Consider the following 132,654-nt stretch of genomic DNA (forward strand, 5'->3'; position numbering starts at 1 on the left):
TGCTGGATTTAATCATAGATGTTGAAGCCAAGAAAAGTTATTAGCTCATATTGCCTTCTTTAGACTACATATAAGTAAACAATGCTGCCCCAAAAAGCATCTAGAAATTAAATATCTACCTTTTTTCAGTGGATTTTATCACTTATTATTACACAGTAAGAAACTATGGTTTATTTCACATCTGAGTTTCATATAATCATAGGATGTCTTGCGTTGCAAGGGACCTTAAAGATCATCTGTTTCCAAACAACCTGCTGTGGGCAGCAATACTTTCCACTAGAACAGGTTGGGCAGAACTCCATCCAGCCTGGCCATAAACACTTCTAGGAATGGGGCATCCACACTTTCTCTGAGAAACCTGTGCCAGTGCCTCACCACCCTTGCAGTAAAAGAATTTCTTCCTAATATCTAGTCTAAACCTGCTCTCAGTTTGAAGTTGTCCTGTCACTAGATGCTCTTGCAAACAATCTCTCCCCGTCTTTCTTCTAAGTTCCTTTCAGGTACAGGAAGGCCATAATTAGGTCACTCCAAAGCTTTATCTTCTCCAGGCTGAACAATCCAAATTCTCTTAGCCTGTTCTGTTAGGAGAGGTGCTCCATGCCTCGTCTGAACTCTCTCCAACAGGTCCATGTCCTTCCTTGTGCTGGATGCAGCCCTGCAGGTGGGCTCTCAGCAGAGCAGAGCAGAGGGGCAGAATCCCCTCCCTGGCCCTGCTGCCCACGCTGCTTCGGATGCAGCCCAGGACACGTTTGGCTTTCTGGGCTGGGAGTGCCCATGGCTGGTCATGTCCAGCCTCTCATCCACCTGCTCTCCATCTGTTTATCTTCAAGCCTATATTTATACCAGGGATTTCCTGAACACAGGTGTAATTTGCATGGCATTATATTCCAGACATTATTTTCTGTTTGTTCTCTAAATTAAAAGGTCCTATTTGGTCTTTGTGAAGGTACCTCTTTATTTCAATCAAGTCAACCCAGATCTTTTGATAAACTGAGCAATTTTTGCTCAAGAAAAAGAGTTTTCTCATTTCCAAAAAGTGAGTTTTCTTGGAAAATAAATAAAAAATGAGGTTATGTTACTAAAACCAGCCATTAAGACCTAAGTAAATACCTACAGTTAAGAAGTCAGATTAGGTAAGTGAGGGACAAAGTGAGTCAGCATAAACTGACCTGAACTTTAAAACAGAATTTATGTTCAGAGATGTGCCTATTAGGACAGGATCAATTATCTCAGCAATTACAGGTGGATCAAAAATTACACAAAACACAAATCTGACTGTACTTTAAAAATTACCGTATTTTCTGCCTTTTTGCTCACATGGTTTGATCAGTCAGGTTCAACATGCAACAGCATAGAGAACTTTCTGTATAGAGTATAGAGAAGTGGCTGCTGTATGACAGCTAACCCGGGAACCTGCTAAAAAAGTCCAGACCCAAATCTAACAGCAAACAACAGATAGAAGCAAGTCCTAGCAAAAACAGGCATTGCAACAAGCTTGTGCTTTCTGAAACCCCCATTTTCTACATGCAGCCAAAACCAAGAGCAATCATGCTCAATACTTTTTAGCAGGAATAACCTCCTTTTTCCAATTACTGAGGACTTATGTAAGAAATAATACTTGGGGGAACCATAAACATTTTGAAAACAATTCTAAACCTGTTGCCTTCTAAACTGGACACAGAGAGACTCTAACCAAATGCTTGTACAAGGAAAGGGAACGTGGTATTTTTCAGAAAACTGCACTGAGAAAGCCTTTGGAAGTGTCTCAAAAAATCCTGCCACATTCCATGCAGAAAAAAAACAAGATTACCAGATTTTAAAAAATTATTAATTTCAAACTATTCTTGAATTTAGGCCAGTATTTTAAGCAGCCTATATTTTTCATTTAAAATTATTAATATAAAGAAAGGTATCCCTACCCTCCCCTGCTGGTATTCATGAAGACCTTTCCAGCAAGAATAGCCTAACTTAGGTTTTGATCTCATAACACAGTGACAACTAGCAAAAATTTATAATACTGGATTGAAATCCTGACACTTTCAGACAATGTGATAGTTTTCCAACAGATGGGTCTATTGAAATAGAGTTGCCAATTACAGGATACATGTTTTAAGCTGAAGCTATATATGACAATGATTTAATGTTTACCCCATCTCTGTATGTCACTGATTAAATTACTAAAGCCAGAGAGAGCCTGTGAATCTTCAACTCCCACCCATAGCATACACTCTGAGCAAATAAAATGTGAAACCATAACCAGCTGCACAGTAAGAAGAAACACTCAGATTCAGAGCTTTCTGTCTTATATGGAATTGCAGAACACAGCTATAACTGTTTAAAACTAAAGAGTGATCAGATCTTCCACGTATTACAATGATGGCATTACCTCCCACAATCTTTAACAGATTGCGATAGCAGAACTCCCTGGGGCAGCAGGCAACAATCCCTTTATTTCCACTACCCCCTTTACAGATCCAACTCCTACTCCATCTGTCAGTTCCAGAAGCCAGAGAAGATGAAGTGGTTTCTGATGTAATTTCCATAATTCATATGAGTGGAGGCAACCACAGGATTAAGGAATTAAATGAAGAAATCTTCAATTGTTCTGTCAGAAATCTAAAAAAGGGAAGGTATTTTTATTCCCAAGGACTCAAAATAAACAAATTATTTGCTTCAATGAGTTTGAAGGATCAGGCCTACCTGGACTATAAATTTGGCAATTGCTGATTAATCAAAGTCAAGGCAATTTTTGAAAATTATCCAAAACTACATTGAACAGAGGGAGATTTTTTTGCTGCTCAAATAGAAATTAAACAGAGTAAATAACATAAAATTCTTAAATTATTGGCTTTCAGGGTCAGTAACAAGCTGCCTGACACATGCATGATTTAGAGGATTATTAAAAAACCCCAAAACATTGATGCTTAGATTATCTGCTTTGGTTAAAAGACAAAAAGGGCAGAATGGATCCAGAAATTCATAGTATTCCAGAAAAGAAAACCAACCAGCTACCTCTTTAGATGCAAGGATCAGAGCTAACCTCTCTGGGTGAAATAGGTTCAAAACCACATAAATTAGCTGCCTTTCTCTCAGCCTCTCTTAGACTTTGGGTAGGTGGAATTTAAGGATGGCGCAAGCAATACCGTGACTAAGTGCTGCCAAAAGGATGGTCATCTCATTTTTTATGGCAGATCAACTACCCAGTGGCTTTTTAGGATACTTTTTTCAATCAAGAATTCAGAAAAAAATGAACACATTAAAACACCCCTTGAGCTTCCTAGTCAGTTATTGAATAAAACCAGAATAGTGGAACACCTGATGTCAGAGTTGCTGAGAGGTGGTAGAAATCTGCAGCCAGAAAGGAAGACACCTTAGGGTAGAACCAAATAGAGTACTATGGTGTAGTTCCTCTTGGAAGGGACCTACAACAATCATTTAGTCCAACTGCCTGACCACTCCCAGGCTGACTAAAAGCTAAAGTTCTTTATTGATGCCAACATCCTAAACCCCTTCAAACAGTGACAGGCTTAGGGCATTGACCACTTTTTTAAGAAGTCAGTTCTAGTGTTTGACCACCCTCGTTGTAAAGAAATGCTTCCCAGTGTTCAGTCTGAACCTTCTCTAGTGCTGCTTTGAGTCATTCTCATACATCCTGTTGCTGGGTCCCAGGCAGAAGAGATCAGCACCTCCCTCTCCACATCCCCTCCTCAGGCAGCCGTTCAGGGCAGTAAGGTCACCCCTCAGCCTCCTCTCCTCCAAGCTAGACAAACCCAGAGTCCTCAGCTGCTCCTCATAGGACATTCCTTCCAGCCCTTTCACCAGCTATTTTCCCCCTCCTCTGGACACGTTCAGAGTGTGTGTGGGCCCCCCTTCTCAGAGTGTGGGGCCCAGCGCTGCACACAGACTCAGGGTGAGCCGCAGCAGGGCTGAATGCAGCAGGATGATCCCAATCACAGCTGGTGATGCTGTGGCTGATGCACCCCGGGATGGGTTTGCCCTCCTGGCTGCCCGGGCACACACTGCTGGCTCACCCTGAGCTGCTCCGACCAGCACCCCCAGATCCCTTTTGCAGGGCTGCCCTACACACACTCCTCTCCCAGTCTGTACTTGTGTCCAGTGTTCCTCCAGCCTAGCTGCTGAATCTGGTATTTATTCTTGTTAGACACCATGACACTATTATTTTCCAATGCTCTGATACATCCAGATTGCTCTACATCCAAAGAGTCCCCCAAGAGAGTCAATAACAGCCCCCTATGTAGTATCATCAGCAAATATACTATATGTGCTTTCAACTTCTGCCTTCTAGTTACAGATAAAAATGTCAAACAGGACTGGCCATAGAACTGAACCCTGAGGAACACCACTGATGAGCTGCTCTCAGCCAGATGTAGCCACATTGACTATTACCCTTTGAGCTCTGCCCTTCAACCAATTCTTCAGCCACTGCACTGTGAACCTGCTCTTCTCACTGCTGTCCAGCAAATACATGCCGCAAATACAAAAAAACAAACAAACAAACCAAAAAAAAAAACACACAAAAAACCACCCTTCATTATAATACAGAAAAACTGTGTCTACCATCTTCCCTTCACCAAGGCAAGGTCTCTGACCTTGTCTATAGCACTACACTTTTATGTCTTTCAGAAAATGTTACGAGCACTATTTGGTTAAACTAGAGTCACCCATGAAGTGCATAGCTTCATCAGGGTAGGTAGCTGAAATGATCATGGCCATGCAAGGATAAGCTGAGGTCATTTGGTCTGTTCAGCCTGGAGGAGGCTGAGGACAGTCCTCATCAGAGTCTACAGATTCTACATGAAAGGAAGCAGAGGGGCAGGTGCTGATCTCTCTGGTGAACAGTGACAGGACCAGAGGGAATGATAATGATACTGCATCAAAGGATGTTTAGGTTGGATATTAGCAAAAAGTTCCTCACCCCGAGAGTAGCTGGGCACTGAACAGGGTCCCCAAGTCTGCACCAAGACTGACAGAGTTTAAGAAGCATTTGGACAATGCTCTCAGTTTGATTCTTGAGGCTGTCCTGTACAGGACTAAGAACTGAACCTCGATGATCCTTGTGGGTCTCTTCCAACTCAGATTATTCTATGATTCGCCAAGTTTTCTTTCTTACTACTTTTTTCCTGGTACAACCCAACACCTCACCGAGGCGGGGACAGTAGCACGCCGTACCGCCGCCTGAGGGGCACGGGGCCGGTTCCTGGGGCTGCCCGCCGCAGGTGCCCGCGCCGCGGGCCCGGCCCGGCCTGCTCCCGCCGGCGCCCCCTGGCCGCGGCCGCCCGGCCCCGCCGCTCCCGGCCCCGCCGCCACCGCCTCCTTTCGGGGCGGGCCCTGGACCCGCCTGTAGGCGTTGGAGGGGGAGAAAGTAACATGGTGGCCGCTTCCTCCCCAAACGGGAGCGGTGACGGGTGCGGCGGCTCCTGAGGCAGCGGCGGGCGCGGGGCGAAGCGGCGGGGCGGGGGCGGCGCGGCCGGCGGCGCGCTCGAGGGGCAGGGGCCGGCGGCAGGTGAGCGGCCGCGGCAGGCAGGGAGGCTGGGGAGGAGGGAAGAGGAGAGGAGAGGAGAGGGGGCGGCCTGACAGGCGGGAGCGGGGCGAGGCGGGCGAGCCGCCGGGTTCGGCGCCCGCTCCCGCCTCGGGGCGCTGCGCTCGGCGGGGGAACCCCTCTCCTACCCCCGGCTACACGGCCCCTTCCTTCCCCTCTAATGTGTCCGGAGGAAACTGCCCTCCTCGCCGGACAGGCAGGAGGCTCGGGGTGTTCCCCCGCGCCTACTCGGTCCCTGGGAAGGGCTCCTGCCCTGACCTGCCCCGGCAGAGCTTCTGCGCCGGGGCTCGTCCTTAGCCCGCTCTGCGCGGCCGGGAGGGCGGAGGCGCTTTCTGGACTTTTTCACTATAATTATTACCATGGCAATTGTTACTTTCCCTGCTCCCGTCGGGCGCGGCCGCCCCACGGGAGCGCGGGGCTCTCCAGCGGCGCAGGTGGCAGGCGCTGCAGGTGAGCCCTGGGCCAGCTCCCTCCTATATTTCTCCATTTTCCTCTCCCTTTCCTTGCCCCGGCTCCTCCCCTAAGCTCCGGCGTCAGCGAGTTTAACCCTTGCGGTGGTCTGTGCCGAGCTGGAGATCGTCGCCGGCTGTTAGGATAACAGGGGTCGTTCTGACTAAGTCACACTGTTATTTTCGAAGCTAGTCGTATGAGTGAGAAACTTAAAGTACTGAAGATGTGAGAACAAGGAAAAGCTAAATGCATAACTTTCAATCAATCGGTATTATCATCTGAGGATATCTTGTGTGTCTGCTACACAGCCAGATAGCCTATGGAGCGGAAAGATCTGTGATATGCTAGGGCTTTCGTGTGTCAATTAGGGAAAAATATTCGCAGACGTTTAAATATGATGTAAGCTGATTAACTGTGCTGTTAGTGCCAAACAGAGTCCTCAAAACTGTTGGTTCTGCAGTCTCAGAAGGGATGCAAAAACTGAACAACATTATATTAAATCTAAACTTAATGTCAATTTCTGCACCAATCTTTTTAACGCTGTTTAGTCCTCTTGTTAGCATCAAACATGTTGCAGACATGGACTGTTGTGCTGCTGTCAAACAGTGCCTGTGGCTAGCCTTTTATACCTTCGTGAGGGCAGGACAAGCAACACGCAGGACATTTCATTTGACTATTTTTTTCTTTTTTTTTCCCCTCTAAGTTGTGTTAGTGCGACTTGTCTAATATTTTCTTGGCTTTCTATGATGTTTCTAAACTTCATAGTAGTTTAAAGTTTAGGTAAATTTGAGCCTGTATGTGGACATGTTAATAAAAAGAGAATTATTTGCTGTTAGTTTTGTTGGCTGTTTCTTCATGTGAATCAAACACAAAGTTAGTAAAAGTTTTTGCATCACTCTTTTTAAGGTGGCATGTTAGGAGTTAGGGCAGTAAATGTTTTGTTCTTGTGGAAAAAAATAATGGTGGATTCATATCTGTTTGGAAAATGAAAGAGTTTTTTTATTTGTATTTTTTTTGAAAAGCAGTCATGACCAGACTTAAGTGATTAACCAGACTACGAACCAGCCATACTAGCATACGTATTTCAAGTCCTTTACACAAAGGACACCGACTAAAAAACCATAACTGTTAGATAGTTTGTGAATGTTTATATTATAAATGTGACTGTAAGTGGTTTTTAAGATTTTTTAATATTAATTTTAAGAATTGGCTGATACACTGCTTTTTACCATTCCATTAGATATGAAATGCTAATAGTGCATGTCTGTCTTGAGCAGTACAATGAAGTTCAGTAGAAACCAAAAATACAAATATTAGCTTGCCTACATGAGTTCTGACTTCTGTGTTAAATAGTTGCTAGCACAACTTACACTGGTTACTGCTAAAATCTCAATGTTTCAATCTTTAAAAAAAAAGAAATCTTACAAGTTAAGATGGTCATTTTCATAAATACTTACGGATACGTATAATGTTACATGTGGCTGTTTATTCTTTGGTTAAGATTGGTCCCTCCATAGTCCAAAGTAAAGTAATGACATATTTTTGAACCGTGTCTTACATATTTGTTTTCTTATTTGAATACCATGTGTGTGATTTCTTTCTGATCAACCTGTACATGGTATTCATTAAAAACAAAAAACCAGCTTGAGCAAAATTGGAATATTAAATGTCGGTATGTGTAGTATCCCTCTGACTCAACAAATATTTAATTCTCATTTGGAGTGATAGTGGTACATATTGTTAAAATATAGTTCTGGAAGTGGTATCTTTTTAAGCTTAGCTCTTCTTCAGGTCTGCGTTTGACCAATGGAGAATTGATTTTGGAATTCAACCTTGATATGCTTTAAGGAAAAATATGTTCAAGTGTTCATCTTGACATGCCATCTTGCTTAAAAAGGCAGTAGGAGAAAAGTCTCAGTAGAATTTGGTACAAAAGACACATTGAAAAAGTTGTAAGAAGAAGGGAAGGTAGTCTTTTGACTGTTACGTGTTACTGTTAAGCTTTCGGATAGATTTCCATGGTCCCTGTAGGTGTAGAGCAGTGTGCAAAAAACATGTTTGGTGGCCTTCTTACTGGTTTTGTGGCCTTCTGACTGAAATAACAACAAAAAGTGCCTGTAACCTCTATATCAGGTCTATTTGTCTAAGGGTAGCTCACACTGTCGAAGGCTATCTTTTTCTTCCTCTGCATGCTAGTCATCCCAAGGCAAGGATTGCCCACCTTCAGCATGCTGCTTTCTTGGATGGTATTCAGAGTACTGGAGATCTTGGCATAGGTGACCTGTAAAATAGTTCTTGGGGGTTGTAGTCATAGTTACTAAGTTGTTTCCCATGTGACTTGCCTGATGGTTGTCCATACTGCTTGTTCAGATGTGTATGAAAAAATGAAAAAATGCAAATCAGCTTGCTGCGCTTGCATCATGAGACCTGTTTTCCTCCTGTAGTGCTTCAAACAGTAAACTGAATGTTTTAGGATTTTTTATCTGCTTTGGAATTTCTGGTTTGCTACAAAAATAATCTCTCTATTAAAGTTGTTGCCCATGGTTGTACAGAAACATGATGCTTCTTTCCCATCTGATAAAAAGGTAGTGTTGTTGGAAATGCTACACCCCTGTAATGATAATGAGAGTGTTTCATTCTGCAAATGTGTGTAGATAAAGGTTCCCAGTTCTCTGTTCTTAGAAGCAAAGTGACAGGGTTCAGGAGGGTTTCTGGAGTGTAACATAGTTTCTGGTGTAGTGTTACTGTTTCATGTTCAGTTAATTCTTGTTCATCTGTCACAAAATGTGAGAATGCAGATTTACTCATTCTAAAGTTTCAGGAGTACAAGTTCGCTGTGCTCTGCATTCCAAGCTCTGTTTGAGCAGAAAGTTTTGTCTTGGTTAGTATCTCACTTTAGCCCTTTCTTTCTGCTTACAGACTTTCTGAGGGTATGAATGTAGTCCTAATGTTTACTGTTTGCTTTGGCAGGCAGGAAAATTGAAAAGAGTTTTCAGAATGACTAAGATTATATTATGGGCTCTGTTTAATCATGCAGCTATTTTCTATATTTTCTTCTTTTTTAACAGCATCAGAGTTGTTGATCAAAAGAACAGTAAAAATGTACCCACAGTTTCTTGCTGAATTTTGGCTTGCATGTCATTAAACATTCCATTTGCTTTGTTTCACTTAAATGGAGTGGGCCAGTTTTGCCTTACTCTGCTTTCATCTTTGCATTTAGTGACACTTCAGTTCCTTTCCTTTATTCTCAAAAAGTCTCTAAAGAGACTTGATGCTTTTCAAGCAAAAAACAAGAGCCTGTGTTCCTCTCCCTACAAGATATTAAAAATAGTGTAAATAAAGGATTGATGTGCAAATTAAGTTATTCACTTCTAGCAGCAAAAGCTGAGTTTACAGTTACAAGTGTCCCAAGACATAGAAGCTTTCATCGTCTTGAAATGGAAGTGTTTTGCAGTTGTGAACAAAGGGCAGGTATACCACAAAATCTAATAATTTTTTTACCAAAGAGGCAAAACCCCTGATGTTCTTGATTTTTCTCTGAACCAGCTCATTTCAGTGGTAGTTTTTGTCTTTTTAATTAATTTCAGCCTTTGATCAGTAATGCATAAGCTGAAGTCTCTCTTCTAATGCATTCTTCAGTGCTGCTCTTCTCTTTTGCACATCTTTGTAATGTAGAGGAGTTGACGGCTGAAAGCAAGATTTTTTTTTTCTTCCCTGTTGAGCAACCCAGTGCTGCTGTTCCTGGTGTCACATAACATGGCTCCAGCCCTCATGTCTGTTCTCTGGGGAAGAAGCTATACTCTCAAAAGATAAGAAACCTGACATAGATTGAAGTCTTGTGATTAAAATATCCTTCTGCTTTATCTACATAATGTGTATATTTTTCTGCTTCAGGAAGGGATAAAAACATGGGAGAAAGAGAACACAGATAGAGAGCAGCTACCTATGAGCAGCATGTGAAGAAGAAGAAGTTGAAGGACTTAATGTTTTCAGGAAATTCAAGAATTCAAGGCATGTGCAGTTTTATAGTTAAGCCCTGAAGCTTCTGCAGGATATCCATCTTGATCTACAGCAAGGTTATAGAAAGGAAATATAAAGTAAAATGCTGAGTCACAGCAAAAGATTATTCATTTATTTACTCTAATAATCAAAAGGGACTATTTCAAAATATGGAAACTGGTGTGGCCAGTTCTCAACAGCTGCCATCCTTGGAAATAGCAGCAAGCAGCTTGCCTACACTACAGAGTCGTTTGTACCTGTGCTTTCACAGCTGAACATGAAATTTAATAATAACATTTTAAGTAATTAATGATTCTAGTGAGAATGTAAAATTCTGGTTATCTAGCTGGAAGTGGCTGAAAATTGTTGTATTTGCAGGTAATATGACCTTGAGTATGCTGAGATGTATTTTTTCACAGCATAGATAATACCTTTTGCAGGTTTCCTTGAAACAAATCCTAAAAAATAAGCTGTGTTTTTCCCAGAGGAAGTGCTTTCAAGAAGATGGATAACTTGAGAAATATTTAATATTTGTAAAACATACGTGTCTTCTACCTGCTAGTGTGCTAAAGCTGCCAAAGATGTGACTGAAGAGCAATATTGGCAGAAGATAATTTTAGCCCAGGGAGACTCAAGTTTCTAGGCTTTCTTCTTCCCTGTTATCCACCACCTTTTTAGGGGGTAATTCTCAGTGAAAGCCTAACTTTAGGTGCTCTCAATTACCAGCTGAAGCTCCTCTTCTAGTTCCTGCAGAAGGAATATGGGAAGGCTAATCCTATGAAGTTCAGTTTTCTGAACAGGTACCACATACATTTAAGAGTAGGATTTGGATTTGGCAGGAGGAGGAAGTGCTTTTATTATAAGGTTTCAAAGTAATGAAATCACTGTGATGTGGCTTGCTAGTGCTTGAGAGCAGTTTCCCTCTTATAGGTCACATCCAGGTTTGTTTTCACTTCTTAATATTCAAAGGTTAGCAGGACATAAACGATAAAACGTTGTAACTGCAGAAATGTGTTACTATTTTCTCAAAGTTTTGCTGAAACCAGAAAAAGCAAGTGTATATGTCTCCCGTACAATGTTTATTTGACTCATAGTGAATTCTTGAAGTTAGAATCATCAGTGAAAGACTTGGATTTTTCTAGCCTTAAATTTTTGCTTAACCTTGGGGATACATCCTTCCTTAGCTTTTTTTCTTTTCACCTTTTGTTATGTCTTAGTAGTACATAAGTAAGTAGTAATTTTCCCTGTACAAGACTGTTCATTTTTTTTGTGAATAAAGTATAGACATACCACTAAAGTTTTCCAATACTAATCAGCAGTGAATGCAAACCTGGAGCTGTACTGATGTAAGAAAATCTCAAGACATAAGAACAGATTTTGCAAACCAAAAATTTGTTATACTAGTGCTGGTATACTTTCACAGGGGCTTATATTGGAATTCTGAAGAGCAGAATTCTTTTGTGGACTTCTGGATATGCTAGTATAATTCTAGGGATAAACCAGATGTACCTAACACACAATAAAGGGAGAAGTATGTAGTTCAGGATTAGGTAGACAAAATAGCAAGTTCACCTTTGAAAAAAGGCATGGTACATAAACTTTCTTGAAAGAAATGCATACTTTCTTAAAAGGCATTTCAAACTCTGATACATATACTTTGCTGCATTTTTGCTTTGAACTTCGTTTGTAGAAATCTACTTGTAAGATAATTGTATGTAAATGCCTGAAGTTCTTTTGGTCTATGATGACTCATTCACTGTGAACGTAGTGGCTGATGTGACATTTCAGTTTATTTTAAAGAAAGCAGAACAATTCCTGTGCAAGGACACTTACAGATTTTCTTTTTTCTTCTGTGAGATTCAGATGTACAGTGTATGCACTATACATCTCAAAACCTCTTCTTCTTAGGCTTTTTGATCCAGCTGATTCTGCTAGGAATAAAAGATCTTATTTACTCAGTCACTCTTCTAATTTTGAACTGTTTTTCTAGTTATATTGGTAGCCAGATGATTCACAGATCTGAGGAGAGAAACTGCTTTGATCCTCAAGTGTCTAATTGTCTGTTGTTCCTTTTTAAAATTCTCACTATTAACTAGCATGCTTTCTGGTTTGAATGTCTGAGTTGAACTACTTTGCATTTGAGTTGTGCAGGTTGTTAAGTGTAAAAGTAATGTCACTCCATTTATATTCCTACTCCCCTTGTCTGTTTGGAGCACTGATATTGCCGTAGACGTGGCAGAGGTTAAAAAAATAGTGTAAAAGATTAAAGCTATCACAGAGGACAGACTTATGCTCTCTCTTTTGAGCAGGGACTAAAGGGATGGTAACCCATCTCTAAGGTAAATCTTCTGACTCCACAATTGTCATCCCACCTGTCCCTTCCAAGAGCAAGCAGTATAGTAAAGTGTACAGTGGAGCAGTACCACTGCAGGAAAATGAGGACATTTCACTGCTGAATGCTTGGGACTACATTGTGAAGGCTGGGATAGGTGTCTGGCTTTTTGGTGGTTTTGTTTGGTTGGTTTTTGTTTGGGTTTTGGTTTGGCAGGGGAGGGTTTGAGGGGTTTGTTTTGGTGGTTTTGTTGTTTTGGGGCTTGGGGTTTGTTTGGTTTGGTTTGGTTTGATTTTTTTTTTTTTGCAAAGGAGGAAATTGTGAATTCCACTCCACCCTATGCAGAAAAATGAATGTATGGCGTCTCAAACTTTTTGCGCATGCTACAGCAAATGAGCATTGGGACTATGCTGTTCTGTAAGTCGTGGGATCAAATAAAGAGATTTCAAAAAAGTTTGGAAAAGTCTGAGATCAGGTCTCTAAGAAAATCAAATTAATTCATTCCTAAATGGTTAAAGTGGAAATAGAAATGTTAAAATAGCAAATTGTATTCATGGTAGTCACAGCCCACTTTAGGAAAACAGGGATTTTTATTTTAAACATATTACTAAATCAGTTACTAAATCCAGAAATATATTGTGTTCCAAAAAAGTAAAAAACCCCACAAAAACATAAAAAACAAGTGTGAAGAATATTTTAAATATAAAGACAAGAGCATATGTTAAATTATGACAGCAATTAACGGCATGTTCTTGACAATGATTTGACTTCTTCTACTGCCTAAAATCTCTACAGTTTATCCTAGAAAATCAAGTTCCCTGTAACTATTTTGTCTGAGAATTCTGCAGTGTGTTGAGTAATACAGTATTGGTATTTTGAGTATCATATGATGATATTAAAAGAAGGCTCAAAATAGGTGTAATGTCAGACTTCACATTTATCATGTCTGGTATGTGTTAGGACTTAATGACAGAATCACAAGCTTGCTACCCCTTTTCTTCATGTTTGAGGAAAATATTTATTGACACATACGTCTGCATAATTAGTATACTGCTGCAGCTTAAGACCAACAGCATATTCAAAAGAATATTCTAACTGCTGTCAAATGTGTGCCTTGGACTTAATTTCAAGACATCTTGGCAAATGAGAGTTTCTTAATGAGGAGTTGGCAAGAGGATTAAAAGACAGACTTCTGAAGTGTTAATTAGCTCCCACCAAGCTTGAAAAGCAGCTGAGGAAGAATGAAAATGCTGAAGCCGAGTGGTTTGGGGCTGGTTAATATAGGCCAACCAGAAATAGGAATCATACCTCTTGATAGGTACAAGAAGAGCTCAGTGGGGTGGAGATAGGCTGTGTCATCGATATGTTCAGAGCCCCGCAGCCTGTGTTTGGTGTGGTGAAGCTGTCAATGAAGAGACCTGCAGAGAAGAAAGATGCCTTCCTGCAGTGGTGTGGGTTTTTTTACCAAAAGATAAAAATGAAGAAAATTGTGTTATTCAAAACCAGTGAGTGGGTTTTTTACTCTGGTTTTGTAGAGCCCTTAGATGATGTTTTCAAGTCATGTATGGCTGATTGTATTGTGGATGGCTAGGAGAATTCTAGTCAAACCATGATTCTATAATCTGGCAAATTCTGTGGAGATTCTGGCAAAGTAATTTCCATGTTAATACTTCAATGCTTAGGAGAGAGAGCAATAAAAAAGAGAATATCTCTGATTCTTACAGCTTACTTGGAGTAACCTCTTAAGTGAATTTGAAGCAGCATTCTTTCTTCTCTCTTTTGTCCTCTGAAAACCAAATCCTAGTCCCCAGTTATCCCAACCAAAAAAGGGCACCAAAATAACTACAAAAAGCAATCTTGGAGATTTGGGCTCCAAGAAGAAGTTTAACCACTGGACTTTTTGTCTCTTGACTTTTTCCTTGCTGTTTTGTTTTTGTTTCAGGCTACTATATTTGGCTTTTTTCCAAAGGAGTTTCCAATTACAGAAAGAGTTCTCTAACAAAGAATGTTTCCAGGGCAGCAGATGTTTCACTCATTACATAATACTGAGCATGGCTAACCTTTAAAGCTTTTCACTGGGGCAGTAAGTGCATTTTATAAAGTACTTTTCTTGCTCTAAGAACTACGTTGTTGTTATTATTGTTGTTAAATTTTCTCTTTTGAGCTATTTTCTTTGCAGTCTTTGGAGTAGTTGCCATCTTCTGTTATGTGAAAACACTTTGGGTGCAACACTGATGAAACAAGATTAAACTGGTTTATTAAATTAGTGTAACTGGACTGCTTGCTGATTATCATTCTTTCTGTCTCATCTCTTTTCCATTTCTGTTTTCTGTTTTTGGCAATAGAACTTAGTTTGCTGGTATCAAACTTGCCTTCATTGGTTTCAGCTGCTTCTCAAGACTGATAGGTCACTTCAGAATTTGAGTTTTGACCTCGCATATCTATAAGTGCTCCAGTTTTTATACCATTGGACAGCTTGAAATTATTGTTCAATAGGAAAAATTAAACTGTTGAATATTAATATGATAGCAGTAGTCTGGATGGTCTGGAGTAGGTTGGATATTTCTGAGATTTAGGGGATTTTTTTGTTTGAATTTGTTTTCTTGGTGGCCTTTTTTGTTGTTTGGTTGGTTGGTTTGTTGTGTTTTTGTGGTAGTGGGGTTTTGGTGTTTTTGTTTGGTTGGTTTTTAGTTTGGGGGTTTTTTTTGTTTGTTTGTTTGCTTTGGTTTTTGGTTTGGGGTTTTATTTTCTCAACTTAGAATTTTTCTGAGGTGGAAATTTTCAGACCTCTGCTTGTCCTGGATTACAGTGTCCATTAACTTAATGATATTTTTAGTCAGTTTTAATTCATGAGTAGCTATTCAACTTGCTAATACAAAACTTTGCTTCTGAAAGCTTTATTATATTTGATACAGGCATTTATATAATCACATCATTGCCCCCCTATTTTGTAGGAGTGGTAACTGGTTTTGCTGGCAGTCAGAAAAAAAATCAGATTAAAAGCACAGTTCCACTTCTTAAGACAGAACCTTAAATTGTAGTAGATTGCTTTTCTATCTAATTTTAATTTATTAAACATAAACCTGAAAAATTGTGGCTAGTTTCCTCACTTCCTGTGATCATCTTTGCGCACAGGACAAGAAAAGAAATGCAAAGAAATTTCAAGGTAATGGGGAACAATAATATATTTTGTTTAAGGCCAAAAGTGCTCTCCACTTTTTGTAAAACATATCTGAAAAGCTGTGAGACTTCTCAGAAACAAAATTGATGCATAAGTGGCAAAATGTATATGATTGAGAAAACTAGATATTTATTGCTATGTCATCAGCACTTCTTACAATACTGAATTTGCAGAGTCAGTTTATTTCATCTCCACCTCCTCTACCTGTGATGTACACTTTTGCATCATCTCCAAGCAAATTGGAAAGGAAGTCTGTACTGGAAGAACACAGACACCTGTTTCCCATTATATTAATGGTGTATTTTTTAGTCGCTCTCATGAAAATGTTAGTAACAAGTTGCAAAAGAGAGACATCAAATACCTGCCCACATTTTTAAAAACAATTGTTTTCTTTGGTCATTGTAGGAGTAACAGATAAAGTGTGAAAAACATCTTTGCATTTCTCACCTGTGGTGTTCTAGGCTTTGGTGTTTGGGTTTTAACTGTGGCAATTTGATGTTAAGATTTATTTATTTAATCAATTTATATCATACAGGTTTTTTCAGTATTAACTGTATTAAATATGTTTGACATACCAAAAGCTTAATGTAGAAATGGTGTGGTTCTCAAACATGCACAGTCTGCAGAACTCAGCTGCTTTGAGAACTGTTTTCTGTACAAGTGGAAGGAAAAAACTGCTGTATCATCAGATTTTTTTCAGGCTTGGTGGCTTTGCTTCCATGAGAGTTTCTTACCTGAGGTAATTTGCTGTGATACTTCCTACTATAGTGGCCTGATCACTTTGGAGTGCTTTGGAAAACTTTACCATCAAGCCTGGTTACATGCTTTTTATGCCTGGTTTTTGTGTTCAGAAAACAATCTGGTACACAAACAGCAACTGCAGAGTCAACTTTTTTTTTCTTTGCATGTGTTCAAATTTGCGACAATTTAGCTATCTGATGCAAAAAGCCTGTCTAGATTGTTTTTAGTACCAGACCAGGATACAGGTTATTTTCTGGATGAAGTTAAATTAATTCAATCCTAAATCATCCTGTAGGAATCTTTCATTAAAATGTAATAGGCAAGTCTTTTATCTTTCACCTTGTCCTTAAGTTTTTTTTTTCCAGTGTTAGAGGCCTCTGTAAGATAATCACCATGTAGGTTGTAATATTTTTCAGTTGTGCAACTACTATATTCTCCAATGTTCACCTGAGAACTGCAAGAAAGGAATGGTCCTGTATTTGCATATTTGCGTGTTCAGACTAAAATGCAGGTGACATCCAGCCATTCCTGTTCCACAGCTGATTCTGGTAAGATAGGCAGAAGGTGGGGAGTTCATCCCTAAAGTTATTTTTGCAATTCTGGTTTTTCTAATCCTCAAGTGACTGTAACTGTTTACTTTGTTTAATAAATTTCATAATAATCTGATAATGCAATCCAAAAAAGAAGGTCTTTAAAAACATTTCTAATATTTTTTTTCTCTTGCTATTGGCTGACTGGCTAATTTGTGAACTACTTTTTTTTCTGTTTTAATCCTGTTCAGTCCTAATGGTATGCTGGAAGTAATCTTGCTTGTCTTTTGCTAAATTGTGTGTATATATGGATGCACTTTATGTTCTTACACATTGTAAAATATGCTTCAGAGAACTTACCTGTAGATATGTCCCTGTGACTTCCCTGTGTGCTGCAATTGCCATTATAAGTGTTTTATAACTTCCTTGCTCAATAATTCCTCCTGAACTCACTTAACGTTGTGGTATAGTCTAGTTTATAATGTTCCATTCTGATGTAGTATTAAGTTGTCTGTAATACACATGCAAGGTATGATTTCATGAGCTGGAATTGCACATTTATCTGAGTAGAAATGGGTTTGCTTAGAAGTGAGTGTGATATGGACAAGCACATTGATGTGAGCAGCAGCACTGAAAGGTATGCTGGAACAGACAAGCGACTGGAGTGCCAGCTGCAGTACGTTCTGGTTGTTAAATGGTAATAGTGGGGGCTGTTTGCACTTGCTGTGTACATTTAAGCCTGTGTGGATACATGAGTGTGTTAGAATCATAACTGGATGTCGTGTCTAGAAAAAAACCCCACCAAATAAAACAGTATATAAAGTTTTGATTGCCAGGTATAGTCTATAGTTGCATTCCTTACTGCTTTTTTGAGTGAACTCAACTGTCAGCTTCCTGGTCTTGAAATCTAGTTAAACAGAGACAAAAATTGAGGCAACTAGTATGAGAACAACCATGCAGATTTATTGAATGTAGTTAGCATTGAGAATCACCTTCACTGTGTTCTGCCTGTTGCTGTGGAATATGGCTAGGAAAGAGGGGAAAAAAAAGCCGAAGGAAACACTGTTGTTGCTGTATTTCACTGATGTGAAATAGCATTCCTACAGGATGATTTAGGATTGAGTTAAAATTTAGAATTTTAAAATTTTAGGAGTTAAAAAAACTGAATTCATAGTATTAATGCTAACCACTATATCCAGTAATACAGCCCTTTAGCATTTGGGTTTAGATTTGATTTTTGTGAACAGTCCTAGAGACAAAACTTTAATTTAGTGTCTAAATCCTCACTGCTGATCAAACTTGCTATATTCAGGCCTTCAGTTTCTACTTTCTCGTGCCCCATGTGATTAAACTTTATTGTTCTGATTTAGGATTACCTGCTTCTACAAAAATTGGTCTTTTTTGATCGTCTGTCATCATCTGTTTCTTGCCACCAGCTTTGTCATGCTGTTGTCTTTATCACTCCTGTGAAATTCTACATGGAGATTCTACGAGAAGGCCTGTAGGTCACTGAATAAGGGGCAACAGATTTAAAGTTAAAGAAGAGGAGTTTAGACATAGGACACAATGAGGCTGGTGAGGTGCAGCTTGCCCAGAGAATCGGGGTATCCAGAACTGTGGATGCCACACACCTGGAGGTATTCAAGGGCATGCTGAATGGGCCTGTGAGCAGCCTGGTCTAATGGAAGGTGCTCCTGCTCATGGCAAGGGAGGTTGGAGCTAGATGATATATCAGGTCACTCTGCTCCCAGCCCAAATAATTTTGTGATTCTGGTATTTCAAGTGTGTGCAGAAGAAAAGAGTGACAAGCTGAAGGCTTAATGCAGTTCAGCTGTATCTCTTTGCTGGGTATGAGAGTGATTTAACTTCTTCAAACATGTATTTAAAGGCAATTGCAAATCTTGTTTAATTTTTTTTTCTCCTTTCAGCTTGAACAGAAAGCTGATACTGTTTATCTCAAGAAGTATCTCTTTCTTGTTAATGTGCCTGTCTGAGGTGTATGTGCATACTGTATAATACTTTTTATGTCTTTTATGGCACACTTCCAAATTCACTGATTAAAATAAATTCTGCACTGGTTGTTTTGTTATAAAATAAAGATTTAGCTGGCATCAATAAATATTCTTTTATACAAAGGGAAAACACATTGTTCTTCCCATTCCTTCACAGACAGTGCTATTTAATCTCAGTACAAGATAAACAATGGTCTGTGTGAATAAAGAATGATATATCTCTCTTCTTTAGCACTCCAGGGAAAGTTTCTGTATTTTCAGAATCTGTATACCCTTTTTCTCTTTTGATTTATTCATTGGAAATGATAGAGAAGCCTTGGTCACATAGCTGTATTTCTGTATTGAGGAGTGAGATGCCTGTGGTAGTCATTGTTTTGTCTACAAAGTTTTGCCTAGGGCAGTGTTTGAGAAACACAGTTATGCTTCTCTCTTACTCAGATGGTAGAAAATATGTTTTTCAAGTCTTGCAGATGACCTCCTAATGTACTGTCTTCTATCTGTCCAGTAATGTCTTTCTCTCTTAAATTAGTGTAGTAAATTCAGTGTTTTCAGTGAATTTAGGTCAGTTCATTTTAAAAGTAAATGTCAGAGCAGAGTGCATGTGCATCTTTTCAACTTCTTTACTGCCAATAGCCAAGTATAATTCACTTGCTAAGTTAAAGAATTGTACAGAAGTCCTGAGTTAATTTTAACATCTATCTTGCTTAAAATTCTAGCTGTGGAGGCTGTTGACAAACAGATGTTTTAATCCCAGTGAATAAAAAGTGCTGAAGTTATTATTTGGTCTGGAATAAAACGCATTTCCTGTGTAGTCAGGTTACAAAAATATTCCTAGTTATGAAGGAAAGAACTCATCTTTCTAAGTTCTTTATAGTCATCTGGATACATGTTACAGGCTTCCACACAGCAAGTAGTTTATAAGTAGTAGTTTCCACACACACAGTAGTTTGTGGGTGATGTCAGTATGTGAAAGAAGATGCAAGTTTAATAAATTGCAATGCCGTGTGTTAGCCATTAATCACTTACAGACATTAATACCTTTTCAGGTAATAGAGTGCTTACTGAAGTGGAAATACAAGACTTAAAGACCAACTTGATTTTTCTGAGTAAAGCTATGCTAGTTGGCCTCCTGAGCATTGTGCTGGTTTTCTTAAGAACGCATCAGGTTAGCACTCCAGTTAGAAGTGAACTGAAAAAATACCCCTTGATATCCATACACACTTTAGATGTAAGTTTATTTTGTTGGTTTTGTGCATTGAGATTACAGCATTTGCAATGCTTCTTTCCAGGAGCTGAAGGGAATAAACAGTACTCAATTATTTGCCTGCATATAGGCCTTAAAACCAGCTATTTCTGAATCCAGGTCTTATTCTTACTCTGGAGTGGGTATATAGATACAGTTTTCTAAGAATGCCACCTTCTTGTTAGTTGAAGGTGTTATTATTTGTGTGAAAATTATCAGATTGGTGTTTGTAACAAACCCTTTTCCTTGGTTGCTTCTGTATGCAGTTTCGCAAAGCTTGTGCTTCCTTTTCTCTAGGACACTTGTCAAAAACTGCATTTAACTGTACCATTTTCTGTAGACTTATGCTGACTTTCTAGCCTAATTTTAGAGGATAATTTGACACTAAATACCTTTTTAGAATTTAGCTGAAGCTTTAGAGACTAGTAAAGAACTGAAGCAAGTTCTAATGTAGTAATTTTTTTTCAAAAAATAATAAAAATTATTTTTATAAAAATTGAATCCTTTTCACCAAGGCAATTTCCCTATGAAACCTCTCCTTAAGAAAGTTCTGTGACGTTTGTAAAGATAACAGCAACTTAACTATATTTTTGCTAGAACTTTATGAAGAATTATAAAATTGTATTTTCATTGTGAGAAAGATTATTATGTCCTTAAAGCAGCCAACCTTAAGTGAACTCTGGGAGAGAACACTTTGTCATGTTTCTGGCATTTAGCACTGAAAATATGTTATTTTCTTCAGTGCTGCATATTTTTGCTAAACAAATCTTGTCTTAAGCTAGATGTACTAAGTGCCTTAAAGTGTGGTCTGTGCTGGCTGGTTTTGTTTTCCATCTACAAAACTAATTACTGCCCATAGGAATTCGTTTTAGAGGAACATGGAGGGGGGTAGTGGGTTAAAAGTGCACCTTTTATTCTGAATAATTTTTTTTTCCCCTTCCTTTATTAAAAAATAATTTTGTTCCTAAACTGCTCTCAGCAAGCCTTCCTATTGTGGAGTATGAATGTAATTGGAAAGCAAACTTCACTTAAATAGTTTTTTTCATAATCTGTGTGTGTCCGTATGGACTTTGGGGTTTGCAATTCCTTGTACACTACTGCTCATGTTTTTAAAATGGAATTCCCAATTTTTGTTTATTTAGCTTAAAATAAAGTATCTTTGTAGACTTCAAAAACAAGATATTTATGGGACTTTCATGATTACTTTTTTTCCAAGACATCCTGCATTGTCATGTGCAACCTGAAGGTAGCAGTTTTTAATTTTAGAATTGTTTTTGTATTTAAGTTTTTTCCTGTAAGAAAGCACACTATTGTGTGTTAGAATAGAAATCCCAATATTTTCTAAATGTTGAGGTTTTCTCCTAGTCTTGTGATGTATAGAGCTCTGCTCATAGAAAATGGATGGAGCGCAGTAGCTTTTGAAGTTCTTCTTGGGAAGTTACTTTGATAAAACTTAGAATAGATGGGCTCTTAGAAGAATATTTGTTCCCCTGTCTATTAAGAGGAGCAGTGTTCATCCTTGTTCTTATGTGAGTCATCACAAAAATAATGGAAAATAATAATGGATTCATTTTGTTCCCCATAAGTCCTATGGGGTTTTCTTCCTGCAGTTCAGAAGGCAGAGTATTCTTGGACTTGGTGAATCCTGCTGTTTCTATTTGTATTGGTGGCTGTCTGCTGATTCTTTGTCTATTTATGCTTCTAAAACTGTTGCATTAGTGAAGGTCACTATCACTTAATTAAGAGCTATTACTTTCAGGTCTCTTTTGAGTGATCCTGTTTCTCTAAGTCTTTTTGAAACTGGAGAACAGATTCCTGAAGAGTTGACTTGTAGTGCTTATTTGAAACCTTACTTATCCTTGTGGAAAAGGAACTGTTTTGAGAGACTCAGAACATTTGGAAAAACTCACTAAATGTTGTGCTGACATAAAAACTTTTGTGCCAAGTATCTCAGCTGAATTGTCTGGTGACTCTGACTTTTGCCTGCCGCATATTACACAGAGATTCTGTGAGGTAAAACATAGCCATGGCTAAGAGAAAAGTGTAATGTATACAGGGAGATACAAGTGTATGCTCCTTAGCAACTAATTTCTGCAGTTTTATTGATCCCCACTGATGAAAATTTAGCGGTGGATTCTCTTCAATTTGCATTCTGAATCTTAGTATTTACTTTTTCAGGTGCTTTTAAATTGTCCCCCCTGTGTTTTCCCAAGAAAATTTTCCCTTTAAAGCATATTTGAGGATAACAGTGCAATTCCAGGAACTTGAGCTGTGATTAAAAATATAAACTCTTGTGAGGTTTTTGATGTATGCTGTTATTGTTACTGTTTGGTTTTTTTCCCTGCTCTATGTGCTAAAAGTAAGTATAGGCCATCATTTTAATGCTTCATTGAGAGAGCATGATACTGAGCTGTGTGAACATGATCCAGTTAATAAAAAGCTGGAACATTTAAAAAAGGTTTTGGGTAAAAAAACCCCCAAAAATCAAATTATAGGATGCCAACTGTTTTGCTGTTTTTATCAGCTTTTTCCAGTAATTTGATTTCAATTGAAATGGTATTTTACAGATTGCAAGGTATTCTAGCTCAGGACTTTATTTTAAGAGGAGCAGAGAGTGGATGGTTAATTTCTTTATTTCTTTTGTTATTTTTATGATTCTGCAAACAATTCCAAATATCTGAGAGGCAAACTGAAACATTTTAGACTTCATAGTTTTGTGATTAATCCAGTGTAAGTCAGTGCTGCTGCTGAAAGGATCATACTGCTACTGCTTTTGTGCTGACAGAGGCAGTTGGTGAAGAGCTGCTCTGGTTGAACACTAAGTCTCTGCCAGGTTAGCATTCAGTCAGAGCAATTTCTTGTTCCAGTTCATTATGTGGCCACACAAACTATAGTTCCGGATAGAAGCGAAGGTGGAAATGAGCAGTGGCAGTGTGAGAAAGGACCTTTTAACTGAAGACCAATTTATAGAGATGAAGTTGAAGCCACTCCCCCTGCATTTCTTGCTGACTTGCTTAGCTGTAAGGCACTTTATTGCTGGTTTTATGCTTTTTATGACAGTAAAAGTAAACTGAGGCAATTTTGTACCTAAAGGTGATAGGAGCTTCACAGGTAGCTGTGGCTCTGGGGTAATTTCCTTGTTCTTCAGAAGATGCAGGTACTTGAAGAACAAGGAAATGATGACCTGACGAATAAACCTTTTATTGTTCCTGTTGATATGGCATCCACATGTTTTAGGCATAAATCCAGTCACGTAAATGACTGCCCCTTGGCCTTCTCCTTTGCAGGGGAGCCAGACTCTTCTCTGTCTCTGTATGCATTGCCCTACAAAGCTGTTAGCCAAAGTGTTTAGAGAACATTGTAACAACAGTGTGAAAAGTATTATGGAAAAATATTTTAAAGGGTGCAGGTACATCTCCTTTCAGGTTTGAAGGGATTTGAAAAATTGTTATTTCAGTGTAAGAAAATAAAAACTGTAGTCAGAATATAGAGGTACAACAAATTTACACGAAGTTATTTCCCTTCCCCTCCTTACTTTCATCTCATGCTACAGTAGCTTACAATATAGTGTTAGGCACAAGTTGCATAATCTTATGCTAAAATTTCTTAGTAAATATGCAGGATGGGTAACTGATTTTTGCCTCAAATGAGTATTTAGTACACTTATTATCAAAAGTCTTGGAAGACTTGTGTGCTGTGAGGATTGAAAATACCTTTTGAATATAATGTTAGTAAGAAAGAACAGGAGTATAAATCAGGTTGCAGGGAACCATGTTACATTGCCTTCACCAAACCACCTTTCTTTCAGCAGAGGCAAGTGTTTCTGCAGTTTCTGCAGTTAGATGTGGGCATTCTGGATACACGAATCTTCTCAATGTTGGTGCACTAATTATTTTGGTGGTAATACCCATAAACCACTACTCCTTGGTAGGTAGGACCATGGCAGCTATGGCAGTCTTGTTTTCAGAGGTGGGAACCAGACTTCCGTTACTCATTAGCTTTTTATGTGGGATTCCCAGAAATCCGGTGATGGAAACAAGGAGATCCAGAAGAATGTCATACTTAGCTTCCTGAAGAGGTACAACAGTATTCAGGCTCATTGCTTGACTGCTACTATTTAAATATGTCTTACTCATCTTGTGAAAATAAAAGACTTAATGGGATTTGGGTACTTGAAATTGTACTTGAGGTAGTTCAGCATAGGCTGTCAGCTAGGTTTGTTCTTAATAGAAACTTATGTTTCACTGCTTTAACATCAAATGCTCAGTGAACATCAGTGGTATTTAGAGAACAGCTCTTTCCAGATCTGGAATGTGCAGCTGAGCAGTGATGTGTACTTTCTGATCAGCTGATGAAATGTGGGTTTGGATGTGTGATTTTTGTAAATGACTTCCAGATGTTACAGTTGCTAGCTGAGTGTCTCAAGACTGCACTGTTAGGTCTATGTTATAAAACAAAATGGATGAATTATGCAGAAGATAAAGTGGTGAGCCTGTACTTGCAATTGCTCTCACTCTATCAAAAAAAGACAACGTGATTCTGTGGTCATATTGCTCACAAGCAATGGCAGAAAAATATGGATGCTTTTAGACTGGGATACCTACATGACCGTATAGCCTGTGAAGAACTTGGACAGTCTAATAGATAACACAAAGGAATTTTATGTGTAGGTTAGTGTTAAGAGCTATGAGTTATCCTAGATCTCACTTAAACTCCTTGTGCTAAAACATTACTGTTGTGGTGCTAGAACGGAAATTGATCTCCTGCAGTATCTTTCAGTATCTTTTTTGTACAGCAAAAGTCAAAGTTTGTTTTACAGTTTCCATAGAATTTTCATGAACTCTGTATATAACTCTGTATTTTTCTGTTTGCAAAAATTTTTTTCAAAAGTTCTAAACACTCACAGTTGTTGGGAGAAGGGTTTGCGATTGAACGCAGAGTGTTTGATTTCTCTGTTTCTTTTGCCCAGGAGTACTGACGTAACCATGATAGAAGACAAAGGTCCACGAGTGGCTGACTATTTTGTAGTGGCAGGGCTCACTGATACAGACACCGCAACCCTCCTGGACCAAGAAATCAGCCGACATGAAACCAAGTCAACTGGTCCCAAGGCTCCGATTACTGACATTGCTGTGATAATTAAATCAGCTGGTGAAACTGTCCCAGAGGGATATACCTGTGTTGAGGCCACACCTACAGCCCTCCAAGCCAACTTAAACTATGGAAGTCTAAAGAGTCCTGAACTTTTTCTGTGCTACAAGAGAGGCCGGGACAAACCACCTCTTACTGACATCGGGTGAGATTTCTATTGCAGTTCAATTACTCCTTCAATAATGATAAAATCTTACTCTTAATTGATGATGGTGAAAACAGATGTGAAAAAACTTAAAAAGTCCTCTTTGAATCTATATTCCTGACTCTGTGTTTCTGTATTGAATACATTGAACAAAGTGTCAGTCTTCTAGTGAATTTGTCTTTTTACAATTAATGATAATGTTTTAGTTTAAAAGATGGGAGAGAGACGTGAAGCTGATAAAATTTGAGAAATTAAGTTCTCTGCTGCAGTTTTGTGAAAGATGATTGAATAACAGAATTAATTTATAGAACATATGTCATCCAAATCCAGAAACATTAACATGCTTAATCTGAAAATTATTACTTCAGAAGTCAATAATTATCACTTTGGAATTCACTTTAATGCTTATGGTGAAAAATACAACTTAAAAATATATAAGGACATTGTAGAAGTACTGGGGATATAATGAGAAAGAAAATGGAGCCTGGTTGTGGGGTGGTGTTATAATTATGGCAAAATAAAAATGCGTATTTTTCTCCCTACTTAGTTATTAAATAAATAGTAGGGAGTAAAAATCATGCATCTATATATATGCTATAATATTTTTAGTTATTTTCATTTATAAACTTAAATGCTTTGGCTTGAAGCCTACATACTCTGTTTTGACAGAGTATATATAATTTATGTGCTTACTGACAAACAGTGTCCAGTCATGGGGAGACTGATAGTGAAGTCTGAAAAATGAAAGCAGCTTCATGGCAAGACAGTTCACTCCTAAGGATTATAGTTCAAGTTGTATAATTAAGCTGGTACATTCTAACTTGTGTTCGTCTTGGTCATCTAACCTGCATTCCAGTAGGTGATTTTTAACCTAATCTTTTGCCATGTGTATGACTGGCACTGCAAGAAGAGACACTACAGTGTGAAGTTACATTTTGTCTGATTTTTTTAAGCTTCATTAAGTTCTTACAGAAGGAAGAATTTCTACAGGGAGCATTTCCTCAAAGGAAGTAATGAAAAATCAGTCTTCAGCATGTGCCTTTAAGGAAGCAGCTTGGCTAGCATATGCATATTTGGTATCTCCCACGACCTTAGGAGCTTGAGTGCTCGGGGAGATTTTGTAAACAAAGTAGGCAAGTAGTTGGCTAAGATGATGGCATTAGGCAAATAGTATTTAATTCTGTATTTTGTTGTAGACAGCTCTAGTTAGGGTGTCACACCTAACGCATCATGGCAGTCTTTTCTCTCTGAGCAACGATGCATATTCTCCCCCTGCTGTTCCTTCTGCTTTGCAACTATGTGCAAGAGATGGGTAGAGCAATCTTTTTTTATTTGTTTTTTTTTTCTGTGAATTCCACTGTTCAGATAAACAGTGGAATTCATAACAATAATAACAATTCATTCAATAAACATTCATTAACAATGATGAATCAATAAACATTCAATAACAATTCATTCAATAAACAGATATTTCAGGCAAGAAATACATGTCCAATCTGAAGGCTAATTTATGCTGTTTTCCGTCACTTTGTTAAAGAACCAGTGTGAAATAATATTTTACCTTTGAGCCACTCTGACATGCTGAGTGAACTCAATATGTACAGGAAGAGTACATCCCTTGAAATGGTGAAATGTGTACTCTTACGTTAGTGTATGTATAAAATTGAGTTATGTCACAGTCGGAGCATTCAAGTGATTCTTGATTAATGTTTTTGTCTCCCTATGTATTTCTTTTAGTGTTATTTTTAGGAAAAGTAGTTAAACAAATGCTATTTGGTGAAGAGGGAGATAGGGGTATGCTCTACTGTTTGTCTGCCACTGTCCTTGTTTTGGTATTTCTGTGTCCTACATCCTCATTCCTTTCTCTCTATCCACTGCTTGTTGAATCAAAGTGTCTGTAAGTTGCTAGAGTGAATTTCTGCTGCAATTACTTACTTGCACATAGTTAGACCATGGATGTTACATTTCCCAAAATTAATTAGATTAATTAGTTGGAAAAAATATTAGTTGGAAAAATAAAGGTTCGTTCCTAGGATAAAAAGGTCTCTAAGATCCTCTTCCTAAATGCAGCTGTAAAATGTAGTATCTTAGGCTTGTATGTCTATGAAATAATTAATTTACTGTCATTCAGTTGTTTTTTTCACCAGTTTTTTTTGCTGATGTTCCTGAAAAAGACAAGAACTGAGATTAGAGATCTGTTTTGGTTTGGGTGGAGTGAGGCTTTCAAACAAAATCTCACTTCTTTGTTTTACACTTCAGCACTCCAGCATATGTTTCTTACATTGAAGAAAAAGCAGACAGAAAATGGTTTTTTAAAGTAGAAGTGGTTTTGCAATTCATAATACTTAATATGGAAAAGAAAGAATATCAGACTTCTTGTCTGAAGCAGAGGTTCTTGTAATACCAAGTAATGCAAAAGTTGGATAGCTTGCATTATGTAAGTAAAGAAATTCTGACTTTTAAATTTTTTAAAAAAAATTTAAAGTGGTATGGGAGGCTTTCATTCACTTAGGCTTTCTTTGCTAAGGACCTTGTGATTCTATATGTCTGATTTCTGAAAATGTCTGCAGGTATATCATTTGAACAAATTGATGATGATGATCTTCTTCATTAGAGATGTATTTCAAAAAAGAAAAGGAACCCAAATTCCAAGAAGGGTAATAGAAACTGGAGGATATTCTTAGCAGTCACCATCTTCAATTGTTCCTTAATCCCACCACTGTGACAAATGCATTTGGGTGTTTAGAGCAGTGCAGGGTAATAATGATGAAGCTAGTAACTTGTTTGTTCAGACAAATAATACCAGAAATGGCAGTAGAAATAAAAGTCTTTTAAATAATAGAAGTCTTTTCTTCATCCACCACTTTTCTGACCTTACAATATTTATGTAAGTTCCTTTATTATTTCAATACTTGAAAAATGAAAGAGGAGTTATAAAGGCGTATTTTACCTAAGAACTCTGAGAGACAGGATTGTGTTTGGGCCTAGAGAAGGAGGAGTCAAACTGAACAGCAGTCTTACACAAATGCAATTCACAAAAGTTGACTGTTTTAAAATGGTTTTCCAGAAGCAAAATTTTCTATGGTTTATGGTTTTTAACTCAATAGCCACAAGGCTGTATTTCTGCTTTCTAAACGCTATTACCTGATGCATTGAAGTACACTTTTAAATCAGTAGAACTGGGTGTCAGAGAACTGCCACATACAACGTCAAACAGTCTTAAAATGAGATGATAAGATTCTTTTGGTCTTTCTTGCAAAGGACTAATATATAGAGGAAACTGGTTTTCATTTTGCTTAAGTGAAACTGTATTGACATTGATAGAATAATGTAGCAAATAACATGTACTTAGGATGGAGACCAAACTATAAATGTAAAAAGGCAGGAAACAAGTCTAACCGTGATCAGTAATTAATCAAAGGCAGGCTCTTGGAAGTTGAAACAAGTAGAAGTAAACTTACCCTGTCAGGGAGGACATTGTATACACAGGGTGTCATGTGCACTGTTTCATGCATCACTTCTGAATATTTTCTCTGAATCATTAAAACCATTGTTTAATTTGAGTGATTCATGGGTGGCGGCTTTCTTCTGTTTGCTTGCAGATACAGGATCGTACTGTAAGTTGAGAACTATGCATGCGGTTAGGAAATAGTGTGGGTTTAATAATACTTCTCTAGTGTACATGTAGAGGTGTGTGTTGCTTTCATTTTCTTTTTTCTTTTGGTGAGAGGTGACCCCACTGATAAAGTCTTGAACACTTAAAGTACTTTTCTTACAATACTTGTAAACTTATTAAATTGGACTGCTGGAACAGTCTGATTAATTCTGTGCTCCTTCTCATAAGCTGACAAATTTTTCTGGAATAAATGTATAATTTTTATTTTATTTAAAATACATGAAACTGAAATAAAACTGAACTGAAACTTTTATTGGAGACTGCTCTGTTAGTATTTTCTTCTGATTGATGTAGACAGCGATGTGAAGAATTCAGGTAAGTGCCTTATGCACTATGGATGTGGCCTGAGAGCTGCCACCATTGTAGTTGTTTGGGTTCTTTAACTTTAAACAAAAGTGTGTTTGTTCTTTAACTTTATGGAGCAAAATAAGCAAAATAAGTGTTCTTCCGGAATGCTACTCTAGTTTAGAAGTAGTTCAGGTGCATGTACTTTTTCTGTAAGTATTTTGAACAGCAGGTAGTATATTAACACTAATGTTGTGACTTGGAAATGCTGGTGCTTGGCTGGTTCTGAGAGTACACATTGTTTAAAATGTACAAAGTCTGATGGTCAGACTTTGTTGTAAAGACAGTCTTTACAACTGAAACCATTGTTGAATATTGTTGTCCTCCATGAATGAATTGAATAAATTGGCAGCCTAGAAGCTACATCAATCTAGTCGCAACTCATGTGAGCTCTTTGCTTTTTTAAAGTATTCTATGACTGTAATTTATGCCTGTCATCAATACTATGACAAGATGTGTTTTTTCTGTTAAATTGTAATAAAAAGTAATATTTGAATATTCAAATTTAATGATGGAAATAGTCTTTAAGTCATCTTGGAAGTTTAATAATAGTTTTTAAAAGTTCTGAGGATAGTTGGATATGAAAAAATACTCTTATTTTAGCTTGGACACATGACTTTTCAAATACATTCTTAGTACTAGTCTGTCAAACATTTAACCAGAGGTATTTGGGGACAGTAAATATGTATTGCCTGGTTATTTCTTATTTTAACGTTGTGAGGGACTATGAGTGAGAAGCTGGAGATCACAAAGTACAAAGGTTTAATGTCTTACCTTTATCCTATGTTTCGTTATGATAAAAACTGATTTGAAGGTGACAAGTACTCTGTATGTACTGCAGAGAACCAAGCAAATGGAACCATTGCTTATTTGGGTGTGGAATGGGAGATAAAGCTTGCCCTGTAATAGCATCTGTGCATTAGAAATGTTCAGGTGTATGTTTTGGCTTCCACATTTTTTCTCACAGTGACTTTCTGATAGCTTTATGTTAGGTAAAGAAACACTATAGCTTATTTAGCTGTTGTGAAGCTGTTAAGGATCGTTCATATTTTGCTAGAAATATGATGATCTAAGATAGTGATCTTGCAAAATGAAAAAAGTCATGCACCATATGAATGATATACAAGATATATAAGATATATTCTGCTTTCTAGGTGTACAATCAATTGTACTTACTATTTCTTCCTTTACTGTGAAACAAAGTATTAGTTTGTCTTCCTGCCTCATTGTCTTAAGCACTGTTATTCAAACTGTGAATGTCAATTATTACTGGGCTTGGATTGTTTTTTTCTGTAAAAATTCATCTGGGAAGCAGACTTCTGTCCTCTGCTGTGCTTTTCCAAAAATATTTCTTAAAAAAACCAATTAAAGAAACAAAAAAACCCCAAACCCAAAAAATACTTTACAAAAAAAAAAACCAAAAAACAAAACAACCCCAACAACAACAAAAACCAAAACAAACAAAAAACCCAAAACAAAACAAAAAACCCAACAAAAAAACCCACCAAAAAACCAAAAAAAAAACCAGAAAACCCCCAACTTTTAAAAGATTTAGCAGTAATTTTAGTGATTAAATTATCCACTGTGATGTGTCCAAGCAATTTAAAGTGGAATTTGGATTTATTTTTCATTGATGTTGCCGCATTCCAACTACTTATATAACTAAATCCTTTTCAATGTGGCTTGATTTTATTTTTCTGTAACTCTGGTTTGCTCCCACAGAGAATTCAATATAGTTTGAAATATTTCTGAGCAGTTTCTTCAATCTCAGGTGCTGCATGATGAAAGAGAATAAAAGAGATTAATGTTAAAATGTTGCAATGATGACATAAGTTGCTAATGGATGGACAGTTTCTCCAAATTCACTCCAGTAACTTCATATCTATTTGAATGCACATGATGGTGTTTCCTTCCTGCATGCAGAGTTCTCTACGAGGGGAAGGAACGCATAATTTCGGGCTGTGAGGTGATTCAAGCTACTCCGTATGGTCGTTGCGCTAATGTTAACAACAGCTCGGCTTCCTCGCAACGCATCTTCATCACCTACCGAAGGGCCCCTCCAGTGCGACCCCAGAATTCACTGGCAGTGACAGATATCTGTGTTATTATTACCAGCAAAGGGGAAACCCCTCCTCACACATTCTGTAAAGTGGATAAGAATTTAAACTGTGGGATGGTGAGTATCTGTAAGCTTGAGTTTCTTTTTCTTTCTTTTTTAGCCCAACACATATATTTAAATGAGGAGCTCCTTAAACTCTTCTTAGCACTATTGTAATTGTGTTCTGTCCCTACATCAGAATTCCTTCATTCTTTATACCATGTATGAGATGTCAGTTTTGTAGATTTTGTTGCTTTGATTCTCTTCCATGTTGGAAATTACTGTTTCATACTGATTATTTGCTACTTCAGTTTCCATATTCATGTCTACGTGCTATTTAGGAGTAATGCAATGAAGTTTTAATTTATTTTTTTTTCATTATCTCTCCCACACCCTTTGGGGATGCTGACACTTGGGATGAAGCAGAAATGCTTTTTTCATAGTTATTCATAACACGTGTGTTACTAATGCATTATAAGGATGATAATTGCTGTTTAGAGTTTCTCATGTGCTTTGCTTTAATTGGTTCTCTTTTATTTAGTCTATTTTGCATTTAATTTACTTGCAGTGGAATAAGTGACTTTTTTTAATGGTAGAGTATATGTACCCAAACTGCAAAAACACTGTAAATAACCAGTTTATAGAAGTACAATAAAAGCTTCAAATTATGAGTTATGATGATTAGAACTTGACTTCCTGTAATGAGGTCCCCATAAGAGTCTACTTTTAAATAACCAAGGAAACTTGAAGGTGGAAATTAATCTGCTTCACCTTTGCCTGTTCTTTTGTTGAAATAGGTCAGAGAGCAGGGTGGTTGTGTGTGATGTGGTTATTTTTTGTAAATCCTGTAATCTCTAAAAAGTGAGAGAATGGTGAATTCTCATTTTTGTCATTTACATGCACTCAGCAGCCAGCTGGTCATTTTGTTCTGTAAGTTTTTTTGTTAAAATACCTGATTTGTTTGTAAAGGGAGTATATTCAAATGCTGGATTTCTGTTGCTTATTGTCATATTTCCTGGTTCTGAGATGAAACTTGTGTCTTTCAGTGGGGTTCCAGTGTATACCTTTGTTACAAGAAGTCTGTGCCAGCTTCTAACTCTTTAGCATATAAAGCTGGTAAGTAATTTTAGAAGCTGTCTTAACGTGTTAACAAAAAGATTCAAATGCCTTGTTAAAATAAAATAATAATTTTTAAAATGTAAGTGTTGTCTGTGGGAATACTGGTCCTGGAGGATGTCAGTTGAAATCAGCTTCTATAATACTTTCTTTACTCACCTTACTTTTTTCCCCAGGACAAAAAAAGGGAATAGCATTTCTCTCTATTATTTTAGTTCTTATCATGAGAGGCTTGCTAACTGAGGAGCTTTGGCGAACTTTTGTCTTTGCAAACATTACACATATAAGAAAAGACTTCCTATTTTTTTGTGTTGGTGATAATAGAGAAGGAGTAATAAAAATCCTGTTCAGGTTTACTTTATTTTATTCTATGCCTAAATATCTTCTGTTTATTTTGAAACTTTAATGTGTTTCTTCCCTTCAATTCTGAAACTATTTTGTTGTTCCTTAGAAGTTGAAAGAATAGATAACGAAGTTGGCATTCCACAGAACAAGCAAGATGAGCAGCAATAGTAAACCCATGGTTGTGTAGATGTAGCTATATTTTGTGGAAAATATATTGCTTGCAACATTTAGGGCCTACAGAACAAATGTGCTTACTTTTCTATTTTCTGTTTTTGAGGCTTACTTTTCAGATATCCTCAAGAGAACTATGAGTCATTTCCACTGTCAGACTCTGTACCTCTTTTCTGCCTTCCTATGGGAGCTACTATTGAGTGCTGGGACCCTCAAACCAAATATCCACTACCAGTATTCTCAACATTTGTACTGACCTGCTCTTCAGCAGAAAAGGTATGGCTCCACACCATGTTTTTGCTTTTATTTCAGATGGTTGTTATGGAGCTAGATAGGGATTGTTTCTTCTGTGTTTGAGAAATACATTGTCTAATACTTCCCTTATAAATTTATATTCCTTAAGCCTTCATGTAAAATGAAACTGAACTAAAACAGGAAGCAGCTGGAAGAATATGTGCTGTTTACTCATGTGTAAGTTGAACCATACATTTGACAAAACCAAACCTCACAGCGCATGGTTTGCCCTGTTCTTCCGTGTAGTGGGAATAGAAGTGTAGGCTATATATTAAAGAGAATTTAACTCATGTGTGAGTAATGTAGCAAATTGTTACAATTTTCACTTGGTTACCTTAAAAGACACTTCTAAGTGACTTTATAGAACAGTGCTGCATGACTTTCTCTAATAGGGCTCTATACATACATCTCCACGTGAATTGACAACCAGTTACCAGAAGGCAGGGAGAAGAAAAATGTGCACTGAGAGGTAGAATGTGAAAGACTAATTTGCATGAAGGGATAGATTCAGCACGTCTGAATTCTATCTTCTAACATTCAGATTTTTCTGCTGAATCTGTATAAGGCCATCAGCACACAAGGGCACCAAAAATGTGTTGTATAACTTAGGTTATAGGCAGGAAGGTAATAGAGGTACTCCTGATGAAGCAAGGGAGCCTTTGCTTAGGGTTGGTCTCCCAGCTGTTGTTTCAGCTTGCCAGTTGTGAATGTGTGTGAACTGTATGAGGGAGTAAGTGATTGTTGTGCGTGATTGGCTGTCTGTATCAATTTGTGATTGATTAGGTCTCTAATAAACCTCTCTGTTAGGGTTGGTCTCCCAGCTGTTGTTTCAGCTTGCCAGTTGTGAATGTGTGTGAACTGTATGAGGGAGTAAGTGATTTGTGTTGTGTGATTGGCTGTCTGTATCAGTGTGTGATTGCTTAGGTCTCTAATAAACAGTTTGGCCCTGTTGGTGATAACAGCTCAACTTCCACTCTGTCTCACTCCCCTAACAAAAAAAAAATTACTTCTCCATTTCCAAAGAGAAAAAAAACACGCTTCAAAATATTAATACTTCTTTTGCAAGGAGGAATGCAGTAGCTGCTACTGTTTTTCTTTCCTTATTCATTTTTGCTAAGCTTGCCAGAATAGCTCAGTTATGAAACACAGACAAATAAGGAAGGAGTATTAGAAAATATCTTTTTAAATTGATAAAATGAGGGAAGTCAAAGCTAAAATAGTTTTATTGTTTAGTTTGGTAATGATAGGGGAATTTACTGAACAGAAACATTTCATGAGGGTTTGGGTTTTAGATTTTGGGGATGTTTTTGACCCAGATGATTCATGGGTAAGGTTTTGTCACAAAATGAAGGTTTGGTTCCTTCCCTTTCAAGTGAGTATGAATACTTTGTTGAGGAAGGTGCAGTGAAAATGAGGTTCAAAGCATTTTGTTTATATGGTTGCTTTGTGCATGTTATATAAATAGTCATTTCATAAGGTACCAGCAAAAGCACTGTAGTGTGTGCAAACTCCAGAGACTTAAAGATGCATCAAAAGTTCTAGCCCCTATTCCTGTTAAATACTGGGCCTGCTTAGTTGTTGTGGGTTTTTTTCATCTTGTAGGTTTATGGTGCTGCTATCCAGTTTTATGAGCCTTATCCCCGGGAGCTGCTAACAGAAAAACAGCAATCACAGCTGGGTCTTTTGACGACTGTAGAGAGAAAAGTGATTACTTCCAAGTCCATAAATTCAAACAAATGCATCTGTCTTCTCTCACACTGGCCCTTCTTTGAAGCATTTCGAAAATTTCTTATGTTCATCTACAAACTCTCTGTCTCTGGACCTCATCCTCTTCCCATTGAAAAGTATGTAAAACATTTTTGAAGTTGCTGTGTGAATGTGATTATAAGCTCAAGAAATCATGTGATTTGTGCATGTCACAGTTGCTTAGTTGCTGTAGTTGATCCACCATCATGTTTGCTCTGTTTAACTTATGTTGTACAGATAGAAGTTATTGCTGCTTCTGTTTAACGGTACTGGCTCTTGCAGTGTGAGTGAGGCTAACTGGATTTTAGTCTGGGTCTTTTTTAGAATATGTCAAGCCTGTTTACCTTTCTTTTAGCTACATCAAGTACAGAACAGGCTGCGCTGTGATATGTGCTACATTTCCAGTCCTGTGCTTTAGCTTAGTAAATATAAAGCTCAGGAATATAAGCGGTGAATATCTGTCTGTTTCCAAGCACTGCAGCTAGTTCATGTCTATGAATATGTGTGCAAACTCTGCAGAGGATGCTTGTCATGATCCTGAAAGTTTGCTGGAAAATGATGTTACCTTCTAAACTCTTAAGAAATCCAGCAAAATACTTTGTCTTAGCAGAATCTCTTTAGAAACTGCAGAAGAGGGTTAGGCTGCCTGCCTGGGATTTGAAGTGGCTTGCCTAAATGCTACTATGTTCTTATCTTTTGCTTACATATCTGAATCTGCCAGTATTAATTTTCAGGCATGCAACTGAGTGAATGAAGCTTCTTCATTTTGGCTTGCATAAATAGGCTATTAGACTTACCAAAACAGTAAAGAAATCTTAACAGTCTTTCTAAAAAATGCTACCATATTAATTCTAAAACGTGATTAACATTGTTTTGAGCCCTTTATTACACCCTGGTGCTCTTTCTCCAATATCTTGTCTTCTTTGCAGACATATATCCCATTTTATGCACAATATACCTTTCCCTTCACCACAAAGGCCAAGGATTCTTGTGCAGGTAAGCAAAAATTTTCATCCCTCTTGCCTTTGGTTTCTTTTTTTTTTTTTTACTTGGGTTTGAATACACACTTCCCAAAAGGGAGAGGCGCGGAGGTAGATGGGCTGGCCTTCTCTCTCATTGATACAATCCTGGTACAATTTAGCAAGGGAAGCAAACTATTTCATACTTCAGGTAGTGTGGATGGCAGAAGTCCACACTTGCACTTTTGAAATATCTGCCATGTATTATGCTTTCATTTTATAGGCACCATTTGCATTACCTCAGTGGTAGGGTTGTTTTCTGTCTGCCTCTCATTTGTCCACCCACTGCTGTGGGGCAGAGTTTAGTCCCCCGGGGCAGTGTCTCTTGTGCTTCTCTGCTTAATCACCTAGCAGTGGTTGCATGCTCAACACTGAGTCACAGACAATTTCCTGTAATTCTAAGAATTGTTTCGGTGACTAATGCGAGCTCTGTTCGCTTAGTGAGCCCGAGTCCCAAAGTCACTGTGTCTGTATGCCAGGCAGTTTATGAGACTGTGGATATATATTTATATTGGAATGTATTAATTTTGGGGTTGTTCTTGTCAATCACTTATTACTTTATGTGTTTCAGCTTTCTGCCCATGATGCTTTAATATTGTCACAGCCAGTTTCTACACCGTTGCCATTAAGGTATCATTATTAATGCTTATAATGTATGCCACTTGAAAAAATCAGAGGCAAGCAGGAGTCAGTCATAGAAGACAGTCAAATATTAGTGCAATATCATTATATTATAAACAGGAAGCTCAATGCATTTACAATGTTACATCTTGTCTTGATGTGCATGTGCCCTTGTGGAAGTATAATATAGTATAATATCACTAATTATCCTGAAATAAAGATGAATTGTCAGATTATTGCAGGAACTCTAAAGGAATAATACAACACTTGTGAGGAGAAAAACATACCCATATTTAAAGATCTTATATTTTCAGAACCAGTGTAGTAAGCAAAGTTTAATAGCATAGAGACTGCTATCTTGCTTTTTTCCTCTTTTTGGATCCAAGGGAGAAAATAATATCAAGCAGTTAGGTGAAATCCATGAATACACAAGTGTGCAAACATTTCAGGAATTCAAGGGTATACCTCCAAATGAGTATTTATGCTTGAAGGTTGATGCAGTCTCTGTGGATGCTTCCTGCATCTTCTGGGTTAGACCTCCCTATGATTGTGACATGTGGTTTTATTTCAACGCCTCTGTTCATCTTTGGTTTCAAGTTAAACACCAAAATCTTCTCCCTTTTTATTCTCTCCACCCAAAACATTATCATATAATATTCTTTATGCAGAAACGCATCTTTAATAACATTTGTTACACAAGCATTTGGATAAAAAAATTGCAGCCAGGCACTAAATTGCAAAACAATATGTAAGAACTTTTTTAAGGACAGATTTTACACTCTTGTACTAATAGATGTCATTACAATTCCTAAATGTGTACAGTCTCAACAAATTGAATGGAGGCTAAACCACATAAACTAAAAGCATGTCACCATCAGAATGATGGATTAATTTTGACTCACACAGGAATTTGATGCTGTGATTCTAAGATCAAATGGATACTCTAGTTCATGATTCTTGTGTGAGGTAACTCATCATATGAAACTGCTGGTGTTATTTTTGTTTGAATTAGCAATTAGCTTTGCTTTTTTAGTATGAAGACAAGATGCCAGTGCATCTCTGAGAGAGAGTGCTGTAAACAGCACAAATTTAGCAGTAGCATGATTTAGTGTATGTTTCTTTAGCAATAGAATTTAAATTTAGGTTTCTTTGGTGTAGTACAAGCCTTAAAATGACATGACAGCTGTTAGTTAGGTAGCTATTTGATGTGTATTAGCACCATTCAACTAGTTGATCCCAAACATTGACAGTTGTCAGAAGTTTGATTGTAGTGAATTTTTTTGAACCCTGTAACATTTTTCTTTTCTTTGCCTTTCCCATCGCTCCTTAGTGGAGCAAACTTTAGCACTCTGCTCATGAATCTTGGACCAGAAAACTGTGCCACTCTGCTACTCTTTGTATTACTAGAAGGCAAGATCCTCCTCCATTCCCTTAGACCAGCTGTGTTGACAGGAGTTGCTGAAGCTGTAGTAGCTGTAAGTACAAAGTGTTCTGTACAGCAGTGAGAGAAATTGATTTAAACATCACAGTTGTAACAAGGCTTTAAGTTAAAATTTCTGATGTACTAAATGGTCATTTTTCCCAGCAATAGCATTTATTTCAATTGCCCTATCTAGTAACTCTTAGGAAGAGAATGATTTTTGCATAGCTAACTGAGAGTTATACTGTATTAAAGTAACAAACTTGGGGACCTTTTTCTGATAGTGTTACAAAGCTTTTAGTAATTTCATTTCAATGTGCTGTATGTAAATTCTTGTTTTTTCACGTACAGTATCTGTTGTCTTGTTTTAATACATTTATTTCATTTAATTTTTCCTTCAGATGATATTTCCATTTCAGTGGCAATGTCCATATATCCCCCTCTGTCCTTTGTCTCTGGCCACCGTACTCAGTGCACCTCTTCCATTTATTGTTGGAGTTGATTCACGATACTTTGATCTGTACGATCCACCACAGGATATTGTGTGCATTGACTTAGACACAAACATGGTTTACATGTAAGTTCTATGGAGATTTTACATTTTTCTGTAGATGAAGAGATTGCTGAAGTGCTCAGGAGACAAAATTGTTAAACACTGTTTGATCCAATGTGGTTTCTTACTGTCCCTTTTTTTCCTAATTTCTAAAGCTTTAAAGTAAATTAAAACTTAATAAGTCAAGGATCAACACTTCACACTTCCTACAAAAATGTGATGCAGATTTTGCTATAAAGGTAGTAACAATGGTAAGTAACTAGGGAAAGGATTGTCCCCCGGTACTCGTTGCTGGTGAGGTCTTATCTCAAATTCTGTGTTCAGTTCTGGGCAATAAAGACATTGAGGTGCTGGAGCATGTCCAGAGAAGGTGGTGGAGGGTCTGAAGAGCAAGTGTTGTGAGGAGCAGCTGAGGGAGCTGAGGTTGTGTAGTGTGTAGAAACGGATCCTGAGGAAGTGATCCTTATCACTCCCTACAACTGCCTGAAAGGAGGCTGCAGCCAGATGGGGTCAGTCTTTTCTCCCTGGTGACAAGCAGCAAGATGAAAGGAATTGGCCTCAAGTTGCAGCAGGGGAGCTTTAGATTAGACAGTAGGAAAACTTTCTTCACTCATGGTCAGGTATTGGAATTGACTGCTCAGAGAAGTGGCTGAATCACCAGCCCTAGAGGGTCCTTAAAAGACATGTAGATAACAGTGCTTGTTTTAGTGGTGGACATGGTTTTGTGGTGGTCATGACAGAGTTATGTAAGTGGTTGGACTTGATCCTCTTAAAGCAACCTACATGAACATGAATGCTTCAGGATCTTTCATAATAACTCTTGACACTATCTTGCACTTGGGCTGCTTCATATTAGTGTTAATAAAGAAATTTTTCTGAACTTACAGGGATCATTTTTTTGTGAGATCAATCAAGCAAAATTTGATGTCTTCACTACATTAATTCTAAAATATTTTAACTTAATTAATGTATTGTAATATAGTACTTTTCTTAAATTAAAGTACTCCTTGAACAGTTTCTTTGCACTTCTTGAGGAGAGGCTAATTCTGAATAATTCTTCTGGGTTTCTATATTGTGAGCACAAATAACAGAAATGAAAAATCAGTTTTTTCAGTGTTTAGTAACTACTTTTCCATTTTTAAGTAGAACATAAATAGAAAGATGGATCTAAGCTAATTCAAGATGAGGGTGATCATCACTAAATCAAGTGCACATCTTTTCTCAGTGAAAATTTAGCTTTACTTACCATGTAATTTTTTAACTCTTGACTTCTTTTTTTTTACTGACTTGAGTTAGAGTTAGTAATTTGACCTGTGGATCAGTGAAATGCTTACTTGATTTTTACTGTCTCAGAAGGACCCTTCCTCTACTGATGTGAATGTTTCCTTTACATTACTGACATACATTTTTTTGTTAGTAGCATCAAAGGAAATGGTAAACAATGAAACAAATTGTGTTTGTTTTTTCTGTCTGGGGTTTTTTTTCTCCTTCTCCTAAGTCTCCATGAAAACACTTCAAAAATAATTTTCATCAGTTTTTAACAAAGTATTAGGCCACCAAGAGAATAATTGTAGGTGTTGTGAAAGAAGAATGTATTGAAGAAAGTCATGGCATAACTTAATCATTTGAAGATACTTGCAGGGAAAAATACCTCAGTATTTTTGTTTATACGTAGAATGGAAATTGAGGATTGCGTTGCCAAAAAATAGAGATAAAACCAGGAGATTTTGCAGGGAGATAGGGATATCAAGATGCTTTAGGACTGTTAGAAAGACCGAGTACCAACATTACTTTGATTGGTTGTTGAACTAAAAATCTACTAGTGGCTGACCTCTTATGAGTCAGTCAACTTTCCCACCCTTTCCTTTACTGTCTTAAAAGCACACTTCTCTTTCAATACTGAATTGGTTTGGTAAATGTGAGTAGCTGAGTTATAAAGCATTTTTAACCTGGCAATGAGTATATATTTCAGTTTTGGAGGTGTATAGGTAAGTCCAAATCTCCATAAAGCACTTTGTCTTGAAGATAATATAGAATTATGAAAATGCTCTTGTTATTAGTGAATAAAGATTTTTTTTTTCTCATTTCGTTTTATCCACATCAGTTTCTGCCCCTTTTTAGTTCTATGGCAATGCAGTAGTGCTGGATTTATTTGTTTCCTTGTTTAGGTGTAAAAGCATTTGACAGCACTGTTGCTGACTTGGAAAGACTGCTTAATAGAAAAATCCATTTCCAGAGCAAGTATACTGCTTTCTTAAGCTATACCAAAAAATACTAAATATCTTTTATTCAAAATAAATAATTAATAAAATACCTAAATACCTAAAATAAATTTTTTTTTTTTTAAAATAAATAAATATACCTTTTATTCATTCAGCATCTTCCTTATTACTTGTCAATTTTTTTTCAACTCTCTCTCTGATACTTAATGATTTTTCAATGTTAGCTAGCCTTTTTAGGGCAATGATTTTAGAGTTTGTTTTATTTTCTAGGCAGGACTTTTTTCCAGTCACTTTTGGAATGGTACTACTTATGTTGTTTATACGCATGCCATCATTGTGGGGGAAGAATGGGCAAATGGATCCATAAGTATGGAATTTTTCTTTAACTCCATGAACTTTGGCTTCCTTCCAAAGATATTTCTGTATTCATGCCAATAAAGCAAATAATAATGGAACAAGTATTTCACAGATGCAGAGTGCAAAAACAGCTGGTCCCAGTATCAGCTTGGGTGCTCATAACTGGTTAGGTTTCATGGCAAAGAGGTTTGGTATGTTCTCTGTGAGGGCAATTCTCTCCCATCTTTTACCTTCCAGAAAGAGGCGTAGGAGTTCTTGGGATTTATTCCCTTCTCTTTATTTATATCCAACTGCTAAAGAAGGTCTGTTTTATCTGTTGTTGTCTTTAAAGAAGATGAGCATACCTTTAACCAATTTACTCCACTGCTTAATCAACCACATAATTTTCCAGCTGTGAACTGAATTCCTAGTCTTTTAATACCTGTTAGACTGTGAAGATAGGACTGGGTTGCCATAGGAATATAGCAAAATACTGTATTGACCATCAAGTTCTCAGACTGATCTGGCCTCTTTCTGTAACATGTTCTACTCAGAACTGCCTTTGTTTATAGGAGCAGTGGTAGGGCAGATCTATGCTAGAATAGAGTGTGTATAATAATCACATACAGAAGAGTGTGCTTAAATAATATTGGCAAGGCTGATAAAAATCTGAAAGACAAATAGTGTATAAAGTCTAAATTAAATCTGAAGGCAGATCTCCTTGCAGACTGGAAGAAACTCTACTCATTACTCACTTTATACTGTTGTGTATCTGAATAAATGAAATTCTAAGTTATGTCAGTCCCAATTTGTTATTTTTAACAAATAGGTACAGTGACAAGATTTCAAAATAATTTTAAGGTACTGTCTGCTTAAAATGAATTGACTTAAGGCTGTTGATATTATTCTTTTTTATACTGTCTCTATTTCATATGTCCTTTTTTTGTCTCTCCTATGTTTTAGATCAGATGATAAGAAGAGCACCAACTGGAAGCAGTTTCCTAAAAAGCCATGTAAAAGTCTTCTCAGCACCTTAAAGAAACTGCACCCACAGCTTGCAGCAGGTGAAATAGATAAAATAAGAACTTCTAATTAGTGTATAAATGTATGATTTCCTCTTATCGCTTGCAGAGTGATTTTTTTTTTAGACTCTTTCAATGTGAATTCTTAGAATTTAATCATCTTCACCCTTGGCTGAGGGTGAAGAGACACCCAAAGGGTGTCTCTCACCATTTACAGAGGATGCACTCAATCCCTTTGTCTGTGTTACTGATGAAGATATTTAATAACACAGGCCCTGATATGGACCACTTGTCCATATCAGGAGGGACACCACTTGTCACTGATGTCCATCAGGGCTCTAAACCACTACCCTCTGGATATGACTAACCAATTTCTTATCCATCTAGCAGTCCACCTGTCAAATCCATCTGTCTCCTGTTTAGCGAGAAGATGCTGTGAGGATCTGTGTCAAAGGCTTTACACAGTTCTGGAGATCTGTAGCCCTTCACTTGCCCACTGATGTAGTCACTCCATCACAGATGGTAATCAGGTTGGGCAGGCAGGACTTGCTCTTCGTGAAGCTGTGCTAGTGTCTCAAGTCACCTCCCTGTTCTCCCTGTGCCGTAGCACAACTTCTAGGAGGATCTATTCCATGATCTTCCAGATACAGAGGGAGGCTGATGGGGTGGTAGTTCCCAGGGTCCAGTGCTAGTGAATATCTTAGATAATGACTTTTCTATCACAGTAATGGAGTAGCTAATTTTTGACAAATTGTAAAAAGAAAAATAAAGACTGGCTGTATTCAGCCTAATGTCTTTAACAGATAGGAGCAAAGTTCTAACTGACCTAACAGTTTTCAGGTATTGTTTCTTTCTAACTGAAAATAGATTCTTTCAGGTAAGATGGTTCAGGGTATGTAACGTTATGTTGTTATGGGGAAGAAAACTATGATGACCTCATAGGTGTAACTAAGATACAGAAAAGTCATAAAAGACAAAAGCAAAAAAATATATGTTAATTAAGAGGTAGGTGTTCCTGCCTTAGTTTTCTATGATTTTTTTTTTTCAAATAGCCTTTACTTTATCTGTTAGAAAATCTTAACTTTTACATTTATCAGCAGTGTGTAACATTCATTAGGAACTACTTCCTAATTCTGTCTTGAGCACAACCAGTGGTATCTCTTAAATATTTTTTTTCTATTTTGACAATATTATAACAGCTATGTTGTAATATTTATTTCTATTTATGTAGAGGTATTTTTATTATTATAACTGATATTTTTGTTATAAGTGTGGAACTGTCATTTTCAACAATACCTGCTGCTGTTTTTTTAAGACTGCAAGAGTAAACTCCAAGTGTCACTTACTTGTTTCCATCATTTGGTGCACCAAAATGTTAGGATTGATGTTAGAAAAGTAGCTTATATGTGTATTCTTCAGAACAGGAAAAACATGGTGTAACAAATGAGTGATTTAGGTCACTTAAAGAATCAGTGGCAAAAGCATGTTTCATATGAATTTGCAAAAGCACAACAAAGTTCAGTAGCAATATTCACTCTATCACTGATGAAGAACAAAAGGAAAATCAGATTAGAATCAAGGTAGAATGAGTTTAACAAAGTCTGGGAATGCAAAGGAACAAGTGTATAAAGAGCTAGGGGAGACACTTCTGTAGAGTCAAGAGTTTCAGAGAAGACCCACTTACTTTCTAAATTCCTGATAGAGCCTAGGTGCAACTGGATCTAAACTCAGCTTTAGACGAAGGGGCCAAGTCCAAACTAAGCCCCAGGTTTGTCTAAAGGATTTAGCAGCACTTAGTCGTTGACTGATACAACATTTACAGAGTGATTTAATAAGATTTACTGTAAGCACCACCATAACTTCATTACAGATCTGAGATGGAAATATTCATACTGTACTTGCCATTGGGTGTTTAAATCCATTGACACATACATGCACACAGACCCAAAGAATTGTATGCAAATGTGTATGTACCTGTTGAAAATTCACTTTGAGTTCAGTGAGATACTCCCATCCCTTGACAACACTCAAGGGGTGACAGGCTGAGCTTTGAGGATTGGGTGGTACCCAGTACTGGTGCGGGGGGTAGCCCAGGCCTTGTCAGCAGGTTTCAGCAATGGTCCTTAGAGTGGCATGGCAAACTAGGGAGCTGGTGGTCTCCGAGAGGTACCACTGAGAATTAGGCGCTGGTGCAGTCATAGCTGCCCAGGAGAGCTAAGAGGGCCTGGCTGAGGACTAATCTTCATAGTGTCACAAAATTATTATCTTTAGTCATCTGTCAGTCGTCATAGAGTGGACTGAAAACTACTGGAATTTTCCTCAAAAGTCCAGTACTACTACTACTGCTACTACTATTACTAGTAGTAATAATAATAATAATATTCTTCTGTTTAAGCTATTATTCAGTCAAATAGTGTTCCAAGCCTATCCATTAGGCAAAAACTGTTCTCAGGAACAGCAGCAGCAGTTCCTGAGAACAGGCAATGTTTCTGATAAGCTGAAGGGGACCTTAACTGCTCGGAGGCATTAATCAAGGCCAAGGCCTGGAGAGAATGCCTGAGGAGACCAGAGATTGTATAGCAGCCCAGAAGGAGCTTGGTTGGGGCAGGGAGTGTAAAAAACTACCACACATAGTGTTTTGTGTTTGTGTTGATTTATTATTTAAAGACTATATTCATTTGAGTATGAAGTAGCATTAACTGAGCTGACATCCTTGTTTTGTGTCACAGACTGCTACATGAGGTAGAAAAATCCACTTTTGAGGTAACCTTTTTTGTCAACCAATTCAATTGGAAAATAATCATAGGATTTTCTAGTGCTTATCATTTATGAACATGGACAAAGAGAAACAAATTTTTGAATGCACTGAATTTTGATTAAAGGCTTGTATGTGTTGCTCATTTCTAGTTCACAGGAAAACTCAAGAAGGTTCTGCTGTGGAAATGACTCCTATAGAGGCAGATTTCTCCTGGCAGAAGAAGATGATAGAACTTGAGATGGAGATCCAGGAAGCTTTTCTCCGTTTCATGGCATCTATTTTGAAGGGTTACAGAACATTCCTTAAGCCAATCACACAGGCACCTTCAAATAAAGCAACTGCTGCCGATTCATTGTTTGATCATCAAGGTGAGGGTGGGGCAAACAAGCTCCTGATAGCAGTGGCAGTGTTGCAACTTCAGAGCTGAAGAGCTGCATAACTTTAGAGGTCAAAGTTCCCTTTGGTTGTAGAGTTCTTGGTGGTATTTAAAATTGCAGTTGCCTAAAGTCAAGCTATTCAAAGTTGATTGGAACACAGATACATACATATAGTACTGCAGATTTGCACTAGCTCCAGTATTAGAAAATGCTTTTTTTTAGTAGCATGATGCCCTCTCATCATGGCACATTCTGCAAGGGCATCTCTTGGGAATAGAATTAATATTAAAAAACATTTCTAAATTTGTCTGATACAAAAGTGCTAAACGCCCAGTAATGAGGAGTGAAGTAATGGTCTCAATAAAAATGGAAAAATAGTAGAGAATGGGGCAGAAATCAGAATTATGGCGAGCAATAAACAAATGTCACTTCCCTTATCACTGTTAACTGTTCAGATCTGTTCATGAGCCAGATGCTACATAAAATGTCAGAGGGGTTTTGTCTGTGGTGGTGTTTTGGGTCCTGTTTCTTCTTTTTTAATTTTTTTTTTTTAATTACTGGATAAGATATTTGAGAAGAGATTTTTAGGTAATCATTTGTAGAGTTTTCAGTTTTATCAAGCCCATCACCTTTTAGAATAATGTAATTTTAATTTAAGTATTGTTTTAGCTGTTGGATGCTTTTGTACAAGGTCATCTTCTTGCACAATGAATCAACAAACAGAGTGAGAAGGGATTACATGGGTGTGATTGATTGCCAAGGATGTAAAAAAATAGCTATTAAGAATGCTGTTATTTTAATATTCCAAATGCAAATAGATATTATATGCAAATAGTTGTTATTGATAAAGCAAATACTTTAAGTATTAGCATCTTAAGTAATTTATATTGATTATGTGATTTATGTTTATTAACTCACTTCATGTGTTAATTTCTTATGGAACTTCAACTGGTACTTAGTTGTGTGTTCCCTTTTATAACCAGGATTTTTAAAAAGCAGAGACCGGGCCTATACGAAGTTCTACACGCATCTCACCAAAACACAGATATTCAGTCGCTTTATTGAAGAGTGCAGTTTTGTGAGTGACAAGGATACTGGCTTGGCATTTTTTGATGACTGCATAGAAAAGGTGAGAAATATGCTACTACATAATATTCTTCTGTTCACTTTGTGTTAGTTCTGTCCTTTAGTTGGGAAGGTACATATCTCCTGCACAAAGTATTCAAAAGGATTGGTGGTTATTGCTGAGTCATTTTCCTTTTTGCATCCTTTTGCGTGATCATAATTTCTGTGTTGTTGGAAGAAATTTTAATTAAAGGCCTGTAGGATTTCAGTATATAAGATAATGTGAGAATTATCAGTAGCTGACACTTCAGCAAAATACCATCCATGTCTTCCCATTAAATGTTCAGTTTCTCCCTCTAATGCGGAATTCCTACCAGTGGTCATCTGCCATGACCAAAAATATCGCTGTGCTTTTTCCCAATATTTCAACATTAAACAAGCCTGGTGTTTCAGATGTAGTCAGGAATGGTTATGTAGATAAGTTCCCCTTTCATTACATGCATGTTTTTAGGAGGAAGATTGCTCCTTTTTTTCCTTTTTTTTTTCCTTTTTTTTTTTTTTTAATGTAGTCACATCAGCATGCTTCTGGTCTAGGTAGGTTATGGAGTTTATAGCTTCATCTTTAAAATTCCAAGTTCACAATATTAAAGTTAGGAGCTAGAGAATTGTATTTATTTTTTAAGGCATATGTATATGATTCTTTATGGGAGAACCTTCATTTTAATAACAAGTTTTTATAGACTGTGAGTCTGATTCAGTATTGATTCCAATCAAAATAATATTTGTTAATGGACAAAAGTTTATTTGCCTTTCGTTTTCTCTGCTAAATGTGGGGTATGCGTCTAGAGAATACTTTGTTAATAATTTGTTATTACTGCAGGTTGTCATATTGGAAATAGCTGCAAAACAGGAGTTTCTCACAACTAAACAAAATGAAAGCACTTTTCCTTTGACAGATCAAGGATTTTGTATTTAGTAGATAATGTCAGCAGATTGAAGGCATGCTGATTACTGAATTCTTCACTGAAGTATTTGAAAAGGAGCTTAATTTCTTCTACATTAATATGGAAAATTGCCATTTCTTCTTTAACATTTCAGCAAGTGGCAGAGCTTTAATGTAGTTATTTAGGATTTTGATTATGAGTTAAGAAGAAACTTAATTTTTTTTTTTTTCTTTTCCCAGCTCTTTCCAGATAAAGGAACAGAAAAAGGAGAGAAGGTACTTTTGCCTTTGAAAATGTTTAGGAATATCTGATCATGAAATAAAAATAGAAATACAAGGCTGTGGACTTGATATTTGAGCAATTAGAACAAATATAATTTATATATATCCAGTCAAATACAGTGTATATTAAATATATTTTTTACATATCCCAACATAATTGACATTGAAAAGGACATTTTGTTACAAAGACAAACTCTGTATTTAATGTACAAACTCCCTTTTCAGGTCGATGTAGATTCTGTCGAAGATACACGTTTGATTGAGCTTGATGAGTCACAAAAAAGTGAGCACACAGTGTTCATAATGCCACCAGAGCCACCTGCTGATGATGGACAGGACCGAATGCCAAAATACAGGTACAGTTAGATGGTCACATAGAGTGAAACTAGAGTGCCTGTGATGCTTAGCAGGGCAGATGTTCTGTGCTGGTGCAAGACTCGCCTTAGTCTTGCAGTATTAACTGCAAATATTCAAAAGAACTCTTTGAAAGATATGAACTGCACAGATTCTGGTAAGTTTCTAAACCTCTAGAAGTCAGTGTTTTGAGTGTGTATAGGTGAGGGCATGTGGATTATAGTATTACTTTTTTCAATAACTTCTTGCCAACTTTATAGTTTTATAGTTTCTTGCCAACTTACACTTTTCTGTATGTATTCAGTGTCATTTTTCCTGTTTGAGCCATTTGTATTTTGTAGAAAGTGCAGTGCTCTTTGTTCCATGGTGGGAATGATGAAGGGTGGGTTCTGAGTTTACCCACTACTACTGATCTGCAAATGATGAACCAAAAGAGCAAAACATGCATTCCACTTTTGAGATTTCTTGCATTCAGTCTTCTTTAGCTCTGTGCAAGAAGTGTGGAGTTTCGGGCACTCTGGGTACAATTTATTTTTTCCAGTCTCTCTTGGAGATCATGAGTGTTCTGTTTTTTGCTGTTGTCCTTGTTAATCATCATCTGTGCTCCCCTGACCTTCATGACATGGTTAGCAGTCTGGTTCTTATTTCCATTGTCTTTGGAGGCTTAATGTCCAAGGCATCTTCTTGTAGTATTCTTGTGAATAAGGCTAAAAGTATCTTGCTGTTTTCTTTTTCTCCTGGTTCTTTATTCTCCTGTTTGTTTTTTTTTTTTTTTTGCATATCAGTTGTCTTTGTATGGCTTTCCTGCTATGAGCAGGTATGTGAAAAACTTTTATTTTCTCTTTTTTAAAATCATCTATATAGCTATAAAAACTTCCCACGACTAGATTTCAAGCTGTTTGACAGGCCACAGGAGCTCAAGCTCTCCTTCAGCAGACACCCAGCTGGAAGCAGCATTTCAAATAGTCCAGCACTCATGGCAAAGAGGACAAAACAGGTCAGATGAGTCTCATTGTAATCACTGTGTGATCACTGAAAGATACAAATTTTCTGGGTAAAACTGCCACTGCTTGTTTATACTATAAGTAAATGTTTTTAGAGGTTTGGTCTCTGTAACTTGCAAATAAAAGAAGCAGAAGAGATTAAAAAATTGTAATCTGAGATTACAGTTTATTGTCAAATGCATTTTTAAGCTTTAGACTGTAATATAAAATTAAATTGAAATGAATGCTTAGTGTGGGAAAAAAGATTGATCCTGATGCTAGTTTTTGCTTCCACAGCATCTTAATAAGAGAATGGTAAAAAGGGATCTTCATCTGAATGTGTGTCTGTTATTATTAAACACTTACTCTTAAGAAGCCAGTATCTGAGTTAGATTTCTAGATTCAAGATGTTATGTCTTTTATCTGCTTTTGTGTTTTGTTTCACCCTTACAGGAGATAAAAACAGCCCATAAATTAGCCAAGAAATATTATGTAAGCCCCTCCCAGTGGGCTAAGTGTCTCTTCAGTCATAGTTACAGCCTATGGTTTATTTGCCTGCCAGCCTATGTCAGAGTTGCACATCCTAAGGTCAAAGCACTGCAACAGGCCTATGATGTTCTGATTAAAATGAGGAAAACCGAAGTGGAACCGCTAGATGAGGCAAGTACAAATCAAAAAAAGTTACCGTGACTATGAAATAGAACACAAGGTGCAAATACAGTGTGCTTTGCTGACACCACCAGGTTAAGCATACTTATGGTTAGATCTGTGTTTAAAGCCACCTTAAAATCATCTCAAGTCAGCTTCACTACAACAACTGGAGATTGAGTCCCTTTTTTATCCTCAGAATAGTGTATGCTGGGTCAACTACTCCAACTCAGTGTTGCTAGTCTTGCTCACAGATTACTTCCAGAAGGAAGTTCTGGAATATCACTGGTTTTTATTGCACTTTAGTTAGTGCTTTGCAGCCTTACTGCACTGAAGGGATGATGGGTTTTTGTGCAGCATACAATTCTTTCAGTAGTATCCACAGGCACACAGCAGCAAGTTGTCGTGCTTTTCACATGGGTACTTTACCTCTATTTCTCAAATAAAAGACCTGAGTGGAAAAAAACAACAACTGGCATGGCCATGGCATGGTCAACAGTGTGACTGCTGGTGTTATTTCAGTTTCTGTGACTTGCTCTTTAATTTTTGCTCCCTCTTCTGGCTGTAGCATGTTATGGACTAACCAGTTATTCTCACAGTTTTCCTTTTTACATGTGTAAAAGTTGGAAATCAGAAAAGAGCTTAAGAACACTTCAAAATGCTTGTCTTTAGTCCATTTATGCATTTCTGTATCTTGTCAGGTCTGTTACAGAGTAGTAATGCAGCTCTGTGGACTGTGGGGTCAGCCTGTTCAGGCTGTGAGAGTCCTCTTTGAAATGAAAAATGCTGGAATACAGCCAAATGCCATCACCTATGGTTATTACAATAAGGTAAGGGTCCACTGCCTTTTGCATTTGTCACTCCCAGTGGGTCATAGCATCTTTTCAAAGTTGTTTCTTGCAGCTCTTCACTTGGATTTGCTGATTCTCTTAGTCAAGCCATCCTTTTGGACATGCTTACAGAATGACTGAATCTACACTAAATGTTTCTACACTGTTAAATTTACATTCCTGTGCTGTTTAGCTAACCAAAAATTCTGTTGAAATACGAATTTACACTGTTTCCATTTACAAATTTTGGAACCATCTAGTGTTTTTATGTCAAATAAATCTATTCTAAGGTGTATTCTTTAAGATGGCAAGATCCAAAATGGATGAAGGCTGGAAATAGGCTAGTTGAAGTATCCTCCCTCTCCTTCCTTGCTTCCAAGTTCCTGATGACGCTTCATGGTAAATTATATAAAGGAAAAAGAAGATGTTACTATGGTCTTCTCTCGCTATTAAAATATACAGATAAGAACAAAACCCACTTTGCTTAATTAAAGTAATTTTGATCTATTGTCTGGTTTTACTCAGCTGTTTTGTACTGAGCTGTGGAATAAAAGGGAAGATATTTGTCCTCTGTCCAAGTATTTGTCCCATGGTTGGCAGTAAATGCTTTTTTTTTTATTTGGGGGGGAGGAAGCTTCTCACCCTACTGTGGTTTTTTTTATATAATTTCCTTACTGTTTTTGTTATTGCTTCTGCAGGCAGTTTTAGAGTCTTCTTGGCCTAGTGGCAACCGCAGTGGCATATTCCTGTGGACAAAGGTACGAAATGTACTTCATGGCACAGTGCAGTTTAGGCAGTGCCTGAAGAAATCAACGCAGAGCCCACAAGTGCCTGTGATGCCAGGTAATAAGTTAGTTGAAATAGATTTATTTCTGGTGAACAAGGACATAACATGCTTTCAGAGGGATTGCAGCTAACATTGTGGCTTTTGAAAGTGAAAAAGCTGTCCTTAAATGTGTAAAAATGGATATTTGCCAACTTGATGCTTGTAACATACTGAAGAATTTTTTTGCATACTGAAGAATTAATTATCTTGATTTCTGTTACCAGAATTTCATACTCATATTTTATATGTGTGAGCAGAAGTATTTACTGTTGTCTGAAGAGGTTAGATTTATTTAAAAACCTGAGCAATTAAGTCCTCTCTTACTAACCAGCTCTTGTTCATGTCTTTAGCTCTGCGGAGTCCCACAGGTGGAAGTGATGGGGACATGGTGAGCCATGGTAGCGTGGATAGTTCTAATGATGCTAACAGTGGGGAGCACACCCTCTTCGTCAGTGACTTAGTCAGGCTTGATTCCGTTGATAATCACTCTAGCACAGGTACTAGATTCTGCTGGGTTTACTACTAACAGTTCCCTAAAAGGCTAAATTTTCTAGTCTCCTGTCGATTTCCCCTTCACAACTGCTACCTTCCCTTCTTGAGGCTGTAGAGGAGTGTACAATTAACTTGTTTCAAAAAGAAGTAATGAATTGTTGAACATTTCTCCTTTACTGAACATCATGCTTTAATTCAGAATGTACCATAGCAGAAATACTATTATATTAAAATAAACATTTTGCTGTGGTCTCATATACCCTGCTTTTTGTGTTAACCTTCAGAAAAGGTGTGAAGCCTGTGACATATGAGGCTGTTTAATTTTTGCATGTTGTCATTTATTGGTAATCGATCTTAGTAAAATCTTTCTGTGAAAGGAGTGAATTTGCTGAGGTGATTAGAAGGCAACACTTGAAAATGTTTTTCCTTGGTAATATCTCAGAAAGGTCTGATTAGCATTCATAGTATGTTATGTTAGGTTATGGTAAACTGTGCTTTTAAATGCCATATTCAAGTCTCTTAATAGTAGTTGCTAAACTTTGAAATAAATACAGAAATTGTCAGAACCTTGTCATACAGTTTTTAGGAGACACCATGGGAATAGAAAGGCAGGTGATAAGCTGTAGAAAAATTCCACGTTAAACATAGTGTGTACTCCTTCTGACAAACTGAAGTAAAGAGTGCACAGGAAGTTAATAATTTAAGATGGCAAGACAAAATGCATGGTTTTTCTTATCTGCTCTAGTACTGATCACATCCTACCTGTGCAGTTTCAACTAAACTTCATTTCTGTGTGTACTTCAAAACTTAATGCACAAAATTATTCTTGCACACTCTTCATGTTTTTAATATCTTGAGCCCTTCTGTAAAGAGAACTTTGAGTCTGATTCCTGTGCTTCATCTGATATGTCTGCCTAGATTACTGAACTTCCCTTCTCTCTGCTCTTTGTTGCTCTGCTTTTTTGCTCTTTGCTGTCTCTTGGGTGCCGCATTTGTCCTTGGCTATCACGGTGTGGGGTGCAGACTTATGGTGTGAAGCCTTGGATGCACGTGTGCATTATTTCTGCCCTTGAATGTTACTCCTGCAGGTAATTCACCCATTTATTGATGGGGTATTGGAACTTCTGCTCAAGGCAGGGATACTAACTTTATTGAAAATCTGACAGAGAAAATAAGCACCTAAGAATGTCAGAACTTAATTTTCTATATAAAAAGTTTTTCATATAGTAGCCAAATGTATTAATTGATGGCTGCACACATTCCTAATTCTTTTTAACATAGTTGTTATTTGTTGGTAAAATAAACATGTGTGGTAGATGAATTGTCTCTGTCACCCAAATTTTATGGAGCTTCCTAACACCTTTCATGCTCAATAACTTACTTTGACCTTTTTTCTTGCAGTAATGAGAGCTAATAGGTACTCTAAAGTATATGAACAATTCAGTTTAACATGTTGCTGAGAAATCTATCTATATATTATTTTTGACTTTTTGCACATGCAGCAGCACTTCAGATAAAAAAATAAAAGAGAAAGGAGACTTTCTGTATTTTTTCATGTGACAAACTTCTTTGATTACCGTAAACTTGGTTTTTTAGTGAGTTACAGCTAGCACGTTTAACTGATATAGCAGAGGAACAGACTTTTTAAAAATGTTTGTAGTTTTACTTTTTTTTTTTCTGTTACAATTTATAGTTTGGCATACAGTAAAAAAAATTAGCACAGTTTATAGTACAGGTTTTTTCCAGGACTGTATTCACTTCTTAGAAGCTTGCTTAATTATGGCTGTGCTTGTCTAAATTTCTTTTGTTAATGCTTTGAGAATTTAGCTTACCCAGCAGTTAAATATTTCATGCTAATTTAATAGAAAAGGAATGAGAGCAGATACAATGCATTAAAAATAGTCACCATCGTGTTTCTAGGGGAATAGCTCATATTTAGTATAATTAGAAAAGTAAAAGTGTAGCTGAATTATGTCTGGTATTATTATCACTGAGTAGGCCTTTCCACAAATTAGACATTTTGGAGATCTTAATATGAACTTTGCTGGAGAGATAATACGAGAAACAAATGAATTTCAGATCCTTTTTTTTCTATTGAAAACAAATTCAGGAAGGGAAAATGAGCTTGAAGCACGTGTTTGTGTTTCTTCCAACAGGTGATCAGTCAGACCAGGGTTACAGATCCAAGGATGAACTCTTGAGAGATGGTGAGGATAGTCTTCCTGCAACTGAAACACAAGTAGAGAAAGATATTTCTTCTAACCTTGAAGACTTAATAGGAGGTTAAGTATGCCTCTTTATGTTGGTGAAGCTTTTGGTAATAAATGTGTTTCATGCATTAAAATACCATAGATACCCTGTGCATTGAATTAATAATGTTCCAAGGCTCAGAATACGATAGATTTCATATAGTTATTTTAATTCTGTGCCCTAAATTATAGCAGTGGGATGTGTATGGGTAGAAAGAACCTTTTATTAGATTAACTTAATATACATGGAAAAAATGGACAAATGTTGGGGTACACAGTAATTTACATTCCATTTTCTTCATTTATCTGTTTGAAATCTTGACAATTTTTTTAGCTGTACCTGTTGACCTAATAAAAAATGTTACTTTTTCTTACGAACTCTCCCCAGCTATAGAAGGCCTTAGGGTCATCTCCTGTCTTCTGTTCAAATTTTGCCCTTAGTTTTTCTGTATTTTGTTGTTTTCATTACCAAATTTGTTTCATATCTGGGTTATGAGATCCTGTATGTGAGTTAGGGCTTTTAAAGCTCTCATTAAACAAATTGCCCTGCATGAAAATCTATGAACTACTTATTCTGCTTTGGTTAGTTGAAGTAATCCCATGGAGAAATTGGCAAATGCTATAACCCTGTGAACAGCTAAGCACTCTCTGCATAATGCTGGCAGCTGTAACCTTTCTGGGTGTTGCTTCCAGGAAATGCTCAATACCTAGCAGGACTGATCCTTTAGTTTGTTATTACATAAGGTGACAGTTGGAGTTTATATTTTACATACCAGTGCAAATAATTACTAAGTTAAATCTCAACTTTATATATCTATATATCTATCTATATATCTGTATATAGATAGATATACTAATATATCTATCTGTATATATACTAATGTTCACATTCTCTTTCTTGCAGAGATTTCTACAGAAAAATCTTATGAAAAGCAACAGCTGAGTATAGAAACTCCGAGTCCAGCTGATCCACCTGCTTGGGGTAACAGTATTGTGAAAGTTCCATCAGGCATTTTTGATAGCAGTGGAAGAAAGAGCAGTGATGGTAAGTCACTGGATGAAACAGCTTGCTAAAGTCCTGATCTTGTGCTGTAGTGTTTTGCAATCTGTTTCATGTTATGAAAAGAAACAAAACTTCTGTTCAAGGTGCAGATGCCTTGCATGATGTTTGCTTTCCACCATTATCCTGTGCAGGTAACATAGAAGGAACCTCTAGATTCTAAGGTTGAAAATCACTATTCTGTAGACTGAAATCAAGATTGTCACTGCCCTGCACTGAGAGTGTTTCAGTAGTGTACGAGGAAACAAAGACAAATTGTCTCTCTAGTCTTGATTTTGTCATCTAAACCTCTCTAAATAGAGACGAGTCTGTCTCTATTCCTGCAGCTTACATTGCCAATCGATAATGCAGGAACAATGTGTGTTGTCTTTGTTCTGTACAAAATTTATTTACTTATCTCAGGATTTGTGATGAGGAAGATTTACAGATATATAAAAGCCAAATCTTGGGGATCAATTTTTTTTTCTGCCTTTGTGTCTGTCCTTTACTAAGACAAGGTAGTCCAGCTTCTGTGTAGCTTGATAGCACAGAATGGAGTTGGACTTAAGAAGTTGCTTGAAACATTTTGGCAATTATGAACACTGATGGCTAGCCAAGAAGCAGCATTGATGTGAGACTCAAACATCCTCCAGCATGTGGATATGGTACAACAGGTCTTCTCTTGAGGTTCTAATATAGTAGAATTTCCATACTTATGATGAAGATTTTAACTTTGCTAACACAGCTATCTAGGTAGTAAAAATTCCCAATTACCCATTGGAAATGGGAACATTTAAAAGATTAGTTTATGGCTTCCACATGCTAAACTTAATTAGTATTTTCTAAATATACATCTGTGTCATAAATGAAATAATGCATTTGTTTTGGGCAGACACGCATTATAGTATTTTTCAGAACCAGAATGAACTATGGAGTTTGCTATTTAAATCTTGAATGTAGCTCTTGGGGGGAAAAAACCCATAACCAACCAGAGCAAATTTTACTTAATATTGTAGTTTTCTTTAGTTCACAGATGTAGTACTTACTCTCTGGATGTTGGCACGGGGAAAGGAGGTAGAAGCCATAAACAGTTTTGATTGTAAAGAGCGGGTGGCTTTTGATCTGCAGGATGTGTTTGCAGTGAAATAATGTGTTCATGCTAGTGTAACTTCTTAATGGATATCTTGGGACTGTAGTACTCCCAGTCTCCTCTGTGTAAGGAGATTAAGGAGATTTCACATGGTTTCAGGAAATAAACATTTTTGGTGGCTATGGACACCATATTATTAATGTTTTTTCCCTTTTAGAAACCGTTTCTAGCCCACTGTTCATAACTCAGGATTCACTTGAAGATACAGTCTTTGGTAATGTTTCTCCTAAGAAAACAAGTGAAAAAAGACAGAAGAGGCAAAAACTGTTTTCACAGAGAAGCTGCAGTTTCAGCAGTGAAAGCAGAGCTGGAATGCTGCTGAAAAAAGGCAGCTTGGACTTGCATTCTAAAGAAATAGCAATAATGATGGGAGCAGATGCCAAGATCCTAACAGCAGCTTTATCTGGGGCCAAAACTCCACCTTCTCATATGAATAAATCGCACAGTTTTGAAAATATCACTGACCAGCAGGTTTCTGACATAAGTGGCACTTGGAGAGGTGTAACTGAAAGTGATTGGGACCTAGAACATAGGTCTTCACCAGTACTGGAAGAACCTGGGGAAGGGCAGGAAGATCTTGAGAATGGAAGTGATGGAAATATGACCTCAGTGGAAGACATGAATCTTGAACAGTCAGATGAGTCTAAAAACCAGAAACCAGAATCCAAAGATGCAACTGCTAAAAGAAATAGCTTTTATGGAGTGGTTAAGCCTGTTGAAAGGGAAGATGTTGAAGTAGGCTTGGACCCTCTGTCTTTGCTAGCTACTGACAGCACACAAAAAGGTTATCCAGAACCTGGGGAAAAGCTGATGTCACCAGTTGCAGCACGTAATTTGGCAGATGAAATAGAGAGCTATATGAATTTGAAGAACCCATTGGGTAGTAAGTTTCCCAGCATGGAACTGCACAAGCCAGATAAGGAAGCAGATACTTCTGGTACACTTGGTCACTCCCAAGAAAGAAGGTCAAGCCTGCCTTTGGATCCCATCCTGCCATCCTCCAAGTGTTATGAAAATCGAAGAAGTCCTTCTGTCTCCAGATCCAAAACGTTTGCTGTACGATCAAAGCAACAAACTCACCCACAAGTTCAAAAGGAGCGGTCTTCATCTTTGACAGGACTGGGTCGCTCTTCCCCACATGGCTCATTGGGAACTGTTGTAACAACTTTATCCAATCTGAAGTTAGACAATATACTGTCTGGACCAAAAATAGATGTTTTGAAATCAGGCATGAAGCAGGCTGCCAATGTGGCCAGTAAGATGTGGGGAGTGGTAACATCAGCATATAGTTACTCAGATGATGAGGTAAGTGTTTTTCAGTATGAAAAATTTGGAGACAAAAAGTTAGAGGGCTAACTTCTGCTTCTCTAGGTGGTGTTTTTTATTAAATATTGACTTTTATTAGCTAATAAAAATTACACTTTATCTATGGTGTTTTTCCTTGCCATTAAAAAAACCCTGCTTTTCAGACAAAAGGAAAGGCTGTTTGTTCTCAACAAAAACCTCCCATTTGTTTATTAATCTTTCTTTTTATATGTAAAGAAACTGAACTAAGAAACCCTGGTAAGTACAAATTTATGTCACCTTAAATGATGCCCTGTCTAACTTTAAAAACCTAGGTTGTGAAATTAAATTACAAACCCAGGAAGTCAGGTTGGTGAGGGTCAAAGTTGAAAGTAATAATGTACTACCTAAGATCTAGTAAATTTACTTATCAGGAATTTGGAAACTAAATGTTATGGTTCTTCTGTGACTAACAGAGTGTTTTTCAGACTAAAACTTCTCACATACTATAACAAGAATGAAAGAGGATATAGAGGGGTGAATATTGTAACTTCCTCTTTTTTTGTGATGTCTTGTTCTTGTGCCTTCAAGTTATATGTCCACATCATTTTTCCTGTTTCTTCTGTAATGGATAAATTTATATCATTATTGTTTTGTCACTCAGTTTGTCAGTTTTTCAATATCCTCTTGCTTTGTCCAGTATCTGCACTTTTAGAGGCTACATAGATTTATCTTATAGCTGATAATTTTTTTACAACAGGATTTATCTTAATCTGCTAGTTTAATTATTTGCTCTTTAGGATAAAAATGGAAGTCAAATAATAGATGTGGAGGTACTCAAAAATGCTACTTTTTCTTCTTGCATTAAAGGAAGAAAGACATGGACCAGACTATAACTTCCCTGTGGGCTTCGAAGACAGTATTTTAGGAGATAATCTGTCATCAAGAATTGGAGTCCCAGGCCTACTTACAAATGAACTTGCACAAAGCACTACTAGTCTTGGTAGTAGCAGCAGTGGTGGAGATGTAGGAAGACAGCATTACAGTGCAGGTGAGATGATTTGTTTTTTTTTATTTCCTCCTGATAACTTGATTATAATACAACAAGCAGGGAAAACTGTTGTTTGTGAAATCACTCAAAAACATGGAAGCTATGATAATGTGAAACCATTTCAAGCCCTTAAGAATATTACAAGCAGATTTTTACTTCCATTCTAGACTCTTCCCTTGCAGTAGCAAGTAGCTAATGCTTTTCTCTTTGTTGAATATATAAAAAGCTGATACAATATGCAGGAGTTTAACCATAAAAATACTTACTGTATATGTGATAGGAAGATTGCTAACTAGTTATAGCAAGAAACATCTGCTCATTCATGTAAACTCATAGGACCCTTGGAAGTGTTAATAGTGAAACACAGAAAAGCTGAGCAGTTTGACAACTGCAAATAATTACATAACTAACAGAGACAGATCATTTGAGGGAGGAAAGAAGCGAACAAACCAAAACCAAATCAACAGAACAACCCTGTAGTTCCATGTGCACAAAAAACCTAAAGCAATACAACACTAAGATATCCATCTTTACCATGGAACAGGAAGTGTTGGATACATACTTGATTTGAACTTAGGTAGGTAAATAGTTGACGACTACGAGCCTGTTACAAACTTTCCTTCCCTCCTCCCTGCCAGATGTAAAACTGGAATGAATAAAGCTAGTAATTTTCAGTTCAGATTTAATTCAGTTAGATTTTATTATTATTTTGAGAAAAAAGGTGTGTTTCTGAACCTGCTGTGGGGTTGGTTTAGGTCTCTTTGCAATACAATACTTCAGTGATGCAAATATTGTACAGCTATCTGCTTTGCAGAGCGAGAGAAATATCAAGAGAGGAAGAACTATCTTGCATAGTGGAGATAAAATGCCCCTATATCGCAAAATCTTGACAAGATATCTTCTGGTTCCATTTAGTTAGGAGGATTATAAGAGCTAACTATAAAGAGTGGCAGCCAACAGGGCATGCAAAATTTTTTCACAAACATAAGCTTGAGCTGAAAAAACAGGAGCCTTCTTTATGATGACGGGATACTGGTGGTGATTTTTTTTAATAGAGAAATTTGGTCTAGTGAAAAATAATTCTGATAATTTTGCCTTCTAGGAGTGATTCCATCCATTTCCTTTTGGTGAATATATTCCAACTCTTTTTCCCCTTTTCCTGGACAAGACTCATAATCATAAAATCTAGCATTACCAAAGAAAAAATATTTTGTTTAGTGCAGTGTTAATCAGGGAAAATCTAAGCGCAGTAATGACATTTTTGGTATCATACGCTTCACCTGGTGCTGTCCTTATATAGCTATTTACATATGGATTTATTATTCAAGAAATCATGACTTGTCAACTTTTTAGAGTTGATCAGTATACATTGAGCAATCTTACTGCTCTCTACCAGTCTATTTTTTGTGCTTTCCTTTTACTAATCTGTGATATATTGTGTTAGGAAAGTAACCTTGAAGTGTTAATAATGAACATTATATCTATCTATATTGTAATTGTAATGTCAGTGAGATACTCATATATTTGGAGATCTTCTGGTACAATTTTCTTGTCTTGGTTGAACAGAAGTTATTTTCTTTGGGAATGGATTAATTATTCTTTGCTGGAATACAAAACTCAAATGACTTTTTTTCTACAGGTGAAGTTTTGTTCCCAAAAAGTATGAAAGTTCTAGATTCTGAGAAATCAGAGCACAGCTCTTCACATAATACTAGTTTATCCAGCATTTTCCAGAACTATGCAATGGAGGTAAGATTAATAAACTCATAGATGAAAGCTATAATTAGTCAATAGTACTGTACGCATTAATTACCTGTTTCATTGCATTGCGGTTGGTTTTTTTGAAACAATTTTTTCCTTGTTTCTACTGCACAGATGCTTAATGCTTGTAGCTTGGAGTGCAACAGCAGCTTTAAAAAAGAAGAGTGTCTTAAACACTTTCATGTATCCATCATATATATAGAGAAAAAGTTGTTGAAGGAAGGGCCAAAACTTGAAGTGAAAGAGAAGTTAGAGATGAAGCAGGAGCTTTTGTGGGGTCTTAGATTTTATTTTCCTTAGGGAAATTTTGTTGTTAGTAAATAATTGTGATGAGTTGATCGCAGCCAGCACCAAGGCCTTCACACAGGTATTTGCTTATTCCCCTTTAAATGGGAAAGAAAAAAGCTTGAGAGTTGAGATAAAGACAATTTAATACATGAATTCTGGGGGAAAAAATAAAAAAGAGGGAAACACAACCAAAAGAACTGGTAATGCAGAGATCAGTCAGCACCCTGATACCTCAAGGAAGGGCTACCTTGGAAAAACAGAGTTTTATCTCTGAAATTGATGTTACACGTGTCATTTGATCAGCTGAGGCCAGCTGTCCTGGCTGTGTGCTGTCACAGCCTGCTGGCTGAGTTGTGCACATAATGAAAAAAGTCCATGATGATGTGCAGCAATAACTAAAATATTGGAGTGTTATCAATTACCATGGATCTGGTTACCAGACTGAAACACAGGACTGTAAAGAATACTAACAAGAAAATTAACTCTATCCCAGCCAAACCAAATTAAATAATGTTTTAGTATAGTTCTGTGTTTCAGAGAACTACCTGTAGATGCTTTCAGATTTCAGATACATAGGCAATGGTCACTGCATTTGCTTTGGTTGCTTTTTTTTTTGAGCTGCAGTGTTATTTTGCTAGATCCTATGTAATTTTCATTTATGTTTGGTGCTCTGGACATCTGGGCTTGTCAAGCTTCTGTGCTGCATTATATAAAGGGTATAGCATAGTAAAAATGGTATTATAATGAATATCTATTAGCTCTAAAATTTATTAGATGCTGTGTTTGATGCTGTTTTTTGCGGGTTTTTCACCCATCTGACTGAAACAATGAAGTAAGAGAATACAGTAAGGTACAATCCATTCTTCAGTTAGTTATTTTATCATTTTCTCCAGTTCTCTATGTAACTTAGTGGTGAGACTTCTCTTAGGTAAAGACACAACATTCTGATTTTCCACTTGTACTGGGTTTGCATGGCAAGGATTGGGTAGCAGAAGAGCTACCAGAACTTTCCCCCGTGTCCGACAGAGCAAGTGCCAGCCAGCTCCAGGCCGGACCTTCACTGGCCAAAGCTGAGCCCATTGGTGACAGTGGCAGCAATGCTGGGATAGTGTATTTGAGAAAGGAAAAAAATGCTGTGCAACAGCAGCTGCAGGAGAGGAGTGAAAACACGTGAGGGAAAATCCCTCTGCAGATACCCAGGTCAGTGCAGAAGGAGGGACAGGAGGTGCTGCAGGCACCGGAGCAGAGATTGCCCTGCAGCCCATGGTGCAGACCACCGCGAGACAGCTGTGTCCCTGCAGCTGTCCGCAAAGCTATCCCTACAGACAGGAGCCAGTGCTCCCGGCAGGACCTTGACCTTGTGGGGAGAGGAGCCCAGGCTGGAACATGTTTTCTGGCAGGATTTGTGACCCTGAAGGAGATCCATGCTGGAGCAGCTAGTAAAGAACTGAAGCCCAGAGATGTTTGTGTTAGTACTATGTCCTGAGGGAGGAACCCCACGCAGGGCAACAGTGTGAGGAGGGAGGAGTGTCAGAAGAACATGGGATGAATTGACCATAATCCCCTTTTCCCATTTCCATGTGCCATTTCAGGGAAGAAGGTGGAGAAATCAGAAATTAAATGAAGCCTGGGAAGAAGGGAGGGGTAGGGGGAACATGTTTTAAAATTTGAGGTTAATTTCTTATTAACTTGCTTGAACTTTTAGTTGGTAGAAAATGAAATTAATTTCCTCTAGTGGAGTTTCTTTTGCCTGTGACAGTAATTGCTGAGTAATGGCCGTGTCCTTATTGTGACTCACAAGCCTTTTATCATATTTTTCTTCCCCTTCCTTCACTTGAGCAAGGAGATTGCTAGAGTGGCTTTGGTGAGCACCTGGCATCCAGCCAGAGTCGACACACCATAGTATTATCAAGGTTTCTTCTGTGTTTGATTGGTTTTGTGGGAATGCTTTGCTCTTTTGGATAAGTAGACATGCATTTACTTATACAATTCAAAGCAATTTGTATATGCTGAAGTCTTCATAGAAGCAAGCAATTGCAAATGCTAAATTAGTAGCCTTTTGGGGTAATGATTTTTCCATGTCAAATAAAATAAATAAAATTACTAAATAAATTACTTATATCTTCATTTCATAGGTAAAAATTAATGTGGATGAGATAATTCTGAATATGGTGAGAAAGAAGTGGTGAACTCATTTCTCCCCACTAGCCTTCTGGTACCTGTTAAACTTCTATGGGTACTAAGCTTATAAAAAACAATTGTAAAAGAGCCCTGATAATAGTTCTTTGCTGTTCTAGGTCTTGATGTCAAGTTGCTCTCAATGTAGAGCTTGTGATGCTTTAGTTTATGATGAAGAAATCATGGCTGGGTGGACAGCAGATGACTCAAACCTGAACACTACCTGCCCTTTCTGTAAAAGTACCTTCCTACCTTTGCTTAATGTTGAATTTAAAGACCTTCGTGGCTCTGCAAGGTCAGTGCATTTTATAGATACTCCATTTCTGCCTCTGTACCTGTGTGTGGTTATATTTTGCACAAGAGGATCTTTGATATCTTTCCCTGTATAGATGTTAGCAAGAATGTTACTGCCTATTCAATGGTTGTGATTGCACTGAAGGAAATGATAAGTTGTGTAAACTATTCAGTTGCATTTTAAAACAGCCAGAACCCAAAGAACTAGTTGCCTTTTTATAATGTTTTTGTTTCATAGTTTCTTTTTAAGCGTAACTGTATGGAAAGCGTAAATCAGTTTTAATTTTGTTTTGTTATGACAAAGCCTATGGACTTTAAACTTTATAAAAACATAGGAAGAGGTTTTTAAATCTGTCAGCAAAGAATTTTTCCCAGAGCAAATTTGTTATCAGCATTTAGTTCCCGATGCTCCACCTTATTGTTTCTGCAGTTTGAGCTTCTCTGCTTGCTGTTTTTAACCTCTATTAATTGCACTGTGGAAAATGGAACTTAAAATTAAGTTCCAGTTCTCACTGTAGTGGTTATTGCTGTGAAGCAAAGGATCCACTAGTTCTCTAATGCAGAAATTTAACATCTGTATTAAGTGTAGAGTGTGTACTTCAGAGAATTAGTAAAGCAAGACACATTTGTGTTGTCATGTGCTTGTAATGGTGTATAATCATGTAGTCTGTAATGTCACATTACAATAGCAACCATTTTAAGTGATGTGTCACCTATTAATACACCATTGCTGATTTGAAGCCATGACAAACAAAGTACACTTGTAATGATTTATGTCTAGTGTAGGATGCCTTCCTTTGCAGATCAAATCTCTCTATGTGTTCATTTACTCTGCCTGTCTAAGTTCCAGGGGTGAGAACAGGATGAAATTTATGGCCTGTTGTCAAGCTTTTTAATGTTGTGTTTCCTTCTTTTGCTACTTCTGAAAAGTAAATGTAGAAAATAATAACTTTATGATTTTATGCTTATATCTTTACCTTTGTATTTTTCTCCTTCCCATTAATGTTGTAACGTCAGCTTTTTCCTGAAGCAAAGTACCTCAGGAGATAGTTTACAGAGTGGCACCCTTCCATTAACCACAGATCCTCTGGAGCAGAAACCATTGTCCACTCCAGCTGTTGCTGACTTAATCAGTTTTTCAGATCACCTGCAGTCCAGCCACACCATAGCTGAAGAAACCAGCTCTGCAGCTGAGCAGGGGTAGGTAAAACAGGATTGTTAGTTCTGTCAAAAATGCATCAGTACTTGCATGCTTATAAGGGTAAGGTCGGCTTTTATACCAAATGATTGTAATGATTATCCTCAGTTGTAATGATTATCCTCAGTTGTAACTTGAGGATAATCACTTTCCTTTCTCACTTTCTGTAGCCATGATATCTTATGAAAAATCCTCTGCTAGGATTTTTCCTCTCCTGAGGAGCTGGGAGCCTCAGGAAAGAAATGTAAACAATAACTCTCTGCTGCTGTGGAATGCCACAGGTGCATCTTCCATTGGTCCATGTGGATTGTTTTCAATCAGTGACCAATCACAGCCACCGTGCCAAGGCTGTGAGCAGTCACAGGATTTTGTTATTCATTCCTATTCTATTCTTGTCTTGGTAGCCTTCTGATCCTTTTCTCTCTCTGTTCTTTTAGTTTAGTTTTAATGTAGTATTTTAGTATAATATATAACAGAATAAATCAGCCTTCTGGTGAAAATGGAGTCAAGCCTCGTGTCCTCACATATGGGGTCCCAGCTTAGACAAGAACTTTCTGCATGTTTTAAGTATGCTTTTATCAGTTTGAAGTAAACTCATTCCACCAAGTGAGTAGGTTCTAGAGATACAGCTATAGAAATGAATCTTCATGTCCATCTGCTATTGATGAATAGGTAAAACCTTTACTCAGTGTGGTTAAAACCCAATCACTGTTTAAATTCACACAGAAATTCAAGCATTGCTTCTTCTTTCCTTGTATGTGTGATATAACAATAAGGCCACTGCACTATGGGAAAAAATAAGTCCATTTGCTGGAACACTTTGATTGAGAGAAAGTTCTGGGAGCACTCAAGACTTGTGCTGAGCTTGTGTTCTATGAGAAACCTGTGTAAAAATTAAATTCTGAAAAACAATATTGCTTTTGAAACAGTTTGAGGAAAAAAAGCATTAAGGGGAAGGTGTCATGTTGGATGGGGGAAGAACTAAAATAATGCTATGAATTGTGACCTGTTTGTTGGGGTGGTGATATTTTCTTGTAATTGTTTGGGGTTTTTTAATCATCATTCAATTTGAAATTCTGGAGTATTAGTGCCTCAGAGTGATGACCTAATGCCTGTGTCAGACAACTAAAACTTTAATCAGTGCAGTAGTAGTTAGTCTTAATACACTAAACATTAAAGGTGGTACTGCTCATGTTAACATCTTTATTTTGTGACAATGTATTTTTAACTAAAATAAAATTTAGAACCAAAAGTCACTGCTAAATAATCTCTTCCCTCTCTACAAATTATCTGGAAGCAGACAGTTTTCTGTTTCACTTTGTTTGTATTTCTTTACTGTAGTTAAAGCTGTAACTTTATCCATGATAATTATAAGGAGCACAGAACGAATATTCCCAGATCTACAAATGTCTTGATTGCATGCATTAAATCTGACAAGCCTGACTTTACTTAAATTAGCTTGGTGGATGAGTTTGACACAATTTTTTTATCATTACTTCAACATGCAATTTTTAAATTGCTTTCTGCTCTACTGTTGTTCTGTTTATGACACTTAGAACATCAGTGGAAAAGGATGTAAAGGTGAGTGTAGTCAAAAGGAAATAATCTTCATAGACTGGCGGAACTGTGGATTGCTGTTTTTTAAAACTAGGTAAAGCTGTACAAGAGCAGTGGTTTCTGTACAGAACTGCAGTGCTTTCAGATTCATGTATTAAGTTATACTAGCTGCTTTTCTGAAGGGATGTTTATACTGGTCTGAGGTGCATTTTGTTCTGTGTTGCCTAAACAATGGAGCTAAATGGAGAAAATTGGTTTGGGATCTTCACTTGGCAGCCTTCCTCTGCTTCCTTCCTTGTTGGGGTTCGTTTTGGGAGGGGGGGCACCCTGGTGTGTCCCCAGAGGGCCCCCTAGGCTGTGAGTTGGCTGGCAGCAGCAGGCAGGCAAGGAGACTCCACACAGCTTCTGAGGGTGCTGATTAGATGGGAGTTTATGGTCCCATCCCTGGGAACAGCGTGGTTTCTGAGGGAAAAGTGGAAAGGGGGAGGGAGGGGGAGAGGGAGAGGGCCTAGGGGATGGAAGGGCCAAGAGGGGAGGAAGGCTAAGATGGGGGGAAAAGCTAAGAGTGGCTGGTCTCGTTCGCACGGTTTAAGAAGGAGATTGAAAGTGGCCATGGAATCAGACTTGTGCCAATGGGATTACAGACACGCGATGGTTCAGGGCAGGACCACAGGCTTGGGATATACTCTACATTTTGGAAGGGTGAGACAGAGCATGCCATTTAAATAAAATGCAATACTGCACTTCCTGTTGCCATAGAAATGTTGAAATATTAACATATTTTCTTGTAAAATTCACACAGTGATTTGGCAGAAGAACAGACTACAGATCCCACCACCATAAAGACACATGCCAATAATCCACCAAAAAGGGGCGTGTCCTTGACTCGGAGCCACAGTGTGGGAGGTCCACTGCAAAACATTGATCTCTCCCAGAGACCATCTCATGGCATTTCAACAGTTAGTCTTCCAAATAGTTTGCAGGAAGCTGTGGTAAGTCTAGAAGCTGCATATTCAGTTAATAGAAAAATATTGAAGACAATGAATTTTATAATATTCCACTGGTAGCATTCCTGTCCATTTGCAGAATGGGAATGGCCAAGCATATTTTCACCTTCTTATAACTGAAAAAAAATCTTAGTTCAGTTAATCTAAAATTGCTTTTTCAATACTTTGTCAAACAAACAGTTCTACTTGATTTGACATGTTCTCTCTAACAGAATGAAGCTAGTCTTTGTCTTTCTAAAACTGGAAGTTCAGTAGTAAAGCAGCGCCGACAGCTGACTAAACACAATTGCAAGATGGAAAGTTTGTTTCGTTTCTGTGCATTTACTTACACTCCTGCAGTATATTCTATTAGGCTTACCTGTGGAGTGGATGGGAGAAGGTGAGAGGCAGTATTGAGACTCTTACCTTTCTTGTGAAAAAAAGTGTTTCTCACCTCTCTTGGTACTTGTTATTTTCCAGAGGCTGCCTTAACATGTGAAGTAATGATTCAGTTCCACAGCTCATATAATTACTGACATTTCTCTTCACTTTCCACTGCTGCAGGCTGGGTACTGGCTACCAGCTTAAATAGCTTAAAACTGCACCATCAGGAATAAGTTCTAACAAATCAGCATTTTTTTTCTTGTTCACATAATAGAAAAAGCATAGGTGATTGATCTTTAAGAAATCTCCAACAGTCAAAACTGGTGATGCTGTTAAAGTTATTGTGTGTTCAGTAGCTCCAGAGCTTCTTCCAAGTGTCAAAAGAAACTTTGCAATGGAGGTTTCCAGGGCAAGTAATCCTGAGAAGTATTTCTGGAAGAAAAATCTTCTTTGATTTAGTAAAAAAATCAAAAGCAAAAACAAACAAAAAACTCTCAACAACAAACAAAAAACCATCCCAAAACGAAACCAAAAAACCAAAACAATTATTTTTTTGTGCATGTTTTATTATTAGGATCCTTTAATAAAACAGCGGAACCCTGCCCCTGTATCTGTACCCTATTTGAGCCCTTTGGTACTGCATAAGGAGCTTGAATCACTCCTGGAGAATGAGGGAGAGCAAGTAATTCATACATCCAAATTCATCAATCAACACCCCATAATCTTCTGGAACCTAGTCTGGTATTTTCAGCGGTTGGATCTGCCCAGCAACTTGCCTGGACTCATTCTGACATCTGAGCACTGCAATGAGGGAGTGCAGGTAAATGGCATCCTCGTGTTAGATCGGCAGGTATTACAGTGAGCAAAGCTGGAGGGCTTGGTTCAAAGCAACTGCCTAAATAATTCCTGAACAGCTGAATATAAGTTCTTATCACACAAGTAGATAGCTTTGTTTCCCACAAGGATTCTTGAAGGAGATGTGTGAAAACAGTCTTCAAATTCTAGTCAAGATGGTCCCTACTGAAAAGCCAGAGAGTAAGATTCATTGAAGAATAGGAAACAAGATGTGTCTGCAAAGAACTCAAAAACTGTAATATATTACAATACACAGAGTGAGTTACACACTTGAGTTTATAATCCTTAAATTTACTGCACAATATTTGTTGTTCTCTTCCAAGAATAGGTTTTGCTATTCAGACTCCACCGAGTTTCATTACTATAGGACTAGAACAAAAGAATGTAGAACAGATCTATCTTTTGAGTATTTTGCCTTTCTGATTTAAAGGAGTGGATTGAAACCTATATAATTTTTATGTGTAGGTACAAGTTGAAATTAAATATGTATTTGTACCTGATGCATGCCAAAAAAGTAGTATTTTCCTATATACTTATACACACTTCAACTTTAAATTCTTTCCCTCCATTTTCAAAAAACACCCACCTAGAACTGAGAAAAATTTTCCGAGAAATGAAGTTGAAGACAATAGTAATGAAATCTAAAGCATCCTGGAAAACTACAATGCATTAACAGGGAAAACAGCAAGATGGGACATAATAGAATGTAATTATTATTTAAATAGACACATTAAGTGATAAGTTTTTCTTGTCTGGTAATTCTTATTTTATTAGTGATTCCAGAGGCACTTAATTTATAAAATAATTACATAACTGTTGTTTTGACCACAATATGTTTTAATGGAAATAAATAGTTCATATTTGTATAGATATGAAGATTCTTTCTGCTTTTTGGGAAGGCCAATACGTAGACATGAATACCAAAATGTTCATGAGGTCAGAAAATATTGCAATATGGTGTGATTAGTAGTACAGGTCCAGTACTATGTCTGGTGCACAAAAGATATTTCCAGATACATACTCAAAAATATTTTCTTCTGTAGAAAACGAAAAACATTAGAATAAACTATAAAGAATAATTAAATGCTGCAGTACTTGTGACTGCTCTAGTAGAATGCAGTTTACTGTAGAGCATAACATCTACTCCTGTTTGTTAGATTCAAGTTAAATAAAGTGAACTTCTTTGTTCACAAAAATAGTAAAAGAGCAGGAGTTTTAAAAAATGTAACACTGTACTGGTGTTTTTAAAACTTATTCCCTTTCCTCGTGTGTTTTAGCTTCCTTTGACATCTCTTGCTCAAGATAGCAAGCTAGTATACATCCATCTTCTGTGGGACAATATCAACCTCCACCAAGAGCCAGGGGAGCCCCTCTATATATCTTGGAGAAATCTCAGTAAGTAGAACAAATGCTACAGAAAACAGAGGGAGAAGAGACTATGAAAATAAACTGTTGGTTTACAGTAGCTGAGGCATACCCAGCCCATCAATTTGCAGTATTTTTTTAGTATCTGAAGCATCTGCAATCCCTTCACATAGTACTTCACATAGTCTGGGTATCAAATCAGTTGTGAAAATAAGTTTGATCTGCTCATCACATGTCATACACTTACAAGATGCTCTAGACATGGTGCTAAATAACCCTCACTTGGTTTGAATGCACTAAGTTTCACTTCAGTTTCACTGCATTATCTGGTAATAGCTATGCAGGCGTGTACGAGAAGGCTCTGTTACAAAAAAGTATCTTTTGTAACCTCATCAGGGCCTTTAATAGGTGCATTTGGCACCCCTCTTGACTGTCAAAAAGTAAGATCGAAGAAAGCCTTGACTAGCATAAAAACAGGCAGACTGGTTATAAGAACTTAAGGACTTCCTTACTTCTGATCATCAGAAAACCTTCTAATTCCATGTTTTTATTTTTAAAAACTATGCTAAGAACTGTGGCAGGTGCTAATTTTGCTTCTGAAGAATTAAAAGGCATTTGTTGAAAAATGTCTTTAAAATAAAGAGGCTGATCAAAAAATTACAGTCAAGAGCACAGAACAACATGTGTTATTTCCCTCAGATTCTACAAAGCATATTGATGTAACCACAGTAGATGAAAAGCATCCCCAAATCATAGCCATGAATGAAGATGCATAAATATATATATATTTATGTAAACAAAGGAGCAAAGGGCCTGTTTTAGATGAGGAAGAAAAATAGACAGGCCATATAGCAGTGTCAGAAAATATTCTGAAAACACAAAATTACGTTTTGTAGAGCATCATAGGTGCCAATTTGATGAAAACATAATGTCAGTGGGGTCAAGATTACTAGGCTTGGTCTCCAATTCATTTACACACCATGTACTCACTGCCTAATCTGTAAACTTACTTCTTTGTCAGTACATGGACTTACTATTCCCTCATGAGTCGCTGTCTTTCAGAAAATAATAGTTCAGTGTTATTCTGAGCATGGCATTTTAAGTGACAAATCATGGTGGTAAATGTCTTGGTCATTTTCTTTCCTGTTTGATTCAACTGTGCGTTATCTATTTCAGTATGTATCCAAAATTATCAGTTAATTATAGGTGGCTTTTAAGAAAGGCTTTGATAAGAAAAGTTTCTTTGCTAAGAAAAGTGACACTTACTTTTTTTTCTTACCCCTTGTGTAACAATAATCTTCTTGCAGTGAACCTAATTTTTAAGTACAGCAATAATACTGAGCTAACCAACCATCACAGGCAACATCTGATGCTGGGCACTCTTCAGTCTTGTGTATTTCTCTGTTGTGTGGGACCTCTTGCACATGGATACTTGATGCATCCTGTAACTTACGGGTAGAATTACTTTTGAGTGAAGACTATGAACAGACAATGTCCTTCCATCATAATAAATTTCTCTATATTTAGTAGAGGTTCTCTATGTGTATCTCACTTTTGGAAATACTTCTGCTTATTAAAGTGGAAAAAAAAATTCTTTACTGCTGTAATAGTCTGTACGGTTCCACTTCCCAGATTCTTCTGAAAAGAAACCCTCCACACTGGCAGAAGATCAGCAGGCAACATACACATTGTTAGAGAACATCAAACTAAGTATTCAACACAATGATGTTATGAAGCCAATCAACCTCCTCCTACAGAAAGTTAAGCCAGATGTGAAACGACAGAGGTAAAGGCATAATCTCTTCTTAGTTTCCCCCCACTAAAAGTTAATTAAGATCAGACTGTGTATGTTTCATAGCGATAATTTTATAAATACCTCTCAGGAAGATTCAATTTCATTTTTGTCCCCCAAAAACCATGTGTACTTTTTTACACCTGTGTTTACCAACTTTTTTACACCTGTGTTTACCAACTGATGTACTCTGTATTCAGATGCATAGTTCAACCAAATGAAATGGATGAGTGTGATTCTTTAATAAAAATGGACACTTTACAATGAGTAAGAAAAATGCAGGTATTAATTACACAGATTTTGATGTTGCTCCAGATCTAGCAAATTGACAAATACAAGTGTCCTGTTGCAGTGTGTGGAATATTCTTGCAAGTTATATCTTCTGAAATTCTAGCAATCTGGAGTATTGGCTATGAAAAGTTGATGCAGTGTGAGTCACAAAGAGACAGAGATGTGTAAATAATTCTTGTATTTTGTGACCTGCAGTGCAGTTCAAGGAAGGCTTTGTACAAAAGCACAGACTCTGAAGTAAATTATAGCAGATTCAAGATGTATTTGAAGTTTCTTAAGCTAAGTCATCTTTGTTTCTGTGTTTTGTAGTTGCTAAAAAGAAACAGAGACTGCCCTGCTTGGAGAAGCATCTTTGTTTTCCACTAGGGGAAAAAATAATATCTGATTATTTAATGATACCTATTTCTGAGATTGACCCTAACATTCTGAAACAAAAAACAAAAGTATGTGATGGATGATCTGAAAGAAACCCATACCCACATATTGCTTCATGGTCAGACAGGAATGAATTAATAATAAATAAAAAAAAGTGGTGGTTAATTTAATATTTCTTGTTTATTAGGCATTTCTATGGCAGAGGAATTTTTCATAGAAAATGTAACTACTAGCATTTGGGAGTAATGTGGTTTTCTGTCAAGTAAAAGTATTCAGGCATTAAAAAACCTGAAGCTAGTAGTCATGTAGATTGGTCACTTTTTTCCAAGCAAGGTTAACAGAACTGTTATTGAAACTACATAATGGAAGTCTTCAATATTGACTTTGAAAACAGGATAGTTGATGCTTTCATTAACTCACCCTTCAAAATATTCCCCTAGGAGTTTTTATAGAGAAATTCTTTTCCTGTCTCTGGTGTCTCTTGGAAGAGAAAACATTGACATTGGTAAGTAAAAAAATACTGTGAAATGCATAGTCCTTTTAGATATTTTTCATGAAAGCTAGTGTATAAAATCTGTTGCTAAAATTCAGTTGTGTTTTAGTGAAAATTACTGCACTGTCAGTCTTTAGGTGTTGTTTCTATGTAAATATAATTCAGAAACCATTAATTTTGACTTGGTTTGGAACCACTAATGAGTTGCTTTAAACAAAAAGTATTTGAAGAGCTTGAAGTTTTAATTCTCCATGTCTGAAAGCTTGTTTCCAGTCTTGTCCATCTTTCTCCAACCCACATATCAGACCTATGTTATCCAAACACCTGATTTCCCACCCTCTACTGATCTCTTCTATCCTGTCTTCTGTTTGGTGCTACACAATTGAAGTTTCTCCCTCATGGAATGTGATAGGGGAGCTACACTGGGAACAGGCAAATGGAACTGTGAAAGAAGCAATGGACATCCACTGTGATGTGTTGTGGTGCTACACCATCTTATGGGGATCCTTTTCAGGTCCTCTGAGAAGGTGCATTTTGAAGAAAAAAAATCAGCATCTAGTTAATGAAGATAATTTTGTTACTATATAAAAATCACCAAAAGCATTTTGTAGGAATAGTAGTGTGCATTGTACAGTTTTTCTTAAATAACTTCAACTGTGCTTTTTCTGTTTCAGAGGTCTTTGATAGTGAATACAGACTTGCACTTAAAACACTACCAAAGGAAGTTCTTGAAAAGATGCAGAGAATAGACGTTCCACCAAGCAGCAGGGTTGAGTGTTGCAGGAAGTGGTTTGGAGCACCTTTAATATAAAAACAAGGAAGACGCACACCATACTTCGGAGAGACAAAAGCAGAGCTGAACAAACCCAAGAGCATGGGCACTTTCGAGTCTCAAAAGGTGTTAATTGAGCAATTTGTCAAACCAGTTTCATTGAACTGCAACACGTATACTTCTCGTTCGTCTCATGGGCACATTGTAAAATTTGTCAAAAGTTTTAAAATTATGAGTTTGTTTCAGTGGCTGATCTGCTTTCCCCCTATATATATTCTTTAATTTCCTCAAAATTTTCCTCCACAAATCAAGTTGTTCAAAAAGCTGATTATGAAACAGCAGTCTATAGCTAGTAACTTTCTTAAGAGCCACCAATATTGGTGTATTTTAATGAAGTACTTTTCCAGTACTCATATTCTTCAAAGCTTCTTTAAAATTATCTTTACCTAGAGAGGGGTCTTTTTATTAGTGTGTAGTATGGTTGTATGAATGTAAATATTTGAAACCTTGGATTGGAAGCTGCAATGCAGTTGCTTTCATCAGACAGTACATTAAATTGCTACCCTTCTCCTGACTCTTATCCCAGTCACTATTCTGAACTACCTTTGCTGACCTTTTCAAAAAAGATCTACAGCTCTGAGAAAACAGAGACTTACAATCAACTTTCCTATATTCTCTATCTGATAAACTATAAGGTTCTGTAAATGTACTGGCTGCTTTCTCCAAAGAAGGATAAGCTTCTACACAAAGCAGCTGAGAAATGGATGGCTTTCTAAAAATTATGTAGGAAGCTCAAATGGTATTAGAATACACACAAGAATTATCAATATGTACTGCCTGAAAAAAGAAATTATGCTTTATACTATTTGCATGTGTGTTTAAGTGGTGTCCTCCTCTAATTCTTCATCACCCTCTCCCTTGGTTTTATACTAGCCTGTGGGTTAATTATTTTGCACTGATAGTCCAGATTCAATATTTCAATTGAGATGTATTTATAAATGTGGTCTTCAAGGTGTATATTAGGAGAAATGAAGTGCTTATGTGTATGATCTGAAAAGATGTATCCATCTTTTGTGTTGCTTCTAGTAGATAAGACACTTCCTCACCTCACATATTTAATTGACTGCAGTAGTCATAGTCCCGGCAAGGAGAGCCTGGATACTGGTCAACAGTGTAAGTGTTTCTGTTACTTGAAGAATATTATAAGATTTATTCCAGGTTTTTGCTGAAAGTTAGTAGTATGGCTTTTACAATGGAAAAATTCATAGAGAAAAAATATATTTGTAGCATGTAAAAGGAGCATAGCTTAAAGTATTAATTGCATCTGGATATGAATGTATTTACTTGATACTACTTTAAAAACTGTTCATTCTTCAGAATGATGAGGGATGAAGATCTGTCTGGAACTATTTTTTACATGAAACAATAAAACCAATTTTTTTTTTCATGAGATGAAAACAAGGGAGTTGCACTACATATGACAAAATATATTTACATCATGGACTGATGCCTTGTATTTTGTCTAAAAGTGCTGATCCTAAGTTAATATGGGGATATTACCTGGACAGATTCTCTCCTAATGAAACTGTTGTGCTTTCTCAACAACTGAAAGCAAGAAAGCACACGGTGATTTTTTTTTTTAAATTCTTTATTCTTTGGGTTTATGCACAGTTGCTTGCTGATACCGGACCTACATGACAATTAAAGAACAGTCCTTGATTCTTCATCTTTTCCTCTCTTCTTCAGTTACATAATTGACATGGTTCCATACTTCTAAAATTGAAATCTGTCTAAAGCAAACAACTTAGTATTTCTACAAATCAAAGCCAGCAAATTTTTCTGTGTAACTCTATGCATTATTTTTCAACAGACAGCTACACAAAGACCATTATTTTTGAGTATTAAATGGACAAACCATGTGATTATGTAATGCAACTTGCAAGAAATCAAGTTTTAGTTACACTTAAATTCTCCCAACTCATTAAATGGCAAGGAAAATCTGTCTAGTGAGTGTTGGTTTAGATACATGACATCCAAGCAGTTTTAAAACATAGTAACTAATATTATTATGAACTAGTTTTCCTAAACACATCATCTTCCTTTCCAAACAACTTTCTCATCTGTTGCTGGAAATACAGATTAATAAGGGAGTAGTGTTGTAAATATAGCAAAGGAGATTGTGTCACATCTAGTGTTAATTGTTAAACCTTTCCCAGCTATATACACTAAACAAACAAAGAAATACCCAAAAAAACCAACAGAAGTAAATCCAGAGGAAAAAAGGACAGCTGCAGAATTGGACTTGCTTTGATTTGCTCTTGCATATTGTCATTTTTGTACACTACAAATTAACTGCAATTCCTGGTATAGGCACCTGGATTTCAGGGTGGTAGAAGTCCTGCATGTAGCTACTTGAAATCTTGAATCTACATATTGGAATTGATTCTTTAATGCAGAATAAAAAAGGAAGACCTTCTCCTTTTTGTACGGAATTCTTAATGCCTAGGTTTTAGAGTAGCTAACTAATCAGTTGATTTTTTTAATGTAATCCATAGCTCAGATGAAAAGGGAGATCTCTGAAAACAGTTTGTTTTCATCTCAGATTTTTCTGGGGGAAAAGTAAGTTTCACAAAATATGGCCAAAAATAACCAGGGAAAAGTTTCGGAAGTTTTTTGTAAGTGCATTGCAAACACTTTTGTTCTTCTAAAAAAGGCACTAAAGGCACCCTCTGCAATTTAATTGACAGGATGAACTTCTTGGGCTACATGGGGATGACTTAGTAATGTACAAATGCTTCTAAATTGTTTGACACCCACCTCCTAGGAATCCAAATTTATCTGAGTCCATTATACATTACTGATCTGAGCAAAGTGTTGGGAAGGAGGGATGAGGAAAAGCTAGATTTTGGTTCTGTTTTTTGTCAATATAAACAGAAGAAGTAGCATTTTGCTCACTTGCAAAACTCTTGCCTCCACATACTCTTTCTAGTATCTAAACAGCCAGTGTTCAGGAGATGATTCTTCTGTGGATATTTTGTAATTCCTACATACAACCTGAGGAAAACATTTGCAGATCAGCACTAACTTCAAAAGGTGTGATTTGTGCACAAAATGAGGATGGAGAGCAACCTGATAACAGAAGTGGATGCAAACAATGAATTTCAGGTACACCCGAGAACTTAGAAAGTTTATATTGAAAGAAAAATTACCAGAGAAGCTTCCTTAAATTATTTCCATAAGGCTGTTGAACTGCAGCCAGTTGTGCTAAGATACTACCTTGCACCTTTCATCCAGCTATAAATCAGTCACGTATACAGCTTGTGTGCTCACATGCAAGTGAGTGGGTTTTTTGTGGAATTTAAACAACAAATGAGGTCTTAAATGTTTAAAATCAGGATTCTTAAGTTAAAAAGCTTTTCTTTATTAATTATATTCCAGCACATCACCAAATCCTGACAACTTTGAAAACCTTTTAGACCTAGGAGACTGATGTGGCTGCAGTGTTGGCGCAGTCATTTGTTCCAGCTTTTACATGTTAATAGAAGCATCTGTATGTTACTTATAATCATATCCTGTCTTCAAAATTTATGTAACTTAAGTTTAGACAATACAATTGTAATGAAAAATATTTTATTTACTATATGTGTTACAAACTAAATCAATATTGCAAGTAACTTAGTCTTGTTCCGTGTGGAATTTCACATTGGTTAAGCTCCATCTACATTGCACTTGTGAATGAGTAATATTCTATTTTAACTGTGAATTAATGGCTTTTTGTATTGCTGCAGCTAAAAGAGTATACCTTTCATTGAGTTTACTGCTTTCTTTGAATAATTGCAACATAGGGGATATTTTCAAAATGTATATTAAATTAGATAATAGAAGTTATATTTTTAAAACAAATTGTTAAAATGTAAGGAGCTGAAGAATCCACTCAGTAGTTTTTTTCTTTTTAAAACTCTTAATTCAACAACTATTTCAATGCAGATAACTCCTATTTTATTTACAGTAAGCAGGTAATCTTATTCACGTAATTGTATATTTTCAACAAAAGGGTTCTTTTTTTCTTGCAACTAATAAAAATCTTAAAATGCATTCTGTATATCCACTTTTCACTGTGTATCTTTTTAAAAACAAACCCCTTTTAACTTGTAAGAGTTGAAACTGAATGGTTGGATTGGATTCTAGTTCTGTAGTCTCCTGTGCTGTATATTGTGATGCATACATGAGAGGATCGGATGGCGTTTTTATTTGTTCTTTCAGTCTGCATCAACCAATGGTGCAAATAAAAGGGATTGTTTGCTGTTGTTCAGAAGCACACCAAACTCCTATTAGGAGCTCAAAACAAACTATATAGTAACAAGGATGAAATGATGAATAAATTATGAATTTATTAAGTGAGCTGGGAAGCTTAATGCAATAAAATTTGCACTGGTTTAGAGACTGTTTTGAACTGTTGAAAAATGGCATCCATTTACTGTGCTTTGATTAACAATCGTTTCTCTGTAATATTTTTGTACATTTGACAAAAATTTGAGTTTAAAAGGGCACTCTATATCCTGAATTCTGTATAGATATTCTAGACTAAGAAACAATTTTTAATGTTGCGAAAAATAAAATATATATGCATCCTGTGTAAAAATGTGCCATTGTTCAGCTTTTTTCAACACTAGAATTTAAATGATTGACAGAATTTAATCTTAAGTGTAAATTCAGCCTATAGTTCAGCAAAAGACTTTTGACTGTCTTTTTGGATAATTATTTCACAGTACCTCAGTGGCTTTTGAATGATGGGAAAGAGCAGGGGCAGGGGGAGAGGGAAATTAAAAAAATGGGACTCACTTGTGGAGATGTGGCTTCAAGAGAAGATGGATGGCTCTGCGACACCTTCAGCAAGCCCTGGGCATCAGTAGAGGTAAAAACAGGTGAAAAACAGGCTCAGTGTGACACAACTGTAAAGCTCTTGTTTGTAGGAAGAGCATAGCCCCTGGCTTCCTGAGGATAGCTGGTGCTCTCTGCAGCATATTTGTGGCTTTACTTGGGAGAACACTTTGCAGGAATTCTGGTTTCTCAGTGGCTTCATTGTGGGATCACAGAGTGATGCTTTCACCTGATGCGTCCTGGCTTGTCAAAACATTGGTGGACTTCATAACACAGTTGTGGGTTACATGTAATTTCCGGTGGGTTTTTTTTTGTTTGTTTGTTTTGGGGGGTTTTTTGTTGTTGTTTTGTTTTGTTTTGTTTTTTGGGGTTTTTTTTTAGTTTGTTTTGTTCTGGTTTTTTTTATGGGGCAGGGATTGGAGTGAGGCTGAGATGAAATTTAAGTAGTAGAGATTGCCAGTGCCTCAGGCCTTCTTCACCTTCACAGCTGTGTATCTTTCAAGCCCCCCTCATGTACAGCAGTCAGTTCATTAATCTGACAGTAAACAATAAGAGTACAAAACCCAAAAGACCTTTCTTGGCTAATGAGACTGATGTGCACAGTACAGATTGATATCTTGTGGAGAAGATCTGTAATAAACCCGTATTTCCAGACCTAGTTTTAGATAGAGAGCTGTCAGGAACAGATAGTCTTCTGGACTTGTGTATCTTGCAAGCATCACACTGACTTTCCTTGTTTTCCTCTGAATGATGACTTTGTCACTGCTGACTTTTCAATAATGCTGCTTGCTAAGAATATTACCCTGTCTTAGCATTTCCTACCCTTCATGTGGCCTGTTGAGGGAGGAGACAGAAGAGAGGGAGAATGCTGAGCAGGGACAAATGCTTCCATTTGACAAATCCTGAAAGAAGCATGAACACAGGGTTTGGGTTTGAAGCTGTAGAGAGGAGGGAACTGCTACTTCCTGTGTTAGAATCTGGTGGGAAATTTGAGGGAATGTGATGGCAAAATAGCAGAAGGTGCTTGCTTAAGGAAGCTCTGATGCTTCATGTGTTCAGAACCACCTTGAGTGGGAGTTCCTTGCTAATAGTGATAGTTACTTCCATCTCTGTAAAGACAAACTTCCACTGTCTATGAAGAAAAGGAAGAGCCAACTAACTTGCCAGGCTGAAAAACTGATGGGATCCACAAATAATCTGAAAGGTCTTGCCTCTGTGTAGGAATAATTGCATGTGCCAGAGCAACTGAGCTGGAAAGGCCTTGTATTCCTGGTGGGCATCAACCTGACCCTGAGACAGCCCTAAAAAATGCTCAGACTTGACCAGCCACGGCCCTGCTTCAGCAGGTGTTTGCACATTACTGTTTTCCAGAGGCGCCTGGAAGAGTCTCCATGGTTCCATGGAGTTGGGCGGTAGACAGAAACTGCTGGGAAGACCAGGGGCTCACGTCACCTAGTTACAACAGTAGTTCAGAGGGATGTTCCAATATTTTGTTCATGTTTCTTCAAGATGCTTTCCTTTGGCATTTTTTCCTCATTTGTTTTCTGTGTCATGCTGCCTAAATTCAGACCTCACTGGTTAAAAGTGATGATGCCAGTGTTACGTGTATTCTGCTTCCTTTGGTTGCAAAGAGATGAAATGGCAACCGGTCAGGTTCTGACCAGGGTCCGTTACTTGCCCTGAAGCCTAAGGTGTCTGAGTATGCTGCCAAGCTTCAGGCTTGCAGAAAGTCTGCCATTAAACAGCAGAAATCCTGCCAAAACAGCTGAGACGTGCAAGGAAAAGCTGCAGTTCCCAGATAGCATTTGGCATTGTGTTTACTATCACAGGTTTTGAACTGCTGTTAGGCTGTTAAGAGACTATTGCAGCTGCTGGCCTTGTGGTTTTATTGCAGTTTCTATTGCACACAGGCAGAGCAAACATACTGTTTCTTCATTAGCCTCTTTCAGATTGGCCACTTGAGTCATCCATGACCTAAAGCCATGGTCAAAGTAGGTGACTGGGAAAACTCAGTGTGAGTTTATCAAAGGCAAATCATGCCAGCCTAAATTGGTAAGTGCTACAGAAAAATAGCATGTCAAGACAGAGCAGTATTGTTCAGCTGGACCTTGGCAAAGCATTTGACGCTGTTTCCCATAGCTTCCTCCTGGACAAATGTCAAATATAGACTGGATGGCAGTGCTGTGAAATCAGCAGGAATCATCTCATAGGTGATCAACGTGTTTTACTGAGGCTGGCAGCCTGTGCCAGGTGGGGCCCCCCAGGGATCAGTACTGGGCTCCATGTTGTAACATCTCCATGGATGATCTGGATGGGACCAAAAACACCCTCACCACGTTTGCTGTGTCACTAAACTGGGTGTTGAGGGGGACATGGGGACAAGGAGAAACACCTTTCACAGACCTGAAGGGACCAAACTAGATGATCTTTTAAAGTGCTCTCAAGCCAGGACAGTTCTTTAGAGCCTGCAAGTCATGATATGCTGATTTGCACTTGAAAGTCTAAGACTGCAGAAGGAAGCAGATGATGTACTAAGGCAGCTCCAGGAAACAAGTGAGGGAGAAGACTGCAGAAAGGATTTTTTTTGCTACTAGTGATAAGGCTATGTATTTTCTGGCTCTGACAAGGCCACACATCCTCGAAGCTTGAAAAAAATAACCAGGACTCCACTGACTTTTTTCACACAATCATGCAACTGGGTATTACTTGTACTATTTCAGAGAAAGAAGCGATCACAGCCTATATAGCAGAACAGGTCATATAGAATAGCCTATACCACTCTGCTGAGTAGTAGCCTGTTCAGAACATTCCTGTTCTTGTCCAGGACACACCTCAGTGTTTGTACACCCTGACCAGAGTACCCCTTAATTGTATGCAAGAGTATTTTACTAGGATTAAGAATGTAGACAGTGTTATTTCCCTTCTGCAGATTGTAAAATTCTTAGCATTGTGAATTTAGTGAATGTTACTCTCTTATCTACATTTTCTCCAATTAAATTTTGCAGCTGAGACTAATGTGGAGTAAAAGGGGACCTTTTTATTCAGTGAAGCTCAGGTTTAAGAGAGCCGATGGATCTTCACTATTAAACTGGAGGCAATGAACATGGGTCTCCATAAAAAAAGTACACTGTAAAATGGTACCCTTTAAAAATTTTATTGACCTAGCCAGCATTATTTAACTCATGTACAGCCAAAACTAACAGCCCGCCCAACCTTTTCTGATTAGTTGTCCTTCAAGAACAGTCTCACTTAAGCTGTGAATGATGGCTTAAAGCTTGGTAGCTGCTTTAGCCAAGTCTCTTGGTCCAAGGCTCCACTGCACCTACGTGCTTCATGGCAAGGTCTGTCCTAATACAAACCTGAAGTTCAAGGACCACAGGTTTGATCCTGCCACATCTCATCTACGGGCAGCAAATCTTGTCTCCTGCAACTTTTGGTTTTTTAGTCCAGATTCTTCATCTGATACACTAAAATATGCTTCTAGCCAGGTGAGGCCCTAACTCAGAGAGCCTTGCCACACACACAGGAATAAAAACCTTCCCAACTCATGTTGTAGTGAAGCTCTATTTACTAGAAAGAAAAGCACCTATCTCAACAAAATAGAAGTGGATCCAAATTACTGTTTTAAGAACTAAGACAATTTATTTAGCTGCAGACCATTTTAACATCCAACACATGTATTTTTAACTTTTGAGTCAAATTCCCATTATCCTTGTCCAGTATACAATGAATACATTAAGGCTAATGAAGTTTCTAATCCCCAAGTCAAACCTTTAAAAGGTGCTTTCTCATGCTCAGTACCAATTTCAAGAGCAGAATGCTGAAATACCTACAGAATCAGCAGCATCTCATATTTGCAGTAACCCAAAAGGATCATCTGAGAGGAACACCATGGCTCCTCAAAGGACTACCCACCACCAAAGTTTTTGACTAAGACCATCATCCAGACATTCCCAGAACTCTGGCAGGTTTGTGGCCACTTTCCTGGGGAAGCAGTGCCAGTAAGCATCTGAACTGCACTTAATTCTGCCAAGAATCAGTTGAAAGTTTAAAGTTTTACCAATGTTGTACTCAGTACCCAAATGAGTGACAATCTTTTCATAAGAGAGCTGCATCAAGATCATGGTTTTTGGTTCTAGTTTGGTGTGCAAGATGCAGTAGTCTGAACTCCTGTTTAAGAAATTGCCAGTAACAACATGCACTACAAAGTCTCATACTGGAAGTTTGCCACCAAAGGCGTTTATTGGTTATCAAATGCAAGTCTTTTCAGTATCATGTACAACATCTTTACTTCTGACTTGATTCAGACTTGGATGTAGAAGCTCTCAAAGAAGAAAGCCGGCGCCTCTTGGCAATCTGCTCCTGGCGTTTCTCCTTGGCTTCCTGAAAGGCATGAAGCATGGAGATGTTACATATTCATCGAGCATTTTAAAACATATACCAAGGAACAATCTAGGGGAAACGCAGCTTGAAGGAATGAATTCTAGAACTCAACAGCACAAAATAATTTCATTCTACAGCTCAGAAGAATTCTGCCAGTATTCAAACCAGCACAGGCCTGTGTTTTTGCACAGTATTCAAACACCTAAAACTATGTTACACTGCACACCAAAATGTTACTATGCACACCTGAATTCAACTGTAATAATTCAACTGTACTGCTTTCAGTACTGACTGCTTCAGCAGCCACTGCAGTTTTAGGAGCAAGGGCAAACACATGCTAACAAATACCTTCTTGCCAACTTATCCTCCATCAAGATCAACTGCTAAACCTCGTTTCTCCACACACTCAAATGCTAGGGCATCTTGAACTTCAACCAGAATTAATTTGAACTAGAACAGCTATGGAAAAAAAAACCCTCACAGGCCATAACTGTTTATTTCCTTCAAAAAAGGCTCTCAAATTAGTGGGCTTGGTTAATTTCTATTTTATATGACAAAAGAAATATTAAAAAAAACCCCAACTGATCAGCTGTGTTTATACTCCTATCTGGGCACTTATATTCAAAATGAGCAGGTACAGAGCAGCCGTAAGGCATGTGGCTAGTTTGCCGTATAGTCCAGTTTACCAAATCCCTTGATTCTGGAGCTATATTCCATACAGCTGAGCTAAAATGGCAAACGTACCTTCATCCTCTTGGCCAACAGCTTTGCATACTCTGCAGCTTCCTCCTTGTTCTTCTGAGTGCGCTGCTTTTTCAGGGCGATACGCCTGCGCTTATGCTGCAGCACTCTAGGAGTCACCAGTCGCTGGATCTTGGGAGCCTTCGTTCTGGGCTTCTTGCCTAAAAGTCATTGCAGATCAGCAGAAGTGGCAGAGTACCTTCCCAAGAGACCACAGGCCTCATCCAGCCAACTTTAGAGCAAGTTTGATTTACTATTACAGTAACATTATTTAGCGTACTATGTATTACAGCAACTATAAAGAGTTCAACACCTTCAGAGATTTTACAGAGAAAATTATCCATTATCACCAGACACAGCACTGACAATATACTGTCTTAATGCTCGTGATTTGTTATTAGAAATGAAGAGCAAATTCCTAGCTTCTCAGCAGACCTGTCTCCTTGAACTCCCCCCAGACCTAGACTTTTCAGTAATAAAGAAATCCATTATATAGCTTCCAGAACAAGCCATTGTTTCCAGCATTAAAAAGACATCTACAATTTTACTTAGGTTTGACACTGTTTATCCCAAAAACCAGACTGTCCACAACGGGCAAACACATACATCTGTAAAATAACATTTCACTAAGCAATCCTGACAGACTTTAACAGTCATACACCACAGTCCGATATCCACCGGGATCATATTCCTCAACTGAGAAAACCGTTTCCTATGATGTGTTCCTTTCCCCCTCAAACTTTCATAGTACTCAAGTCTAATCATACTCTTCTAAAAATCCACTTTTTTCCCCCCAATCAAAAGCAAAAAACCCAGAAATTAAAATCTTGCACTGCAATACTGAGGTAGTAAGGACAGCAGTGCCCTGCCAATAAGACCTCATTTCAGACTGCCTGCCATAAGCAAGGGGGGAAAAAAATCTTAGCATTTTCTCTCTACACTGCCTTTCCCCCTACACCATGAAAGTTTAAGCAGCATTCCACCTTATATTTAACTTTCTTTCATTAGCAACTACTTTTGGGTTATTATTAGAAATACTAGAAAAAATTACTCAAGATTCTATCAAATTTTTAAGAACAAACTGTGACAAAACACGGCAGAGGGGTGAAGGAAATGAGGCAACCAAGAAACTATTTTTTTCCACAAGTTACAGTTGACAAAGCTTAAATATATTGAGTGTCAACTTCTCAGATGCACTACTAACTTTGCTTTGTCCAGTGCAGTAGGCTGGACACCTCGGCAGTAATTACAGAAACCCCAAGAGCTGTACTATGGGGAGTTCTTACCCTCCTTGTTCAGAGGCTTTCTCACAACATACTGGCGAACGTCATCCTCCTTAGAGAGGTTGAACAGCTTGCGGATCCTGCTGGCCCTCTTGGGACCGAGACGACGGGGCACAGTTGTGTCAGTCAGCCCAGGAATGTCCTTTTCACCTTTGGGAATATAAGTTTAAGCATGCCAATTACTATACTACTGAGCACCAGGTCCAGCAGCAAAACCCTAATATGCAAGAGTTCAAGATAATGCTAGGTAATCCTCGGGGTTCGCCTGTCAATAGCACCACTGCAGCCACCCGTGGCTGCTGTGACATGATCAGACTGCTGCAACAACAAGTGTTTCAGTAACCAGTTTTAGCATTACAAGAAGGCAATGCTCAGAGGACTGGTAAGACGCAGCAGTCACACTCTGAAACCAGGACTGCCATCTCCATTTCACACAATCACCAACCACTATCAAGCAGGCTCCCTCCAGGTGCCCATGTCCCCCCATTTACTGGCTGTTTCACTCGGACTTACCCTTCTTCACTATGACCAAGTTCAGGACGCTCAAGTTTGCATCAACGATGCAGCCACGGACAGACTTGCGCTTTCTCTCGCCGGTTCTCCTGGGGCGGTAGCAGGAATGGCCCTTGCTGAGCAGGAGGCGGACACGTCCGTGGGTCAGGACGCCCTGCTTCATGGGGAAGCCTTGCTTGTCATTGCCACCGCTTATCCGGACAACGTACCCCTGTGAAAGCACAAACACTTCCCAGTTACTCACCTCGTTGCTTCCCCCAGCAGCAGACAGCACAAGAGACTGCCTGGAACAACGGAGCAGCACGGCCATGCTTCAGCTGAAGTCACCGCTACTGGCAGTGCAAACAACTTTAACCAACATTTTGGAACAGTTCAGCAATTTCACTCAAGAAATGTGAAAAATACCTCTGTATACCAGAATTTACAGTTAGTGTGATTCACATCCCTTTGAAGTTTTGTTGGAAAGTAGTAGCACAAAATCTCTTGGAATTATTGTTCAGCTTTTCTGCAATTGTAAGCTTAATTAAAGCCAGTTATCTTGACAAACTGGAAATGTGCACAGAACACAGGAGTGTCTAGAGCAGTGATACACAGGAAAAAAGGGTTTCACCACTTTCCTTATGAAGGTGGCAGCAGAAAAGACCACACTCCTCAAATTCAGCTGCACTGTCCCTGTTAACACTAACTACTCCAAGCGCATCCACCAGGCCAAGCATGTTTTTTCTCACACATTAGCAGCAGTTTAAACAAAGCCAAAAACCAGGTGAAGTACTGATGGGAGCTATCCTAACCACGAAGTTCAACACACACACAGCGAGAGAACCTTTTAACCTGGCCACCAAATGCACACCATACTAGCAACACAGCTGACAAGTGCGTACTACAGAAACTTTGCATTTTAAGCTCCTCAAATACAACTCTTGCACATTCTTCTGCACTGCTTACCTTCCACTCCTCGCCAAGGGAATCAGCCAGCACCTCCGTGGCCATTCGTTTTTCATAGAACGTCCTGAGCTTACGCTCGTCATCTACTTCAATGAGCTTTTGGCAGCCAGTAGCCGGAAAAGAGATGTTGAGCTAACAAAGAAAAAAAAAAAACAAAAAAAAAAAACAAACCAAAACAAAAAAATCTGGTTGAAACTACTGAAAGAAGATTTTAACAGAAAATTAGAATTTACCTGCTCGTTTGAACTTGGCATTTCAAAGCTGGGATTCCCCAGCTGCTTACACAAACGCTCACCAGGAAAACCTGTCACCAGCACATTTGGGAGAGCCAAGGCAAGAAGCTCCCGCGTTCGGCCGCACTGGTCTGTACAGCTGCTTCAGCCGCACACAGAACTGACTTTATTACAGTGAAAACATCGATCAGAGAACACGAGCAGCACAAACATGGGCTCTCCTTTTCCTACAAACCCCTCACGCCGCATTACAAGGCACCGCAAGGGACCAGCACCTGCCCGGGGGTCACTGGCGCTTCCCGGGGCCGCCGCAGAGCGCAGCGCTGCACGGCGCCTGCCGCCCCCGCCTCGGGCACAGCGCGGCTCCCACCGGGCCCCGCAGGCCGCTGCACGGGCCTCTCGCCCGCAGAGCCCTTCCGAGCCAAGCGGCTGCTCCGCAAGCCCGGCGCTCCGCAACCCCGCGGCAGCCGAGCCCCGGCCGAGCGAATGCGGCCCTCACGCAATCCACTCCCATCCGCTCGCAGCTGCGCTCCAGCCCCGCCGCCAGGGACCATCGGGCACCACGAGCGGCTCTGCGGGCAGCGCCGCGGCCATTTACGGCGGGCGAGCCCGAGCCCCGCTCCCGAGCGCGGCCCCGGCGCGGCGCGGCCTCACCTTCATCCTGCTCCCGTCTGCACGCCGCGGGAAAAGGCCGCACTTCCGCCCGCACTTCTTACATACACCCAGAAACTCTCGCGAGAGCAGTGCCACGCGCGCCCCACGTGACGGAAGCTGCCCAATGCCGAGGGAGGCTTTTACGACAGGGGCGGGGCCGGGGCGGTCCCGCGGCGGGGTTGGGGCGCTCGGGCCCGCCCTGCCCGGCCCGGCCTGCGCGCGGCTCCGGAGCCGGCCCGGGGACACACGCCGGGCCGCGGGGCCGGAACGCTGGCGTCTGTACAAAGAAGCGCCATCGGTAGGCGAGGCAGCGGCGCGGTGTGAGCGCCTCCCGCCGAGATGGGCGTCCCGGTTCCCTGCCGTGCCCAGCGCTTTCCGCCCGCGGGAGCTGGGCCGTGCGGGGGCGGCCGCTGCTCGCCAGAACACGGCTGGAACGGACGCGCTGTCCTTTGCCCAGTTCTGGCCTCCGCAGCACGACAGAGACAGGGAGCTACTGCGGAAGGCCGCAAGGATGATCACAGGGGTCTGGAGCATTTCTCTGAGGTGGAGAGACTCGGGGAGCTGGGACTGTTTGGTCTGGAGAAAACTGAGAGGGGATCTCATCAATACATAGAAGAATTTCAAATGTGGGTGCCAAGAGGATGGTGCCAGACAAATTTCATTGGTGCTCGGTGGCACAGCGTAGAGTAGTCCCTAAACTAAAACACGGGAAGTTTCACCTTAACCTGAAGAATTTCTTTACACTGAGGGTGGCAGAGCACTGGAACAGCTGCCTGGGGAGGCTGTGGAGTCTCCCTCTCTGGAGACACTCAAAACCCACCTGCCCGTGTCACCTGCTTTAGGTGACCCTGCCTTGGCAGGGAGGCTGGACTGCATCATCTGCAGAGGCCCGTTCCACACACAGCAGTTCTGTGTGAGCTGTCTCTAAGCGTACACCGGAGGCGGGCGTGCTGCTCAAAGCCGCCGGGGAGCGGGCAGCTGGCGCTCCGCGGCGCTCGGGACAGGCTCAGGAGCCCCGAGCGGCGCGGGTGTCGCGGTGCCCGGGCGGGCCCGCGGCCGCCCCGCCCTGCGCGGCCCGCGGAGGAGCGGCGCGGGCGGCAGCGCGGTCCCCGCCCCGCGGCGCCGCCGGGCAGGGCCGCGGCGCGATGGGCGCGCTGCTGTGGTGGGACCCGCTGCGGGCCGGCAGCTCGGAGGTGGACTGGTGCGAGGACAACTACACCATCGTGCCTGCCATCGCCGAGTTCTACAACACGGTGGGTGGCGGTGGCGGTGCCCGGCGGAGCGGGGGCGGCGGGCAGGTCCCGCTGCAGCCCGCGGTGCTCCCGCTGCCTGCCGTCTCCTGGGGAGGTTTCGTGCGATTGTAGCCTGCCCTTCTATGGCTGCCGACTTCTTTTTCTTCTCCGGTTGCTGGCACGCCTAAAATTAAGTAATTTTTTCCTAGTTTTTCAGGTATAAAATGGGGAGATTTACTAGTCGCGCTACTACCGGTAAGTAGTGTGTAGCAGGCCCTGTCCTCGTCTTTGTGGAGACTTGTGGTGGCCAAGCACCAAATTTTTGGTGCTAGATTGCCCTGGTCTAGTACCCATTTGCACAAACAGGTGTCAGCGCCTTGATGGGCAAGCACGGCAGTGATTGGTCAAGATTAAAAAGTACCTTGGTGTTTGGAGGCAAAACTGGGTTTTTCCCAGGCATGTTTGGCTCCAAGAAGGCATAGGTTTCATGGACAATTTGCCTTTAGGTTGCAGGAGTGTAGAAGTCAGCAGTGTATTTTTGGAAGAGGCGGAGATGCTTGTTTAAGAAAGCAACTGAAGTGTGAAAGAGAGGGAAGGGGAATAATGTAATTGTTGCTTCTTTCCAGTTAATCATGGTTTACCCCTGAGTCCTCTTGCACCTTTCCAATACCTCTCAGCTGCTGGACAGAACTTATGAAAACAGCCACAGCAGCAGAGACAGACTGCCCTTTACCACACACCTTGGAAAGGGAGCAGTGCTCCTGACATCCTGTTGATGTAAAGAACGGCAGTGACAGATCCACTAGAATAAGATAATCCATTGGGCTTTTGGGCAGTTTTCCCCTTCCATGAAAATCATCTGTCCAGGAGCAAACCTGCAAATACTGTTTTCTGTTCTATAGGAGGTAGTGTGTGGACAAATGAGGAGCTGGAGCTTCTGCTTTGTCTCTTTTATACTTTAAAGTGGGCAGGTTTTTTGGTTTTTTTCACAAATTTCATCCTTGTCTGAACTGTTTCCCTTTCAAGCCATGTTTCTTTGACTGCTAGCACATAGTGGAAGAAGTAGGTGTCTGGCTTCCCCGGCTGGAGTGTGTATCAAGGGAGGTTCTGCACATGCAGAGCAAAAAATTCCATAGTGCTCTGCAAACGTTAAGCACATTGCTAACTTGTTTTCTTCTTGTACTTAGCTGCCAAAGTCCTAAAGATGGTGGCTGGTCCATGCCACTGAAGAATTTTGAGGGTGTGTGAGGGAAACTGGCAGCTTTTTTTGTGTGTCTGATGTCACTGTGCAAGAACCAAAAACAAAGGGAGGAAAAGGTCAGGATAAACAAGTTATTGAAGACAGCAAGTGTGTTTTGCAGCCAGCTATGCAGGGGGATGGGTATCCTTCTACTGTATGCACTGGTTCAGTCTGGGGTGGAGTGAATTTTCCTTATAGGCACTGGTATGGGGGGGATGTTTTGTGCTGAAACAGTGTTGGTAACTCAGGCATGTTTTCATTACTTCTGAGCAGGGCTTACTCAGTACCTCGCCCAGCTAGCAAGTGGGCTGGGGTTGCGGAAGGCTTTTGGAGGGGACACAGCTGGGACAGGTGATTCCAACTGTCTTAGGCCCTATGGCATCATGATCTGCATGTAGAGCTGGAAGAAAGAGAAGGAAGCAGTTGGGGCCTTTAGGGTGGTGATATTTGTCTTCCCAAGTCACTGTTACGTGTGACGGGGCTCTGCTTTGCTGGGGATGGAGAACACCTGCCTATCCATGAGAGTGCTGAAGGAATTCCTTATTTCACTTCACTTCACTTGTCTGAAGAACTTAGGTTTTCCCTATTGGATTGTTCTTATCTCAAGCCCCACAAGTTTTCTCACATTTACCCTTCTGATTTTCTCCACCATCCTGCTCTGAAGGGAGTGAGTAAGCAGCTGGGCAGTGCAAAGCTGCTGTGTGAGATTAAATCACAACACTGAGCTGATTAGCAGTGGTATAGAAGCTTGCCAGAATGCTAGAAGCTGCACTTCTGTCCATATGAATAACTGAGGCTTCAGACAGGTGGACACACACAGAAGAAAGTTTGCTCCAAAGCCTGCTGTGTTGTGGCAGCTGTGTACAAATCAGTAAGCTGTGCACTGAAAGGGGCGGAGAAAAAAAGGCAGTGTTGAGGGTAGTCATGTTCAGCCTCTCTTCAGTAATACCAAGTCATTGGTAGGGTTTGATTTCTCTGTTAGCTACTTCTGAAAATTAAAACAGTGAGTTGCAGTGGATTGATGGGATTGTGCAACTGTGTCCTCAAAAAAACAGATGATTACAGGACAGTTGTGAAGTTTTGGCCCTACTCTAAAAAGTACCTTAGGTGGCTTCTAAATTATATTCCTTCTAGGGGGCATTTGTTCTGACTGATTCAAGCTCCCTTGAAGTTTCAGGAAGCACTCTTCAGCAGACCTGAACCTGGCATCTGGGTCATTAAGTTTCAGATTAAAAATCTTGCTAATCCGCATTTTAAATTGCCATGGCTGAGGTCAGAGTTGTAGTTGAGGTCTCATGCAATATTCATGTAAGCACAAAACTGGAACAGCTTATCTGCTGCTTATGTATTTAAAAAAATAATTAATTATTTATTCTAGTGGGACTTAAACAGAAAACAAAAAGCATTCAACAGAATTAAATCTGTAGAAGAAAACTGTTCAGATGTTTTGTATAAATTGATAAACTAATTTTTTAAAACATGCACAAGCTAGACTTAACTGTGCCATGGACTTAACATGATTTTTGTCTAGTTGAAGTGATTCAGGTCGTACACTTTTTCAGTAAAGAGGCGCCACAAAACACTCCATAGCTCAAATTGAAGGAATAGTTATAAAAACAGGGTAGTTTTTTCTTTTTTTTTTCCTTCTGAAATGGATAAAATAATGTGTTCTGATGCAGTGTAACCCTACTCCACACCATAACAAATGCCTCCAAATGATCAAAACAATTTTCTCTGTGAAGAGGTATTTACAAAATAAAACATATTGCTTATGTTTTAAATACCTGAAAACAGTATTTTTTCCTGTTGGCTGGGAAAGTCCATGTGTAGCAATTCAATGTGTTGCATTTAGTTGTGCTTGTAATTTCCATTTACTGAGGGAGTTGCCAGGGTTTTATTCTTCTTCTTTTGCTCCTTAGTGACATGGAAATAAAAGTTGTAAAAAGTTATGAGGTAGTCTTAAGAGTGCGAGAGAATATTTATACTCTCCCTACCGCATCCTTCCCACAGAAGAGTTTTAGTGTATGTGAATGTCATGTTTAGGTACCATGATATGGAGGATACACACCCTCTGATGTTATTGGCAGCTACTTTAGTCCAGTTTTGCTTTCTGCTCAGAAGGATATGGTGCAGTAGATTTTTCTGTGGTGGCTGAATTCTGCAGCTGCTCTCTGGGAGGTTAATCAATAGTGATGAATACATGAGCTTTGGTAGAACTGTAGGAAACATCTGTGTCAAGACAGTGGCCAGATGTGAGTGCAGTTGTATGATCATGATCTAAGCAAGCCCATTCTCTCTGTCCTATAGTCCTGAATTTCTATAATATAATTAATTAGTTGAAAATTAAAACTAAAGGTCCAGAATTGTATGAAGCCAAAAGAATGGACTGTTACTGAAGGGCTGCTTGCCTATTTTCCATAGCTGTAACATCTAATCATTGCCTTTTGCAGATGCAGAAGGAAATCTTCTGGACTACTTATGTAAATTTTTTGCACTTATTGTAATTATCAAAGCATTTGAATTGTACATTACCAAATCATGGAGGCCAATTATGTATTAATATAAAAAATGCACATGCAGTGTACTTTCTGAAGGCATGCTTCAATACTACAATTATTTCAGCTTCTGGGATGTTAGGAAATCCTCCTGATGACCACTGCAAAGAGTACAAGTCATGCTCAGGCTCCAGTTTGCAAGGGGTTTCTTGCGTTTGCAGGCAGGATCTTAGAATGAGTGGGAGTTCATTCCCAGAGGAACACTACCATAGTGCTGTACTGCTCCCTTATTGGTTAATACTTGTATAAATCTACATTGCTACAGCTGTGGTAAGTAGATCCTTCATCATCTTGTTCCTAGGTGGAATAAGGACTTTCTAGCCAAATTTTGATAGACTGTGATTGCCTGTTCTGATTTTCTTCATTGGTCAGTTTCAGCTGTAGAGATGGAAACGTTTGCTTCAATGCACTTGGTTTATAACCAGGTATTTTCAGCCCTTGACACCTCCCTTTGGCCTAACCTCGTCTAAAAGCCTAAAATGCATGGAGCACTCCCAGGCCCCCAGAGGACTCACTTGTTCATATTCCACCTTCCCTGCTGTCACTGTGCTTCCTACCTGCTTTGGAGTGAGGGAAGTCTTCCTGTTCTGTGTATGTACCAGCACATCATGCACTGGGATCCTGGTCCATGACTGTCTTCCCAACTTTGTTGACTCTGCTGCATGGAGAGTGGGTGGGATTTTTTTTGTGAATGAAAGTTGCTCAGGTGAACCTGTTTTGTTGAATGTGTGGGTTGCTTTACATAAGTTAAAACAACTTGATCTGCCTCTTAAAATCTGTTCTCAGACTGTGTTAAGAGGTTGACAACAGTAGCTGAATGAAAAATTCCTAAGTTATTCTTAAACTATTTCTCCACCAAATTTTCATTATTGCCGGCACAAGTTTGTAAGCTGTGAAGAGGCCATCTGTCCCAAAGGAATGTTCTTGATCCAGAGTTATTTTCTACATCAGCTTCAGAGCATTTTGTTGGGGGTGATTTTCTCTTGTGCTTGGGCTCAGCAGACAAACATGAGAAAGCTGAGTCTGGAGACTCCTCCTGTCCTTTGGCCCATTGTGAAGAAGCAGTAATCTTTTCATAACTGCTCAATTACTGTGCCATGGTTGGCCCTCTGCAGCAGCAAGGGAAGAACCACGTGATCACTACTACAATGACAGTCCCTGCTAATTGATAGTAAAGTGTTTTCAGTATTTACAGAATCATGCTTTACATTGTTTGTAAGCAAGAAAAAACAGAAAACATGTCTTCATTCAAATCAAGCGTATTAAATTTTAAAAAATTAGCAGTGATCCTAAGTGGAAGTCTTTCCACCTTCCTGTAGCTAGTTTTCAATCATGTTCTGCAGGGGAGAACCAAGGGAAAAAAATTGAAGTGTAAAAGGACTTCAAGCTCCAGGCTCTCTTTACCCTGAACAAAAAAGGTTCTAACTCTTAACCTAGTGTTGTATTTCAGACCTTCCAGACAATAATATTGCTCAATAAATTGACTTCCACAAAGCTTCTCTAGCTCTGCCTTGTGTCAGTACTTCTAGTGCTTTTTCTATGGCTTGATAACCATTGAGAGGACAGGTCACTGGTCCTCAATAGATTGATCTTGTACACTTTCTGAATTGCTACGGTCTTGAATGTAGATTCTCAGTAAAACTCCTTTGGAAATTGACTTGAATTGTGACTTGAATAGTCACATTTTACATTGCTGAAGGTTTTTATGCTGTTAGTAATTTAATGATGTTAAACAAAACAAATCGATGCTTTTGCAGAAACAGCTCAGTAAAGGCAGAAACAGGGGGTCATAATGTGTTGAACTGGGGCTTCACTGAATGACAAAATGTTATAGAAAGCGTGTGGATATTTAAGATTTGTTTATTTTCTGTCTTTTTTAGACTGTTTGGTTTTTTTTCCCTAGATAAGCAACATCTTGTTTTTCATTTTACCACCCATATGTATGTGCTTGTTCCGTCAATACGCAATCTGCTTCAACAGTGGAATATATTTAATATGGATTCTGCTAGTCGTGGTTGGTAAGTTGATTACTCTGTATTTGCCAACTCGTGTGAACTGAGAGAGGACATCAGTTTTTCCTTCTTGTACTTGACTGTTTTTTAAAACAATGCAATCCTGACGTCTATGGAGGAATTTGCTTGTATTTGCTTAAAGCCAAAGCAGCCATAATTCTGGAGGGAAAATGCCTTTTGCAAACTGAAGGTGGTGGGAAATTTGACCATAGTTCTGTTCCCTTCCAATACTTCCTTGCATACTTGGTTTGGTTTTTTTTTCCCCTTGTGTTTTGGTTTACTTTATAGCAGTGGTGACCCTCATTGTTTAAATAAGAGCTGAAGTGCCAGTGCAACTTAAGAGAGGAATGGTGTTTGTACTGAGAAGGCCCAGAGATGTAGATGTGAGATTCTGAAGTTTGTTCATTCCTGGAGGCACTTCAAGGGGATAATCAGAGCCCTCTGGGTTAGTGTGACACTTTCCACCTGTAAAACTGTATCATGGAGTAGTCATCAGATGCTGGTTTTTCTCTTGCCTATTCTTGTGCAACTGAGAAAATTCCAAATCAGCATTTGGCATTTATTTCTTAATTGGTTTTGCTTTATACTTTTCCACCTAGTGTTTCTTCAGGCACATCTTTTCAAGTAGGAGCTGACATTTTTAGCTACTGCTTTTGTAATCTGCTTTTGCAATGTACTTTTCTTCATGATTAGCAAGAATATGATGGCTTGGATTGCCTCTTAGTAAAGTTGGTGTTTTTTATAACCTTTTGTAGACCATTTCTGGTAGCTACCATTTTCTGTGAAGTTCTGAGCGTGAGCAGAGTGCTTCAGTCTATTACAGTACTTCAGCTGTTCATAATACTGTCTCTTGATTAATTTATCCAGGAATTGGATCTGTTTATTTTCATGCTACCCTCAGTTTCTTGGGGCAGATGCTGGATGAGCTGGCTATTCTCTGGGTTCTGATGTGTGCTCTTGCCATGTGGTTCCCTAGGAGATACCTGCCCAGAGTTTTTCGAAATGACAGGTAAACATACAATGATACATGTACACTTTCATGTTCTTTGAAACTTCCTGTGCTAACACCTAAACCTGCACATAATGGCGCCAAGTTATTAACCTTACCACTATCACTGCTATTTTTTCTCACTCCATTGACTTCCAGTTGCTTTTATCTCATTCAGCCCATTTTGTTCAAAATTCCTGAGTCAGCAGTTGCTGGTTGGGGGATTAGTGTCCTGTAACTTCAGGTTTTAGATGAGATGACTTGCTTTTGGAATTGTCTGTTCTTGTTGATTCTAGGGAGACTTTTATGATTGTTTTATGTAGTTTATATGGCTTAACAGCCAATGTAGGAGAAGCCGTCTTACACTCTTCCTTTTGTATGTCCTGAAGGGTGTATACAAGTGAACTTATGGAAGTCAGCTGAATGTTCATCTGAATTTTTAAAACAATGGTTAAGGATGGTGTTTAGGTATTCAAAGGCTAAGTGTTTCTTTGGAAACCTATTGTTGTAAAGGGATTTTTTTTTCTTTTTCTTGCAGGTTTAAAAAAAATGCATTATAGCCAGTGTAAGCCATTTGATTGTGGTTTGCCCCCCCACACCCTCCCCACCATAAAAACACTGTGTTGTTCTTTCATGCAGTAAAGAAGTTGAGGCAATGGAGAGGCTTGAATTTCAGCATCAATGTTGTTCTCTCTGAAGATTGCTAAGACTTTTGCCTTTTGCCCTCTTACACTTACTCTCTACAGGAGTTTTTGAGTTTATTTGTTTGTTTGATTGTTGGGGGTTTTGTTTGGTTGTTTGGTTTATTCTTGACAATATGCCAGATTAGAAGTTGCTAATGCATGGAGGGAAGTCTGACTAGACTGACCATACCTCAAAATAGCTTGCACTTGGTAGAGAGTACCTGTAATAACTTTATACAGCCTCTGTGCATGGCCCACTGCTCTTTCATGTCATCATAAGTGACTTGGACTTTGACAGAAGACTGGAAGGAGTACTAAGTTTTATGACCACACTAAACTGGGAGGAGCTGTTGAATCCATTGAGGGCAGAGAGCCCTCCACAAATGAGAGCAATCACCAACCAGGTGAAGTTCAGCAAGGGAAAGTGCTGGATTCTGAGATGAGGTAACCATGGATGTATGGACAGATGGGGAATGAGATGCTGGAAAGCAGGGCCATGGAAAGGGACCTGGGGGTCCTGGTTGATGGCAAGTTGAACATGGGTCAGCAGTACCCTGGCCACCAGGAGGTACAACCCTGTCCTGGGTGGCACCAGGCCCAGCATTGCCAGCCAGGCAAGGGAGGGGATTGTCCTGCTCTGCTCTGAGCTGGGGCAGCCTCACCTCGAGTGCTGGGGGCTGGTTTGGGCACTGCAATATAAGAAAGACTTTAAACTATTAGAGAGCATCCAAAGGAGGGTAACGAGAGTGGTGAAGGACCTTGAGAGGAAGCCAGGTTGAGAAGTGGCTGAGGTCACTTGATTCATTCAGTTTGGTGAAGACAGGATTGAGGGGAGACCTCATTGTAGTCTTTGACACCCTAATGAAGAGAAGGGGCAGGAGCTAGTCTCTTCTCTGTAGAGACCAGTGACAGGACCTGAGGGAATGGCCTGAAGCTGAGTCCGGGGAGGTTTAGGTAGGATATCACGAAAAGGTTTTTCACCCCTGAAGGTGGTTGGGCACTGGAACAGCTCCCCAGGGAAGTGGTCACAGCACCCACCTGACAGTTCAGGAAGTGTTTGGACAGTGCTCTCAGGCACATGGTGTGACTCTTGGGGATGGTCTTGTGCAGGGCTAGGAACTGGAGATGTTATCCTGCCGGATGCCTTCCAACGCAGCATGTTCTATGATTCTGTGTGGTTTAATGGCTTTGTTGAATTGGTGTAAATTTAGTACTTCTGCATATTACAGTATAGTGTTATTAAAGAACATCATCAACTTAAGAAGCTTTACTGGTGTCTTAGTTTATGCTGTGACTTTTAGATGTTCAGTTGAAGTGAAGAATTCAGAGTCCTAAATTTATGTGTAATTTATGTAAACTCTGTAGATGAGCTCCCAGATGCCTAGAGGTTACATTTTGTCAATTAGTGTCTTCTAATGTTGCAGGGTAGGTTCATAGTATGGACCAGGATGCTAAACTATTGGTTTTTAAGGAATAACAACACTTTTGGGGTGCAATACTGTTTTTGTTTAACTTTGTTTTAAAACTGTAAATACTGAGATGAAAGATCCTATTGTATCCTTCCAATTCTCAGAGAATGTGACAAAACAGTTACTTTTTAGGGAAGGTCTTGATTCCTTTCTGAAGTATGCAGACACTTTGGGCAAAAAAATGGTGCTAGTTTGAAAGCAAATCAGCTGAAGGAAATAAATCCACACAAACACGTTGCAAGGGGTTCCAAGTAAGCATTACAATTTAATAGAAAAAAATTGCAATAAAGGCAGTATACAAATACAACCCTGTTGGTCAGGGTGGTGGCAGCCGTTCCATTGGAGTGAGGGATGTGATCTTGTCAAAGTGGTGATCCTGTAGAAAGATGTGGTTCTTCTTTGGAGGTCCCGTGGTGATTATTGAGAGCTCTTGTCCTCTGGGAATCCAGTGGTGGTATTGTGGTGTCCCAGGTCCCAGTTATATACCGGTAGGAATGTTAGGTACCTCCCCACCGGAGTGGACATCTCACAATAGGATGATGTAATTCCATGACTCATTCTGGGGAGTCCTTGATGGCCCATGAGCCGAGATGGCCCTGCTTTAGGCTGAGTGCATTGGGCAGCTATTGGAAACAACTGACCATTACCAGCTCATCAGAAGGTGCTGTAGGTGGTGACAGAATGCATACCTTGCATTGTAACCCAAGACAAAGTCTTAACCTAGAACAGATTTGGTCAATACTATCAAGTTTTTTCCTTTGCCTGACTAACCTTCTAGTATTATGTCTATTGTGTGCTCACAGCTGTACTGTTCACTTTCATCATCCTTATCACACTTTGAATTTTCAATGCTGAAAATGTTATTATCTATCATGACCAACTTGCGATGTATTTATTCATTAAGATATTCATGTCAGATCAGAACTTCCTACTTAAATAACTTGTTGCTTTTCCAGCAGAATGAAAAACTTTAAAGCAAAAGATAAATGAAATGAGCCTAATGCTTGTGGCCATGGAATGGTACCATACAAATATATTGAGACCCTACTTCAAACATAGAAGACCATCCTTGAACAACAATTTTTAAAAGCTATGGGCCAGTAGTTGGAAGGCAGTGTGGTGATCCCCTTCCTCAGCCATAGACTGGATGTGGGTTGTTTGAAGTGCAGACTGGAATTTAAACACAGTTAACATATATTTAATTTAAAAGTTGTCAGGCTGTCTACATAGGGCGCAATAGTGATTTCATATTTGTTAAGGATATACCAAATCTTGGTCTTATAAAAAAGTCTGGGAATTTCTCACCTACTGTTGAATTTGATTAAGGAAATGTTCCAATTTAGCTTGTAAGTTTCAGTATCTTTAAGGCTCTAAAGAGATAAAGGAAAGTTAAGCGTACTGTAACATAGCTGTAGAAGTCGGCATTAACAATAAGAAAATATCCTAAAAATCCATGTTAAGAGCTTGAAGAATGATGAGACAGAACATTTTTGATTAAGTACAGTGCTGTGTGCGGAGGTAGACCTCGATTTTGTTACATTATTAAAATAATGTTGAAATTTCTGGGTTTACTAAAATTAAAAGTTTTTAATTAAAAGTTTTTCTGCCCATATAAACTCTACTCAGGAGCCGATTTAAAGCTGCTGTGGGTGTCCTGTCTGGAGTTACCACCTGCCTGGCCTTCATTAAGCCTGCCATTAACAACATCTCACTAATGACGCTGGGAGTTCCCTGCACGGCTTTGCTCGTTGCTGAGTTGAAGAGGTAAGTATAATTCTCCAGAATGCAGGCAGCATTGCCTTCCCAGATCCTTAGGACACTGAGAGATGATACACTATATATGGCTTCAGTGCATGTGACAGCAGATCAGAAATGCTTTTACCACAAGCAAGAGCAAATCTAGTATAAATTTTCTCTGCAGTTCAGACATTTTTTGACAAGGATTTCTTTTCCCTAGGACTTTATAGTAGGTCATATGTTCTGTGTTTTTGCAACATACCTCTTGCTGCAACCTGATTTAACTCATATTTGTTTATTTATTGTGAAATTAGAGCCTGGGTTTCACTTTATGGACAGCATTTTTACTGTATAATGTGCATTTCGAGTGAGGTGATGGCATGGTTGTAGTCTGGATGCTAGTAGGAGCAAGGCCTAAGCACATGTTGAAGATGTTCCAACTCCCAAAGTTGAACTGTGAGTCTTGCATGACTTTGTCATCTGATATGAATAATGTGATGGAGTCAGAGTGACAAAGAGAAGGTTAATCACTACATTTTGAAGGATAGGTGTCAGTCAAGGCCATAGAAGTCATAAAACCAGAATGTAAATAGAGAAAGAACCTGAGACTGATTTCCACATTTTAGAGAGTTGTTCTGTTACAGTGATACCAGCAGCTGTCCACAGTCTTTTTTTCCCATCTCTTCCCCCACTGCGAAAAGGACCAGAGGAGTACTAGCATTTGAACTTGTCTTTTTTCACCTATTCTCCAGTGTCTGAGAAAGATTTTACAATGTACACTTGCTTTTATATGTTGCATATGTCCATCAAAATGAGTTAGAACAAAATTTCTTCATTCTAATTGCATCTGTTAGAATAGAGACTTTTCTGTTTGCTATCTTACCCTGATCTTCGACTTCTATACAATGGAAGCCTCTCCAAACAATGTTTTGTAAAGGTGTTCATGAGTCTTTTCTCGTTAGGCATCCTTCTGTGTATTTCAGTGGTCAAAGACACTTGGAAACAGCACAAAAGTTAGTTGCGGACAAGGTCAGTAGTTGAACAATATTGGTGGTGTCTCATTTTGGTGATGGCATGAAGGAACTACTGACAGGGCAGAGGGACATCTGGTTGTGGCATGGGATAATCTGTGAATTCTCTGTCAGTTCTGTATCAGTTTTCCAGGCATGAGCTCCTGAGAAACTTGAAAGGACAAGTTAGTGTCTACTAAGTTTGAGTACTGTTGTTGCACATCTAGGAATTGGTATGCCTATAGGTATTTGGTTTTTTAAACTCTTTCTGCAGGGTCATTGTCCTGGTTTGGGACAGATTTGGGAAGAAATCTAGCATCACAAAGTCACCCCAGGACAGTCATATATTACTAAAATGTCTGGAGTTTCCCGGTCGTGTTTTTTTAGGGAGAAAGTTAAGGGCCTTCTTTTCCAATTGATAAATAAAAAGGGAACAGAAGTGACATAGGGCCCTCTCTGGCTAGGGATAGGGATGGTTTAATACCACTGATATTTGTAGATTAATTTGTAAGTGCAAAAGGCAAATAAAAAGCTTTTATTTTAAGCTATGCTGATCCTTTTGAAATTTAAAGCGTAACATTCTTGTAAACTGAGAGGTAAGGAGTCATCTCATCCCCCTTTGCAGGAGGAAGATTAATCTAACTATTATTTAAAAGGTTTGCTATTTTTCTTTTCTGTGCTGCCATAGCCAGGAGGGGACTTCACATCGAAGTCTGGCAGGCTGCAGTGGAAATATTTCTGTGAAATAGATATTTGGGGAAGAAAAGTTGCTTCTGTTCCATGCTGAAGTTTTTCATATTTTAGACCAAAACTCCTTGTTGTTATTCCTACTCTAGGCTGTGTCAATTTTGTACAGAATTCTGAGGAATCAAAACCACTGTGTTTTCAAAGTGAAAATTTTTTGCTTTATATTTGTCTTTGATGAGGAGATAATATTGTCACAAAAGAGCATTAAGTTCTTAGATGCGGACCTGGTAAGGCAGAGTGTATGGCTGGGGAGTATTGTGGGTAGGAGGTGATGAAAAGAGCAAAAGGTAGTCAAGTGTCCTTGAAAGACAAAGAAATTGTTAAAATTTATTCTCATTTCTGTCACAAGAAATTCCTTCCTGTGTTTCTTAAAACTGTACTAGAAGGTGGTATCAGTGGAAAGGTGGATGTGTATCCTTTGATTTGCCTAGTCCGAGCCATTGAGATTATAATGTCATCAAATTAGTAGCTCTTTAGGGAGATAATGTCCTCCATGTGCAGATAGATGCTAGAATATTGTTGCTTAGTTGACTTCTGAGCCTTGAGTAGTGAAGGTTTACCATAGTTTCTGGTCTGACCATTATTATTCGGTTGCTCTACTAGAAATCTGACTCTGGGGGAGCCTTGCTTCAATATTGCAGGTTCTTTTATTCCCATGACGAAAAGGTTAAGCTAGTTAAAAGTTTAAAATATTCCTTAGGATAGAAAGGGAGATATCTGTGTAAAATTCAATCAATCAACATTGCACTGGTTTGAAGAAAAGCTGCAGTGCTTTTTTGGTGGTTTCAAGACATCAGAAGACAGTGTTGCTGGAACTGTGTATTTAAGTGTCCCTTAAATAGCAAATGATTGGAGCTCACAAGTGTTTGCAGAAATGCTGACATTTGAATAACTGTGTTTTGTTAAACAGAGAACATTTTGCATTCTGTAGATGAAAGGGAAAATGGAAGTGCAAGATTAGTGGGATTCATTATATTTCAGAATAGCATAGGATAGGATCAGGGCAGCATGAATGTGTCTTTTAGACCCCCAGCTAACAAGTCCTATTTTAGTTCTTATCATTGTCCATGTCTGTTGAGAAATAAAAGAAAGGCTACGTGTCCAAGTGGTATTTGCATTACATCTTTTCATTGTAGTAAAAGCAGTAGCTTTCCAGCCTCCTGCTTCCTCAGCAAGCATGTCCTCACCCCATCTGAAGCACAGTTACTGCAGAAACTGAAGACTCCATGATGGGTAATCTCAGAAAACCCAGGAGTATTACAGAGATCAGCGGGCTGTGCTCTTGTTGTGGTCTTCCCGCCTTAAAGTAGTCCTTTGCAGAACACTACAATATTGTTTTAAGTTCATAAAAGTAATCTGCAGTATGTGATGGTGGTACTGAGCAAACTTTACAGTCTGTACCTTTGCTATGGCTGATCTTGTACTGGGTATGTAAGCCTCCAGTTTTCCTTTGCAGCCTTGAATTCTTTGAACCATGCAGGTTAATTGCCTTTTCCTCTTGGAATTCAGGTAGTCAGAAGACCTTAAGTTTGAGGCCAAACCTGTTATCTTAAATGGGATGCAGTTGCATGTGTTTATCTCCTTCAGATATGTCCAGGAAACTCTCGTATTCTCAATACACACACCCTTTCCTTTGTCAGAACACACAAGTACTCCATCTCAGTAGTCTACTTTTATATGTCAGATAAACAAAATTGATTAATGTGCCTGTCTGCTTAGGTACATGGTTTAGTGCTGTTAGGAACAGTAGTATCTCTCACTGAGGAATAGAAATGCTTTAGCATTAACAGAATTCTTTATACAGTAACAAATATACAGTAACAAATTTGCTGCATGGCTGGTTGTTAATGAACAGCATATGTAACTAATCACTAGTTACACTCCTTCCTAGGTATAGGAATAGTTCGATGTTTGCCTACCATTGATACACTGGTATTTAAGACAATACCTAAAACACAGCTACTGATAAAAAGGTTTGTTTTGTTACCTCCATCAGAGGCCTTGCATCAGAGCCAGCCTGTAAGTGAAGATAATCTGTTAAGTACATTTATGGTGGAGTCATTTTAATAGTGCATGGGTGGCATTGTTTTATAAATATTTATGTTTTTCTCCTTAGGTGTGAAAACCTTCGTGTGTACAAACTGGGTCTCTTTTCAGGTCTTTGGTGGATGCTAGCTCTTTTCTGCTGGATCAGTGACAAAGTGTTTTGTGAGATCTGGTCCTCATTTAACTTCCCCTATTTGCACTGTGTATGGTAAGTGTTCAGAGTTCAATTCAAATGTGATCAATTCTCACCACATTACCCTTCTGTGCTGCTTGGTGGCTCTTTCTGGTTAGTTCTAGACAGAATGTATAGTAAGATTTTATAAGCCCAGAAGAAGTCTTGTGCTATTCAGGGTGGCAGATTTAGGCCTGATTGTATTCTTAAGCCACTGCTTTCATTAACTGCAACTGAATTCCTTGCCATACTGGTTACTAAAAACCATAGCTGTGACTATGAAAACTTAAACTGCCACTGATAATGATGGTAATCCTCATGATGAATTAGTGATTAATTAATGGTGGTGAAGTGCAGAAGCAGTAAAGGGCTTTGATGCCTTTTCTGTTTTACCAGCCAGCAAATCATGGTTACTTACTTGAGGTGCCATATGTCAGCATTTCTGTACAAATGTTACAGGTGCAGAGAAGCCAAAAAACTGGAGCCTGTTTAGACCAGGAGTGAACTACACTTTTGTGGTTTTCCTTTCCAAATAGTCTTTGTCTCCATGCAAAGAACAGGGAGCAATCCTATGGGGGGCTTGTGAGAAGATGCTGAAGGACAAACTGATTTTAAAGTATGGTGATACAATTGACTGCTTTACTGAATTTATGTTACTGATTATTTTTTCTTTCCTTTTTTTTTTTTTTTTTTTTTTTTTTTTTTTTTTTTTTTTTTTTTTTGCTATCTTGGTGTGTGGGTGGCTATTCTCAGGCACATTTTGATTTGCCTAGCAGCATATCTAGGATGTGTCTGCTTTGCTTACTTTGATGCTGCCTCTGAGATCCCTGAACAGGGCCCTGTCATAAAGTTCTGGCCCAGTGAAAGGTGGGCATTCATTGGAGTTCCCTACGTCACCCTCCTCTGCGCACACAAAAAAACATCTGTGAAGATTACATGAACTTGGAAGCCGTGGAATGGGGATGGATTTTCAACTTACGTTCCAGCACAGACAATATTTATATAATGATAAATGACTAGTGTATGACTAGTATTGTATTTTCTTTTCTTCCTAAGATAGGCAGCACTGCAAGTGTCATAGGAAGAGGAGGGAAGTGTGTTCATTCCTCTCTGAAGAAGTGAGAGGAAGCAGGAACATGGGGGCGCTTGAACACTAAAGTAACAAAGTGGCTTCTTTGTTTTTTGCACTGTGTTTTTGATGTAGCATTTCTCTGGATAAAAGCTCTTTTCAAATACAAGGGTCAAGGAATGATCTTTTTGTAGTAGATCACCTTTGGTGCTTGATCCACTTCTTTTGTAACTTTGTTTGCAAAAGAAGGCAGTCCAAGATGCCTACATGCCATCCTGTGTCCTTCTTAGCTCTGATTTTGCTGCACTTACGCATGGCCACAAGAGAGTGCTCGAAGCCCATGCTATTCCCAGCCTGGTGTGGCACCCAGGCTGTGCATCATTTTGGATCACAGAATACATGGTTGCTTCCCCAAGTACAACAGGAGATGAGTGTTTGCAGCTGGATTACTCTGTAAGTGGAATTAGGCAGTGTAAATGCAGAAGGAACTGAGAGAAGTCCCTAAAACTATGTAGTAGTTTGAGGATTTTGTTGTGTTTCCACTGTCCTGTGAATACTTGTATGCTGCATATTTCCTTCTTGCAGAAATGCCACAGAATCCATCTCTACCTCGAGACATGTTTGGTCTTGAATTTGGCATTGAAGTGCTCACAGAAGTATGAACATTACCTTCAGTACGATCTCAGGTCAGCATTGATTGACAGTGTGATTAAACTATAAAAACTCAGAGATGCCTAGCTGCACATCTAATTTGAGAGCTGACTTCTCACCAGTGCATTGCAAGTGATATCAAAAATAGTCCACAGCTCTGCTGGTATACTTAGGAAAAAAGTTGATAACTGCTTAAAAACCAAGCTGAAGACCTAGATTTCAGTGAGCAGTGAGATGTAATATTGAATCTTAGATTCTTGCAAAAGATTCTGATTTTCCTTGTTTTTTCAGTCCATTTTGTGAAGATAAGGGATGGCTAGTCCATTTAGTTTTAAGATTATTAGTGTTGAGGTTCAGGAATGGCTATAGTTCTTGCAAGTAATTAATATAAGGCCTGTTAAAAAAATGTTAGGAAGTTTTTCAAGTATGAGCAATTGTAGCTGCTGAGAGATGCAGTTCTGGAGAAAAAAGTCTGCTCACATTCCTCAGAACTCTAATATCAGAACTCTAAGCGGGTCAAGGCTTTGAATGTACACTTTTATTAATAAGTGTTATTTCCTTTTTTAGTATTACACCATGAAATATTATTTTCTCTTTTGTTTACATGTCTTATGTTGTACTTGTTTTTTATCAATGCAGAAATGTACTCTATACTGTATCATCTTTATGGAAGTTGCTTTTAGCAAGAACTTTGGGTTGAATTAATTTTCAAGCATTTTGAAACCTTTAAAATTTTTGTATTAAAATTTATGGTTAGAAAGCAAGAAGTAAGGTGTATGCTGATACTCTTGAAGCAAATTTTTAGTGGGAGATATGACTTTTTCATGAGACCTTCAAAATAGGTGAGTAGACTATTGTCAGATGACTGCTAAATCATTAAAGCAGCATAAAACCTTTACAATGGAACAGTACATATTTATACCACTTGCTAGTATATTTAAAATGTCTCTTTTTTTGACACACAGTGATACAATTCTTGTATGAATCCTGTTTATAAAAATGTATGTAGTGATGTTTGTTACTCTTTGAAACACAGCTATTTTTTCCTTTTCCTTCTTCTCCCCTGATTATGAAATGCTCAGCTTCAAACACTTCTCAGGTATTAAAAGTTCTATTACTAGATCCTTATATAGATAGGATGCTGGCTGGAACCCAGCTAAGTTTTCTGATGCCTAACATGGCCCTACTTTGAGTAAGACTTTTTGATAATGTTTGCTAAATCATTATGTTATGGTAAGTAAGTTATTTTCAGTATTGCTTGGGAACCTAATAACTGCAGACATAGTGTTCTATTCAAAAAGATTGGAGCCTTTCTACTTAATATTTTGCTAGAAAGCAACCTCTGACTAAAAGGGCTGTAGTTAAACTGCTGTCAGGCTATCTTCTACTCTGCAGAGTCTGCTCACAAAGAAGTAATTTTGTAATTTAAAAAAATCTCAGTAGGGCATTCAGCTATTGAAAAAGTAAATAAATGCAGATAACAGGCCGAGAATCCTCTCCTGTATTTTTATTATCTAGTCTTTTTACCCTTTATGGGAGATTTTGTGCACAAAGGTCATTATGTGTTGCTCAAAGCTTCACTGTAGAACTGATTGGAGTATTTCTCTGTAGCAGCAGCTCACCACTTTTAGATTTAGCTATTGCACTTTACATTAAATTTGTATTAGCATATATAACTGTAACTATATAACTACACTACTAAAAAAAATGAAGCCATGCAATTTTTACAAGATTCAGTTTTACAGCTTGCACCTACACAATAATATCAGTACTCAAAGAAGTATGTGATTGACATACAGAAGGATAGAGTATGCACAAGGATCATGCAGATTGATAGAGTATGCACAAGGAGCTGTACTACTTTGCAGTACAGAGTGATTTATATGCACCTGCAGGTTTTAAAGCCCCAGAATGTTTTCTTTCCCTGCCAGCAGGAAGTAAGTTAATTCCTGGTGTTTAGCTTCAGTTAGTATTTTAGTCTGTTTAGTGGGATGCAATACTGTGTTGAGTGTACTGTAAATATTGACATGTGATATCCACTTAAACTTAAGTTTTTTTATGAAAGGATGGTTATTTTTCAGTGGTAGCAAACACCCGATTCTCAATCAGTAACAACTCAAGAAGTACAATTGTAAGGAGAGGTGTAGGTGTGGGGGTTTCTTCCGTCTCTATTTAAGTCTGTATACTAAATGTTTGTGGAAAACATGTAGTACTTTGCAGCATTAAACTGTATTTGAAGCAAATATTGTTTGCTTTTTCATGCATCATGTTTGTGGAGAATAATACAGCTGCCAGTATAATGCATTGAACTATAAGGATAATTGTTTCCTTACACAATTATCAGCAATTCTGACTCAGAGGAAGAGGGAGACTGCATTAGATAGAAGATCATTAATTAGTGAGATAGTGATTACTTTGTGTATCAGACTGTTTTTTTAAATACTTGAAAATTGCAATCCTGTGAATCAACAAAGACAAGTAGCAAGAAATGGTTAAAAATGAGTGGCCTGTATTTCCACAAATAGACGAAACTGGGTCAGATTGTGTATATCTGGGAGAACAAAGTGGGGATCTTCAGTGTATGTCACCTAAGATTGCACTTCGAACTTAAGGGAGTGAGATTGTTGCTATGTAGTAGCCTTGCACCTGCCCTTCCCCTCCTGCTTCCCTTTTACCATGGTTCCTCTCACTTCATGTGAAAGACCATTTTTGAGACGTTCATGAATCCTCATAAGCAATTATAATCAAGCTAGAAATAACTGTTGTGTGAAAGCATAGCTGTAATTCAAGAATGTTACTCACTCAGAATTAATGTCTGTAGCTGCTAAAAATTCTAAAACAGCTGGTGGGTTGGTTCATGCATTGTTGTGTCACTCAGTCTGCTCTTCTATGGAATTTATGGACATGGTTTCCCATGGAGATGAGAGGAGCATCATCATACCACTGCACTTCTCTGATAGCTTCAGAGCTCCATGCTTGTTTTGTCCAAATCTGACAAAGGCAAGAGCCTTGGAGCTAATTTTCTACAAACTGTGCAAAAGGTGGTCAGTTAAAAAATCCAGGCCTCTGAGACAAGCTGTTGTTAAAATAATAAAGAACTTACACAGGAAGGAAATCAAAGCAGTGCTCAGTGTTCGGATTTCCTGTGGTTTGCACCAGCTACAGCACCTGGAGCTCCTTACACATGGAAGGAATTTCACATGCTTCTGTTCCAGATAGAGGAATTACTTTCTTGTCTAACACACAGAGATCAACATTTTGCTCCAAACTTATAAGGCAGAAACTCCCCCGAGAGTTTGGCTGGCAATGTCTTGTATTGCTATGCTCCAGACTGTCAGTTAAACACAGTGCAAGCTGAGAAAGACTGCAGTTTGAAGAAGGTGACTTCCATGTCACAAACTCAGGAACCACAAAAACCTGTTTGTAAACTTCCAGCGTGTAGTGAGGAGGTGAGTAGGTGTTGGTTAAAAACAAGTCGTGTCTGCCTAATTTAGTTTTCTTCTACAACAGGGTATTTTCTGTCCATGTGGCTGTAGAAGAAGCTGTACTGTTAGATTTTGACACATAAGCATTTTAGCATGGTTTGACAGGACTATTATAAAAATGCTAGAAAAATCTGTTTTTGATAGAAGTTCTGTCTGTGGATTTATGTAAAATTGTTTGAATAGTAGCTGTTCCTGAGCTGTCCTAGGCGATCCATTCTAAAATAAGAAAAAGGTGTAAAGTGGACTTCAGCAGAGTCCCTCTTGGATCACCTTCTGTTTAATTACTCAGCAGTGCACACATAAAAGTTACTGATAAAGTCTGGGAAGGTTTGTGGATACCTTGAGAAAGAAGCCTAAAATTCAAAGGTGGTTTGCTGGACTGTGAAAAAAACCAAGAACAAAAAACAAGAACAATGTATTGAATCTATATAGTAATTATTGACAATGCTGAATGCAGAATAACTAGGAAAGGAGAATTCTTAGTACAAGAACTGAAGGATTAGTGTAGATCAGGAGCCAAATATAATACAATAAGACATCACCACATTAAAAAGAAAAAACCCAAAATAATTCTGAAAAAATCCCGTAAGACAGGAAGAAATCCTTTCCTTCAGAGAGTACTAATAAGGAGTAATTGGAGAAGCTGTAGGCATTTGTAAAGGACATGGACACTGCTGATCCTGCCTTGGGGGAGGGATATGCAGTAGTTGATTGTAGCAGCGTGGGGGTTTAGATGGTGGGTGCTGCTACCTATTTCCCAATAAGCATCTCCTGTGGAAAAGCCACTTGGGTAGGCATTCAGACAAAGAAGTCAGGTCCACTCACCACAGCTAGCTCAGTGAAGAGAGTCAGAATGCCTTTTGTATGATAAATTCCAGTGAAGGTTTATTCCAGCACGACAAAGGGAAATCAGCCACAAAAGACTGGGCCATGTGGTCTTCACAAGGTTAAGTAGGGGTCAGTGGCCAATGCTGTGAGGGCATGGGGGCAGCACAAGGGGCAAGGCAAAGGGCATTGGCCTACAGGGAAGACAGGGCTGGCCACTAGGGATACCACAACCAATGAGGAAACAGAGAAAGGAGAAACTACAAGAATTTGGGACACACGGGGAAGGCAAACTGTGGTGGATCAGTGTTGCGAGGCTCCATGGGGAAGCCTTTTCTTTCAGCCAAGGTGAGAACTTTCTAGTATATTCTTCCAGCGCAAGGCCCTGGGGATTTCCCTGAGGGGTTCAAAGGATTCCCTAGTTGGTAACAGTCTGGAGACTCAGTCACTTCTATTTTTTTTTCATCTTATTGCTGTGTCCATGGGCTGGACAGAACAGGTTGTGGGCAGAGGTAAAGATGAGTACTGGCCTGATTGCACTGGCAGAGAAATACCACCTGTACATAACAGCAAAATTGTGGGCATTACTGGGAGGTAATTGCCATTGAAATTTGTGCTGATCCTTAGGTTAGGAAGAACCCAGGAACACAAAGGTCAAGCCATGATCATGCTTATGGGAAATCTGCTGTGACACTGACAGTTTACAAAGCCCAGTTTGTTTGGAGAGCACAGAATACACATAATCACACAGAATATTCTGACTAGAAGGGGACTCACAAGTATCATTGAGTCCAACTCTTAGGCAAATGGCCTGTATGGGGGCCAAATCCTTGACCATAGTGTTATCAGCACTATGCTCTAACCAACTGAGCTAATTTTTAAAAATGGAAAGGCCCACATGGCACTGGATGTTGACATCAGATGGGACTCACTTTCCTCAGCAAAGGAGGAGAGTCTGCTTCGGAACTAGCGGGGCTCACTGGCAGAGCTTTAAACTAGACATGATGGAAGAGGGGGACAGTATCAGCCTTTAAAATACCATTTTTCCCCCCAGCCCACCCCTCTTTCCTACCAACAGCGCAGGGAGACAGGGCATGGTAGTTTTGGGCAGTTTGTCACTCAAGGTCTTTTTCTGTTCGCTCACAGAGACAAGCATTTCTCTGCTATGTTGTGGGTTTCCTCCCACAGGCAAACGCTCTTCTCAAAACTGTTGTGGCATGGGTCACTTGTCCACGGGGTGCAGTCCTCAAAGAATAGGTTGCTCTAGTTTGGAAGCAAAGGCCCTCTATCTCTCTTTGGGTCTCTGAGAGAGAGAGACCACAGCTTTCTCTAATACCCACCTGCTCCAGCATGAGCACTTTCTCATGGGCTGCGAGTGGATCTCTGCATTCCCCATGCACTTTGTGCATTACAAGGGGACAGTTTGTTTTACCATGGTCCTCACAACGGCTTGTGGAAGAATCTTGGCCCTGACACTTGAAGTACCTCCTCCTCCTCTCTTTTCCACTGTCTTTGGTGTCACCATGTTGTTTTCCCTCACATGTCCTCACTTCCTCCTCTGACTAGAAGAAAAACTGCTGCTTATAGGCACCATTGTCAACAAGTTTCACTAATTCAAAGATTCTTGCAAGATCCTGCAGCACCAAGAAGTTAATTTTGTCTAGGTTCTGTGTCGGGGAATCACTTGTCATGCCTCTGCTGCCAGCCAGATGACCCCACCGCCACTGCACGGGCAGTGGTGGCTGCTGCAGTGCTGGTGCTATTGAACACCTCTCTTCATGCGGGGCGCCGGGAAGGGAAGCTGCCACCACTGCCATCCCTGCCCTTTCACCTGCGGCCTGGCTGGCTAGGGCAGCCAGGCAGGCAAGGAGAAGCCATGGGCTGCACCAAGATGGTGGCAGCTGCAGCAGTGCATTGCCATGCACCACACCGGGGATGGCTCCCAGTGGTGGCACTTTACCGCCCCTGGAAAAGAACTCCACCTGCACATTATATGTCATCACAGAGTTGTTATCAACCTTTCTAATTGGGCCAGCAGCATGTCCATCTTCAGAGCCATTGGAGACTGGCTCTGTCAAACATGGTGGAAGATTCTAGCAGCTCCTCACTGTGTCCTTCCTTTTCCCAAAAACCAGGCTGTGCCAAACCAAAAGTCAGTTAACTCTGTAAAACTTGTTTTTCATGTAGCTCATGTGAAACATTCTTAGAATTATAAAGTGATCTGTTGAATAAATACTAAAGAAGGAAAATATCAGCAACCTACAAAAACAAGAACAAAATTCTAAGGGAGTTTTTTTGATTCATATTCTTATATAACCTTGGTATCAGTGAGGACTGTGGAGAGTTCAGAGAGTATAAAAGCCCTGGAAGTTTACTCTGGATGACTTTCATGGGACTGGATGAAAGGTAAAACATATTTTGATCAAGAAAGAACAGTGCAATATGGTCACAGCATGAACAATTCAAGTATTGAAAGACACATCTTCAGCAACCATACAGGTGCAAAATAAAAGCAAAAGCCCTTGGATTAAAAAAATGTGTATTTAATGAAAAAAGATAAAAGTTATTCGGAAACACTACATACACTCAATATTTATGTAATTTGCTGTGGGACTTCACTCTGTTTGTAATGTATCATTTGTGACGACATTGTGTCAGGTACTCTTTCTCCATGAAAAAGGAAATTACACGCCCTTGCAGATGCTAGTTTACAGTGGCGAGTGACATCTCAAAAAAATGTGTTTTCTGAGAGAAAGAAAAAAAGAGTGCATAATTGAACAATTAATCACAAGGCAAAATCTGCACACAGCTGGGTATTGTATTTGTATAGAAGTGATACCTGTTATTGACATTAATGACTACTTGGTGAAATTACTTAACAGCTGGGATGCAAAACAAGTGCCTTACTAGACATCTGTGGGGAAAAGAGGGCTGTGATGGAGGTGACTGTCTGTTCAGGGAAGATCTGCTGACAAGAGGTAACTGCTAAGTTGTCCATGAGAGATGTGGGAAGGAAACTGAATGATGGGCTTACTGGTAGGCAGGAGGGGGAAAGTCACAAGCAGACAACTGCCTAGGGAGAGGCTATGAAGGGAAAAACCTAAAACAAAATGTGGGCATCGTAAGAGGACTGCAGAGGAGGGAAGATGACCTACTTTTTTGTAGAAACCCATACAGCACTGCAACGTGATTCCCCACATGAACACATTTTGGAGCAATGCGCTCCTTATAAGTCTGCCTACAGAACCGTGGTCTGCTTCTCTGCTGGCGGTGCACCAAGCAAGGATTGCAGTGTCCTGGGCAAACAGACAACTGAGTGTTTCAATATTGTGCTGTCATAGCTGCACATAATATCTCCACAGCGAAGTAGTGTGGTCTCTCTCACTGACCACAGTATCTGGACCACGTTTGTTAATTGCTAAGTTGCTTTGCTCAAAGGAGAGAAGTCGGTCAATACAGCAAAACCCACGTGTAAAATCTGCTGACATGAAATGGTAGTAAAATAGGGCTAGAAATTGTCTCAGGAAGTCACATAAATCAACAGCATCTCAAAAGCAGGCTCAGCCCTTCAAAAATGCCTCAGGAAGGTTTTTGCCTATCCTGTTGTTCAAAAATTCCAGTGCTGCAGTAGCTACATTTTTCCTTTGTTCCAGTCACACAATCAGAAGGGACCAGTGGACAAATAGAGTGCAAGACTTACTACCAGCACATTTGTGCAATATGAGGAAGAAGGATATTGTAGGGGAAGGCTTCCTGCTGGTCCTGCATTCACATGTCTGGCTGAGTCAGGGCTTTGATTTTGCAGAAGTCCCCTGGGTGACATGCTAGCTAGTTTGTCACCTTTGTGAACCGAAGTGAAATGGATGGATCAGGTTAAGGGTGAGAAGATGATAACTTAGGTTTGCCTTCTGAATTTAGCTGTAAAGGAAACCCTAAAACCAACCAACCAAAATATACAAACCACAAAGAAAAACAAAACAAAACAAAACAGAACAGCAGCAACAACAACAACAACAACAACAACAACAAAAAACAAACTACCCGAAACCCCCAAAAAACAACAAAAAATGCCACAGCAGAAGTCACTCAATATGTTAGTGATGCCTATTATATCTTCCTGTAGAAATAGAGAGGTGTAATCACAACAGGACTTTTACTAAGCCACTTCTGTAATCTGAATAAACCCTGATCCTGAAAAATGGAGTACATAATTTGGACTATCTTTGTAGTACTGTTATGGTATTTGAAATAAATAAAGAGGCGGTGATGTGAAGAAAAGTTTAATTTGAAAGTTTTTCTGAAGCAATCTGGTTCCAGAGCCTACATTAATTTTATAAATGGAATGATTTACATTGGTTACTGTAAACTCTTGGCAGTTATTAGAACCAGTGGAAGAATGAAATGTTAAACCTGTGAGCAGGATTCTCTATCTCTAGATGCTATAACTTGTGGTTTTCCTGGTAGTCACAAAACTACAGTGTTATGAAGGGCTCCTGAATTGATTTTTTTTTGTCCGTGTTAAGGTGCTGTCTTATCTTTGAAAGTAAATCCTTTTGATAAAGTGCATAATCAGTTTTCAGTGCCTTTAAAAAGATACCACAATGGGACTACCTTTAAAAAGATACCACAATGGGACTACCCTGGCATATTCAAGTATGTGTTTGTGTGAATCCTATTAAATGCTACTGTAACCATATCCCATACCTGCAGAGACTTGCTGATATGCTGCTGTCCAACTCTGCTTGCAGGTGATTAGGTAAATTCCCATTCAACTCAGTGACACTGTCCTGTATCTTAGACATCTGAGGACCAGGTGTGAAGTCAAGCCAATCAGGCTCTTTATAGGTTATTCTGAGTCTTTCCCCAAGATAATGAAATTTGTGTCAAAAACGACACTATTTTAAGCTTAGGAAAACAAAACTTTTTTCTGGTATTACCTTACATACTCATGCAATGTTTCCATTCCTTGTTTTAAGAGCTATGTCTTTGAGCCTAAAGTCAGCAGTTCATGTTGCTTCTGTGGAGCCAGACATCACAATCCATATGCAGAACTGGGGCCTACCATCAAGAAGTCAGGGTGACCCATCCTTCACCCATTCAGGAGAATGACTGAAGAAGCCAGAGCTTCTCTTGCTTGGGTCTCCTGGTCTCTGAACTGTAGCATGGCATCAGTTCATGGTTAACGCATGTTTCTTTTCACACTGTAGTGCTGTACCCATCTCAAACTAAGATGTCTTTATAAAGGGTCTTCTCTTGAAGACAAAAATCCTTGCACTGGGTGTCTGTCACAGGAAGTCTGTTTAGTTGAGGTCATGAGGAGCAAACTGGGTAAGTGGCTCATGTCTTCTCCACAGGTACAAAGGAGGGGGAGAGGGTTAATGGCACTGCAGCACCTCAGGGAGCATGACATGAGGCATCCACCAAAGGCAAGGTTGCATCTGCTATCTGTCTAACAAACACTTGTTTCTTACTTCATGCTCTATGTTAATTTTGTGTCACTCCCTTAATTGTGATGGATAGCAGAATGTCTTACCACTGAGGGAAAGGAATAAATCACCTGGGGAGGGAAGAAGCCTAGTGTGCCAGAAAAGAGCTGCAATGTGCATTGCAAAGTGCATTGCAATGTGCATTGCCAATACTAGTTTTAGTGAGACTGCAGAAAGGGAGAAACACTGTAAGGAATAAAATGCATAGAAAGGAAAATAACTCACAGTATCATAAGTGATGTTGGTGAGCACTTTCATGGTGTTCCGCAATCTCAGACCATGTGGCACAGCAGCCTTGTCCTTTGACCTTACTGCTTGGTACTTTTTCTTAAAATCTTCCCTTGCCAGTTACCTATTTTGCTAGTTAACCTGATGTGTGCTCTCACAATTCAGTGTCTTTGTAGTTCTCCTCTTTTCCTCTCTCTCTTATTCACCACAGCAAATAAAACTGCTGTGTCCTGGCTTTCAAACTTATACCTCTCCTAGTCTGAGTTCTTAAATCTTTAATTCCCTGTGTGTGCAACCACTGCCAGTGATTGCAGCACTGAGAACTGATACAAACAGCAGAGCTGTTAGATACCTTCTAACCTGCTGATACTGGTGGTAGTTTGTGTCTGCAGTGTTCAGCAGCATAGAAATATATAAATACGTAATATGCATTGGACCTGAGCATACAAAATAAATGTTTATTTAAGTCATAATATAAAGACCCTTCCACAAACGGTGCTCTGCCTGAAGTGAAAGGTGTTGCATCACTTGCAAAGGGGGAGATCAGCTGCTCTCTAAAGACTATGTTACCTAAATACTGCACATTGCTGTAAATTATATGAAAGGCCAGTCCTCCACTTAGCTGTGATGAATGCCCGACCTCAAATATGCCTTTTAACTATGAATATCAGAATTTAAATGTGAGAGTTTGTTTGTTTTTACAAGTGCTAAATGTGTTTTGATTCAATATTTTTGTACTTGTGTCACGAGGTGAAATCTTTTCCTGAACCAGTGGCTGGGGCGGGGGGTGGGTGGCGCTTGAATCTGCTTTCTAGAGGGACCCCTTTGGAAGTTTCCTCCCAAATTTGCCCTAAACCAAGACAACTTGGAAAACTGAGGAATAAAGATAAGTCAGTTCTCAGACTGCAGAATGCTGTTTTATAGCTGATAATTATCTGCAATATGAATAATGATAAAGATAACTTAAAAATGCATGTTTTGTCCTGGTCAGCAATTGAGAGGGTCCATGACTGTTTCTAATAAAGTTGAGCATTTAGATAAGCAAATAATTCTTACTGTTTTAGCTGACCACATTTTATTTACATATTTACTTTAGAGAAGTGTATAATCTGCTGTTATTGCTATTTCCTTTTGGGAAGGTTAGCTGTGTGGTTAATAATACAAGTCACTCTGTGATCTTGCTGATTACTGCAGTAATCAAACCTATAGCATAGGCAGGACATTGGCAAATATAACAGTGAAAGATGGACCAGGGAAAATCACAGAAGTCTTTTCCTCTGGTGGTATTTGTGGCAGATAGAAGTATTACATCACAGAAAAGACCCTGTGTGCAGTATTAGTGATGTTATTTCTTGAACCTAAACAGCATATAAAACACAATTGCAACCTTGGGAATTTCAGCCCATTTAGTATCTCAGCTGGAATCAGAAATAGAAAGGGCAGAACTGCAGTATGAGCTGTCATTTTTTTTTATCATTTAACTAGAATATGTGGGTGATAGCATCTTGATAGTGTGAAGAAAATGCATAGAAAAAAATGCCTTGACTGTGGAACAGCTTTGAAATCACTGACACATTTGCAGCTGAATGACAGTTTAGGTACTTGCTCCAGGGGACTTCATGTCAGGCTCTCTCTGTGAGAAACCAGCTCTTTGCTCCTCCATTCATAATGAAATATATGACTGACCCTTAAACTGTTCCTAGCAATAACCACACTGTCAGGAAAAAGTGAATATTCTAACAGGAAAAAAATGTTGAAATATTCTGCAGTGGTCTCATTTTTTTCTCTGTTCCTATTGCTCCTCTCTTCTCTGACCCCAAATGTTCATTTTAGGAAGAGGATGGCTCATACAATAGTAAACTGTAAATGTAAAGCATATACTGTACATGTAAAGCATAGGTAAATGTAAGCATATATTGTGTTATTTGTTACTGTATAAATGTGCAAGTGAAAAATTGTAGAGTCCTGGACCTTGCTTTTATAAGGCCAAAGCTTTGAGAAAAATGGGCAAGACAGTCAGTACACACCATAGTACCTGAGTGCCAAATTCATGCTAGCTGTTAGAGAAATCTTGTTGCTAGCATGCAGGATAGGTTCTCTGTGAGGCAGATTATTCATTCCTTGTGTGCTGCCTTTTAGTGGAGGACACCACAGAAGCAGCTTCTGAGAGAGAAAGCTCCTCAAAGCTTCTACTGTGTCCAGCAGAGCCAATCTCTGAAGGCTCTGACAATGGACATGTTGCCGGCCCAATTAAAGAAGTTGGTAACGTCTCTGTGATGACATATTTAAAAAGAAAAAGAATATGCACAGTCCTTCTTCTCCTTCAGAGGAATGGGGAGGTGCCATGGCTGGAGCTCTCCTGGCACCGTGAGCAGCTGCATGGTTGCTGGACACACATGGCCAGAGTGTCGCAGCCGGGACCACGCACCCGGGGCCATGTGGCCACCGCCATGGCTCGTGGTGTAATTTGTCTGCTTAGCCACTTTTAACCAGCTGTGCTGCAAGCAGAAGGGAAGAAGCAGTGGCAGCAGTTTCTCCTTTTCAGTGACCCACATGAAGAGGGGCACTGCTGCAGCATCTGGCACTGCCCGTCTGGTGCTGGTGGGGACCACGTGGCCAACATCAAGGGGCATGGTGGGCAATTCCCTGATATGCAGCCCAGAGGAGCTCAACCTTTCAACACTGGAAAACCCTAGAAGAATTTTTCAACTGATGTAACTTGAGAACAAACAAACTTGCAGGCAACAATTTTCTCCCAAGTCAGAGAAAATAAAAAGTGGAAACACGTGTGGAGAACAACATAGCGACACTAAGGTCAGTGAGGGGAAGGAGGGAGAGGAGGTGCTCCAAACATTGGAAGTGAGATTCTTCTGCAAACTGTGGTGAGGACTATAATACAACAAACTGTTCCCCTGTACTTCATGAGGTGCAGGGGAATGCAGAATTCCCCACAGCCCATGAGTAAAGGTGCTTATGCTGGAGGGAGTCGATGCTGAAAAGCTATAATCTAGTGGGAAACTCAAACTGAGAGAGAAGATAGAAGACCCTTGCTTCCAAACTAGAACAGCTTATCCTTGAAAGACGACCCCATGAACTGATGACCTATGCAAAACATTTGTGGGAAGACTGTTTGCCCATGTCAGGGACTCACATTGCAGCAGGTCAGGACTGCTACTGGTAAAAATTAAAACCACTCTGGAGAAGCTCACAGAGAGCTGTCTTGCATGGGAAGGACCCCACAGCACAGCAGGAAAAAAAAAAAACCTTTCCCTAAGTGAACTGAAGAAAGATTTGGAGAAATAACAAACTGACTGAAAACCCATGCTTTCTCTCCATGCTGGTGGGGAACAAGAGAGAGGGACTGGGAAAAAAAGGTGTTCTAAAGGTTAAATTTAGTTGTCATTATCCTCTTTTAATTTTATTAATATAAGTTTTATCTATACAATTTAAATTTGAGCCTATTTTGCCCTTAGAGTGTTTCTTCCTAATTTTTATCTCAACTCATGAGCCCTTCGGGCTTTTTTTCCCCCTCCTCTCCTCAACTATAGCAGAGGAGAATGGGTGAATAATTTTTTCATAGGTGTCTAGCTTTTGGCCAGTGTCAAATCACCTTGCTTCAACAAGGAAGTCTTTAAAAACAAATACATGAGTGAGAATTATCATGTAAATTAATCAGGCTATTGCTAATTGGATACTAGGAGGAAGACAGGTTGCAAGGATTCTCCTGCTTTCAGTCAGCACTGGGGAAAGGCCTCTGGAAATGTCTTCTCAGTGTAATTCTCTGCCACTAGAGATCCATGATGAAATCACAAGAAGTGGCAGATTACCACACATTTCTGTTGAAGTTTATCACTAGAGAAAGAAAATTTATATCTTTTGTCCCACAGAACATGCTTAGTTGAACTTTAATCAGAAGACTAGGAGTTAATCCTATAGGCAACCATTGGAGACGGAAGACTTTACAAAACTGTTACCCTCCATCAGTATTAAGTCTGCTGTTCAAATATAAAGGTTGGCTGCCATTCTGTATGTTCCTTTCCATATGTCCTCAATAGGAGAAAACAGATGTCACATTTCCGTCTTGATATAGTCCTGATAGCCTTTTTAATAAAGACTGTGGAAAAACTTTCAAAATGTAAGGCATTTCTCAGTCTATTTAATATCTGAAGTTGCTTAGTACCCAGATGAAAAATCCTATCATGTTAAGCAAATTAAAGTCTCTGACAAATGTAAGCCTTCAATGTTGTTTAAAATCTCCCCCAACATATTCAGCCAGGATACACTTCAGAGATATATGTGTACGTATACACACAGAGGAATGAACTGAATGTTAGAATAATCATAGAGTCATAGAATGGTTTAGATTAGAAACAACCTTAAAGATCCTCTAGTTAGAACCCTCTGCCTTCCACAAGATCAGGTTGCTCAGGGCCCCATCCAACCTGGTCTTGAACACTTTCAGGAGTGGGCTATCTACAACTTCTCTGGATAGTCCGTTCCAGTGCCTCACAACCCTCACAGTAAGGAATTTCTTCCTAATATCGAATCTAAACCTACACTCCTTCAGTTTAAGATCATTCCCCCTTGTCCTATCTCCTGTTCACATGTGAACAGTCTCTTTTCAGCCTTCTTGTATGTCCCTTAGGTACGAGAAGGCCACAATTAGGTCACCCTGCAGCCTTTTCCAGGCTGAACAGCCCCAGCTCTCTCAGCCTGTCCTCACAGGAGAAGTGCTCTAGCCCCATGATTATCTTCATGCCCTTCCTCTGGGCTTGCTACTGTAGGGCCATGCCCTTTTTATATGTATGTCCAGCACTCCAGATGGTGTTGTCACAAAGCATAGCAGAGGGGCAGAACCGTCTCCCTTGCCCTGCTGCACACACTGCTTTGGATGCAGCCCAGGATGCAGATGTATCTCTGGGCTGCAAGTACTGCAGTATAGAGTAGTGTAGTGTACAGTATTGCCAGGTCATACTGAGCTTCTCATCCACCACCAACCCTAAGTCCTTCTCCACCCTGTGGTTGTACTTGGTATCATGCTGACCCAGGTGCGGAACCTTGCATTTTGCTTCATTGAACTTCACGAGGTTCACACAGGCCCACTTCTCAGGCCTGTCAGGATCCCTCTGGATAGCATCCCTTCCACACAGCTTAGTGTTGTCAGCAGCCTTGCTGGGAGTGCACTCAATACCACTGTCCATGACACTGATAAAGTTGTTAAACAGAGCTGCTACGAATACTGACACCTGAGGAACACAACTCATCCCTAGTCTCCACTTGGACATCAAACCATTGACTGCAACTCCAGAAAATTCCTTATCCACTCGATAGTCAATATGTCAAATCCATGTCTTTCCAACTGAGAGACAAGGATGTCATTCATGACTATTTACCCTTTAAAACAGGAGGTGTTTTTTCCCCTTTTTTCCCTTTTCCATTCAGTGGGAACTTTACCAGACTGCCACGACTTCTCAAATATGATGGATAGTGGCTTAGCCACTTCCTCAGCCAGTTCTGTCAAGACCTGTAGATGTATCTCATCAGGTCCCCTGGACATGTGAACCTTCATTTTCCTTAAATGGTCTCATACCAGTCTTCTAGAGCAGGCAGCTCTTCATTCTCCCAGTCTCTGATCTCACCTTAAGCAACTGGAGCATTTGCTGGTGAAGATGGAGGCAAAAAAGCTGTTGAGTACTCCATGTCCTGGGTAACCAAGTCTCCTTCTGAGAAATGTCAGGGTGTTGAAGTTCCCCATGAGGACCAGGGTTTGTGAATGTGAGGCTGCTCCTTTCTGTCTTAGGGGGCCTCATTGGCTCAGTCTTCCTGGGCAGGTGGCCTGTAGCAGACTTCTGCTATAAAGTCACCTGTCCCTGCCTTCTCTTTATTGCTGACCCATAAGTTCTAAGCTCTTTATCCAGCTCCTGGTGGAGCTCCATGCACTCCAGATGGTCACTGGCATAGAGGGCAAGACTGCCTCCCTGCCTCCCCTGCCCATCCTTCCTAAAGGAACAAGCCTGTTCCTTGCATTCCAACACTCCAGTCATAGGAGCCATCTCACCATTTTTGTGTGATGCCAGTAAAGCCATAGCCTTGCAGGTGGGCACATGTTTCTTGTTCCTCCTGTTTATTCCCCATGTTGTCTGCATTAGCATAGAGACATTTAAATTGGGGTCCCAATGAGGCTGACTTTCTATCTGGAGTGGCTGGAATTCCTTAAAGCTGCCCTTCAGATGCTCTCCTGCTGACCTCTGTATCCTCTCAAGGCTCTGGGTATGTCTTGAGGCTCAGGCCTCATCCCATTGCAATGGAGCATGATACACAGGTTGGGTTTTTCTTGTTGTTAAAAAATTAATATAGTTCTTCCACTCAGGAGACTAACTGTTTATGCAGCACTGCTCAACCGTTAGCCCTGCTGGGGAGCAGTCACCTGGGATAACAATCAGTCCTCCACCCCCTCCACCCCTATGGCTGGCACTGCCATCGAAATGGTGCCTGCCTCAGCCCCAACATGGGGTCTCTGGGTAGGAGCTTGTAGCAGGCAATCTGTGTCTTCAGAACCACACCCTCCAACACTCCAAGGTTTTGCCAACCCCAACCCTGGCATGACTGCTGCTGCAGAAAAGGCTTTAGTTACTGTAAAAGCCAGCCAGCTAGCCAGGCAGGAAAATCAAACATAGGGAGCTCCACTGAAGAAGCTGAAGAAGTTGAACTTAGAGCAGTTCTCTGCCTTACAAATTGAAATCCTTCGTGTTGTTAAGATATTTATAATGTCTCTGTCTCTCCCTCCCATGAATTCTGTATGCTTAAAAGTGCAGAAGGTCATTGACCTCTTTTTAAAAAGGCATTTGATAGCAACTATTTGCTCTGCAGTGAGGTAGCTGCTTCCATGTAGCTCACGGAAACTGGATTGCCTTTGGGATCTTCACCTTTCTGTCAAATCTGAGTGAAACTAGCCAATGAGTAAAATACAAGAATATGTCGTCACTGGAAGAGGCAGGCATCCTGTCATATTTTCTGAGGAAATCACATCAGACTTTTAAAGGAAAGAGAGATAACTGAGATAGTGGGAAATCTGTTTCTGTTGATCCCCTCTGGTTTTGACTGCAAAGACTTCATACCTTCTGGATATTTCTTTATTATTCTTGGAAGACTGAGGTAAATGTCTAAAATCAGTAATTACCATTCCACAGGATTCATTTTGACTTTTTTTTTTCCCTACAGCAACACAATGAATTTGAACTTCTGTACTGTCTCCCTAGCCCTTTTGTTCATGAGGAAGTACTGCACAAATTATACCCATCTGAGTGTAGTTTTAATCTTTTGTTGGCACTAATGGATTTATCTTGCTTTTAGTTCTCCTTATGCAATCTCTGAAAGCAACAGTCCAGCAAGTAAGACACGAAGTAACTCTTTTAGACTCACTCTTCATGCGTCTACTTCATCTCTGACTGTGAAGTCCATGGGGATTTTGCTATGTCTGAGGGCAAGGCCAGTCCTGTAGACACTGTTCAGACTGTGAAATAAGCTAGCTTGGTTAACTCAGGCTGCACTACAAAATTAAGGGAATAGAGACTCCAGTAGGAGTAATACAGACCAGTTTAAAGGAACAAAGAACTGTAGACCTGACAGAAGCAAGACAAGGGACCATGTCATGAAGAAAACTCTTTCCCTTTTGTATTCTCTCCCTGTCCTATTTGGAACTACAAGATGATCATCACTCAGGCAGCACAGCTGTACTGTCTGTGGCTTTGATCTGAGGGCTTTAGAGTGCTCTGTCATTGAAGTCTCCTACCTAAACTTTCCCCAGTTGTCCTCCTGACAAAGGCACTGTAGGTAAAATGAATAGATTATCCTTTGCAGCTGCTCAGGGAGCATTTTCCCCTCCTGTCTGTTAATCCTATGATTCCCAGTATTGCCCTTGACCCAAATAACATCCTACAGTTTGGAGAATTCACAGCAGTTCTTCAGCTTCAAGGACTGCGCACTGATTATGCACAACAGAAATACCTTCCTTCAGACAGTCATCATCAGTTACAAAAATGTACTATGTGTTGCTTTGGGTAGGTGTCTCAGGAAGGAGAGATCATCATTCCTCGTGGGTTCACAGTCATGCTGCTGTGGACGGCAGTCTAAAACGCATGTTAGAGCTTGTGGCATCAGATTAAAGAAAAGTCAGTAGCAGAAATGCTATCAGTCAAGTTGTCACCAAAACTGGGAAAAACAGAAACTCCCCAACAACATCTTTTCAGTGTTAGAGAATCAAGGCATTGCTTTATTCTGGCCAGGTTGTGCAACTGACTTAATTTCATCCTTTTTTTCCAGACTTTTCACATACCTATACAGACAAAACCTAAAGAAATTCTCATACATTCGTCTTAAATTACACAGTTCTTAGTATTTAATCTCCTATGGTTATCATTCCCTTCACCTTCAATGCTACTTTGGTCCTCACTCTTTGGTTCTCTTATCAATCTTTTCCCAGACCAGGTGTCTCATCAGGGGGTAATGTTTGGGGGTAATGTTCATTAATGTTCATTTCTATTTTGTGCATCTTCTGGCTACTCCCAGTCCACAGATCTTAAGCTCATCAGGCCTCTCCCTGAGAACAGAGTATTTTGTAGAGAAACTTCAGTTCCCCTGCCTCTGGGCAAAGGAGAACAAACCCTTTACTAAAGTTACATTAAAGAATATTGAAAGTCGTATAATTTCCAACAAAGTCACGTACCTCATACCTGTTTTAGCAGAGGTTTGCTGTTTGCCATATGCTGCCCTGAAAAATGAAATGTATAGTGATTTCCAGCAACATTTGTTTTTTTAAGGTTGAAAAATGCTATCAGCCTAATGAAAACATAATTGTTCTGCTAGATTTTGATTCTGTGCTATCACTTCCTAGTTGTGGGGATGTAAGGACAGAAAGATGTCAACAGGGCCTGTCACTGCAAGGGGTCCAAGTGTTTCACTCCCGTAGGTTTCTGTATCTCTTCTTGTCATAGTCCACAGAGAGCACATACGTTATGCCAGGATAGGGTTTTATGTAAAGCAAATGTTCACAAACATAAAGACAAGAATCTCTGGAAGATGACTTTCAATGGAGCAATACAAGAGATTAACCATTTCATAAACCAGAGGAAGATGAGGAGCTGTAACCTCAGGAACTTGCTGTGCCACTGTCCACATGTCAAAAAGTAGGCAGGCAAGACTAGTTACCCCAGGAAAACATTTACTACAGCAATTTGATGAAGGTAATGCTGAGGAAGTGTGTGAAAAATCACACTATGAAAAGCCAGTCCATAAAGGAGGCAGAAGAGTCCTGCAACTTCTTTTGTATAAAGGGAGAGCACCCGTCCACTGGGGCATAGTCCTGTGGGGTTTCCTTCTCTCGAGCTTTCAGAGGATGCAGCCTCAACTCTCAGCCACATGTTGCCCCTTTCCTTTTCACATTGGTTGAGATACTAGGAAGGTACAGCCTTCCCAAACCACCTACTGCATATTCTTCCCTTGAACATGTAATTTTCCTCCAATGTTTAAAAATTCAGGCCATCTGGGTTCTGCAATAGACTTTGTGTGGACCCATTTGTCTATTAGCCTAAAGTTCAGGAGTATAATTAGGTTCTGTAACAAACTTGTGCAGCTTGAAGGTCATAGAGACAATAAGATCCTTTTCAAAGACATTAACAGCCATTTCTCCTGAAGACCCTCACCCATGGAATTGTTTCTGAAGAGATTAGCACCAATCCTTCCTATCAGAAGCAGGGCATCAACTGAATGCCTGAAAATTGTAGCATGTGCTATTTTCCAGCAGTGCCTGTGAAGCAAGTTGTCAGACATCCTGTAACTCCAACAACTTCTAGTTCATGAGAGACAGGGACAGGGGAGGGGGTAAATTAAAGGGACATTGTTACATGAGGACAAGTCTTAGTCGAAGTGAAGGACACTAAGTGCAGTAAAGGCCAGATATATTTTTGATAATTATTTTGTAATTCTGGTAGAAACGAACATACGTTTGCACTATTTCCAGTATTCTAAATAGCTGTATGCCTGGAATGTTTCTGTTTGCAATTTTGTATTTGAAAAATTTACCTTATTCCACAGCAGAAACTGTTGGAAATTATACAACTTAAAAAAAATTACTGTAACTCTAGTAAAGGGTTTGTTCTCCTTTGCCCAGAGGCAGGGGAACTGAAGTTTCTCTACAAAATACTCTGTTCTCAGGGAGAGGCCTGATGAGCTTAAGATCTGTGGACTGGGAGTAGCCAGAAGATGCACAAAATAGAAATGAACATTACCCCAAACATCACTCTCTGGGGAGGTCAGAGGCATCTGGTCTGGGAAAAGATTGATAAGAGAACCAAAGAGTGAGGACCAAAGTAGCATTGAAGGTGAAGGGAATGATAACCATAGGAGATTAAATACTAAGAACTGTGTAATTTAAGACGAATGTATGAGAATTTCTTTAGGTTTTGTCTGTATAGGTATGTGAAAAGTCTGGCAAAAAAGGATGAACTTATTTCAGTTGCACAACCTGGCCAGAATAAAGCAATGCCTTGATTCTCTAACACTGAAAAGATGTTGTTGAGGACTTTCAGTTTTGGTGACAATATCTCCACATTAGCATGCAAAGCAGAACTTCCAAGCAAGAAATTAATGCCCAGTTATTGTCTCCCAATTCCACAGAAAGGCCAGTTTAAATACACTCCCTTGATTTCATCTGGTTGTGGTTAGACTGCTTTTTCTCATGCCAAATAAAGATGTTATCTTCTCAGACTAACTCTGCCCCCAATAAATGAGAAATTGAGGAAAAAGTAGTTTAGGGTAGAAAAATGACTTTTCCTATATGAATTTGACTTTCCTGTTTTTTATTTCTTTCAAATTAGCTGCATATTAACTGAGATTAAAACCAGACAGCACTGTAGGAGAAAGAGAGATGTTCATTGAACCTTCTTCCATTGCAATTTCTAGCTCTGTGTAGCTTGACAAGTTTCTCAAAGACATCAAATTTTTATTCTGCTGCTGACTCATTAGTCAGAACACAGATCAAAATCAGCAAGGTCTTCAGATGCAACCAGTCTGGACAAGTTGTTCCCTGCAGCCTGCTGGCAGGCTGCGTGTTGCACAGTGGGTTTGTGTGGCTTGGAATTTTGAGCAGACCTGTGCTTTTCACCCAGAGCCCTCCTGGAGGTGCAGAGACCTTCACCATCCCTTCCCGAGGAAATTGTGGGATTCACTCCATTACTTGGCATGGCACCAGAACACATAGTGAAGAGAAGAAAATCTGTTGAATCTCAGTCTAGAAGGAAAATACAATCTGTAGCTCTTCAGAGGTGTATGGTGGGGAAATTCACCCCATGTGAGTGTTAAGTGGGAGGACATTCCCTACATGGGTCCCTACGATGAAAGGCAAAGTTCCATCCAAGCCCAGCTGCTCTTTATTGTGCCTTGTGGTGGTGCAGGAGCCAAGAGAAACCTAGAGATTTCTTTAGGTACCAGCCCTGTATTGGCAAATGTAATAACTATTCTATTTACTGCACTCTTTATGATCTCTATCACTGCCCTTACTCTTTAACTTCAGCATTGAAATCAGCCCAGAGGAGGATGCTTTTGTTGCAATGAAGGCCAGCAGGGGTTTTGACTGGAGAACAGCTGCTGTAATGCTAAATATATATTTGGAACAAGGACATGATGAGATGTACTGCCCTGCTTAATGTCCTTGCCTGGCTGTGCCTTGCTCTCTTCCTGCATTAAGAGTTTTATTATATCTCCTTGTCAGCAGAGATAATTGCCTGCAAATGTCCGCAAGCACACCTGCTACCAGACACTTTGCTATTAAGGTAATTCCAAGAAAATGAAAGCTTCAGCAACCATGCCAGCACAAGTTATTAATCCAGATAAGCCACCTTCCGTGCACTGAGGACATGACCTGTTTGTGTTTCAGTTCACCTACCTCCCCTGACATTCAACAAGATTGATGTTTCTCTGGGAGATCACTGTGCTCACCTCTTCCTGATTTTGTGGCACACCTGGTGACTGAGGGATTTTATTTATTTTTGCCCTTTTCCAGAAGTGTCCACTCAGAAGGCGTGCATGTTTGGGTCTGTTACTTTAGCAGCTCTAGACAAGTTGGTACAGGTGCCAAAGTACCTTCAAGCCAGTAAACTTCTTTCTGTAGGGCAGGAATGGTAGAGCTCACCAGGGCAGGTGAGGCAGTGGGTGCATGCACATGGCATCACCTTTCTGTTTGGCACCCGGACTTTGCACAAACCCACTCTGAAACAACTGAGGGTGCCCTGCTTCTGCCAGTTGCTCTCTGGTCCTTCCACAGTGCCTGGTGGTCTGGTGGTGCCTGCAGAGCTGACCTTGCCAGTCTGTGTTTAGCTGCCAAGTGATACTACAGACAGCTGGAAGTGGTGTCAGCTGTGGTGCCAGATGGGACAAACTGGCCTTGCCTGGCCTGAGACCTTCTCACTCTGGGCATCACCTGCCTCTGCTTGCTGGGGGACCATTTGTAACAGGAATTCTTTTGGATGCTGAGCAGTGTGAGGAACAGAGAGGATAGGAGTGTAGAGGGAGCCAGAGGACAAGGCCTGAGGACAAGGAAGATTTGGCTTCACTATGCTTGTCCCAGCACTTCTCAGTACAACACCCTGGCATGTTTTAAATAGGTTTTTAGCAGGACAGGTGGTGGGGAAAAGCTGTCCAGGAAATTTCTTTTTGGAAAAATTGCATATTAACAAACATGAACCCTTAGCAATTTCTGTTTCCAGTCAGTTTCTGGTAAAAGCTTTGCTGAAAGTTACTCTCCTGAGTGGAAAGTAAAGTGAATTTTAGGGAATAATTTTTCAAAAATTCATTATATCATATAACAGAAAATGGGTTTACTAATACTTTTGACTGAGGCACAGATGCTGAATCCTACAGCACATTAGCCTGGAACAAGCTATTTTTTCCAACACTCAAACTGATTTTTCTTCAACAGTCTTGTGTTTTGTGAACTTCAGTGAAACTTTAGAGATAGTTTCGGCCAGCAGTATGTTCTGGTTCCAGAGGATCAGACTACAATCTCTTAGTCTGGAAAATCCAGCTACCAAATTGGCAAGAGTTGGCTGCCACTGTGAGAGGCAAATTCTGACCAGCACTATGGCATGGTATCAAGGTAGGCAGGCAAGGAGGCAGGCAGAACGTGACAAGAGCAGGTCCAGATCTTCAGAGGGAATTTGACAATTCTGGAAGTAGTTTCCCATTTCCCTCATAGTTGGTAACAAAGAATAGGAAATAATTGGGGGTGAGGAGCAGGCAGTGGGAGCATTTTTTTTCACGAAACCGTTCACAGAATCACTGAATTTGGTTGGAAGGCATCACCAGGGGGCTCATCAAGTCCAACCTCCCTGCTGACACAGTGTCCCCTAGAGCATGTTACTTAGGGTTGTACTCCTTCATTTTACAGCAAAATTAAACTGGGCTGCAGAGAGCCAGGAGGGAAAATCATCTGCTACATGTCCTTTTAGACATAAATTGTAACTGATTTTTGCGCCAGTTTTTCTCATAGTCTTCCCTCCTGCCGTGCTCTCTGGATAGCAGTGTTAAATGCAAGGTCCAATGGAGTGGTGTGTTTTCCCATGCCAGACAGTGCCCACCCTCACACCCACCTCCTGCTCTGCCCCCTCTGCCCCAGTCAGCAAGCCCAGACCTGCTCTTTGCTCTGACACAACCCCACTGCAGGAAATCCTCCAACACAGCAGAGCCAGCACATGCAGTTTCACATTTTTAGCAGCAGTTAGTGGAAAGTTGTAGCTGAGGGTGGTATTTGCTCATCATTGCTGGTGGACAGGCAAAAGTGATTGCAAGCAGCCCAAGGGTTTGGGGGACACCTCTTCATTTGAAGTTTCTTTCATTGTAAAACTGTTGTTCAAACATCCTATTTGCAGTGCTTTAAACTTACAGGATGCTGGTAACTTCTCCGACTATCCTCATATTTAGCTAACAAGAAATGGTTCAGTTTGGGTTTAATGCCTCACAAGTAATACTGTAGATTTACAACTAATTGCTAGTACTTCATCATCCTGCCAAAAAAACACCCCCTTGTCCACAAAATAGATATGTTGTTCAGACTGTGATGTGAACATTTGCATAAATAAGAGATGAAGGGATGAGCATCTCTTCAGGGCTGAAATCTGTACTCTTTGCAAGTTTCTGGCACAAATATTTATTTCTCTGAGTTATGTGTTGACAGAAAAGGAATTCTTTGTTTTAAAAGGAAATTCTGAAGTGTTTCCAGGGAAGGAAAGTTTCAACTCAGTTTTAACATGCACATTGCTTTTCTCCTTGTCAATTAACACTCCAAATGCAACTACTTGTAAAGGAAAAAAGTAATAGTAAATGCTTTTTTCAGCACTACAGGTAAGGCAGTGAAGGACTTGCTTGTGGACGCATAGTAAGGCAACTTGCCTTCATTCCCCCAGGCAGGATTGTGGCGGATATATAATATATTTTTCTTTTCTCCCTGCTCAACCCAGTCATATAGCATCAAGGCCTGCTGTGGCACTGAAGGATTTAAAATCCTCCATTTTACAAAAGTCACTGCAGTTGAGGAAGAGATCAAATGTTAGCAAGAAGTAGGGTAAGAAAACACACCCATAGAGCAAAGCTATGAACACCTCTGTGTGTATGTATGCATGTTCACTTCTCAGGTAAAACCTAAAGGTCTTTTTACAAACTCTCTATCTCCAGTCTAAATTTCAAAACATTCCACTTGTGCCTCTGTGACTTGGAGCCTACACCAATTTTAGTTTTTGTAGGGTGTGTTTAACCTCGCTGTTTTTTGTTGTTTGGCAGGCATGGATGTCTCAGGACAATCATCGTTCTCAACTCCTAAGCTATCTGCAAATTTCTTTTGTTTTCAATCTAAAATTTTAAGGCTCTAGTAAGGTTAAAGATGAACAAAAAACCACTCTCCCGAGCTCACACCTTCAGCGTTGGCACGACGCCTCACAAAAAACATCTTAGTTCATTGGGGAGGATGACTTCCTGGGGCTACTGTGGGAGAAGTATTAAGTAATAATGTCCATGTGCAATGTTTTGTAAGTTGTGAAGATGAAAATTTTGGTTGACTATCAGAAAATGTTTGCATTATTGACTTTCTTTTACTGTAATTTATTGAAGATCATTCTTTTATTTAAGTGCATAATTCACCACCCAAGGATAGACTAAAAAAAAAAAAAAAAGCAAGGCAAGGACAATAGACTGTGCAGCCTGGAGATTAAACAAGGTGTCAAAATAAAGAATGGCATTCAAAACTTCTTGTGATCAAATGTTTCAGTAAAGAAATGCAAGGGAACTTTATCCTGAATGGAATGACAGGGCTCCAGACATACACAGCTCCAGGTAGTTTGGATTCACATTGGGTCTAGATGAAAAATCCTTGTCCAACAAAATTTTAAGCTCACTGAAAGACAGACAATTTCCTAACTCTTTGTATATACAGAAGGTAGCACTGGGACATGGCAAGAGGCAAGCAGTGCAGCTTGAACACCAGTAATGATGAGCAGCACTGCAGATCATCACTGAACCTGGAGAAGGTAGTAAAAATACTATTTTCAGAGCAACAGCAAACCCAAGACCATTAAGACAAAAGATTCTGAGCAAACTGACACACTCTTCATTCTTTTTATTAGTATTTATTGTTGTTATTGTTATTCACACTCAGACAACTCAGTTACATTAAGTGATTTATATGAAGAACTCTGTATTAATATGATAAAGTGAGAAAGTGTACACGCCACAGTGAAACATTCTGTAGATAGTGAAGTAGGACCTTGATAGAAGGGATTATTTCCAAGAGCCTATGTACAAATAAAGGTAACTTTCATACTATATACAAACTTATATTCACAGAGAATATATACTGATTCAGAGATACAAGAGTATCATCTAGTGAATAATGATCCATACACTTAAACACATGAGACAAACTGGAATTTTCAGGGGGTTGCCTGGACTTGCAAAATAGAAAATACATGGAAATGTATTTTTATTTTAAAGTTTGAAATGAATAAAGATGGGAGACTTCAGATTTTTCTTACAATAGGCTGAAAATGATGGATGATAAAAGTATGAAAATTACAAGTGAAACAAATATGCTAGAAACACTTTATTACAAAAATAGCCTCTGATTGTCAGTTATAACACACTACTATTTTCACATCACAATACCATGTCCTGATTTTGCCATTGTAAGTGACAGAAATAATTTTAATTCATGTAAGTCAACTCCCCAGAGTCAGGATTGCAAAATTAAAACTGCAACAGAGATCTTGATAATGGAAATGAACACAAAACCTAGTGAAATCCTTTGGCATTACTTAATTTTGATGAAGGATTAAAATAAATGATTGATTTCTATTGGATAACCTGACCCTGAAAACTTTTTGAAAAACTGATAGAAGCAACTCATCTCTTATAAACTTACTAAAACATAAGGAGCTTCCTTTACTGTGATCTCAGTGGGAGAAAACATCACAATAGCAGAATGATTTAATTGCTTTATTGGGCCTGACTCTGCAAGCATTTTATTCCTTCTCCTGGGGTGAACAAGGGTAGCAGGATTGAGTCCCTACTGCAAAGGTTGTGTGCAGCATTTTGTGCAGCCCCACAGGAAAACTCAAGAGTATGAGGAGCAAACTCCCCCGACTTACTCACAGTCACTAAGCATCACTAAGTCACTCACAGTTCACTGGCATCACTAAGGTGAAACCAGATCCTGCTTTACTGTACATTTATTTGTCAGTACTTGACATTATACCTTAAACAGAGACATGGAATTGATTGTTTACTTTAAAATTAATGATCCCCTTACTTAGAAACCCCATACTAGTCTTCTGGGTTCTTTATGGCTTCTTTTTGCATTAAGACAACTATGTGACATAAAATAAAAATAAAAATAAAATAGTAAAGTGCACGACCTTTAAAAATGTGTACAAATTTCTTTGTTGGGATTTGTTTTGTGTTTTATGAGTGGAGAATTTACAATAAATCTACATGAATGTACAGTTCATTTACCAATCTTGAATACTCATTCTTGTCCTGGGCTGTGTCACTTATGGCTCATGTAGGAACAATATGGCCAATTATGTGCCTGGTCTACACACTCCAAGGGATTACATGGCTTCTAGACTGGGGCTGGCCTGTATCTGGCTGGCTGGAGCATGGGCTCAGTGCCATGCAAATGTGACAATATGACTTCTGGAGAAGACACAGCTTGCATCCGGTCAGGCAGGAGCACAGGCAGGGGAAGGCTCAAACTATCTGCACCCATCCAGGCAGACAAATCCTGGGATGCTGCACACTGACAGCCAGCAACACACTGCAGACCTACAGGCTGGCCTGTCTGAGCTACAGGGCTGTGAGCTGAATGTGACTGCTGCATTTCATGGGTGCACTGAACTGCAGAACTTCAGTTTGGAGGTGACTCTCCCCAGTACCAATGGAAATGATGGATATCTAAATACCAATATTCCTGTAAATGATGGCAACAGACCCAAGAAGGACTATTTTAACATCAAACAGGAATGAAACCCATGGCTTTTGGAGGAGTGGAGCAGGATTCTTCTCCACACTGTGAAGTGCAAACTATCTAATTTGATAATTTCAAATTCACTTTCTGCAAGTATTTTTCTTCAATTTAACTTTCCAGGAATAGCAGAAAAAAAAAAAGATTCACCTGCTCAAACCATGCCTCTTTCTCAGTTAGTTGTGTCACTGTTATTTACAAGAGGTAAAATTGTTTCCAAGAATACCAGTGAATGTAATTTATCTCTTTGTACATAGCTCCTAGGACAATTAGGTTTGTTATGTAACTGCATTGATGAAATACCGGAACTTAAGATAAAAGTCTCTATCTTGTCCAGGTTAATGGCAGAATTCTTCTGTATTTCATTGGGCCAGTTCTTAGAGAAGGGATTATTTCTTTGTTATAAATAAAGAAAACCATCTGATACAGACTCATACTTGACTCAGAACATACGTTATATGGACCACAGGATGCTATCTTAAGGAATTACTGCTGACAGAACAATAATTAAAAAACATTGAATATCCCCTTTTTTGCAAAATATGTAATGAAGTAAGAGACAACCAGAGAAATAA

At 39.2% G+C, this 132,654-nt stretch overlaps 3 protein-coding genes across 11 annotated transcripts; 2 read left to right on the top strand and 1 right to left on the bottom strand.

Moving 5' to 3' along the window:
* Positions 1-5,375: 5,375 nt before the first annotated feature.
* On the top strand, positions 5,376-77,890 carry DENND4C (DENN domain containing 4C). 4 transcript variants are annotated; one of them, XM_064403407.1, is made up of 33 exons: positions 5,376-5,524; positions 25,018-25,344; positions 31,289-31,541; positions 32,510-32,579; positions 33,202-33,371; positions 34,992-35,233; positions 36,065-36,131; positions 36,726-36,784; positions 38,106-38,250; positions 38,597-38,772; positions 42,270-42,370; positions 45,236-45,454; positions 46,447-46,592; positions 47,712-47,747; positions 47,979-48,109; positions 48,972-49,104; positions 49,544-49,750; positions 50,440-50,568; positions 51,267-51,411; positions 51,745-51,891; positions 54,043-54,168; positions 55,040-55,180; positions 56,482-57,629; positions 58,479-58,659; positions 60,299-60,408; positions 63,006-63,181; positions 64,198-64,380; positions 66,738-66,927; positions 67,880-68,125; positions 69,438-69,555; positions 71,158-71,311; positions 72,424-72,488; positions 73,151-77,890. In XM_064403407.1, the coding sequence occupies exons 2-33, from the start codon at positions 25,034-25,036 to the stop codon at positions 73,285-73,287; spliced, it is 5,862 nt and encodes a 1,953-aa protein (XP_064259477.1). In that variant the 5' UTR covers positions 5,376-5,524; positions 25,018-25,033; the 3' UTR covers positions 73,288-77,890. The 4 variants fall into 4 exon arrangements, with proteins under 4 accessions (XP_064259477.1, XP_064259480.1, XP_064259478.1 ...); XM_064403408.1 differs by lacking the exon at positions 5,376-5,524 and adding an exon at positions 9,905-10,021; XM_064403409.1 differs by lacking the exon at positions 5,376-5,524 and adding an exon at positions 14,403-14,424.
* Positions 77,891-82,343: 4,453 nt separating this feature from the next.
* On the bottom strand, positions 82,344-87,006 carry RPS6 (ribosomal protein S6). 2 transcript variants are annotated; one of them, XM_064403417.1, is made up of 6 exons: positions 86,882-87,006; positions 85,995-86,126; positions 85,050-85,260; positions 84,540-84,686; positions 83,257-83,414; positions 82,344-82,512 (listed from the first exon to the last, which is right to left on the bottom strand). In XM_064403417.1, the coding sequence occupies exons 1-6, from the start codon at positions 86,885-86,887 to the stop codon at positions 82,417-82,419; spliced, it is 750 nt and encodes a 249-aa protein (XP_064259487.1). In that variant the 5' UTR covers positions 86,888-87,006; the 3' UTR covers positions 82,344-82,416. The 2 variants fall into 2 exon arrangements, with proteins under 2 accessions (XP_064259487.1, XP_064259486.1); XM_064403416.1 differs by having other exon boundaries at positions 82,344-82,508; positions 83,253-83,414; positions 86,882-86,983.
* ACER2 (alkaline ceramidase 2) lies at positions 86,991-106,735 on the top strand. Of its 5 annotated transcripts, none has more exons than XM_064403412.1 (6): positions 86,991-87,179; positions 93,812-93,926; positions 94,788-94,929; positions 98,687-98,824; positions 102,671-102,808; positions 103,526-106,735. In XM_064403412.1, exons 1-6 carry the CDS (start codon positions 87,006-87,008, stop codon positions 103,710-103,712), a joined length of 894 nt encoding a protein of 297 aa, XP_064259482.1. In that variant the 5' UTR covers positions 86,991-87,005; the 3' UTR covers positions 103,713-106,735. The 5 variants fall into 5 exon arrangements, with proteins under 5 accessions (XP_064259482.1, XP_064259481.1, XP_064259485.1 ...); XM_064403411.1 differs by lacking the exon at positions 86,991-87,179 and adding an exon at positions 87,186-87,424; XM_064403415.1 differs by lacking the exon at positions 86,991-87,179 and adding an exon at positions 87,376-87,507.
* Positions 106,736-132,654: the final 25,919 nt, after the last annotated feature.

This window comes from Passer domesticus, chromosome Z (genome assembly GCF_036417665.1).
Source record: "Passer domesticus isolate bPasDom1 chromosome Z, bPasDom1.hap1, whole genome shotgun sequence".
Classification (NCBI taxonomy): domain Eukaryota; kingdom Metazoa; phylum Chordata; class Aves; order Passeriformes; family Passeridae; genus Passer; species Passer domesticus.

Excerpts from the sequence above, each read along its gene's own strand:
- DENND4C (XM_064403407.1), top strand. The coding sequence starts at position 25,034 with ATGATAGAAGACAAAGGTCCACGAGTGGCTGACTATTTTGTAGTGGCA. Across the intron at positions 32,580-33,201 it reads CTCTTTAGCATATAAAGCTG|GCTTACTTTTCAGATATCCT; the intron begins GTAAGTAATTTT and ends TCTGTTTTTGAG. Across the intron at positions 48,110-48,971 it reads GACCGAATGCCAAAATACAG|CTATAAAAACTTCCCACGAC; the intron begins GTACAGTTAGAT and ends TCATCTATATAG.
- RPS6 (XM_064403417.1), bottom strand. Across the intron at positions 84,687-85,049 it reads CTTGGTCATAGTGAAGAAGG|GTGAAAAGGACATTCCTGGG; the intron begins GTAAGTCCGAGT and ends ATATTCCCAAAG. Across the intron at positions 83,415-84,539 it reads AAAGCCTCTGAACAAGGAGG|GCAAGAAGCCCAGAACGAAG; the intron begins GTAAGAACTCCC and ends AATGACTTTTAG.
- ACER2 (XM_064403411.1), top strand. The coding sequence starts at position 87,221 with ATGGGCGTCCCGGTTCCCTGCCGTGCCCAGCGCTTTCCGCCCGCGGGA. Across the intron at positions 87,425-93,811 it reads GTCTGGAGCATTTCTCTGAG|ATAAGCAACATCTTGTTTTT; the intron begins GTGGAGAGACTC and ends TTTTTTCCCTAG. Across the intron at positions 94,930-98,686 it reads AGAGTTTTTCGAAATGACAG|GAGCCGATTTAAAGCTGCTG; the intron begins GTAAACATACAA and ends AACTCTACTCAG.